Raw genomic sequence first — 144,179 nt, forward strand, 5'->3', positions numbered from 1 at the left:
CTTTCGTTCTTTTTATTAGTTTGAGATTCCTTGGGATGAGTGGAAGTGGAGGGAACACATACACTGATTGGAACACCCACGGAGTTACCAGTGCATTCATCGCCACTGCCTGTGGGTCTCTCGACCTGGAACAGTACCTCTGAAGCTTCTTGTTGAGGCGAGAGGCCATCATGTACACCCCATCGGCTTGTCACCTCTGCGAACAATATTAGGGAGTAATGAGAGAGTCTATTTGAATGTCCCAGAAAGGATTTCTTTGTACTTCCACAGATTCACTTTCCTCCAGCAAGTCTTCAAGGCAGAGAACTTCTTACAAATAAGTGTCCATGCAAAATGGGAAAGAAGAAAAAAAGGCGCATATGGTGTAGTATTTTAGTTTAAAATTTAACGATTTATTTTACAATTCAAAGAGTGTATAAAAAGTGAGTACGTGTAAAAACACTTTTTCATCCAAAATAAAAGTGAAATCATTCACTTTACATTAATAAAATTGGAACCGTACCGTGCCAAGCTCCCAGCATGGAGCAATGGAGAGAGTAATACATTTTGGAGTTTCCGGAATTCCTCCTTACTCCTTCCAGGCTAAACACCGGCAGCAGGACCAGGTCAGTTCCTTTCCAATTGTGGATGCAGGTAAATGGATCAGTAAGCCCCCAACGCGTTTCGAGTTATTCTTAACTCTTTCTCAGGGCAGAATGATCCATACCTGCATGCATCCCCTTTTATACTAAAAGTAACCCGGAAGTAGATCCTCAATTTCCTGTTTCCTGATAACTCTAAATATTCCAAATCAAAACAACCCATCATATTTATATGCATATATCCCATTAATTAACAAATTATATTTCATAAAATCCATTACATTCAAAGATATTTTAATTACATCCTGCAGGTCAATCATAACTCACAATAGTATTATCTTGAGTTATGGTGCAAAGGTTCTGTTTCTAATACATCATTTTCTAGTATAGTCCTTATATGGCAATTCACTACCTTAATAGATTATATAAATAGATCTAAATTGCTTTTGTTCTATATCGGAACGCTATGCATTCCACACCCGCCTGACCGGAAGTTTTGTGCGTTCCACCGGTCTTTCCGATGACGCACTTCCGTTTCTTTAATGTAGAGCGCTATGCGTTCCATGGCAACTCGGCCGGAAAGCGCAAGCGTTCCACCGGCCTAACTCTTGGTGCGTTACCGCTTCCTAACATAGCGGTGCATCTACTTACAGTTCTCACCTTTAAACAAATTTAAAAGGAACAAAATGGGTAATAAAAGCCGGATGTTATAAAAAAAAAATTCAACATAATCATTCCTTAAAACACTGAATACATAAAGCGGAAGTGACATGCGTTCCACCAGCGCATTTTCACTTCTAGTTAGACACATCATCCCCATAAGTCTGATCAATTTTTCTAATGGTGTATTTTAACTTCCTAATATCTTCAGTATATTGATATGTAAAAATAAAAATACTTAATACTTTGATAAAATCAAATACTGAATACTTGGCACCAAGAATGGTAAACGTGCGAATAATGAACGGATTACTCTCATTTAAGAAGTCATTCCTAATTATGAGATCTAAAAAGGCTCGAAACAGAATCTAAAAACAACAGACACGACTAAAAACCATACGTCGATGAAAAAGTTGGAAACCTTTTTTTTCTGTCATAAAAGTGTATAATAATATCACAAAAACCACTTCATTTCGAATTCCTTTTTAAGTGCATTAGGAACGATGGTTCTTAAATTGTGTATCCACTTCATCTCAGCCCTAGCTAACATACTTTCGGAGTCCCTTTCTTTCCAATTTATCTTTACATGTTGAATCTCCAAAAAACGTTTTATTGCGTTCACTTTACATTTATGTTTGATTTTAAAATGATTAGAGAGATTGTGAGTTTCCAATCCTTTACCAATATTCATGACATGTTCTCCCATACGTGTCTTAAGTGCTCTAGATGTCCGCCCTCTATAAATCAGTCCACATTCACATTCAACTAAGTAAATTACATTACTTGTGTGACATGTTATAAAGTTTCGGATCTTATGTTCCTTGTTTTTTATATGGAAACTTGAGATTTTCGAATTGTTCCCTGGGCTAGATTTACACACACTGCAATTTGCGCATCTATAGAAACCTTCAGATCTTATTGGATTAATTGATTGGATGGGTAATGAGCTCCTTACTAAATTGGATCTTAGATTATTGGATCTTCTATAGATGAATTTTGGTGTCTGGAATTAATTCGCTTAATATTGGATCCTTTTTGAGGATACACCAATGTTTTTTAATAATTGTTTCAACTTTTTTATAGGCCGCTCCAAAAGTGGTTATAAAGGCCAGATTAAATTTATCTTTTTCTTTAGGATTTGGTTTCTATTTCTGTAATAAATCTTTTCTATTCATTTCATTACTTTCACTTCTTCCTTTGCTTTGGTTAATTGTTTTTCTGTGTATCCTTGTGATCGGAAATTATCCAACATAACTTTACTTTGTTTGATGTATTCCTCTGAATTGTTGCAATTTCTTTTTACACGTATGAGTTGACTTTTCGGTATACCTTTGATCCAGTTTGGGTGATGTTGACTCTCTTTATTTAAATATTGTTGGGAATCTGTTGGTTTCACATATCCCTTAGTGTTTAATTTATTATTTTCTTTATAGATAGTTATATCAAGAAAGTTAATGCTTGTTTTATTAATATCAAAGGTTAAATTGATACCAGCATCTGTTCTGTTAAAATCATTACACAGATTTAGTAGATCTCCTTCTGAGCCTTCCCATAAAAATATAATATGGTCCATGAATCTTTGCCAGAGGACCAAGTTCGACGCCATAGCCGCATTTCCCCAAACATGGGTATTTTCCCAATATGCCATGAAGAGGTTAGTGTAGCTAGGCGCGAACTTGGTCCCCATGGCAGTGCCCACCAATTGTATATAATATTCTCCTTCAAAAAAGAAATAATTGTCTTCAGTATGAATCTAATCCCTTCAATAATAAAATCTCAAATTTTTTCAGGAATAGTGGATTGATTCAAGAACCAATTGACCGCCTCTATACCCTTCTCATGTTCTATGACGGTGTATAGGGATGTTACATCTGCAGTTCCCAAAAATGTACAATCCGAGACTGTTATGTTTTCTAATTTATTTATAATGTCCATTGTATCTTGAATGTATGACTTGTTCTTCGTTACTAATGGTTGCAGGAAGAAGTCAATCATTTCAGATAAATTGCTGGTGAGGCTACCAACACCTGCTATGATTGGTCTCCCCGGGTGTGCTGATGTATCTTTATGCACCTTCGGTAAAATGTAGATGCTTGGAGTCTTTGGGTGCTCAATCAAAAGAAAATCAAATTCTTGTTTTGTAATTGCCCCATTCTCTAGATGTTTGATTAAATATTGTGAAAATCTGTTTTAATGCGATTTGTGGGGTCAGTTTTAAGTTTCTTGTATGTTTTTTTCATCTTTTAATTTGCGTTGGATTTCTCCTATATAGTATTCTTTACTCATAATGGCGACCCCTCCCCCCTTATCACAGGGCTTGATAACCACCTCATTGTTTTTTGATAGATTTTTTAATGCACTTCCATTTTGAGTATCGTTCCCAAAAAACGCAATCTCCATGTCGGTTTCAAATGTGACTTTGGAAGGTATAGGATACACCCACGATCCTGAAGTAGTCGAGTTGAGAGAGCCATACTCTGCAACAACTTCTCCCTGGACGATGCCTTTATCAGCAGATCGTCCAGATATGGAATTATGTTCACTCCTTGCCTGCGAAGGAGTAGCATCATCTCTGCCATGACCTTGGTGAACACCCTCTGTGTTGTAGAGAGGCCAAAAGGCAGTGCCTGGAACTCATAGTGATAATCCAGTAACGCAAATCGGAGATAAGCCTGGTGAGGCGGCCAGATTGGAATGTGAAGGTATGCATCCTTGATATCCATGGATACCAGGAATTCCCCCTCTTCCAGACCTCAGATCTCAGAGACTCCATCTTGAATTTGAACTCCCTGAAGTAGGAGTTCAAGGACTGTAGGGTCAATATTGTCCTAACCAAACCGTCCGGTTTCGGCACCACAAATAAGTTTGATTAAAAACCCTTGTGTTTTAGTTGAGGTGGAACTGGAACAATAACATTTGTTTGGACCAACTTTTGAATGGCTTGCTGCAGGATAGCACTTTCTGTCAGCGAAACTGGTAAGCCTGACTTGAAGAATCTGTGAGGTGGGAGTTCCTGAAACTCCAGTCTGTAGCCCAGGGTAACAATATCTGTCACCCAGGGGTCCAGGCATGATGACGCCCAGATGTGACTGAAATTTTTTAGTCTCGCTCCCACCTGCCCAATCCCCAGGCTGAGAGGTCCACCATAATGCTGAAGATTTTGAGGAAGTGAAACCTGGTTCCTGTTCCTGAGAACCTGTTGGTGCAGGGTTTCTGGATTTTCCCCGACCACCCCTGAAGAAGGTGGACGTGGATTCGGAATTTTTAAAGTTTGCGGTCCGAAAGGACTGCAGTGTAGACATAGGATAAGATTTCCTAGTCTGCGGTGTTGCTGAGGGGAGAAAGGTTGACTTACCCGCAGTTGCCGTGGAGATCCACGCATCCAATGCATCCCCAAACAGAGCCTGACCTGTGAAGAGTAGGTTCTCCACACTTTTCTTGTATTCTGCATCCACAGTTCATTGGCGTAGCCAGAGTCTTCTGCACGCAGAGACCGCCATGGCCGTAGCCCTTGCATTCAGCATACCAAGCTCCTTCATGGCCTCCACCATGAACTCAGCAGAATCCTGTATGTGACGCAAAAACAATTCAATGTCACATCTATCCATAGTGTCTAAGTCCTCTAGTAATGTGCCGGTCCACTTTATTATGGCCTTAGAAATCCACGCACAAGCAATCGTGGGCCTTAACGCCACGCCTGTAGCAGTGTAAAGAGATTTGAGTGAATGGGAATGGGAAAGCAATGAGAATTCTTTTAGGGATCTGGAATTTTTTCTCTTGATTTTCCCAGTATTTTTCAAATAAAGAATTTAACTCCTTAGAAACAGGGAAGGTGAGCGCGGATTTCTTATTATCCGTAAAATAAGATTCCTCTACTTGTTCAGGAACCTTCTCAGAAATATGTAAAACATCCCTAATGGCTTCAATCATTAGCTGCACTCCCTTAGCAAGGGATTCATCACCCCCCTGCATATTCCCATCACTGTCCCCTGTATCAGAGTCGGTATCAGTATCAACTTGCATTATCTGGTCAAGTGTACTTTTCTGTGGGCTAGTAGAGGAAGTATTGGGAGCTAAAGTCTGCAACCCCTGGCCTCTACAGATTTTCTCAAAAACTGCATCTCTTTCTCATTATGGGACATCCTCGATGAAATCTGTGCTGTTATTCCCCTTAAAGAATCCACCCATGGGGGTTCAGATTTAGAAGGCTGCGAAAGCACATTGCAGTCCTGAGTACATGGGATAGGCTTCTCAGGAGAAGATACACACTCTGCAGCACAAGATACAGAGCCCTTAGACATTGTAATGTGGATATATACACTCACACAGAGTACCTGCAGAGAGTCACAGAGAGTTATTATTATAAAATGCACGGCGCTGGCTATTCAACCTTAATAGGTTGAATAGTACTAAATACACTCCCCCCCCCCCCCCCCTCCCCCTCCCCGTCTATAACACCCTGGTCCCGCAGTAACTGGAGTTAGGTGGGGTGCAGCGCTCCCTGTCAGCGTGTGTTCAGCATTCTTGCAGGGAGAAAATGGCGCTGGTAAGTGCTGGATTCGCTCTGAATAGAAGCCCCGCCCCCTGTAATGGCATGCGGCTTCCCTCACAATGATTATACTGGTCTGAGGTCTCTGTGTGCTAACAGCGGAATTAGCCTGTTAGCTGTTTTACCAGTTTTAGGGTGATTTTTGCTGGACCAGGACGCCCCTCAGCAGCATCTACATATACATGTTGCTGGGCCTGTATGGAGTGCAGCCTGCCAGAGCTGCGCTCCCACCCTTGTGCCACCATTCCCGCCGGCAACCAGCTAACCGGGCCACCGGCGCTGTACTCACCACTCTTCTTTCTTCTGGCTCTGTTAGAGGGTGGCGCCCGTGCTATGGCAGTGAGCGATCGCCTCGTGGGCTTGCGATCAGCACCCTCAGGAGCTCAGTGTCCGATCAGTGGAGATAGAGAACCATTAACTTCAAGAGTTGGTTCATAATCCCCCCCTAAGTCCCACAAAGCAGGGAGGCTGTTGCCAGCAGCCTCCCTGTACCGAACACTCTTAGAAAAAAATAAAACTAGAAAAACTCCTAAGAGCTCCCCTAGCTGTGACCGGCTCCTCGGGGCACATTTTCTAAACTGAGTCTGGTAGGAGGGGAATAGAGGGAGGAGCCAGCCCACACTATTAAACTCTTAAAGTGCCAGTGGCTTCCAAAGGACCCGTCTATATCCCATGGTACTAATATGGACCCCAGCATCCTCTAGGACGTAAGAGAAATACTACTCACACACAAGGCCATTAACCAAACTACACCAACATACATCACTTCGCTTATCTCAAAATATCTCCCAACCCCACCTCTTCGCTCTTCACAAGATCTGCGTCTCTCATCCACACTCATTACTCGCTCCCGCTCACGATTGCAGGACTTTCTTCGGGCTGCACCCACTCTGTGGAATGCCCTACCATGCACAATAAGTCTCTCCTCTAGTCTCCAAACCTTCAAGTGTTCCCTGAAAACTCACCTCTTCAGGCAAGCGTATCAAATTCCAGAACCGCCCACATGTCTTTTATAAACTTTCCTATCAAATTGCATCCACTCTGCACAGTCCACACATATCCTCACATGTCTTCTTATTCTTCACTTTCCCTTCCTCTTGGCCCCCGGTTCATCATTGCTGTGTGACCATATCATACAGCCCACCAAGAACCTTTGCAATCTGGTGGACAACTATGTAGTAGATAGCACCTATCCTTTTGTATCCATGCCTATTTCCTTATAGATTGTAAGCTGTGAGCAGGGCCTTCCTACCTCTATGACTGTTGTTACCCAGTTTTGTTATGTCATTGTTATTTCCAATTGTAAAGCGCAACAGAATTTGCTGTGCTATATAAACTATTAATAAATAATAAATTAATGTAGTGAACTATTCCTTTGTGTGGCCACTGGAGGGAGCCTGTGCTATAATGTTAACAAGAGAAAGTATTCGTTTCAGACATTCATTTACATGAAAAATAATGATACTATATGATTTCAACTACTGTATGTGACTAGTTTCTACCTTAGATGGACTCGCATGCAGCATTCACGATCATAGGGTCTGCGCACGTGCACCGGCAACAGTGCACGTGTGTGTGACCCATTTACCAGAAGAATGCAATCGCATGGTGATTGACAGGCGACGGGCATTCGGGGGCGTCGAGGCAGCGAGCCCGCAAGGGGCTTGTTGTGCTCACTCTCCCCCCCCCCCCCCCCCACCGGCAATCTCGATATCGGGATCCTGGCGTCAGTATGGTGATCACCAGTCACGCAAACCCAACCTGTACAGAGCACCTGTAGGGAGCCCACACAAACACAGGGAGAACATACAAACTCCAGAAAGAAGGGGCCCAGGTCAGAATTTAACCCCAAACCCTAGTGTGCTAAGACAGCAAAGTTGACCATTGTGCCACTTTGATTTTGCTATTAGTAACCACAATTACATTTACTTTCCTATTGTTCTTCATAGAGGGGTTTATCTTGCAGTAGTTTAATATAAAAATGTATCTATTGATGGTAACACTGATTAAACTGTTGACCTGACCAATTTCCCTGGTATTCTGGATTGTGGGGCGTAGTGTCCCATTTGCTATCCAGGTAGTTGTGAATGCCAGGAACACACAATTGGAAATGGTCACTGCTGAGAGACACTGGTGCCAAGTACAGTCTGTCACCTGCAAATTGAGAGGTTTTATATTTGTAATCTACCACTTGAAGGCCCAATATATGATTCAGGGCTAGCATTGGGTTGAAGCATATGGTGAACAGAGGAGATATAGGGCACAACTAACTTGGCCCAGAAACTGCCGGAAGCAAGATCCCTAGAAACAGCCATTGGCCCTTTGCAGATAGCAGCTTGAGTGACGTTCTAGCAGAGGCGGATTGGCCATAGGGTTCACAGGGAAGATTCCCGGTGGGCCGACGCACCCGTGGGGCCTGTTTTGTTTGAGGACGTGGTCCTTTTTATAGACATAATAAATAAGATGCAAAATAATTTGCATATATGAAAATTACTTTGCCACTTTGCCCGTGATTGCAGATTGCACCCCACACAGTGCATGTTTTGCAGGTAACCCAGCAGGTGCACAGGTGTATTAATTACTCACAGACACATTTTAAAAGGTCCACAGGTGGAGTTAATTATGTCACTTGTGATTCTGTGAGGAGACCTTTCCATACATGCACTGTGTGGGGTCCTGAGGACCGAGTTTGAGAACCTGTGATCTAGTGTATGCTCTGTCTACCTGCTTGGCTAACATATAAGATTGAGTGAATAGTGATTAGGATACGGTTGGTGTAATAAGCAAGAAAATATATCTTTCTAAAGAATTATATAGTTTCCTAAATTCTGAAGGTGTATCATATAATGTGCTCATAATGTTTAATTTTATTTCTTTTTAACTTCCCCCTTGATGCTGGACATGCCCACTATCTGGAAAGTCTTGGGGGGAGGGTGCTGCTGCCATTGCCCATGGCTAGACCTTACACCTCTGGGGCTGCCCATGTGGGGCCATTAGTACAAATTTTTCCAGGGCCGCTTTTTGTTCCCAATCCGCCCCTGCGTTCTAGTAATTTCTGTAAAATAGTTCCCCTATTAAACTGACACATTGCATTATTCTCTGAGCTAAAGAGGTTTACTTTGCGCCTTCGTACAACGGATCATGCAGTGTTTATGGCCGTGCAATAATTTGGTACATCTACCATGCTGTCGGCTAAAAAAAACAACACATTGTCCTGATGTGTACCCCACCCTAGACGTGTAGTGAGAACCATAAACTGAGCAAAACACTTTCTTCCATTGAACACATGCGATAGGTTGAAACGCAATATGTCGACAGTATGTTGACCAGAGAATGCTAACACAGTTGTAATGTTTTGTAATGGTTGCTATGAGTAACATCACCAGTTCTAAAAAAAAAAAAAAAAAACTCCCACCTTAGTAAATTTACCCCGATATTATGGGGAAAGTGCTATAGCGTATATTCTGCATTGCAATGTTCAAGGGAAAACTTGCAATGATGGCACTATCGTAACTGCAATACACACAGTCAGGCATCGGGGCGATGCCTAGCAGCACATGGTGTTGAATAGAACCCCCCTTCCATAGGCAAGGCTAATGACATTATCTTCAGCCAGCATAGATTTGCCACTCTTTCATGTATTGCATTACAAGAAATTCCATAATGCCTGTTCAACAGAGTTTAATCACACAATAGTTCCAGTCAGGATTTCATTAAGCATGTATTTCACCAACACAATAATACAGCAAGTGTAACTTGAAACTTTATTTATTAAGTCAAAACGTTTTGTAGGCTGTAATAATGAGTTAAACCTGGTCTTCCCTGTTTAAATTAGTGACAGACAAAAATGTATACTATTCTCCAGTGTTTCCCAACTCCAGACCTCAGGGAATACTTGCAGTGCAAGTTCCAGGTCTCCACACAGAATTACAAGTGAAATAATTAGAACCACCGTAGGATCTTTAAATTGTGTCTGTCAGTTATGAATACACCTTTGCTCCTGTAAAGAGATCTAGAAAACATGCACTGTTAGTGCCCTGAGCCCTTTAGTTGGGAAACATTGATATATACTCTGTGATTATGAGATCACTTTTATCTTCCTGTCCTATTTTTTTTTAACTCAAAAAATAACCTTTTTCAAAAAAGAATGGTTTTGTATCTTACTAGTGTGTTGTTACTATGTGATTTCAGTCATGTGTTGCATGAATGGAGTAACTCTAAAATGGCTGCCTTCCCATTGTATCCCAAAAGCCGCTCAATCCTCCTGACCAGGACCTCTGCATGGGAGCAAATGAATCACCAATGATACAAATTCACCACAATCCCCTATTTCATATCTCTCTGCTGTTGTATTGATAAACATGACTAAATAATTCCTCCTGTATACTTGGCCTGTTTGGACTACTAATTACTAACTCTACTTGGCAAAATGTATGATTTAGCTTCTACGAGTCAATGTTGTCTGGTGTTTTAACTAGCAGAAAGGTCGGGGTCCTCTGCAGGCCCCAAGGGAAGAGAAATTACGGAAATACACATTATAATCTTCCAACTCCTTGCGGAAACAGTTTGCAGCCTTTTCATCGCACTCACAGATCATCTTCTCACAGCGATCACGAGCTTTCACTGTGGGCAGAAATAATATTGTTACAGTATGACACCATTATCAGCTACCACAGAATAGGGGACATGTTTTATCTCATTCTACTGTGGGCAGAAATAAATATTGTTTTAGTATGACCATTATCAGCTACCACAGAATAGGGGACATGTTTCATCTCATTCCACTGACTAAATAAAGTCCTTTGATTTTAAGTTAAGGGTTGCGCGGTCTACTATTTTTCCTGAGCACTCATTATTTATACCAGTGGTGACTAACAGCTTTCATTTGGGTGCCCCAGCTACTTCCTGTTAGTTGCATACCTCCTAACATGGAAGTCTAAATGTGTGACCCCATATGAGCACCTAAGGCGTGGACCTGAAAAAGGGTATGGCAAGCGGCAGTGGCCCCATTTCCATCCCTCTAGGGGTGTGTCCAGCTATCCCAGAGATGCTGGGCTGCCCCAGTCTCTCCCCCGCACTGTCTAGATGCCTTGCGCTGCCCTACTTAGCAGCAGTGAGAGAGTGCCCAAAAAGCTGCATTTTCCGGCTCAATGCGAGATGTTATGGGGGGGGGGGGGGTGTTGTTAGTTAGAACTGTACTTGGCCACTCACAGAATGTCCGGGAGGCTCCCCAGAGCATTAGAGTTCTCTTCCACATCCTGAAATAGGCGGGTTGGAGGCGTGATAACATGATTTTCAGTGAATTATATCCGCATAGCCCACCTCCACTGAGTGATGATGCGATTTACAGGAAGGGGGCAGAGGGAAATCAGACAATTGGCCACAGCGAACACCTCAATATCTCTCTGGGACGCCTCATGGAGTTGGTATATTAAATGTATGGTTATATCTTGGTATATTTTGTGACACTTACATCAGCAGGCATTTTAATTAACAGATTGGTGTCTTTCATTAAAGTATTTATTTAACTTATTACTGAGATGAAGGTTAGAGTGCCGTCCATGAGGCCCCTGGAGTGTACAACTCAACGTTCCTATCTTCACTTTAATCACTACGTTATATTTATTTAAAATACATGGTACTATGTGAATAAATGTGCTGTAACAACTAATCTAATAATTGGTGGTGGTCTGGCCCATCTCCATCATGTACAGCGAGTGTAGGACACAGATGTGTGACCTCCCTCACTAACACGCAGCAACAGGACAGACTACTAGCAGTGACCATTGTGCCGCAACATGGGGAAGTATACAGCGCATACCCACATACTAGTAACCAATAACATGTTGATGATGTGCTGGAAAATGACAACTATAATCTGATTGGCTGCTATAGAGTACAAAACATACTGTATAAACACTGTACATTGCGCATGGTTAGAAATAAGCACCAATATCTGTATTTTGATGACTCAATTTGAGAACCTTAAAGTGACATAAATCCTCTACGGTAGTAAATAGACAGTTATCTCCTTTACAGGCTCTCTCTATGGGGTCTATTCTTGAAGCAGGGAAAACAGTGGAGAAGTGAGCCAGTGGAGAAGTTGCCCATGGCAACCAATCAGCTGCTATGTATAATTTTATAGAATGCACTTTAATAAATGTTACCTCAACACTGATTGGTTGCCTTGGGCAACTTCTCCACTGGCTCATTTCCCCACTATTTTTACTGCTTCATGAATATACCCCCAGTGCTATTTTTGCAGGGAATTAATTGGTACATAAACTTTTTTTTTTAAAACACATAATGCTCTGAGTACTACTATATATACACATAATGCCACCAGTAGTGCCAGTTACACAATGTCCCCAGCAGTGCCAGATACACAATGTTCCCAGCAGTGCCAGATACACAATGTCCCCAGCAGTGCCAGATACGCAATGTCCCCAGCAGTACCAGTTACACAATGTCCCCAGCAGTGCCAGATACGCAATGTCCCCAGCAGTACCAGTTACACAATGTTCCCAGCAGTGCCAGATACACAATGTCCCCAGCAGTACCAGTTACACAATGTTCCTAGCAGTGCCAGATACGCAATGTCCCCAGCAGTACCAGTTACACAATGTTCCCAGCAGTGCCAGATACGCAATGTCCCCAGCAGTACCAGTTACACAATGTCCCCAGCAGTGCCAGATACGCAATGTCCCCAGCAGTACCAGTTACACAATGTTCCTAGCAGTGCCAGATACGCAATGTCCCCAGCAGTACCAGTTACACAATGTTCCCAGCAGTGCCAGATACGCAATGTCCCTAGCAGTACCAGTTACACAATGTCCCCAGCAGTGCCAGATACGCAATGTCCCTAGCAGTACCAGTTACACAATGTCCCCAGCAGTGCCAGATACGCAATGTCCCCAGCAGTACCAGTTACACAATGTCCCCAGCAGTGCCAGATACACAATGTCCCTACTAGTGCCAGATACACAATGCCCCCAGTAGTGCCAGATGGGAGGCATTTGGTATGCCAGCTGTCGGGATCCTGGCGCTCAACATACCAGCGCCAGGATCCCAACAACTTTTCTCCCTCTTGGGGTGTCCACGACACCCCTGGATGGAGACTAAACAGCGCCACCATGCCCGCAGCATGGCGAGCATAGCGAGCCCGCAAGGGGCTGTTTTGTGCTCGCCCCGCTGCCTTGCATGCCAGCGGTCAGGAGCCTGGCGCCGGTATGCTGGGCGCCGGGATCCCAAGCACTGACAAAACGTAGTAGACCCACGCCAGATACACAATGCCCCCAGTAGTGCCAGATACTCAATGCCCTCAGCAGTGCCAGATACACAATGCCCTCCACAGTGCCACGTTAAAACAGAACTATTTTGAAAGGTTCAGGAACTACGAGTTCTGGGGTTGGAGATATTAAAAAAGTTATAGATATACAGATGATATATCGTTTTTAGAAAAGAAAGCACTCAAAATGGACTTTAAAATAAAACTTATCTTATGGAAAATAAATTTTGGCCCAGGACGGGTTGAGGAACCCAGTTCCTGATGATGCCATATTAATGAGAGGTTCAGGTACTCAGTTCCTGCTGGTTCCTGCTGCTGAAAAAATAGCACTGTAGACCCCTTTATGCAAAATAACTTTCGTCCACATGCTTTTTAGAGTAGATAAATAAAGTAACCTTGATATATGAGGTTACCAGAGCAAACATGTTCTTGTCCTGTGTTATGGAATGTTGCAATGACTTTCATTAGAAATAGTTCTGATGTTTTATTTATAAGCATGCGTAATATTGTTGTATGCTGCCCGCTATAGTAACATACATCATACACATCATATATCATGACCTGCAGTGTGCGTCTGAGATCAGAGATTAGTGCGGGGCTATTCTTTGTTTGCTTATGATAACCTATGGATCAAATCCTAACAAATATATATTTTCACGCCAGGGTTCCTAAACAGCAATGGCAGAGGTACAGGGCGTGAGGTGACCCGGGCAACACAGCAAAGTGTAACCCTGAGGAGAGTGGTGATATCTGCGAGCATGGGGTAGTAGATAAATGGTTTACTGACCGTGTTGCAGGCATAAAACTAACACATTTACATGAAGTGTAAAGAGGGTAATTCCCAACCAGCAAAAGCAACTTACTGCATTTCACCTTCTGCTCCTCCTCTGTATAAAAACGGTAAGTTTGAGTCAGGGGGTTACAGCCCCGAAGTTCAGCCTCGTTGTGACAGCAATCCTGCTCGTGGCAGCACCTGAATAACACAATGTATTTATAAACATTTACTTATCTAGCGTCAGTATATTCCTTTGTGGTTTACAATTAGGAACAAAACCGTAATAGAAAATAAGACTGGGTAATAACAAAACGGTAAGAGGGCCTGGCTTGTAAGCTTATGATGCATCATCGCTCGGAGAGTGATAAAATGGAGAGAGAAAAAGCACCAGCCAATCAGCTCCTGACGGCCATGTCACAGGCCCTGTTTGAAAAATGACAGGAGCTGGTTAGCTGTTAGTTTATCACTTGCCTTTTTATCAGTCTGAAAGTTATGATGCATCTAGCCCAACAATCTATAGTCTCCTTATACTGTGCTGTCCTGTGCTCTGACATCTAGATTAGACAGGATGGCTTTCACAATTACTATATGTTGAAGAATCACTTTCTGATAGCAAAAAGCTCATTCATAAAAGTTTCCTCACATAATATAGTTCATAGTGATTTTTTTTGTGTGGCCCCTCCCATCCAAGCTACTGTACAGACAAGGAGCGTTTTTTTGTTTTTTCTTATTTTTTTTTTTTAATTCCCTTTAATAGCATTACTTAAAACTGCAATATGTGTAATAAGAGATGATACACTCAGGACCTAACTGGTACAAATGATATACCCCTCAGAGAATTCTAAAGAGTAATTATGCATGGTCTAGCAAAGAATAAATTGTGCATGTGGGACAGGATCACAGATGATCCTGTTGTCCAGTGTATACAGCCCAGTGCATATGACATATGTGATAACACCCTCTTGGGGTACCCCTTCTGCTAGTTAAACCAGCTGCAGACACACTGTGAGGATTAAAACCCTTTTTACACTGGTTGCTAAGCAACCATGGCACCCAGGAGAGAAATATGTATAGCACTAGGACCCTGGGCTTTCCATCAGGATCCCTGCAGAGCGGGAAGCTGGGAGCGCTCTGATTGGCCGTGTGTGTGGGGAGAGAAGAAGGGAGGAGAGCTGCAGTGAGTAGAGAGCAGCATGGCAGTGAAGCAAGATGCAGTGTGTGTGGGTGTGAGGAGCTGTACGCGGAGGTCTGGAGGCACGCTGCGCTGGGAGAAACTTGGCACTGAGAGAAGGCTGTCATCCTGAAAAGCAGCAGTGAGAAGTGACCGGCAGGAGCTGGCAACAGCAGCAGATAATACAGGTACTCTACTTCACCCCAGACAGCTCCCACCTATGGGCACCCAGACCAACAGTGATCACCCTGACAGCTTTCAACATCACAGCCCCCCTTGGGACAGATCACAGCAGGACACTATGTACAAGGAGAGGGACACGTGATTTATTTGGGGCTGCCTGCCACTGTACCAGAGAGCCTTAAGGGATAGGGTTGTGTGAAACCCCCCCTGCTTCCCCTTACCACTTCAATTGCAAGGAAAACACGAAGTGACACTTATCCCTAGACTGTTTGAGCTGCAGCACCATGTGTGTGCCAGGATTGTGTCATTTGCTCTGTGTCCCACTGTATGCTGACATCAGTTCTTACTCCACAGCGCCCTCTATTTGAAGCTCATCGCTACACTGTGCTATGACTTACTCCACAGCGCTCTCTATTAGAAGCTCATTGCTACACTGTGCTATGACTTACTCCACAGCGCCCTCTATTAGAAGCTCATCGATACACTGTGCTATGACTTACTCCACAGTGCCCTCTATTTGAAGCTCATCGCTACACTGTGCTATGACTTACTCCACAGCGCCCTCTATTGGAAACTGGTGCTATACATTGCAAGTAGCTGCTCTACGGCACCACCCGTTGGATTACAAATACTGTGCACAGTGCAAACTCATTCTATAGCACCCCCTGTAGGACATTGATATAGCTGGAACATTTTGTCGGCATCATAAACTGAACATATCCAATCTAGCGCCATCTGGCGGCCACTTTAGTAAATAAGGAGTGGATAGAAATGCCAGCCCACGCTTATGTTGTACTTTTGTTTGGGTAAATGCCTAATTATATTGCAGCATTATTCCTGACTAATGCAGTTGATTGTAAAAGTTCTTCTTGTGTTCTAATTCCAACATTACACATTTATACCTGATGTTATAGGTTGCTTCAACAAACAGGTCGTGTTGATATGTAAATATACTTGGCTGGTAATACCCAAATATCATTTGTAGTGGCGACTAGTGAAACCGACTATAATAAATTGTTGTCCCTACGATTCTGTGCTCTATCTATATGTGTGTGTCTCTCTTGGGGTGTCCATCCTTCTGCCACAGGCTCCTGAAGAAGAAGCCGGGAGAGGTCTAAAAGCCGCAAGCGTCGATTGAAGAAAGCAGGTACAATTGCATTCACTCACCCAGGGGAGCTATTACACATACATATCGTATACACAGCAGCTTCATGCCAACAATGTGCAATTTTATGTCAACATAATGGTCTCATAACCACTACATAAAACCCGGTGTCCACTATGTACATGTCAATCCTATAACATATACATTCCCATTTCACTACAACAATTCACTGTCTGCTGTATGCTACCCCTGGAACAGTCCCTTCTTGCTCTACCACTCCATATTGTCTCTTACACTAAATTGGAAACACTTGCTCATTGGTTACAGCACATGGGGCGGATATAATGGAGTCCGAGTTCACCCGACGTGCTGGGATGCCGGCCAAATTCGGACATTTTTTAAGGGGCAGTCATTTACAAGGCATAACCAAGGCTTGTATATAACTGCCCTTTTAAAATAAAGTCTTAGTTCGGCAGAATCCTGTACGTCGGACAAACTTGGTCTCCATTACATCCCACCCTAAGTTTGTGTTTCCTCTAAAACATCTTTGATTGGCAGAAGTTTGCTCTTGAGTAGCTGTCTAAGTAAGGGTTGTTTAGTACTATAATTAGGTCCACCACATTAGTGCAGTATTCACATTCATAATTCAGTGACTGTATTTGGGCATGGCAAAACACAACAATCCCATAGCATCTTCCCCATTTTTCTTGGGAGTGCACTATCTCCCATTTTTGTTTTCTTGGACCATATTACAGAGCAGCCAGTGGCCAGATGGCTAGGGGAGGTAGGAAGAGGCATGCTGAGGGCCAACACATGAAGGGAGGACCATCTCTCTGCCACCCACAGGATGGTGCCACATAAGAGAAGGTTCCCATTTTGCCCCTCTAACAGCCTGGTGTGTGTGTGTGTGTGTGTGTGTGTGTGTGTGTGTGTGTGTGTGTGTGTGTGTGTGTGTGTGTGTGTGTGTGTATCTATATATCTATATATTTTATCTCTGGCCTTGGCTCATCTAATGTAAAACTGACCCTGTGCATTTACTCCTTGATTTCGTTAGACCAGTACAGTATACTAGATTTCTTACTGATAGCACATGGAGGATGAATTCGTCTTTAGATCCATCATACTATTTATATACATAAGTGAAAATGTGTTCATGTTGCTGCTTAGCTGCAGGTGTTACCCTTGCATGTGTGTTATGGACACACCTAAGTGTAACCATATGCTGAGCATGTTATAACAACTTGCAGTAATGCCTATGGGGCAAGTTGATGGTCTACTGCTTATTATTGACATTCTGCCACCTTAAGCCAGGGATTTATTTGTATACGGTATAAATTTGTTTAAAAAACCTAACAGAATTAAACAGAAGAGAGAGAGAGAGATTGTACCTTGGGAAGTTTCAATAAGTTCAAATTAAGTTAAATGTTAAACATAAGTACAGTTCTGACAGGGTCGTTTTCTAACATGACTGCCAATACTGACTTATCCTAAAACAGGGTAGAAGGCAGAGGTCGCTGAGGAAACAGCATGATGCTGACTGTGACTAACTGAGTGCACAGGGGCAGAATAGAGGGGGTAATTCAGAGTTGTTTGCAGCAGCAAATTTGTTAGCAATTGGGCAATACCATGTGCACTGCAGGTGAGGCAGATATTTGCAGAGAGAGTTAGATTTGCATGGGTTATATTGTTTCTGTGCAGGGTAAATACTGGCTGCTTTATTTTTACACTGCAATTTAGATTTCAGTTTGAACACACCCCACCCAAATCTAACTCTCTCTGCACATGTTATATCTGCCCCCCCCCCTGCAGTGCAGATGGTTTTGCCCAATTGCTAAGAAATTTGCTGCTGTGATCAACTCTGAATTAGCCCCTGAGGGCATGCATAGAGTCATTTATCCAACAACATATCACACCTGCCTCCCACCCCAAGTCATAGATACTCATTGTACAGTCTTTTACTTACCAGTCAATGGCATCCACAGGCCTTCCTAGGCTGTTGGCACCGCAGTGACAGCCGTAATCAGAGAAGTTAGCCAGGCCATAAATGATTGTTGTCACCTTAATCATTTCATCAAACTGTGCTGGAGCACTGGTAACCAGAGCGATGACTGCAAGAGGAGAGCACACGTCATGCAAATAAGCACAATTGTTGTGTGGAAATTATAGTAAGACCAAACAGACCCTTTTATAAAGCCAATTAACCTACCAGTATATTTTTGGATTGTGGGAGGAAATCGGAGTACCCAGGGGAAACCCACTCAAGTACGGGGAGAATATACAAACTCCACACAGGGCCATGTTGAGAATCTAACCCATGACCTCATTGCTGTGAGGCAGTAACCATTACACCGTCTGTGCTGCCCATGAAAATATAAGTTATATTGTGTATATATTGTGTATAGCAGAATGGGGAATCCGTTTGTGCATACTCACTGCCTGTCACTGCCAGTCCTATTACAATAGACTTTGCCATCTTGTGTCCTCTGTATAGATCGCTGGAACTGTGTCTTTCCATCTCTCCGTCCTTTAAATACCTTCACTCTGCAAATCCCACTTTTTAATCACTGTGATTATACACTGTGGCTGCAAAGAAAATTAATAGGGAAGGAACACAAAATCCTGTATTTGTCCATATTGTTCTTTCATGCATCAGGGTCATTAACAAAGAAACAGCGTAGTATCTCTGTAATAACAGAGGTCACATCTAAGGAAATGTAATCTTTTTCATTTTGTTGAGAACTCTATTTGTTCATAACTAGTAAGACTCAAAACTAATAAGTTATACAGTATATCTAATATTCACTATATGTAAGGTCTCACCTATTTATTTTACTATGTTTTGCTGAACCCGATACACCCTGTAAAAGATTACTGCAATCAAATGATATATTTAGATGCAGTTCTGTATGTATTATGTACCTATGTGGTGCAGTAAAGATAAAACATTGTGGTAGTTTATCAAGAAGATTCATTGTATCGGACAGGGGTGAGCTTCAGGCTGAATGAAGGACTGTAGGGACTGTATGTGATGGGCATAAAACGGACTTAGATTTGTATATATGGTATATAATGTAGGTACTGGTGGTAAACACTGCTGGCTGTGATGATGACAGTCACAGTAGTATATTTATTAGATATTTAAAACTGTAGTAAATAATGTAGTTGTGGTCCCCAGGTGGTCGTTGTCATCAAGAACAGATCTGCTCCTGAAAGCCGTTTGTGACTGGTTGTGGTGGGGTCAGAGTGTAGAATAACTGTTGGCAGTATATTATGGCTCTTTTATGCAGAGTGAAAGGTGAGATCAGTAAGAGCACAGCATTGGGCACCATCATTCTAGTCTATAAAAGGCCTGTGGAACTGAAAAGATTGACAATGGGGGTCATTCAGACCTGATCGCTCGCTAGCAGTTTTTGCAGCACTGCGATCAGGTCAGAAAAGCGTATGCACCGCAATGCGCAGGCGCACGGGTACAAAGCGGATCGTTGCTGTGCGATGGGCTTTACAAATAATCCATTCGCACAGCCGATCGCAAGAAGATTGACAGGAAGAAGGCGTTTGTGGTTGGCAACTGACCGTTTTCTGGGAGTGGTTGGAAAAACGCAGGCGTGTCCAAGCATTTGCAGGGCAGGTTTTTGATGTCTATTCCGGCCCCGGACAGGCTGAAGTGATCGCAGCGGCTGAGTAAGTTCTGGGCAACTCAGAAACTGCATAAAGCATTTTTGTACCGCTTGACTGCACATGCAATTGCACACTTGCACAGCTAAAATACACTCCCCGGTGGGCGGCGGCTATGCGAGCGTAGGACTGCAAAAACCAGCTAGCGAGCGATCAGGTCTGAATGACCCCCAATGTGTGAAATTCACAACAGAGCTGTTTATTCAGCCAAATTTGGGGCAACAGAGAAAATGCACCAACCCATGCATGATTACAGAAATGTTGGGGGCACTGGAGGACTGGGGCTGAGAACTACGGCTGTGGGACATATAAACCTGCAGATTGCACAACTCAGGTGCCTGCACTTCAACTAGCCTGCTGTACAGATGGACCCATTGGCTCCCGGGAAACCTTATCATTTTGTCTGGAATCTAGTATCCTGGTGTCTTGTGCCTTCAGTAGTATCAGATATACTTTCCTCAGGCATCCGATGCCTCATGCCTCCAGTATTATTAGTCATACATCCTCTGTCACTCCAGTACCTTCTGCCCGACTACAACTAGTTAGCCATCCTCTCATCTCCTGTCTCATGCTCTGGTACTATCAGTTGTACCATCCTCAGGTACTCCAGTGCTCAGTACCAACCTTCAAGTGTCTTCTGCCTTATCACTATTGCCTCCAGTACTCTAGCATTTGTGTCATGGTCAATCTCTTTCATACTGGTCACATCAAGTGCACACTCAGGGTGCTGTGGCCTGTGTGATATTAACAGGAGTCTCTGGTGAAAACATGCACCTCATGGAACGCTGTGACTCCAAGGTGAATAGTGTTAACCCAGCACTGACTGCAATGGATCTGTTACATTCCCATGAATCCCTTCTAGTAAATGATGTCCATAAATGGATTCTGCAGGAAATTGGGTACAGTCTAATCAAGAGCCGCCTCATTGGAAGATTGTAGAAGTAAGAGGCTACTCAGACCAAGATACTGTAATTTCCGCAGGGACTTTTCATTTGTATGGAGATGATGCTGACTAATCTGCTTCCTTTGACATTTTTCCAACTAACTGCAGCACCAGCGGTTGCATCTAGTTTGTGGATTTCCTCTATGATTGAGATCCCAAGACTTGTCGTGGGTTTCTTAATCATTGTGCAATACAATTTGAACTTCTCTCCCCAGAAACTATACTACCAATAAAGCCAAGGTTGTCTATATAATCTACTAGCTGAATACCCGTGCTTCACTGCGGAATGTAAAGATAATGCCAATCTTTGTCAAGCCACACCTCTGGGCTTCCCCGTATTGATGCTGTAGAAATGCCGGTGCTGAGGAGAATAATCCGCCTCATTCTGTGCCCCGTCCCGCCTCTGATGCTGCCCTGCTCAGTGCTGTAAATGCTGGGACGACAGGCCAAGCTCCGCCTGTGGAAATCTTAACGCAATAAGACTATTGTCATTGCGCCAATCTTCAAGTTTAAGTTCACTGCCCCTTCTCACCCCGCATGCTGATGGGGCAGAACTTGGATTGACACGGCATCTGGAGTGTCACTATTCATCTCAGCGGCCCAGAGAACTATGGATTTTTACATGTCACCCCCGTCCCACCCCCACCCCTAGGAGTGCTAGGGGTGTCTTACCCCCACCTCTCACCCCCATGCTGATGGGGGCTGAACTTGGACTGAAATGGCATAGGGAATGTCACTATTCATCTCGGCAACCCCAAAAAACTATGGATTTTTACATGTCACCCCTTCCCACTCCCACCCCTAGGGGTGCTATGGGTGTCTTACCCCCACAGTATTTTTGTCCAGATTGTAAGTCATATGTGTACCAAGTTTGGGGGACTATTTTCATTGCACCCATCACTATTCATCTCTGCGACCCCGAAAACGATGGGTTTTTACATGTCACCCCCACCCCTAGGGGTGCTATGGGTGTCTTACCCCCACAGTATTTGTTTCCAGATTGTAAATGATCTGTGTACCAAGTTTGGTGTAAATTGCTCCAGGCATTCCAGAGTTATGCTGGAACACACACACACACACACACACACACACACACACACACACACACACACTTTTATATATGTAGATATATTAATTCCATTTTTTACTGTGAGACCTATTTTGACAGAACGGCTGAATGTAAAAATATGGTCAAAGTATCAAAATAAGGTCTTACCATGTAGATGTGCCAGTCAAAGAGAAAAATTAGATTGGGGGAACGCTTTGGGCAATGCTAAGCGGCAAAGTTACATAGAAACCTAGAATTTGACGGCAGATAAGAACCACTTGGCCCATCTAGTCTGCCCCCTTTTTTTTTTATCCTTTAGGCAATCTCAACCCTTTTTGAACCTTAATTCTTTGTAAGGATATTCATATGCCTATCCCAAGCATGTTTAAATTGCTCTACAGTCTTAGCCTCTACCACCTCTGATGGGAGGCTATTCCACTTATCCACTACCCTTTCTGTGAAGTAATTTTTCCTTAAATTTCCCCTGAACCTCCCCCCCCTCCAGTCTCAGTGTATGTCCTCGAGTTCTAATACTTCTCTTCCTTTGAAGAATGTTTCCCTCCTGAACTTTGTTAAGACTCTTGATATATTTGAAAGTTTCTATCATGTCCCCCCTTTTCCTTCTCTCCTCCAAACTATACATGTTAAGATCTTTTAGCCTTTCCGGGTAAGTTTTGTGATGTAGGCCATGCACCATTTTAGTTGCCCTTCTTTGTACACTCTCTAATGTATTTATATCCTTCTGGAGATAGGGTCTCCAGAACTGGACACAGTATTCCAGATGGGGCCGTACCAATGACCTATACAGTGGCATTATCACTTCTTTTTTCCTGCTACTGATTCCTCTCGCTATGCAACCAAGCATCTGACTTGCCTTTCCCATTGCTTTGTTGCATTGCTTTCCTGCCTTTAAGTCACTTGAAATAGTTACTCCTAAATCCCTTTCCTCCTCAGTAAGTTTCCATTATAGTACCCTTGATACAATATTTAGCCTTTGGGTTTTTGAGACCCAAGTGCATGATTTTGCATTTTTTAGCATTAAACTGTAGTTGCCACGTTTTTGACCATTTCTCAAGCCTACCTGGGTCTTCAATCATTTGTTTTACCCCTCCCGGTGTGTCTACCCTGTTGCATATCTTTGTATCATCTGCAAAAAGGCATACCTTCCCTTCAATACCATCTGCAATGTCACCAACAAAGATATTAAAGAGAACTGGACCAAGTACAGATCCCTGGGGTACTCCACTGGTAACATTTCCCTCCATAGATTGCACTCCATTAACTACAACTGTCTGTTTCCTATCCTGCAACCAGGTTCTTATCCATTTAACTGTTTAATAATCCACCCCCACACTTTCAAGTTTATTTAGCAGTCTGCGATGTGGGACAGTGTCAAATGCCTTACTAAAGTCTAGATATGCTACATCTACAGCTCCCCCTTGATCTATTATTTTTGTCACAGAGTCAAAAAAGTCAATAAGATTTGTTTGGCATGATCTCCCACCAGTAAATCCATGCTGTTTTGGATCCTGTAAGTTGTTTGATTTAAGATATTCCACAACTCTTTCTTTTAATAGTTTTTCCATTACTTTCCCTACTACTGATGTAAGGCTTACTGGTCTGTAGTTACTTGCTTCTTCCTTGCTTCCACTTTTGTGCAGTGGAACTACATTTGCTCTTTTCTAGTCCTCTGGAATAGCACCTGTATTTAGTGACTGGTTAAATAATTCTGTTAAAGGTGTAACCAGCACATCTTTTAGCTCTTTGAGTATCCTTGGGTGTATCCCATGTGGTCCCATTGATTTATCCACTTTTAATTTTGAAAGTTCTGTTAGGACCTTCTCCTCTGTTAATGTACTTTCATCTACCTTATTTTTATGAATGTCCTTGCAACTTAACTGTGGCCCCATCCCTTCTTCTGTAGTAAATACTGAGCAAAAATAATTATTTAGATGATCTGCTGTTGCCTTGTCTCACTCCACCAAATGCTCACTCTCTGTCTTAAGTCTTATTATTCCTCCATTTGATTTTCTCCTTTCACTTATATACTTAAAAAAAAGTTTTGTCCCCTTTATCTACTGACTGGGCCATTTTCTCCTCAGCTTCTGCCTTTGCACGTCTAATCACTTTCTTAGCATCCTTCTGTCTGTCAAGATACACTCTTTGTCGTTATTATTTTGAGTCTGTTTGTATTTCCTAAAAGCCATATTTTTTGCTTTCACACTAGTTGATACTTCTTTTGTGAACAACACTGGCTTCCTTTTCCTGGTACTTTTCCTAACTTTTGCACTTAGTATTGCACTTTTCAGTTTTTCCCACCTCTCCTGCACTCCTTCCAAGTTCCTCCCATCCACCAATGAATCACTTAAACATCTCCCCATTTTTGCAGAGTCAGCATTTCTAAAATCCAACACCTTTGTTTTTGTGTGACAGGAGTTGGATCCTGTCTTTATACTAAACCATACCGCTTGATGATCACTGGACCCCAGGTGCTCACCCACATATATGTCGGATATCCTACCACCATTTGTAAGAATTAAATCTAATATTGAGTCTTTGCGAGTGGGCTCCCTCACCAATTGCTTGAGAGATGCTCCCTGTAAGGAATGTAGAAATTTGGCACTTGTAGCTGAACTTGCAAAGACCCCTCCCAATTTACATCTTACTTCCCATGTAAAGTCTATGGGAGAACTGTGCGCAAGAAAGTTTACATTTGTTGCTTGATACAAGTTTATTCTTTTTAATTTTTTTTGTGTTGTTTGAAATATAATAGATATAAAAGTATGACCGACAAAGTAACAAAGAAAAAATGGCCGTACAGTCATATGAAAAACAACAATACAGTCAACAATAGGCATCTAATTAAAATGGTGGAGACCCTCTTGCAAGAGTTTCCGTGTTATACCACGTTGTGAGTCCGACCACCTTGTGCATAAGATCTCTAGTAGACAATGGCAAAGTAACAATGTACGGTAGCCAGATAGTGACAAATTTTGAAGAGCAAGATTCGACATCCAGTCCATTTGATAGAGGTATGACAAGCAAGGGAGCATAAGATTTATGGCCAGAGGGTCTTTATGAACCTATTGGGATAATAGGGTTTTCTTAGAGGCCAGGGCAAAACGGGCCAACAACAATTTGGTACCTTTGGTAATGTAGGAGATCAGGAGTCGTAAAAATTCCAGAAGGCCAAAGCCAAAGTAGCAGTAAAAGGGATACCCAAACCTGGATTAATATTAGTACATACGTCTTCCCAAAAGGTTTTGACTACAGGGCAGGACCAGAGGCAATGGATAATGTCTGCATCAGGAAAGGCACATTTGAAACATAATGAATTATCAGAGGCACCAGTCAGAAATCTAAGGCGTGGAGTATAATATGCCCTGTGGAGGATCTTAAAGTGCATTTCAGCATAGGAAGAAGAAACCAAATGTTTATTAAGCAATACACACCAACGGATTACAGTCAGAAGATCCGTTCCAGGTAAATCTTGTTTCCACTTAGCCAATCCAGTTGCAAGTTTGGACAGATCTAACCTACGTCTGGTATGTGCACATATTAGAGATGTGGGATAGGAGGAAGATAGATTCAGTCTCATCAGGCTGTCTATGGGAAAGGAAAGAACAACTGGTCTCAAACGGGAAAGTAAATCCGTAGCAAAACTCCTCACTTGAAAATAGGTGAAAAGGGGGAAAGTAAGGGTTGGGAATTTCTGTTTAACTTGTGATAAGGGAAGAACCACAGAGCAGTCAGTAGTCAAAAATTTAAATACCATGCGGAGGCCCTGACGATACCAAAGTTTAATTATTGTTCCAGTTTGCCCATCTTGAAACGCCGGATTAAAAAGAAGAGGTTGTAACAAAGAGTTTGCCATTGTAACGCCCATACACTTCCTTAGCTGAGTCCATGCCCTATAAGGGTGGTACAGTAAGGGATTCAAACGAAAGGAAGACAATATGGAAGAATCTGAAAAGTGTAAAATAGACAATAAGTCATAATCAGGTAGCATAGACTGTTCGAGTGTGTTGTTGACATAGTTGTTCCCACCCCCCCACCCAATCAACAGTGTAACGATAATTTGCCGCCAAAGAATAATCCCCCGGGCAAGGTAGATTGATACTCCCTAATGAAGCCGGTTGTTTAAGTTTAAACAGTGCAATGCATGGGCGTTTATTCGACCAAATGAATTTTGTAAGGGCTCTATTAATGGCGTGTACGTCTTGTTTAGATAATAAAAACAGAAGTATTTGAATCAGGTAAAGTATGCGGGGGAATGAGACCATTTTCTATAAATGGCATCTACACAAATACGATATCGGCAGATGTTGCCATCTAGAAAACCGCCTATCATTTTATTGATAAAGTAAACAAAATGTAATGAATATAAGTTGGTGAGCTTAGCCAAAAAACGCAAACCCAAATACATGATATACTCGGTTGCCCGCTTAAATGGAAATCTAGTTACCCAGTCATTTTTGGCCAGCGGCTCCAACGCCAATGCCTCCGTTTTATCAAAATTGATTAAAAAGCCAGATATTAATTAAAGGTGCTCAACATGGTCAATAGAGAGGGAAATGCCACAATGAGGTCATTAAAATAAAGCAATAAATCATCTGCGAAAGCAGATATTTTTACAGAATGGTGGCCAATTTCCATTCCACGCCATGAAGTTTCCTGCATACAAATACGAATCAAAGGGTCAAGGGCTAAATTGAAGAGGAGAGGGGGCATCCATGATGTGTACCCCTGTGCAATGTGAATGGGGACATATTTTACCCATTAATTGTGAGGTACTGTGGGTTAGCATAGAATGATCGAAAAACTTGAATAAAGTTTACTCCAAAATGTTGTGTATGAAGCATCGTAAGCAAATAAGACCACGATACAAGGTCAAATGCCTTATCAGCGTCACAGCTGACTACAATAGCCTTGGCGGCATTCAAAGTAGTAGAATTGTGTATTGCCACCACCAGTGTACGAACATTATGCACTGAAGTTCTAGATTTTACAAGTCCTGTTTGGGCTGGGTGTAATATATGTTGTAAAACCAATTGTAGGCGGGAGGCTAGTAGCTTAGTAAATAACTTTAAATCCTGGTTCAGGAGAGAAATAGGCCGGTAAGATTGAACATATTTGGGGTCTTTTCCCGGCTTCGGGAAGACAACAATTCTAGCATCAGTAAACCCTAATGGCAGAGAGTTTCCTTGTAATAATGAGTTAAAAAGCCAACATTCGGTAATAACCCAACATTCGGTAATAACCCAAACCCATCCGGGCCAGGGGATTTCCCACTATGAAGTGTTTTTAACAAAGTGAGTAGTTCCGGTTCAGTAACCAGTTCCGTCAAAGACGTCCTTTCCTCCTCCGTTAATACAGGTAAACCCGCTTTATCAAGAAACGGCATACTCTCCACAGGATGATCCGGAGGTTCCTCATATAAGGACTCATAATAATTTAAAAATACCTGAGAGATAGCCTGAGTGTCCATTATCGTGGAATCGGGACCCGTGGACAAATCGGTGATATGGAAAGGAGCAGAGCATGACTGAACTAAATTAGCTAGCAATCTACCAGATTTATTGCTTCCACAGAAAAATTTGTTACGTTGTATATTATAAGAGAAACTTGCCCGTTCAGTACATAAAGAGTCATACAGCCAGTTCTCAGGGGAGTCATGTAGTAATAAGGCATGTAGTAATAAGGCGTAATAGGATTCCGTTAATGCCCAACTAAGGTCATGCAGTTGTATGTTCATTAATTTACGTTTTTTGTCGAGATATATTCTATGACCTGCCCGCGGACTACCGGCTTGGAAGCCGACCAAAATCAATTAATATGATCAATGTTTGTAAAATTATCATCAACATAATTAAGAAAAGCTTGAGTGAGATGGGTACGGAAATCAGAGGAATGTTCCAAATATACCGAAAACCACCAGTTATGAGACCGGAGTATAGGGGAATCTAGGGAAACAGTGATCCACGTCGGGCATTATCCGAAAGCAAAATAGTTTAAATCCATGACTTAGTAACATATTGCAACAAGGTATTAGAGACTACCCAAAAGTCTAATCTAGAGGAGGAATGATGGGGATGGGAATAGAACGTGTACTCACGAGACTCAGGATTATGGAGCCTCCACGGGTCACAGAGCTGCAGTGAAGAGGTCAGTAAGGATTGCGAAGAAGGAGCAAGGGCACAAACAGAACCAGACGAGGTAGATTTGTCCAAGAAGAATGTAGCTTGGATAATATTGATAACAAAGGGAACATAAGATTGTGAACAAGGGAAACATGTTCCATTTTAAAATTGCAACTACATTTACAGAGTCAAATTACATAATCAGGCTAGTAACGGTGATTGAATAAGGCTTTGCTGCATTTCATATACAGACTCATAAAATTGCAATTTACAATGAATAAAATGTAAGTACAGTATGTGTGCTACGGTCAAGTCTAAAATTGAGAAAAGTTAAGTACAGACCCAAGATGTCTGTCAGTACTTCTGCTGTCCAGTTGTGTGTTGATAATTGAATGACAGGTGAGAGAGTGCTGAGAGCCACTGCGATGGAAAGGAAAGAGGCAAGCAGATGCGTTTACTGTCCGTATTGGTGCTAGGTCCACCCTGATATCTATGACGTTGGAAGGTGATACTTCCTGGATAGGAGCTCGTGCTGTTGGAAAATATGCAAAGGTACCTGGTGATCTGAGGCCATAAGCAGTGTCCGTGTGCCAGCTGAGGTGTCTGTCTGATGCGCGTTTTGCCCAGAGGCTTGCTCACAAATCAGACAATAATGACTTATTCGTTTACCGTTAGTAGCCTGATGATATAATTTGACACTAAAATTGAAGGTGTCATTTTATAATGGAGCATATAAAGTTCAACATGTTAGCTTGGTAAAATTCATTAGCTGGTCTGGATAATTCACATGACGATGTGCTATTTGAACACGTTAGCCTGAGTATTTAATGAAACCTAATGATTAACTTGATTATTACTAATATGTTTCAGGGGGATCCGGTGAGGATCCTGGCGGTCGGGATCTCAGCAGTCCAAATGCTGATGCTGGAATCCCGACACGTGTGTGTGTGTGTGGGAGGGGTTAGGGCTAGGCTGCGGCAAGGGTGGGGTTAGGTTTAGGCTGCAGTGGGAGGGGGGTTAGGTTTACATGCCCCCTGGGAAGGTTAGGGTTAGGCTGCAGTGGGAGGGGGGTTATGTTTCATGCCCCCTGGGAAGGTTAGGGTTAGGCTGCAGTGGGAGGGGGGTTATGTTTCATGCCCCCTGGGAAGGTTAGGGTTAGGCTGCGGGGAAGGGAGTGTTAGGTTTAGGCTGCAAGAAGGAGGGGGTAGGTTTGGGCATTACAGGGGAGGATCTTAGGTTTAGGCTGCAGGTAATAAGGCTTAGGGTTAGGGAGCCATTGGGGGAAGGTATGTATACTTATTTTTCCCCTGTCGGGATTCCCACCATCAAGATGCCGCGTAAGTATACTTACCTTTCCCCAGTCGGCAGGGCTGGATTAACAATGGGGCTGAGGGAGCTGTAGCTCCAGGCCTCCCCATCAAAATAGGCCCACACCATCTCTATGTGCTGCTGTATACAAGAAAAATGTTTCTTCCTATTACAGCCTGCTGAAACCCTGGTGAACTACCTCCCCTGGCTGCCCACCAGCAGATAAAGCACCAAGCACACTGTTACACTGACTCACACATGGCCGTGGCACAGTGGGAGGCTTCAGCCGCTTCACAAGCTCTCCATGTGTAGCACAGTGTTTCAGACTGGCCCCTCCTCCACGGGGGCGGAGCTACCATAGAAAGAGATTTAGCCACCAGGCACAAACAGCAAGTGGGAGTGGGACCAATGCAGGCATCACTGTTTAGCACGGCACTGCTGACGGTGGGTGGCAGCTGCTAATGCTCCACGCAGAGGGACACTGCTGACATCAGGAGAAGAGACTGAGTGATGAGTGGCAGGGGAAGGACAGCCCTTTAAGTCCTTTAAACCAGGGGTATTACCGAAAATGAAAAACACAATAGGGCTAAATCAAAGGCGCCACTAAAACCAAAATTGATATATAGGTGATCAACTTGTAGCTTGATAGAATATAACTTTCAAAGACAGATATACATCACTTGTTCCTCTGGGAAATCTTTGAATCTCTATTACCTTTCTCAATGTTACAAGTCCACCAATTCACATGAAAAGAGAAAAATACAATGCAATGTGTGGTATTGTACAGGGGAGTACATAGGGAAGTGTGTGTGTGTGGGGGGGGGGGGGATGTTCTGGGAGATTCGGGGAGTGGTCAAATAGATTGAGCAGAGGCTCAACACACCATTTACATAATCACAAAATCTGATATCATTCCCTTGAAGAGCCAATATGTGTTTCCAGTGAGTCAAGAATACTACTCACCTAGACCAGAATGAGTAATAACCATATAGTGTACGTATATATAGTATATCCAAGGAATATCTTTTCAGAGGGGACCACTTTACAAACCTCAGAGAGTTATTGCAGTCGTTTCAAGCATTTTCCTGTGTAAATACCATTCTGTCGCTTTAAATTGTGCAAATATCTGAGTTTGTGTCTCAATGGATAATGTAGTGATATAAGGGTTCCATTTTTTATAGAAAGGTACAACTCCTTTTTCGATATCTGGTAACGTGGAATAACGATCAATATATAGAACCTTAAGCAGTGATCGGTGAACTGCTGCTAAAGTTGGAGAATGCTTAGATATCCATCTTCTGAGGATAACCTGCTTTGCAACTGTAACTAGTAGCGTCAAAAAGGGATATAAATGTGTATGTTCTACAGAGAGATGCCATACTGTAAAATCTGCCAGAAGTAGAGCTTGTGGGTGTAGCTGGGCTCTTATTTTAAAGGTGGAATTAATATATTGAATTATTTTATTCCAGAACCTTTTTAGGCCGCCACAGTCCCAGAAGTTATGATAAAATGTTGCAGAGGAATGGAAGCATTTCAAACACCGTCCAGACTCCTCTTGAACAAAGTGTTTTCTCTGGGCTTGGGAGATATATGCTCTATAGACAGTTTTAATATGAATTTCTTGTAAAGTTGATGCTCGTAGTAAGCATAATGTTCTGTCATACTGACAGAATATAACATCTGGGTTGTCTATTTGTGTAATAAACCTTTTCCATGACAACATAATCCGGCTCTGGGATTTTTTGACTGACACTGATATTAAGTCTTCATATAAGAATCTAGTTTTATAGGGGCGCGTTCTCATTGTATTCAATAGAGGTAAAAGTGGGTCAGATCTAGATAAATCCGCCATCGCCGGGGGCAGGGAGGCAATATAATGTCTGATTTGTAGATAGGCGTAAAAACAAGAAACTTGCAAGCCAAATTTCTCCTGTAGTGCTATAAAGGGGTGGTCTTCAGTATGCCGACTGACGGGATCCCGGCGCACAGTATACTGGCGCCGGAATCCCGACAGCCGGCATGCTGACACTTATTCTCCCTCGTGGGGGTCCACGACCCCCCTTGAGGGAGAATAAAATAGCGTGGCGCGTGTAGTGCACCACCGTGCCCGCAGCATGGCAAGCGCAGCGAGCCCGCAAGGGGCTCATTTGCGCTCGCCACACAGTCGGTAAGCCGGCGGTCGGGCTCCCGGCGCCGGTATGCTGGTCGCCAGGAGCCCGACCGCCGGCACACCATACTGAACCCCTACAAAGGTAAGTATTTTAAAACCCGGGTCATAGACATCTGCAATCTGTTTGATACCCTTCAGTTTTACGCAGTAAAAAAATGCATCATCTAGGCTGGGCATAAAGCATGGATTTCCCCAGAAGGATAACAAATGAGAGTACAATGGATTTCTAGACAGTCTTCTGTTAACAGCCCACCACGTATTATATATCTCTGAAGAGTAAATGTTTGCTTACCACTTCTGGCAATTTAGACTTGGGCATATGTAACAGAGCACCCGGAGAAAATGGGGCGAGAAGTGCACAGTCTAAATCAAATGACGTGTATATGGGGGCGTGGCTTGGACAGGCATGGAGTAGCACTTGCACAGTGCAGCTCTCCAGCCAATATATCCTGACACAGTATCCTGGACTCCCTCCCTGGGTCTGTAATTGAGGTCAACGCTGCATGAATGCTCCCTGCCCCCCTGGAGTGAATTTGGGCTGAGAATTCCTAACGCCTTTCATACATCTTTACTGAAGCCTTTGATTCTCAATAAGTTCCGTACTACCCAGTCCAAATCTCCTAAAGTTCACTCTTTGCAGACTGAGGAATTTGAAGTTAAAGAGATTGTGGACTCACGTTCCCGATATGGACGTTTACAGTTTCTGGTCGACTGGAAGGGTTACGGTCCGGAGGAGAGATCCTGGGTTTTCTCTGAAGATGTTCATGCTCCAAGACTGGCACAGAAATACTTCTCCAAAAATCCTGATAAGGTTCAAAGGTGTTCGGAGACCACCCGTAGAAGAGGGGGTACTGTCACGAACCGGTCTCTTACCTTTGCGGGTTCTGGGGTTCATCCGTTGCCAGTGCGGTTGCTCGCGGTGCTGTGCGCCCGTGTGGGGACGCGGCGTGATCGGTGGCACAGGTAATGCAGAATCTGGGAACTGTGAGTGCGGGGACCAAATGGCCTAATGCACTGCGGTGTGTCTGCTGTATAGGAGGTGGCCATGTTGGAGACCAAATAGGTAATACAGAGCACTTGTGAAAACACCTGTGGGCAGGTGTAAGCCAATCCCGTGCTTGTGCTGCCTTTAAGTAGGCTGGGATTATGTTACTCTGGGCCAGTGCTTTGTTGTATTAACGCTGTGCTCTAGCTCTGAGCTCTCTCCATGCATTCCTGTGTGATTCCCGTGGTCCAGATATCGCCTCCGTTCCCAGAGGTCCGTCTGCAGCCTTCACTGCTGAAAGATCCACTGGCTCTCCGCTGTGCTGTCAGTTAATTGCTCACCTACTGGAAACAGTTGAATTCCCAGAGTCTTGCATGAGGTTACCTTGTCGGCCTACCATTCAAAGTTTGGAGGATTCCATTTCCCTCAGCTGTTCGTTTGTTCAACTCTGCATTTAACCCATTCATCACCTTGTCATCTACTACAGTTTCACAGTGATCTCCGGAACCCGCAAGTAACCCTATTCAGTACTTTATATTTGCTATGTTGTCATAACAAGGATAATTCTTCACAGTCTCTCAGTTAACTCTCAAAACTCCATTGCAAATCCTTACAGTTATTTCTTCATGTCTGCATTATCCAGTTAATCACATTCTGCAGTTCAGCATCAAAGCTTGTTTATATTTGGACAATTCAACATTTATTCATCAGCTTGTTTTATATACAGTACCAAGAACATTTCTTTTATTTGTCTTTGAGATTTATCCTGCATATTATTTCTGCCATTCCTGCAATACTTCAGTATGATATGATGATTAACAACTTGTCATTTAACTCTTTACTGGAATTGTTAATTTCAATAAATATATGGAATGGAACTTTCTTCGTCCTCCCTGCTTTCTTCATACCCCAGCACCTACACCTGTGGTTGGTCCCGGGTTAACGGATTCACGAAAACACCCGGACCTGACAGTAAGCACTGGCCACATGGATCCGTCAAGTGACCAATTCGCAGGAGGCGGTGCTACGTCAGATATCCTTTCCCGTCTGGAAAACCAGGAGTCTATACAGACACAAATAATGCAGTTTATGCAAACTATGGCAGACCGTTTAGAGACTCTTCATACGGCTATTAAAATGTCTCAAGTCCAGATTCCAACTCCGGTTGTCCCAGTTACCACTACAGTTTCTCCTGTGATGTAGGCAACCTACATCCCGCTTGCAGTTACCCTCTCCGAGTAAGTTTGACGGAACTCCAAAACTTTGCAGAGGATTCCTGAATCAATGCGAGATCCAGTTCGAACTGTTGTCCGCCAGTTTCCCATCAGCTCGTGCTAAGGTTGCATATATTATTGCCCTCCTCTCAGGTCAGACTCTGGAGTGGGCATCACCATTATGGGAAAGAGGTGATCCTATCCTCTCTAATTACAAGGAGTTCGTATCATCCTTCCGGAGAATCTTTGACGAACCAGGCAGAACCACCTCAGCATCTTTGGAGATTCTCCGTCTACGTCAAGGTTTTCGTCCTGTCAGTCAATATATTATTCAGTTTCGCACGTTGTCTTCAGAGTTAAATTAGAATGAGGAGGCCCTGATCGCCGCGTTTTGGAATGGACTTTCAGAGAAAATCAAGGATGATTTAACCATCCGGGATGTGCCTACTAAACTGGATGAATTGATTTCTCTCTGTAACAAACTTGACCTACGCTACAGAGAGCGATGTTTAGAGAAATCCAGGACAGAGCGATCCAGTCCACGTTATCATCCTAGGCCTCGACAAGATTCTTCATCACAGTCGCCGGTAACAACAGAAGAACCTATGCAGATTGGGCGCTCTCGCCTCACAGAGGAAGAACGACTTCATCGTCGACAGGGTAACCTCTGCATGTACTGTGGGTCCTCCGAACGTTAGGTTAAATCCTGCAAACTCCGGCCTGGAAAACTCTCGCTCCTAGCTTATTCAAGGGAGGTTAAGCTAGGAGTTACTTTAGAATCACGTTCTGGGAAAGAGCCGACCTTGTCTATTCAATTAGAAGTTCCAAGTTCTACAGTGAAAGTTTCAGCTCTCCTAGATTCCGGGGCAGCCGAGAACTTCATCTCCTCAGCCTTTGTCATACGGTCTAAAGTTCAAACCATGCCTCTGGAAGCAGCAGTTGCCGTTACAGCAGTGGATGGAAGTCGAATTCCAGATGGTATAATTACTCATCGAACCGTATGTCTCAAGATGAAAGTTGGTGTGCTCCATTCCGAATACCTCTCCTTCTACGTGATTCCCAAAGCCTCTCAAGATGTGATACTTGGTTTACCTTGGCTGCAGAAACATAATCCTCAACTTAATTGGCAAACCATGGAAGTCCTTTCATGGGGTAAATCTTGTACCAAGGACTGTTTAGCCTCAATTGTACCTCTCCGGTCAATTAGCCTTCCCGACCTACCTCCGGTGTATCAATCCTTTGCGGATGTTTTCAGTAAACAAGCAGCAGACTCTCTACCTCCTCATCGCGAATGGGACTGCCCAATTGTCCTGGTTCCGGGTAAAACACCTCCTAGGGGACGAATTTATCCGCTATCCATCCCAGAGACGCAAGCTATGTCTGATTATATACAGGAAAATCTAACCAAAGGATTTATCAGACCATCTTCTTCACCTGCAGGAGCCGGATTCTTTTTCGTTAAGAAGAAGGACGGTGGGTTACGACCATGCATAGATTACCGTGGACTCAATGAGATCACTGTGAAAAACAAGTATCCATTACCCTTAATTCCAGAATTATTTGACCGGGTAAAAGGAGCTACTGTGTTTACAAAACTGGATCTCCGAGGGGCCTACAATTTAATCCGCATCTGGGCAGGGGACGAGTGGAAGACTGCTTTTAATACCCGGGATGGGCATTACGAATACCTTGTAATGCCTTTTGGTCTTTGTAATGCACCTGCAGTTTTTCAAAGCTATGTGAATGAACTTTTTCGTGATCTTCTCTACAAGTGTCTAGTAGTGTACCTGGATGATATCCTAATATTCTCTAGGGATATAGAGTCTCACCGTCACCAAGTTAAAGAGGTACTGACACGTCTGAGGAAAAATCAACTTTATTGTAAGTTAGAGAAGTGCACTTTTGAAGTATCTTCCATACCGTTCCTTGGTTATCTCATTTCTGGATCAGAGCTATGTATGGATCCCGGTAAGGTACAAGCTATCCGAGATTGGTCCACTCCTACAACTCTCAAGGGGATTCAGCGATTTCTCGGCTTTGCTAATTTCTATAGGAGATTCATTAAGAATTATTCTACGTTAGCTGCTCCCATCACAGCCCTAACTCGCAAGGGAGCAAATCCTACGAACTGGTCTTCAGAAGCAATTAAAGCCTTCTCTGATTTAAAGCAAGCCTTTGTGTCAGCCCCCATTCTTCGACAGCCTGATTTGAATCGTCCCTTTCTACTAGAGGTGGATGCATCTACAGAAGCAGTAGGAGCTGTGTTATCACAAGTCTTTGAAGATAAAAAGGTCCATCCCTGCTGATATTTCTCCCGTAAGTTCCTCCCGGCCGAACGTAATTATGCAATCGGTGAGCAAGAATTACTTGCCATCAAGTTGGCATTTGAGGAGTGGAGATACCTTCTAGAAGGAGCACAACATCGCATTACAGTTTATACTGATCATAAGAATCTTCTGTATCTGCAGTCAGCTCAATGTTTGAATCCACGACAAGCTCGATGGGCGCTTTTCTTCACACGATTTGATTTCAAGCTCACCTATCGTCCAGGGTCTCAGAACAAAAAGGCAGATGCCCTTTCCCGGTCCTTTGCTTCTTCTGAATTAAATGATGCTACCACGAATCAAGCCATTGTGAATCCTACGTCCTTTTTAATGACTCGAACCTCTCCAGTTCCTCCGCCTGGCAAGACCTTTGTCGCCACAAGTCTTCGAAAACGGCTGCTTACCTGGGCTCACTCCTCTGCCTTCATGGGTCATCCTGGGGTTCTAAAGACTCTCAAGTTTATTCAACAGTCTTATTGGTGGCCACGTCTCAAAGCCGATGTCCAAGAATTTATTGCAGCATGTCCTAAATGTGCCCAACATAAGAGTCCAAGAAGTTCTCCACCAGGTTTATTACATCCATTATCCATACCCAAACAACCATGGACTCATATCTCAATGGATTTCGTGACCGATCTACCTCCATCAAAAGGGCGAAATACCATTTGGGTGATAGTGGATCGATTTTCGAAAATGGCACATTTCATTCCATTAACTGGGTTACCATCAGCCCCTTTATTAGCCAGATTGTTCATCTCTGAAATCTTCAAGTTACATGGCCTTCCTCGAGAGATCATCTCTGATCAGGGAACACAGTTTGTGGCCAAGTTTTGGAGGTCGCTTTGTTCATCTTTAAATGTCAAGTTGAACTTTTCTTCTGCATATCATCCTCAGACAGATGGACAAACTGAGAGAGTAAACCAAGACCTTGAAACATTTCTCCGGCTATATATATCGTCCTCACAGGATGACTGGGTTGACTACCTTCCATTGGCAGAATTTGCTCATAATAATCTCTTCCATTCGTCTTCAGAATCTACGCCCTTTTATATTAACTTCGGCTTTCATCCTCGTGTGCCAGAATTCCATCCATTGCCAGCCCTAGAGGTTCCAGCAGCAGATCAAGAGCTTCAACGTCTATCCAGAATCTGGAGTTGTGTGCGTAAGTCGTTGGTCAAAACTTCCGCTCGTTATAAATCTTTTGCAGATAGAAAACGTAAAGCTGTACCGAATTACAAGGTGGGAGACCAAGTTTGGATTTCTACGCGCAATCTCAGGTTCAAAGTTCCTTCTAAGAAATTTGCTCCCAAGTTTATTGGTCCATTTCCCATTGTAAAAGTTCTCAACCCTGTGTCATAAAAAGTCAAGTTGCCACCGTCTTTGAGATTTCCTAACGCCTTTCATACATCTTTACTGAAGCCTTTGATTCTCAATAAGTTCCGTACTACCCAGTCCAAATCTCCTAAAGTTCACTCTTTGCAGACTGAGGAATTTGAAGTTAAAGAGATTGTGGACTCACGTTCCCGATATGGACGTTTACAGTTTCTGGTCGACTGGAAGGGTTACGGTCCGGAGGAGAGATCCTGGGTTTTCTCTGAAGATGTTCATGCTCCAAGACTGGTACAGAAATACTTCTCCAAAAATCCTGATAAGGTTCAAAGGTGTTCGGAGACCACCCGTAGAAGAGGGGGTACTGTCACGAACCGGTCTCTTACCTTTGCGGGTTCTGGGGTTCATCCGTTGCCAGTGCGGTTGCTCGCGGTGCTGTGCGCCCGTGTGGGGACGCGGCGTGATCGGTGGCACAGGTAATGCAGAATCTGGGAACTGTGAGTGCGGGGACCAAATGGCCTAATGCACTGCGGTGTGTCTGCTGTATAGGAGGTGGCCATGTTGGAGACCAAATAGGTAATACAGAGCACTTGTGAAAACACCTGTGGGCAGGTGTAAGCCAATCCCGTGCTTGTGCTGCCTTTAAGTAGGCTGGGATTATGTTACTCTGGGCCAGTGCTTTGTTGTATTAACGCTGTGCTCTAGCTCTGAGCTCTCTCCATGCATTCCTGTGTGATTCCCGTGGTCGAGATATCGCCTCCGTTCCCAGAGGTCCGTCTGCAGCCTTCACTGCTGAAAGATCCACTGGCTCTCCGCTGTGCTGTCAGTTAATTGCTCACCTACTGGAAACAGTTGAATTCCCAGAGTCTTGCATGAGGTTACCTTGTCGGCCTACCATTCAAAGTTTGGAGGATTCCATTTCCCTCAGCTGTTCGTTTGTTCAACTCTGCATTTAACCCATTCATCAGCTTGTCATCTACTACAGTTTCACAGTGATCTCCGGAACCCGCAAGTAACCCTATTCAGTACTTTATATTTGCTATGTTGTCATAACAAGGATAATTCTTCTCAGTCTCTCAGTTAACTCTCAAAACTCCATTGCAAATCCTTACAGTTATTTCTTCATGTCTGCATTATCCAGTTAATCACATTCTGCAGTTCAGCATCAAAGCTTGTTTATATTTGGACAATTCAACATTTATTCATCAGCTTGTTTTATATACAGTACCAAGAACATTTCTTTTATTTGTCTTTGAGATTTATCCTGCATATTATTTCTGCCATTCCTGCAATACTTCAGTATGATATGATGATTAACAACTTGTCATTTAACTCTTTACTGGAATTGTTAATTTCAATAAATATATGGAATGGAACTTTCTTCGTCCTCCCTGCTTTCTTCATACCCCAGCACCTACACCTGTGGTTGGTCCCGGGTTAACGGATTCACAAAAACACCCGGACCTGACACTGCAGCCCTATCTGTCCGGCGGGCCCTGCTCGGCGCTGGAGCTGCTGCCTCGCGCTCACCTCGGACCGGAAGTTCGGCTCCCGCTCTCCGCCGCCGCCCGTGTCTCTGTGGGGAGAGGTGGGGGACACTCGCCTGCCGCCCAGTGTGCCTGCTGAGGGACCCGAGGAGGATCTGTGGCGCCTGGAGCACTCTGCACCGCCGCGGACTCGTGCCGCCCGGGGGACCGGAAGTTCGGCTCCGGCTTTCTACCGCCGCCCGCACTTCTGTGGAAGGGAGTGGGGAGTGCTCGACTGCCGCTGCCGTGCCGCTCTGTGAGCCTGCTGGGGGACAAAGAATATAGCTGAGGCTACCTGGATCGTCATCCTGCACCGCCGCGGGCCCGGGGGACCGGAAGTGCGGCTCCCGCGATCTCTCCCTGCTCGCTGCAGCCATCCGGGACACTTTTACTCTGTGGGGGCCTATCTGAGCTGGCTGGAAATCCACTGGGTCGCGTGTGCCCTTCCCCCCTCTCCCTCCGCTGCACGTCTCTGGCTGACCGATCCGGATCTCACCCTGCCTGGAGGTCAGTACTGGGGGCTGTTCATCTTTACTGCATGGCTCTGATTAAGGGGGATATTGTCTGATTCCCTGCTCCATCAGGCGGACACTCTACATTATATTCGGAGGCCTTGGCCCTGCTGTTTAGCTATACATATTTATACCCTGCCCTGAGCCCGCTGGCCTCTCTGTAGGGTGTCGGCGTGGGCGCCCCCTCTTGCTTGCTTATATTTGCTTTGATATATCTGCTCGGCTGGACAGAGCGACACCGTGTTGTCTAAAATGGTGCGCGGCCGCCAAAGTAATGCGGCGGCGGGCGCAATGGATAAGTTTGTCCGGAATCCTGGCTATCAGCGGCGGGGGGGGTGAGAATGCTGGATCTGAATCAGCACCACCATCTCCTGCGTATAGTTCCGCTTCCTCAGACCATCCGGATGCTACTCTGCAGAGAGTATTAGATGCAGTGACCGCCAGTGAGACGCGTCTGGCGGACAAGATTGGGCAAGTGCAGTCTGATCTCTCCATTATCCATCAAGACCTTCAGCGAGTGAGGGAGCGAGTGGGTGAGGCTGAGACCCGTATATCCAATGTTGAAGATTCTGTCGGCCCGCTGGGTCACCGCACTGATGCTTTGGAATCTCAAATGACCGAGATGCGCAAAAAACTGACGGATATGGAGGGGCGCTTGCGGCGCAATAATGTCCGTTTTGTTGGCCTGCCGGAAAAGGAGGAGGGCTCAACTCCTGAAGAATTTCTTGTAAAGTGGCTCCGAGATGCTTTTGGAACTGAGGAATTCTCGGCTTATTTTACCGTAGAACGGGCCCATAGAGTTCCGATGCGCCCGCTGCCTCCGGGGGCTCCACCTCGCACCTTTATCGCTAGTTCCTCCATTTCCGGGACCGCGACACAGTTCTAAGGCTGGCCCGCACTAAGGGCCCTTTGAAGTGGAATGGATCGCCCATATCGGTTTTCCCAGACTTTGCCGTGGATGTACAAAAGGATAGGGCTCAGTTCCTGTCTGTTAAGAGGAGGCTCCGTGAACTTGACCTGCCGTATGCCATGCTCTTCCCATCTGAGCTGCGAGTATTGGCTGATGGGGAAACAAAGTTTTTCACAACTCCTCGTGAGGCCACGGCGTGGCCGGATAGACGATTTCCGGCGAGGCGTGCCCTTGCAAATCCCTGAGTCTCCGGCCTAACCCTGATGCTGACTTTATCCTGTTTGCTTTAGTCGTGTATTTTTTCTCTCCTTGTGTGCTTCTCTTGTTATTAATTATGTGGGCTGTACATGCGTGTTAATTAATGTGTGGCAATAGGCTGCGGGGGTGTTGGATTGGGGTCATTGTCCTCTGTATCCCAGTTACTTTATTCTGCTCTCGCAGGTAAGACAGGTCGAGTGACTACTCGTTTTCCTACTTTGATGCTTCGGGTAGGCCTTAGAATTTATATTATCCCCTGTTATTTCTGGGGGGTGGGGGGGGGGGGTTGCGCTCGTGGGTCGATATGTTTGGCTCTTTGCTATACGTGTATGCTTGTTTTGTTTTGGGTATGAACAGACCCAGGGGGTGGATGTCTATGATTTCCCCTCCTATATTTTGGGGGGTGGTGTGGTTGGTGGCTGGAGGCTATCTCTGTTTTCCCGAGAGTCATTATATTCTTGGCCCCGATCAAGGTGTACTTGCACCACTTAATGGTGCTACGAAGGTTGTATATTTGAATTTAGGTACTTGTGTTTAGTTTTGGGATCCAAGTATGCTGCAAGTTGGGGGTGGTATACAGGGAGGGGGGCGGAGGAAGGCTCTGGGTTATGGTTTCATTGTGTGTGGAGATGTATGTTGTGAGTGGACATGGTTTATTGTTGTATTATCTAAGCATCGGTATCTGGTAACTGAACATGTGCATGGTGGATTTGGCTGGCCGCGGGGTGTTGCATTTATTTTACTTTTGATGCATTATGGCTGGGATTAAAGTGTTATCGTGGAATGTGCGAGGTCTCAGTGACAAAGTTAAGAGGTCCCTGGTACTCCGACAGATTAAAACTTGTGCCGCTGATGTGGTCTGCCTTATGGAAACACACTTGGTGGGGAATAAGATTCTTTCGCTAAAAAGGCCATGGGTGGGATGGGCGTACCATTCCATGTATACTTCTGCCTCTCGTGGAGTTTCAGTCCTTATTAAGCGGACCGTCCCCTTCGTGCTGGAATCTGTGCAGACGGATCCGTGGGGGAGATATGTGTTTCTGAAATGTAGATTATTTTACGTTCCTGTCCTCCTTCTGGCGGTTTATGTGCCCCCTCCCTATTCCCCTGATGTTCTTAAGAGGGCTGCCGGGTTCATGGCCTCTTCCCCCGGGATATCGGTTATTTGCCTCGGGGATTTTAATAATGTGCTAGACGCGGCGATGGACAGGCTGTCTAGGTCTCCGTCGGCTGCATGCCCTGGGAATCTCTCTTTTGCAAATGTGGTGTCGGGGTTGGGCCTGGTCGATCCTTGGAGATTGAGACACCCGTCTCTTAGACAATACTCCTGTTTCTCTCACTCCCATTCTTCGTTCTCCAGGATTGACCTGGCCCTCCTCTCGAGCGACATGGTTCCCCGGGTGGGCGATATTAGATATGAAACTAGGGGTATATCAGATCACTCCCCTTTGACTCTTACTTTAGATTTTAATTGTTCTAGGGGCCAGGCTGTATGGAAATTTAATCCATTCTGGCTTGTCCACATGGGTGACGGATCTGACCTGGTGGCCGCATGGCGGGAATTCTTTGAGTTAAATAGTGCCGGAACTGCTATCTCTATTCTATGGGACACGTTTAAGGCCTTTCTGCGAGGGAGTTTGATTAAACGGGTATCTAACTTGAAGTCCTTTTATAAGCAACGGGAGATGGTGTTGGAGGCCCAGAGTGTCGCCGCAGAATTGCAATACTTGCAGGATTCCTTAAATAGTTCTAAATTAGCCTGGTTATCGGCTCAGAGAGAATGGAAGGATTATCTAATGGAGAAGACTCAGCATAGACTCCTTTTCTCCTCCCATACATTATACGCTACAGGTGATAGGCCGGGGCGTACTTGGCCTCCCTGGCCCGGGGTGACAGACCTACTAGTGTAGTAGTTGAGATTTTGAATTCTGACGGCATTTCCCTAACTCAGACCCCACAAATGGCGGCTGAATTTGTGTCCTATTATAGTCGCTTGTATGAATCTAAATTGGAGTGCACTCAGTTGCACCTCAACGATTATTTAGACGCTGTTTCCTTCCCCACCCTGTCCAGCGAGGCTTGTGATCTGCTGGAGGCGCCTATCTCATCTGATGAGATTATGGCTGCTATTAAGGCCTCCCCTAGTGGTAAAGCCCCCGGCATGGATGGCATACCTTCAGAGGTCTATGGGCATCACCTGGATTTTTTTGTCCCTCGCCTTCTGGAGCTGTACGGTCAAATTTTTGCACAGGAGTCTCTCCCTCCATCTATGGCGGAAGCAATGATTGTGGTTCTCCCTAAACCAGATAAGGATCTTAGAGAGTTGAGTCCTATCGCCCTATATCCCTCTTACCCACTGATATTAAAATATTGGCTAAGGTTTTGGCTGGCAGATTAAATACAGTTATATCTCACATTATACACCCGGATCAGACGGGATTTATGCCCAATAAGTCGACCTCCATTAACCTTAGACGTCTGTTTACTCATCTACAACTCCCCTGTAAGGACCCCGCCTCCTCCATAGTCGTTTCGTTGGACGCCGCTAAGGCTTTTGATTCCGTAGAATGGGCTTATTTGTGGGAAGTTATGCGTAGATTCGGTATAGGCCCAAACTTCATTAAATATGTTCAATTGATGTATTCCTCTCCCTCGGCGAGAGTGGCGGTTAATGGTTTCGTATCTCATTCCTTTCCTCTATCTAGAGGTACGCGACAGGGTTGCCCACTGTCCCCTACTCTATTTGCTATGGCCATTGAGCCCCTTGCGTGCCTCTTGAGGGCGGATGCGGGAATCACTGGCTTCAAGGTGGGTGCCCGCGAGGACAGGGTGGCATTGTATGCCGATGACGTTTTGCTATTCGTGGATCGCTATGCTGAGTCTATGCCTAGGATCTTGGGAATTATTGAGTTCGGGCGATACTCTGGGCTCCTGATTAATTGGGAGAAATCCTTTATTATCCCACTCCGGGGGGAGGTTCCTGCTTCCCCGCTGGTGGCTCTTCCGCTCCGGTGGGTGGACTCATTCAAATACTTGGGCATCTGGGTGTCTAATGATCCTCAAAAGTTCTCCTCCTTAAATATCACTCCACAAATAACGTATCTCCGTAGTCGGGTGAAGGCATGGGGGAAATTACCCTTAACAGTCACAGGGAGGGTAAATATGGTAAAAATGGTCTTCCAGCCCAAACTTCTGTATGTTCTCCAACAATCTCCCGTTTATATCCCGCTGAAGATTTTTAAACAAATAAATGGGTTACTTTCCTCCCTGGTGTGGGCTAGTAAGCGGGCACGTTTGCGACTGGATACTTTGACCAGGTCACGGGACATGGGGGGTTTGGCTCTCCCCAACTTCCGCTTTTATTATTATGCGGCGCAGCTGGCGCATGTCTGGAAGTGGGTTACCGACCTTGATGCCCTGGCTTTGCATTCACTGATGTTGCACCATGACTACCCTGGGGGCTCCCCATTGCAGCTGCTCCTGTGTGGTAGCGTCAAAATGTCCACATTGCCACTGATTAAACAATCCATCCTGATATGGAAATTGGTGCACTCTGTAATGCGAGGCCACGGTATTGATCCTGATACCCCACTGGATAACGCGTACGGGTTGCCGGAACTGTGTCAACTTCAGGTTAGGGAGGTGTGGGGTAACTGGGGAGTACACTCCTTAGGACATTTATATAGTGACGGGACCCTTACCTCATTTCAACAACTTCAACAGGCACATAATATCCCCTCGGGGTTCTTTTTTCGCTTCCTTCAGCTGAGACACGCTTTGGCTACCCAATTCCCAGGTGGCCCTCCGGTCCTCGTTGACTCCCCTGTCAAATTAATGTTGCAAACGCTAGACTCGGGTCACTTGGTCTCTAAGATATATGGTCGTATTCTGCAGCTACATCATGCGGAGCCTCTAACTGCTCTCCGGGGAAAGTGGGAGTCGGATGTGGGTACTTTGTCGGACGATGCATGGAATACCGCTATGGGAGCCCATCGGATCTCCACTTCCTCTGTCAGGTACCAGCAAATACAACTATATATTCTGCATAGAGTATATATGACTCCGGTGAGGTTAGCACATATTGGGGGGTCTCATAGCTCCCAGTGCCCTAAGTGTGGAACCACGGGTGCTGATTTCTGGCATCTACTTTGGGTGTGCCCTGGCGTGTCTCGATTCTGGATGGCTGTCATACGCGCTATATGTGATACGGGGGTTCCCTCCTCCATATGCACACCTGCTCTTTGAACCCTGTTGATTGTGGACGAGGAAGCTTTAGACCCACCTAGCAGACGATACGTTATCAACTTATGCGCTTTAGCCAGAGTCTGTATAGCCCGGCTGTGGCTGGCGGGTGAGGCCCTGACAGTTAAGGCTTGGATAGCCTTGGTCAACGAAACTGTCGCACACGAAAAATTTGTGTTCCTGGCGAGGAAGGTGGAGAGGAAATGGTGTACAATTTGGGGCAGGTGGATAGAATCTAAATATTTCAAGGATACATAAAATCTAGCCTTGTGTCTCTCTCCTTACTTTGTCCTGGTATATTTTGGGGGTAGATGCCCCGCGGCCAGCCTTGCAGAGATATAGTGAGTTATACTGTGCTTGTTATAGTATGCTTATGTCTGTTTTGGAAGTGTTATGTTTGGGATGTGACATTCTCAAGATCAGACCATTTGAGAATGTGTGTTATAGGCGATATTATATACACTTGATGTGCCCTGTATATGTACAGCTGTTTCTGTGCATATTGGGTGTGTATGTAATGTTATGTTTGTTTTTGTGTGAATTGTTAATGAAAACCTGAAAATTCAAATAAAAATTATTGAATTAAAAAAAAAATGACGTGTATATACTTAGTTCATGGAGCCAATTCAGTATATATCGAAAAAGTGCAGAATGTGTAAATTGTAATATGTCAGGTAGCCCAATACCTCCTTTATTGCGTGGCAGCTTCAAGTGTCTACTAGAAATCCTGACCTTGCCACCCGTCCATAAAAATGTACAAAATAATTTGTCTACAATAGAAATATCCGATCTGGATAAGCGGAAAGGCAACATTTGGATCAAATAAGACAATTGAGGGAAAGAACAGATTTAATTAAAGCATTCCGTACTAACATAGATAATGGTAAATGCATCCAAGTATCAGTGCATGAGTTGTTAACAGGGGTGTAAGTCTGGAATTTCACCCCTGTATGTCATATCCATCCACCCTTAAACATTTCCAGCATACAATACATTGGAATAGAATTTGTTGATAACCACCAGACTGTCATTTTTTTATGTTTTGAATTTTTGTGAAGAAATAAATGCTTTTAGGGCCTAACTCTGAGTTGATCGCAGCAGCAAATTTGTTAGCAGTTGGGCAAAATCATGTGCACTGCAGGGGGGACAGATATAACATGTGCAGAGAGAGATAGATTTGGGTGGGGTGTATTCAAACTGAAATCTAAATGTGCAGTGTAAAAATAAAGCAGCCAGTATTTACCCTGCAAAGAAACGAAATAACCCACCCAAATCTAACTCTCTCTGCAAATGTTATATCTGCCACCCCTGCAGTGCACATGGTTTTGCCCAATTGCTAACAAACTTGCTGCTGCGATCAACTCAGAATTACCCCCTTAGTACCTAGACGCGTGGACTAAGCGTGTGAAAAGAAACCTTTATATGTGGAGTTTGCTACGATATTATGTGAGTTGGGTAAGCACCTTTTTGAACAGAATACCTTCAGTCTGTATGATGTCTTTATGAAGTTAAAGATACCATTATTTGTATGTCTCTATCACTCTTGAAGTGAGTTTCTGTATGCCTTCTGAGATTGTGAAGTGGTGGCGAGTTCCTATCTCTATTATCTATCAAGGAGAATATCACGTTAGGACTCTATTTCTGGACATTCACTGGAAAATTCCATCAATATAAAACAATACCACACATTACATGTTATTTTTCTCTTTTCATGTGAATTAGTGGACTTGTGACATTGAGCAAGATAATAGAGATTGAAAGATTGCCCAGAGGAACAAGTGATGTATATCTGTCTTTGAAAGTTAGATACTATTAAGCTACAAGTTAATCGCGTATATATCAATTTTGGTTTTAGTGGTGCCTTTGATCTAGCCCTATTGTGTCTTTCATTTTCTGTTTATTATATCTGTTTTGGGCAGATTATTGAGGGATTTACAGAATCCACACATTGTTCAATTATCACAGGGATATTACCGGTTGAAGCTCCTCCCTACATCTTCCATGTATTATGTGAGTGACAACTGCTCAACTTCCCGCAGCTGGCGGTGTGCTATCCTCGTAGCACGATGCAGAGGTAGATTAATTGGGCACTGGGGAGTGCATAAGGGATGCCTCTGATGTAGCTGCCTGGATTTCACCATTAATGAGGTAGGAAAAAAGTAATCAGTGGCGATATTTTACATTAATGATAGAAAACATAGAGAAGCAGAGGTGACCTATTCATAAACACATGTTCTTTATATATCTTATATATCTACCAAATGGTGTACAGGTTTGTTATGTGATTTATAATAATATAACTAGTTATTGTGCAGGTTTTTTTCTCTTTCTAGACCTACCCTCCCATCTCTTTCTATCCTTATTCTTACTCCCGCCTATTCTACCCCTATTCCTCCAGTCTCCTATTCTTCCCCGTATTCCTCTCATCTCCCCCTATAACTCCAATCGCCACCTGTTCTTCCCCTATTCCTCCCGTCTCCTCCTATTCGTTCCAGTATTCCTCCCTTCTCCCCATCTCCGCCCATTCTTCCCATCACCACCTATTCTTCCCCTATTTCTCCCGTCTCCTCTTACTCTTCCACATATTCCTCTTATTCTTCCCATCTCCCCTATTCCTCCCGTCATCTCTAATTCTTCCCTGTATTCCTCCTATCTCTCCCTTATTTCTCCAGTCTCCTCCTATTCTTCCCCTATTCCTCCCGTCTCCCCCTATTCCTCCCATCACTACCTGTTATTCCCCTATTCCTCCCGTCTTCTCTTATTCTTCCTTGTATTTCTCCCATCTCCTCTTATTCTTCCTTGTATTTCTCCCATCTCCTCTTATTTTTCCTTGTATTTCTCCCATCTCCTCTTACTCTTCCCCTGTTCTTCCTGTCTCCTCTTATTCTTCCCCATATTCCTCCCTCTCCCCTATTCCTCCTGTCTCCTCTTATTCCACCCCGTATTTATCCTATCTCCTTTATTCCTCCCATCTCCTCTTATTCTAGCCGTATTTCTCCCATCTCCCCTACTCCTCCCATATACTCTTATTCTTCCTCTATTCTTCCTTTTTCCTCTTATTCGACCCCGTATTCCTCCTATCTCCCCTATTCTCCCCGTTTCATTGTATTCCTCCCATCTCCCTTATTCCTCCCATTTACTCATATTCCTCCCATCTCTCGTCTCCTCTTATTCTTCCACGTATTCCTCCCATTTTCCCTATTCCTCCCATTTCCTTGTATTCCTCCCATCTCTCCTATTCCTCCCATCTCCTCTTATTCTTACTGGTATTCCTCCCATTTGCCCTATTCCTCCCGTCTCCTCTTATTCTTCCTCATATTCCTCCCATCTCCTCTTATTTAACGATGTATTTCTCCTATCTACCCTATTCCTCCTGTCTCCTTTATTCTTCCTTGTATTCCTCCCATCTCCCCTGTTCCTCCCGTCTCCTTATATTATTCCTCTATTCTTCCTGTCTCCTCTTAGTCTTCCTCGTATTCCTACCATCTCCCCTATTCCTCCCGTCTCCTCTTATTCTTCCTCGTATTCCTCCCATCTCCTCTTATTCTACCCCGTATTTCTCCCATCTACCCTATTCCTCCCATCTCCTCTTATTCTTCCCCGTATTCCTTCCATCTCCTGCTATTCCTCCCATCACCACCTGTTTTTCCTCTATTCCTCCTGTCTCCTCTTATTCTTCCCCGTATTCCTCCCATCTCCCATATTCCTCCCATCTCCCTCTAGTCTCTACCCTATTCCTGCCATCTATTAACTCCAGAAAGCATGACTTTCCTGGGCTTGTATTTGCTAGGCAACACCATCATTTGATGACATTGCCTATAGAAGTCTATAGGCGTCTTATTGCAAAAAATTCCAGAGAAACATCAGATTGCTGAGCCTTTGCACTTCTGGGTAATAAACCCAGAAGTAACTGGATCACCAGAACAGCTCTATATTAAAAGAGCTGTCCCAGTGGATAATTATTCGTGTATACGGGGATCAAAAACGCTAGCATGCATGCAAATAGGAGGTGATGTATTGGAGTGTTACTAGCAATGGTTGACACATCTCTCCCTATATCAGTTATAGGGGTATATTTATTACAGGTTTATGTGTGTGTGTGTGTGTGTGTGTTTTTGGGAAGGGGGGGTAACGTATGCAAAGACTGATAAGGCTGCCATTTCATTTCAGTGTACAAAAAGTGTGATTATACATAGTAACATAGTATTTGAGGTTGTATAGAGGCAAATTGCCCATCGTGTTCAACCTGTTTTAAGTTGTGATGATTCTACATACTTGCTAAATAATGTTTTATGACTAGTTAGCTGCTATAACTCATGTTACCCCCGGATTAACCACGTTGATATTTTAAGTATTATAACCTTGGATAGTTTTTAATTCAGAAATGTATCCATTCCTTTTTTAAATCCAATTACAGAGGCCACCTTAAGCACCTTCCCTGGCAGGGAATTCCACATCTTGATTGCCCTAACAGTGAAGAACCCTTTCCTCCGTTGCGTTCGGAACTTTCTCTCCTCCAGTCGCAGCGAGTGCCCAAGTGTCCTAAACTGTGTTTTTTTTAATAAATAATTCCTCTGATAACTCTTTGTGATGTCCCTTTACATATTTGAAGATATTAATAATATCTCCTCTTAGGCGCCTCTTTTTTAGTGTATACATATTCAGCCTAGTAAGTCTTTCCTTATAGTCCAGTCCTTCTAGGCCTTTAAATGTAGTAGCTCGCCTTTGAACACTTTCGAGTTCACTGATGTCTTTTTTATACAATGGTGCCCAAAACTGAACACAATATTCCAGGTGCGGACATACCAATGCCTTATACAGCGGCATGATTACATCCGAGTCCCTTGTCTCAAGTCCCCTTATTATGCATGCTAGCACCTTACTTGCCTTCTTTACTGCGTTTTGACATTGTGTATGGTTATTAAGCCTATTATCAATGAGTACCCCCAAATCTTTTTCCAACTCTGTTTCACCTAGGCGTTCCCCATTTAATATGTAGGATGCAAGTTTGTTTTTAGTCCCAAAATGCATAACCTTGCATTTGTCTGTATTGAACCTCATTTTCCATTTAGACGCCCAGAGTTCAAGTTTAGATAGATCATTCTGCAAGGACTCCACATCCAATTCTGAATTAATTACCTTACACAGTTTAGTATCATCTGCAAAGATTGACACTGTGCTTTCCAGGCCTATATCTAGGTCATTGATAAATATGTTGAACAGTAGTGGTCCAAGTACGGACCCTTGTGGTATTCCGCTGACTACTGGGGACCGGGTTGAGGACTTCCCGTTGACCACTACTCGCTGTACCCTGCTATCCAACCAGCTGCTTATCCACGTGCAAATAGTTTTCCTAGGCCAATCTCCTTTAATTTGATCATCAGTCTCCTGTGAGGAACTGTATCAAAGACGTTTGCAAAATCTAGGAAGACCACATCAACTGCTTTTCCTTGATCAAGATTATTGCTCACTTCCTCGTAGAAGCTAATTAAATTAGTCTGACATGACCTATCCCTCACAAAACCATGCTGGTTCTTGCTAATAATCCTAGTGGACTTTAGATACTCCTGTATGACGTCCCTTAGAATTCCTTCCAATATTTTCCCCACTTTAGATGTTAAACTAACTGGTCTGTAGTTTCCCGGAAGATTTTTGGATCCCTTTTTAAATAATGGCACTACCTCAGCTATACGCCAATCCTTCGGTACCATGCCTGATCTAATTGAACTATTGAAAATCAAGTATAGGGGTCATGCTAGTTGTGAACTAAGCTCCATAAGAACCCTCGGGTGAAGTCCATCAGGACCAGGTGATTTATTAATCTTAATTTTGCTTAGTCTCTCCCGGACTACTTCTTCACTTAAAAAAGTATCTGACCATGAATCATTACTGTCACAATTGTTATGCTCTACTCCCACCATCGGTTCTTCACTGGTGAATACTGATGAAAATAATTTGTTCAGTATTTCCGCTTTTATTTCATAGTCATTTATCAATTCTCCTAATTCATCTTTTATTGGACCTATATTCTCCTTTTAAAACCTTTTACCGTTTATGTATTTAAAAAACTTTTTAGAATTTGTTTTACTCTATAGCGATTTGCTTTTCAGTTTCCATTTTAGCTGCTCTTATTGCTTTTTTGCATTTCTTATTACACTCCTTGTAATACTTGAAAGACTCCTCCTTTCCATTAGATTTAAATGCTTTGAAAGCCCGCTTTTTTTATCCATTTCCTTAACCTTCTTGTTAAGCCACATCGGTTTGAGTTTAATACTCCTGCGTTTACTGCCCATGGGAATAAAGTTATGAATATTGCTATCCAGCAACCCTTTTAAAACATCCCACATTTCCGAAGTGTTCTTGTTATTAAACAGAACCTCCCACTCTATGTCGTTAAGTGCACATCTAAGCATACTGAAATTAGCCTTGCTAAAGTTAAAAGTTTTTGTGGAACCCCTGTAGCTATGTTTCCTGAAACTAATGTCGAATGTGATCATATAGTGATCACTGTTACCCAAAGTCTCCCCAACTTTAGTGTTTGATATAATGTCCACATTATTAGTAATTACTAGATCCAGGGTAGTTTTACCCCTAGTTGGGTCCTCGACTAATTGAGACAAGTAGTGATCCCTAAACATATTTAAGAACCTGCTGCCCCTCGCTTTAGCACATGAATCGTTACGCCAGTTTATATCCGGGTAATTAAAATCCCCAATCACAAGGATGTCCCCCAATCCCGCAGCCGTTTTGATTTGCTGCAATAGTTGTTCTTCCTCATGTATGCTAATATCCGGCTGTTTGTAGCACGTGCCTATGACTAGTTTTTTTGCATCAATTCTCCCACTTGAGATTTCTACCCATAGTGACTCCACATTATCGCCAGTCTCCTCATAGATAACCTCCTTTAAGTATGGTTTAAGTGATGGTTTAACATAAAGACATACACCTCCTCCTCTCTTGTTAGCCCTGTCCCTCCTAAAAAGAGAATACCCCTCCAAGTTAGCAATCCAGTCGTGAGAGTCGTCCCACCATGTTTCCGTAATACCTATAATGTCATACTCAGCCTTTGATGCGAACAATTCCAATTCCCCCATCTTACCTGCTAGACTTCTTGCATTTGCAAGCATACATTTTAGTTTATTGGTTCCTTTATTTGTTTGTTTTCCTAAAGATTTCCCATCCTGGTTAACTAGTGCTTCCGTAGAGTTACTGATACATACTGTCCTTCTCGCTCCCTCTCCAACCCCACCGTACTTAGTATTGCCCACCTTACTTTTCTCTTTGGTCAACCCAATGTTCCTGTCTAAAATCACCGCCCTGACATAAGTATTTTCCCTTAAGTCCCGTACAACATTTTCTATAGTCTGTAATGATGACGCATAATTGTTATTATTTAATGCTTTAGCAATACCTTTTTTTTAACACCCTTAAATGTAAATACCCTTACCGGCTGCACTTTCCCTCCCCCCTTCTCCACCCCCATTTATCTCACTACCACCATCCATACTATACTCGCTGCATGACCCATAGTTTCTAGCTAAACCCTCCCCCCAGGCTCCTAGTTTAAAAGCTCCTCCAATCTACTAACCATCCTACCCCCCAGCACCGCAGCCCCTTCCTCATTCAGGTGCAATCCATCACGAGAAAAAAGATGGCGCCTGACTGAGAAGTCCGCCCAGTGTTCCAAGAACACAAACCCCTCTTTCCTACACTAGTCTCTGAGCCCCAAATTTACCTCCCTAACCTCCCTCTGTCTCCCTGGGCTAGCACGTGGCATGGGTAATATTTCAGAGAAAATTACCTTAGATGTCCTTTTTTTTAGTTTCTGGCATAAGTCCATATAATATTTCTTAATGACATCCCACCTACCACTAACTTTGTCGTTGGTGCCAACGTGCACCAAGACCACCGGGTCTTTCCCAGCCCCTCCCAACAATCTATCTACCCGGTCCGCGATGTGCCATACCCGAGCACCCGGGAGACAACAGACCGTACGGCGATCACAGTCCCGGTAGCAGATTGCCCTATCTGCCTTCCTAATGATAGAGTCCCCTACCACCACCATCTGCCTGGGCGCCTCTCTATCTTTCATCCCATCTGAGCCAGAGGGACCACTCCTCCGGTTGCTAGAGTGAGCAGTCTCCTCCGGCTCCGTCATTTCGTTGCTATCATCCACCGAATCTTCGTCCAATCGGGCAAATTTGTTCGGGTTTGATAGATCCGAGATGTCGTGCCTCCCCCTCTTTTTCTTCCTTCTAACAGTGACCCAACTGCCTACCTGATTTTCCTCATCAACCAGTGACCCCTGCTGCAACTCCTCCACGGTTCTAAACTTCGCTCGAGATTGTGAATATCCCTCAGTCGCGTAACGGTCTGCTCTAGATCGACACCAGAGTTGCCATTCTCTTTGAATGTAACAGCAAAAAAATAGAAGGTACCGCTGGCGCTATATTCTTACAGATGACCCTTTTTGTATAGGCGTTGATATATGATGTAGGGAGCTTTTATCCCAGTGGGATGAATATCTACAAATGATAATAAATAAAAAATGTTTTATTAAAAAGACACAATAAAATTAGAGATGAGCGGGTTCGGTTCCTCGGAATCCGAACCCCCCCGAACTTCACCCATTTTACACGGGTCCGAGCAGACTCGCGCGGTTAACCCAAGCACGCCCGAACGTCGTCATCCCGCTGGCGGATTCTCGCGAGATTCGTATTCTATATAAGGAGTCGCGCGTGGCCGCCATTTTCACTCGTGCATTGGAGATGATAGGGAGAGGACGTGTGCAGCGTTCTCTCAGTTGTGTTCAGTGTGCTGCAAATATCTGTGCTCAGTGTGCTGCAAATATCTGTGCTCAGTGTGCTTTATTGTGGGGACTGGGGACCACCAGTATTATATAGTAGGAGGACAGTGCACAGTTTTGCTGACCAGTGACCACCAGTATTATACGTTCTCTGCCTGAAAAACGCTCCATATCTGTGCTCAGTGTGCTGCATATATCTGTGCTCACACTGCTTTATTGTAGGGACTGGGGATCAGCAGTATTATATAGGGGGAGTACAGTGCAGAGTTTTGCTGACCAGTGACCACCAGTATTATACGTTCTCTGCCTGAAAAATGCTCCATATCTGTGCTGCATTGTAGTATATAGTAGGAGGACAGTGCAGAATTTTGCTGACCAGTGACCACCATTATTATATCAGTACGGTACAGTAGTCCACTGCTCTACCTACCTCTGTGTCGTCAAGTATACTATTCATCCATACCTGTGGTGCATTTTAGTTGTGCGCAGTAGTAGGAGGACAGTGCATAATTTTGCTGACCACCAGTATATAATATATAGCAGTACGGTACAGTAGTCCACTACTCTACCTACCTCTGTGTCGTCAAGTATACTATCCATCCATACCTGTGGTGCATTTTAGTTGTTGTGCGCAGTAGTAGGAGGACAGTGCATAATTTTGCTGACCACCAGTATATAATATATAGCAGTACGGTACAGTAGTCCACTGCTCTACCTACCTCTGTGTTGTCAAGTATACTATCCATCCATACCTGTGGTGCATTTTAGTTGTTGTGCGCAGTAGTAGGAGGACAGTGCATAATTTTGCTGACCACCAGTATATAATATATAGCAGTACGGTACAGTAGTCCACTGCTCTACCTACCTCTGTGTCGTCAAGTATACTATCCATCCATACCTGTGGTGCATTTTAGTTGTTGTGCGCAGTAGTAGGAGGACAGTGCATAATTTTGCTGACCACCAGTATATAATATATAGCAGTACGATACAGTAGGCCATTGCTATTGATATATATTACTGGCATATAATTCCACACATTAAAAAATGGAGAAAAAAAAAGTGGAGGGTAAAATAGGGTAAGTTCAAGATCCACTTCCACCTCGTGCTGAAGCTGCTGCCACTAGTCATGGCCGAGACGATGAAATGCCATCAACGTCATCTGCCAAGGCCGATGCCCAATGTCATAGTAAAGAGCATGTAAAATCCAAAAAACAAAAGTTCAGTAAAATGACCCAAAAATCTAAATCAAAAGCGTCTGAGGAGAAGCGTAAACTTGCCAATATGCCATTTACGACACGGAGTGGCAAGGAATGGCTGAGGCCCTCTCCTATGTTCCTCATGACTAGTGGGTCAGCTTCACATGAGGATGGAAGCACTCATCCTCCCACTAGAAAAATGAAAAGACTTAAGCTGGCAAAAGCACAGCAAAGAACTGTGCGTTCTTCTAAATCACAAATCCCCAAGGAGAGTCCAATTGTGTCGGTTGCGATGCCTGACCTTCCCAACACTGGATGGGAAGAGGTGGCGCCTTCCACCATTTGCACGCCCCCTGCAAGTGCTGGAAGGAGCACCCGCAGTCCAGTTCCTGATAGTCAAATTGAAGATGTCACTGTTGAAGTACACCAGGATGAGGATATGGGTGTTGCTAGCGCTGAGGAGGAAATTGACAAGGAGGATTCTGATGGTGAGGTGGTTTGTTTAAGTCAGGCACCCGGGGAGACACCTGTTGTCCGTGGGACGAATATGGCAATTGACATTCCTGGTCAAATTACAAAAAAAATCACCTCGTCGGTGTGGAATTATTTTAACAGAAATGCAGACAACATTTGTCAAGCCGTGTGTTGCCTTTGTCAAGCTGTAATAAGTAGGGGTAAGGACGTTAACCAACTAGGAACATCCTCCCTTATACGTCACCTGGAGCGCATTCATCAGAAGTCATTGACAAGTTCAAAAACTTTGGGTGACAGCGGAAGCAGTCCACTGACAACTAAATCCCTTCTACTTGTAACCAAGCTCCTGCAAACCACACCACCAACTCCCTCAGTGTCAATTTCCTCCTTAGACAGGAACGCCAATAGTCCTGCAGGCCATGTCACTGTCAAGTCTGACGAGTCCTCTCCTGCCTGGGATTCCTCCAATGCATCCTTGAGTGTAATGCCTACTGCTGCTGGTGCTGCTGTTGTTGCTACTGGGAGTCGATCGTCATCCCAGAGGGGAAGTCGGAAGACCACTTGTACTACTTCCAGTAAGCAATTGACTGTCCAACAGTCCTTTGCGAGGAAGATGAAATATCGCAGCAGTCATCCTGCTGCAAAGCGGATAACTCAGGCCTTGGCAGCCTGGGCGGTGTTAAACGTGTTTCCGGTATCCACCGTTAATTCACAAGAAACTAGAGATTTGCTTGAGGTACTGTGTCCCCGGTACCAAATACCATCTAGGTTCCATTTCTCTAGGCAGGCGATACCGAGAATGTACACAGACCTCAGAAAAAGAGTCACCAGTGTCCTAAAAAAGGCAGTTGTACCCAATGTCCACTTAACCACAGACATGTGGACAAGTGGAGCAGGGCAGACTAAGGACTATATGACTGTGACAGCCCACTGGGTAGATGTATTGCCTCCCGCAGCAAGAACAGCAGCGGCGGCACCAGTAGCAGCATCTCGCAAACGCCAACTCATTCCTAGGCAGGCTACGCTTTGTATCACCGCTTTCCACACAGCTGACAACCTCTTACGGAAACTGAGGAACATCATCGCAGAATGGCTTACCCCAATTGGACTCTCCTGGGGATTTGTGACATCGGACAACGCCACCAATATTGTGCGTGCATTACATGTGGGCAAATTCCAGCACGTCCCATGTTTTGCACATACATTGAATTTGGTGGTACAGAATTATTTAAAAAACGTCAGGGGCGTGCAAGAGATGCTGTCGGTGGCCCGAAGAATTGCGGGCCACTTTCGGCATTCAGCCACCGCGTGCCGAAGACTGGAGCACCAGCAAACACTCCTGAACCTGCCCCGCCATCATCTGAAGCAAGAGGTGGTAACGAGGTGGAATTCAACCCTCTATATGCTTCAGAGGATGGAGGAGCAGCAAAAGGCCATTCAAGCCTATACAGCTACCAACTATATAGGCAAAGGAGGGGGAATGCACCTGACTCAAGCGCAATGGAGAATGATTTCACCGTTGTGCAAGGTTCTGCAACCCTTTGAACTTGCCACACGTGAAGTCAGTTCAGACACTGCCAGCCTGAGTCAGGTCATTCCCCTCATCAGGCTTTTGAAGAAGAAGCTGGACAGATTGAAGGAGGAGCTAAATCAGAGCGATTCCGCTAGGCATGTGGGACTTGTGGATGGAGCCCTTAATTCGCTTAACCAGGATTCACGGGTGGTCAATCTGTTGAAATCAGAGCACTACATTTTGGCCACCGTGCTCGATCCTATATTTAAAACCTACGTTGGATCTCTCTTTCCGGCAGACACAAATCTGCAGAGGTTCAAAGACCTGCTGGTGAGAAAATTGTCAAGTCAAGCTGAACGTGACCCGTCAACAGATCCTCCTTCACATTCTCACGCAACTGGGGCTGCGAGGAAAAGGCTAAGAATTCCGAGCCCACCCGCTGGCGGTGATGCAGGGCAGTCTGGAGCGAGTGCTGACATCTGGTCCGGACTGAAGGACCTGCCAACGATTACTGACATGTCGTCTACTGTCACTGCATATGATTCTGTCACCATTGAAAGAATGGTGGAGGATTATATGAGTGACCGCATCCAAGTAGGCACGTCAGACAGTCCGCACGTATACTGGCAGGAAAAAGAGGCAATTTGGAGGCCCTTGCACAAACTGGCTTTATTTTACCTAAGCTGCCCCCCTCCAGTGTGTACTCCGAAAGAGTATTTAGTGCAGCCGCTCACCTTGTCGGCAATCAGCGTACGAGGTTACTTCCAGAAAATGTGGAGAAGATGATGTTCATCAAAATGAATTATAATCAATTCCTCCGTGGAGACATTCACCAGCAATTACCTCCAGAAAGTACACAGGGACCTGAGATGGTGGATTCCAGTGGGGGGACGAATTAATAATCTGTGAGGAGGGGGATGTACACAGTGAAAGGGGTGAGGAATCGGACGATGAGGAGGAGGTGGACATCTTGCCTCTGTAGAGCCAGTATGTGCAAGGAGAGATTGATTGCTTCTTTTTTGGTGGGGGCCCAAACCAACCAGTCATTTCAGTCACAGTCGTGTGGCAGACCCTGTCGCTGAAATGATGGGTTTGTTAAAGTGTGCATGTCCTGTTTATACAACATAAGGGTGGGTGGGAGGGCCCAAGGACAATTCCATCTTACAACTCTTTTTTTTCTTTAATTTATCTTTGCATCATGTGCTGTTTGGGGACTATTTTTTAAATCTGCCATCCTGTCTGACACTGCAGTGCCACTCCTAGATGGGCCAGGTGTTTGTGTCGGCCACTTGGGTCGCTTAGCTTAGCCACACAGCTACCTCATTGCACCTCTTCTTTTCTTTGCATCATGTGCTGTTTGGGGACAATTTTTTAAATCTGCCCTCCTGTCTGACACTGCAGTGCCACTCCTAGATGGGACAGTTGTTTGTGTCGGCCACTTGGGTCGCTTAGCTTAGCCACACAGCTACCTCATTGCACCTCTTTTTTTCTTTGCATCATGTGCTATTTGGGGACTATTTTTTGAAGTGCCATCCTGTCTGACACTGCAGTGCCACTCCTAGATGGGCCAGGTGTTTGTGTCGGCCACTTGGGTCGCTTAGCTTAGTCATTCAGCGACCTCGGTGCAAATTTTAGGACTAAAAATAATATTGTGAGGTGTTCAGAATAGACTGGAAATGAGTGGAAATTATGGTTATTGAGGTTAATAATACTATGGGATCAAAATTACCCCAAATTCTATGATTTAAGCTGTTTTTGAGGGTTTTTTGTAAAAAAACACCTGAATCCAAAACACACCCGAATCCGACAAAAAATTTTCAGGGAGGTTTTGCCAAAACACGTCTGAATCCAAGACACGGCTGCGGAACCGAATCCAAAACCAAAACACAAAGGGGGTCATTCCGAGTTGTTCGCTCGTTATTTTTTTCTCGCAACGGAGCGATTAGTCGCTAATGCGCATGCGCAATGTCCGCAGTGCGACTGCGCCAAGTAAATTTGCTATGCAGTTAGGTATTTTACTCACGGCATTACAAGGTTTTTTCTTCGTTCTGGTGATCGTAATGTGATTGACAGGAAGTGGGTGTTTCTGGGCGGAAACTGGCCGTTTTATGGGTGTGTGCGAAAAAACGCTACCGTTTCTGGGAAAAACGCGGGAGTGGCTGGAGAAACGGAGGAGGGTCTGGGCGAACGCTGGGTGTGTTTGTGACGTCAAACCAGGAACGACAAGCACTGAACTGATCGCAGATGCCGAGTAAGTGTGGAGCTACTCAGAAACTGCTAAGAAGTGTCTAGTCGCAATTTTGCTAATCTTTCGTTCGCAATTTTGATAAGCTAAGATTCACTCCCAGTAGGCGGCGGCTTAGCGTGTGCAAAGCTGCTAAAAGCAGCTTGCGAGCGAACAACTCGGAATGAGGGCCAAAATCAGAAAAATGTCCGGTGCACATCACTAAATAAAATACACTGACATACAAGTTCACATCCGTATTTGTATTCAATAGATCCTGTGCACAAAGTGATCTAAAGTTTCCAAATAAAGTGACTGGTGCATTAAAAGGAAAGGGGATATATCACCATATCCTAACAGTGCGGTGGGCTAGCTTATAAATTAGCTAATGCGGTCCAAGGCTGATTAGCCTGGCACCACTGCACCAGATTTTATCAGCATTACAGTCACCAAAATGCTTGTGTGAACAGCTCCTCCGTCCAAACGAACAGCTCCCCCGTCCAAACTATTTGAACGGAGGACCTGTTCGTTTGTGTCTTTTTAATAAAACATTTTTTATTTATTATCATTTGTGGGTATTCATCTCAATGGGATAAAAGCTCCCTACATCATATATTAACCCCTATACAAAAAGGGTCATCTGCAAGAATATAACGCCAGTGGTACCTTCTATTTTTTTGCTGTTACATTTAATTTCAGTGTGTTACACCTTGTTAAGATGACACCATATCATGTGCTTGCTTGGCCAGGGTGCCATGTCTCCAGGCTACATCCCTGCCTCCTCCATGCTGCATGATGTCACAGCGGTGCTGCCACACCACCGCACTCAAACGAAGCCGAGCCTGAGCTCAGCTTTATGAAGGTGGTCCTGCCAGGTGTCTGATCTTTAAGTGTCTGTCTTGCTGACTGCTGCCGTTCATGTGTTGTGCTGCGGGGTGCTGCTGCCCTATCTATCTATGCAGCAAGGATTCAGCACATTGGGCCTAATTCAGATCTGATCCCAGCAGCAAATTTGTTAGCTAATGGGCAAAACCATGGAAGTAATTCCAAGTTGATTGCAGCAGGATTTTTGATAGCAATTGGGCAAAACCATGTGCACTGCAGGGGAGGCAGATATAACATGTGCAGAAAGAGTTAGATTTGGGTGGGTAATTTTATTTCTATGCAGGGTAAATACTGGCTGCTTTATTTTTACACTGCAAATTAGATTGCAGATTGAACACACCACACCCAAATCTAACTCTCTCTGCACATGTTATATCTGCCTCCCCTGCAGTACACATGGGTTTGCCCAATTGCTAACAAAAATCCTGCTGCGATCAACTTGGAATTACCCCCCATGTGTACTGCAGGAGGGGCAGATATAACATGTGCAGAGAGAGTTAGATTTGGGTGTGGTGTATTCAAGCGGAAATCTAAATTGCAGTGTAAAAATAAAGCACCCAGTATTTACCCTGCACAGAAACAAAATAACCCACCCAAATCTAACTCTCTCTGCAAATGTTATATCTGCCTCCCCTGCAGTGCACATGCGGTGTAATTCTGAGTTGATCGCAGCAGCAAGTTTGTTAGCAATTGGGCAAAACCATGAGCACGGCAGGTGTGGCAGATATAACATTTGCAGAGGGAGTTAGATTTGGGTGGGTTATTTTGTTTCTGTGCATGGTAAATATTGGCTGCTTTATTTTTACAGTGCAATTTAGATTTCAGTTTGAACACACCCCACCCAAATCTTACTCTCTCTGCACATGTTATATCTGCCTCCCCTGCAGTGCATATGGTTTTGCCCAATTGCTAACAAACTTGCTGCTGCGATCAACTCAGAATTACACCCCATGTGCACTGCAGGGGGGGCAGATATAACATTTGCAGAGAGAGTAATAGGACCTACACACTGGCCGATTTTTGGAAAGATATGAACGATCTCGTTCATAAATGAACGAGAACTCGTTCATATCTTTCAGTGTGGAGGCTCCAGCGATGAACGATGCGCGTCCCCGCGCTCGTTCATCGCTGGTCTCCCGTCGGCTGTGCATGCAGGCCAATATGGACGATCTCGTCCATATTTGCCTGCACTTCAATGCAGCCGCGTGACGGGGGGAGTGAAGAAACTTCACTCCCCCCGTCACTGCCCCCCCGCCGCCGGGTCGCTCGTCGGCCGTATCCGCCGTCGGGCAGCTCGGCGGCGGATCGGCTAGTGCAGGCCTGGCCAACCTGCGGCTCTCCAGATGTTGTGAAACTACAAATCCCAGCATGCCCTGCCACAGTTTCAGCATTCCCTAGTAGCAAAACTGTGGCAAGGCATGATGGGACTTGTAGTTTTACAACAGCTGGAGAGCCACAGGTTGGCCAGGCCTGGGCTAGTGTATAGGGCCCCTTAGATTTGGGTGGGTTATTTTGTTTCTGTGCAGGGTAAATACTGGCTGCTTTATTGTGTTGTGTATTAAAGACAAAAGGCATTGAGTAATACAAAAATTCAATGCTTAACAATGATCACAAGGATGACAGCAAAGATACGGTATACAGTAATGATAGATCATCAGATACTTATCAGCCACAGATGTCAGGGTGTTCAACAAGTTAGGCATGAAAGCTTGTTATCCTAAATATACAGATACTCTTTCACAGGTAGCATACATTTTTTGATTCCCTTTCTGGGGTGTGGCTCCATGTTTATATGCTTTTATCTTTAGTTATAATTTATGTCATTTAATCTTTACCTTTCTTACTTGGCAGCTTGGCACGTCATTGTTTTTATATTTTTCAAATATGAGAGGCAGTTGTGGGCATTTGGGGTTGCTATAGCAATTACAGCGCAGCACTGCAAATTATGGCCACGTTAACAATAGTTGTTGCCCTTTGTTCAAAGACTCTCACATTACACTATTAATATACCTTCTGTGCAGACCACACCCCCACAACACTGGTCACACCTCCAACATCACTAGTCACATCTGCATGATGCTAGTCACACCCCCTGAAGGTGGCACATAATAGGACGGCCCTTCATAAATTTCAGCTCCAGGCCCATGTGGACCTTTATCTGGCACTGGCTGTCGGGATTCCCACCACCAGGATGCCACGGTGGATCTTCACCCTTGCCAGCATCCCAAACGTTAGTATTTCATACGCAATACGTTTCATTAGGTCACATTATATGAGATAATTTACACCAATATGAACAAAGTGCTTTCATAAACTTTTCCGCATATAGTGGATTTTTTGAATGGACACTAGATAATACCACTATCAAGTATACTAACTAGGAAAGCAAATCCCGGGATCCATATCTGTGCTATCCCAGATTTAGCCATAAAAATGTCATTATTTTAATCCTGGGATTGGAGGCAGTAATCCTGGGGTCTCCGGATAAATAAAATGTAAAATAATGTGTCAGACGGAACTTCCAGGACCCTGCACCCACCTGCCATCGCCAGGCCCTTCTCAAGTCTAACTTTATATATATCCCATGTGATATATATGAGTTGCTTGTGCCAGAGTTGTGTCATTATAGTTATGATCACAGCTAAACAGTACCTCTGAGACATCACAATGCATTCAGCTGCAGGTATCTAGAGAGTATTTCTGTGACATTACAATGCATTCAGCTGCAGGCAACTAGACAGTACCTCTGTGACATCACAATGCATTCAGCTGCAGGCATGATCTAGAGAGTATTTCTGTGACATTACAATGCATTCAGCTGTAGGCAGCTAGACAGTACCTCTGTGAATTCACAATTCATTCAGCTGCAGGCAACTAGACAGTACCTCTGTTACATCACAATGCATTCAGCTGCAGGCAACTAGACAGTACCTCTGTGACATCACAATGCATTCAGCTGCAGTCAACTAGACAGTACCTCTGTGATATCACAATGCATTCAGCTGCAGGCAACTAGACAGTACCTCTGTGACATCACAATGCATTCAGCTGCAGGCAACTAGACAGTACCTCTGTGACATCACAAGATAAGGAGAGTGCCTGACTGGGCACGATATCTGTATAAGAGTCTGGCAATTTTGTGATTGGTTAAAGAAGGTCAAATTGTTGCTAGGCAGATCAGAGTTTTGGTTGAGTGATAATTGGGTAGGGCCAGCCTATCGGTGAGTGTAGGGGAGGTGTTTAGTTCATGTAGGGTAGAAACTTCCAGAGTGCTTCCTCTTGTCGTCTGGAAGCCCACCCACCCACCCACCCTATTGGCTCACTAATTTGCCCCTTTTCAATTTGGCTTACGATTATCTTTCTTTCAGACTTAGTGGGCGGGAAGGCGCTACTGGCCAGCGGTCACTTGTAGCATAAGTGGTGTTGTGGGGCACTTACCCCTTTTGAAGGACGGCGAGTGTGTCCTGCCCTTGTGGGGGGGCGAAGGGCGCCTCCTTGGGGAGCGTCCTCACTCTGCTATAGGAAGGGGTGGTGAGACCTTCGCAACACAGGTTATGCTGATATATATAGATGGGGCGTTTCAGTCGCACCCATGACAGTTGGGGCGTTTAGTCGCCGCCATTTTGTAAGATCGTGACTAGAGCTGGTTAGTGGTAGCGTTTTCCTGGCCACCCACTACGAGTGAGGCCATTCCAATTAATAAATTCAATGACCATTTAATCCAACGCAGTTGTGTCCGTGTCGTTATTTTTAGTTGATAAGCTAGCTTAAAGGGTATAGTTAATGTTAAGCACAATAATTGAATAGACGCCTTATGCATTCAGCTGCAGGCAACTAGACAGTACCTCTGTGACATCACAATGCATTTAGCTGCAGGGAACTAGACAGTACCTCTGTGACATCACAATGCATTCAGTTGCGGGCATCTAGAGAGTATTTATGTGACATTACAATGCATTCAGCTGTAGGCAGCTAGACAGTACCTCTGTGACTTCACAATTCATTCAGCTGCAAGCAGCTAAACAGTACCTCTGACATCACAATGCATACAGCTGTAGCAGCTAAATAGTACCTCTGACATCACAATGCATACAGCTGCAGACACCTAAGACAGTACCTCTGTGACATCACAGTGCATTCATATACAGACAGCTAGACCGCACCTCTGTGACATCACAATACAGTCAGCTGTGGGCAGCTAAACAGTATCTGTGACCCCACAATGCATTCAGCTGCAGGCAGCTAGACATCACAATGCATTAAGAGACAGTTACAGCACTTCTGTGACATAATGCATTAAGAGAAAGTCAGCTAGACAGTAAAAATGGTAGTTAGCAACTTAGCTTCAGATACTTTCAGGCTGATGACTCTTAGAAGCAGGGCATGTGAAAGAGAGATAAGAACAACATAGTGTGTACTGTTTTTGAAACCAATAATTTTTTACAGTAGCTCAAAGATTTAGGAATTTTGCATATTCCAATAATTATTCAAAGAGCAGATTAAAAAACAGTAACAAATGTAATAAACAGAATCCTGCCACAAATGCAGGTAACAGACATACAAAAATCTAATAAAAAACAAATAAAAAACAATTCATCTGTCCATAAATGCAGGTAGCGCACATACAGAATTAAATAATAAAAACATGTACTCTCAGCAGCAGCTGACAGCGCTTTCACTTCTGTGAACTTTCCCTGGAGTATAACCCTGAGCTGCTGCGGCTACACAACCCGGAAGCGGAGTTACACCGAGTATCCCCTTGATGAAGTCCACACATTAGGACGAAACGCGTTGGAACAGGGACCTGCTACCTACCCCTCGGACTCCACCCATGCGGACAGATAAGCTGTTTTTATTATTCAATCCTGTACGTATGCTACCTGCATTTTTTGAACAGATGAATTGCCTATATATATAGATCACTGTACGTCTGATACTTACATATGCGAGACAGAGATTTGCTGCCTACTCTCTGGACTCCCCTCATGCGGACAGATAAGCTGTTTTTATTATTTAATTCTGTACGTGCGCTACCTGCATTTATGGACAGATGAATTGTTTTTTATTTGTTTTTTATTAGATTCTTGTATGTCTGTTACCTGCATTTGTGGCAGAATTCTGTTTATTAAATTTGTTACTGTTTTTTAATCTGCTCTTTGAATAATTATTGGAATATGCAAAATTCCTAACTCTTTGAGCTACTGTAAAAAATTATTGGTTTCAAAAACAGTACACACTATGTTGTTCTTATCTCTCTTTCACATGCCCTGCTTCTAAGAGTCATCAGCCTGAAAGTATCTGAAGCTAAGTTGCTAACTACCATTTTTATTAATTTCACCTGACTGCACAGGTCTCTGTACGACACTAGTAGGCGCTTTTATTTACTCTATTTTGTCATTTCTATCCATATACTGTATAAAAGCTGCCATTCATTTTCACATATGAGGAGTGTTGTGTAAAAGGGTTTTGGGAATAAGATCATTCCGATCCCTGTGTTCTAATAGATTCACATAGGCGCTGTTCTCCACTATTCCTCTATATATATATATATATATATATATATATATATATATACACACATCTAGATGGTTCATCTGTGACATCACAATGCATTCATATACAGACATCTAGACAGTACCTCTGTGACATCACAATGCATTCATCTGCAGGCAGATAGACAGTAGCTGTGACCTCACAATGCATTCTGCTAGGCTGTAACTTTGTGATAATGCATTCATATGCAGACATCTAAACAATATATCTGTGACATCACAATGCATTCATATACAGACAGCTAGACTGTACATTTGTGACATCACAAAGTATTCAGTTGCAGGCAGCTAGACAGTACCTCTGTGACATCACAATGCATTCAACTGCAAGCAGCTTGACGGTACTTCTGTGACATAACAAAGCATTCAGCAGTAGGCAGCTAGACAGTACCTCTGTGACATCACAATGCATTCAACTGCAAGCAGCTTGACGGTACTTCTGTGACATCACAATGCATTCAGCAGCAGGCAGCTAGACAGTACCTCTGACATCACAATGCATTCAGCAGCAGGCAGCTAGACACTACTTTTTTTTTTACATCACAATGCATACAATTTATTTATTTCTACTAACCAAGGTCTAGATATTTTTGCTGCATGACCAAATTAAATGGGACATGATGGCACAAAATATGTCATAATGTTGGATTGGGTGGAGCAAGATAATGGGAATTGATCCCTCTTCAGGGAAATTGCCAGGCTTTCTTTGGGAGTCTTGAAATCACCAACTATCACAGTAGTCTCCCAGAAATTCTAGGGCATTCAGCAAGTATGGCTTATGTACACACTTATACAATCATACTTGAGATGTATTTTTTTTTTTACAGTAAACTTATAATTGGAAGTCCAGATGAGCATGAACATGTGTACACACTATTACAGTCTACCATTCGATCTGTGATCTTCATCTCCTGAAACCATCAGCTGAAATGGTAGGAGCAGCAGTAGAAGTATTGGATCCCTCCCCCATTGCCTGGTCTGTCTGACATTGTGCTATTGCATCTGATTAATTTTAGAATGCCCATAAGACCAGCTCATCAGATGTGATTAGTTTTTGTCCAATTAAATAAAGTGGGTCCCTCTCCCATGGGCAGCCAGCCCAGAGTTGAGAAATGGGACCTCATTTCTTTAGTTTGAAGGGTGGGGTCCAACTTTACGCAGGATTTCAGCCCAGGGCTGACCAGTTTGGGGCTGGTTAACATTATGGGACGGCAGTGCCATAACTAGTCATTTTAGCGCTGTGTGCAAGAAACAGCACCGGTGCCCCCATATACAAAACAGGGCCAGTGCGTGGTGTGCACAAAATATATAGGGGCGTGGCTTCATGGGAAAGGGGCGTGTCCACAGAGCTCCCTTTTACACATTACGGCAGGCAGAGCTCGCTTTTACACATTACGGCAGGTAGAGCTCCCTTTTACACATTACGGCAGGTAGAGCTCCCTTTTACACATTATGGCAGGCAGAGCTCCCTTTAACACAGTATTGCAGGTACTGTAGAGCTCCCTTTTACACATTACGGCAGGCAGAGCTCCCTTTTTTTATACATTACGGCAGCAAAGTCCCCTTTTTACACATTATGGCAGCAGAGTCCCCCTTTTTACACATTACAGCAGCAGAGTCCCCCTTTTTTACACATTAGGCAGGCAGAGTCCCCCTTTTACACATAACGGCATCAGAGTTTCCCTTTTTACACATTACAGCAGGCAGAGTCCACCTTTTTTTACAAATTAGGCAGGCAGAGTCCCCGTTAATGACACATTACAGAAGCAGAGTCCGCTTTGTACACATTTGGCAGCAGAGTCCCCCTTTTTACACATTAGGCAGGCAGAGTCCCTCTTTTTTTACTTTTTTTAAACACTACAGCAGCAGAGTGGCACACTGGGGGAGAACTAGGGTTAGAGCAGGTGAGGGGCACGCAGGGGGGAGAGCTAGGGAAAGAGCAAATTAGAAGCACACTGGGGGAGAGCTAGGGAGAAAAGCAGGTGAGAGGAACACTGGGGGAGAACTAGGGAAAGAGCAGGTAAGAGGAACGTGGGGTGAGGGCTTGGGAGAGAGCAGGTGAGAGGAACGCAAAGGGAGGGCTAGGGAGAGAGGAGGTAAGAGGAACACGGGGGGGCTAGGGAGAGAGCAGGTGAGAAGAACGCGGAGGGAGGGCTAGAGAAAGAGCAAGTGAGAGGAACTCAGGGAGAGGGCTAGGGAGAGAGCAGGTGAGGTGCACACAGGGGGAGGGCTAGGGAGAGAGCAGGTGAGAGGATCGCGGGGGGAGGGCTAGGAAGAGAGCAGGTGAGAGGAACGCAGGAGGAGGGCTAGGGAGAGAGCAGTTGAGAGGAACGCGGGAGAGGGCTAGCGAGGGAGCCAGGTGAAGGGGCACATGGGGGGGGGAGGCTAGGGAGAGAGCAGGTGAGGGACACACGGGGAGGGCTAGGGAGAGAGCAGGTGAGATTAATGCGGGGGGAGGGCTAGGGAGAGAGCAGGTGAGATTAACATTGGGGAGAGCTAGGGAGAGAGCAGGTGAGGGGCACGCGGGAGGAGGGCTAGGGAGAGAGCAGGTGAGAGTAACATGGGGGGAGGGCTAGGGAGACAGCAGGTGAGAGTAAGATGGAGGGGGGGCTAGGGAGAGAGCAGGTGAGAGAAACGCGGGGGCAGTGCTAGGGAGAGAGCAGGTGAGAGGAATGTGAGGGGAGGGCTAGGGAGAGAGCAGGTGAGCGGCACACGTGGGGAGGGCTAGCGAGAGGGCAGGTGAGAGGAACGCGGGGGGAGGGCTAGGGAGAGAGCAGGTGAGAGAGCTACGGAGAGAGCAGGTGAGCGACACGCAGGGAGGGCTAGGGAGAGAGCCGGTGATAGCAACATGGGGGGAGGGCTATGGAGACAGTAGGTGAGAGTAAGATGGAGGGAGGGCTTGGGAGAGAGCAGGTGAGAGGAACGTGGGGGCAGGGCTAGGGAGAGAGCAGCTGAGAGGAACGCCGAGTGAGGGCTAGGGAGAGAGCAGGTGAGAAGCACATGGGGGAGGGCTAATGAGAGAGCAGGTGAGAGGAATGCGGGGGGAGGGCTCGGGAGAGAGCAGGTGAGGGGCACGTGGGGGGGGAGCTCGGGAGCAGGTGTGGGGCATGTGGAGGGAGGGCTAGGGAGAGAGCAGGTGATAGGAACGTGAGGGGGCTGGGGAGAGAGCAGGTGAGAAGAACACGGGGGAGGGCTAGAGAAAGAGCAAGTGAGAGGAACGCGGGGGGAGGGCTAGGGAGAGAGCAAGTGAGAGGAACGTCGGGGATGAGAGCAGGTGAGAGGAAAGTGGGGGGAGGGCTAGGGAGAGAGCAGGTGAGGGGCATGCGGGGGAGGGCTAGGGAGAGAGCAGGTGAGAGTAACATAGGGGGAGGGCTAGGGAGACAGCAGGTGAGAGTAAGATGGAGGGAGGGCTTGGGAGAGAGCAGGTGAGAGGAACGCGGGGGGAGGGCTAGGGAGAGAGCAGGTGAGAGGAACGCAGAGGGAGGGCTAGGGATAGAGCAGGTGAGAAGCACACGGGGAGGGCTAATGAGACAGCAGGTGAGAGAAATGCGGGGGGAGGGCTAGGGAGAGAGCAGGTGAGGGGCACACGGAGGGAGAGCTAGGGAGAGAGCAGATGAGATGAACATGAGGGAGGGCTAGAGAAAGAGCAAGTGAGAGGAACGTGGGGGGAGGGCTAGAGAAAGAGCAAGTGAGAGGAACGCGGTGGAAGGGCTAGGGAGAGAGCACGTGAGGAAAGCGGGGGGAGGGCTAGGGAGAGAGCAGGTGAGGGGCACGCGGGGGAGGGCTAGGGAGAGAGCAGGAGAGAGTAACATAGGGGAACTGCTAGGGTGACAGCAGGTGAGAGTAAGATGGAGGGAGGGCTTGGGAGAGAGCAGGTGAGAGGAACGCGGGGGAGGGCTAGGAAGAGAGCTGGTGAGAGGAACGCGGGGAGAGAGCAGGTGAGGGGCAGACGGGTAGGGCTAGGGAAAGAGCAGGTGAGAGGAAAGTGGGGGGAGGGCTAGGGAGAGCAGGTGAGGGGCACGTGGGGGGAGTGTTAGGGAGAGAGCAGGTGAGGGGAACGCGGAGGGAGGGCTAGGGAGAGAACAGGTGAGAGGAATGTGAGGGGAGGGCTAGGGAGAGAGCAGGTGAGAGGAACGCGAGGGGAGGGCTAGGGAGAGAGCAGGTGAGAGGAATGCGAGGGGAGGGCTAGAGAGAGTGCAGGTGAGAGGAACGCGGGGGAGAGCTAGAGAAATAGCAAGTGAGAGGAACCCGAGGGGAGGGATAGGGAGAGAGCAAGTGAGAGGAACGTCGGGGATGAGAGCAGGTGAGAGGAACGCAGGGGGAGAGCTAGGGAGAGAGCAGGTGAGAGACTGCAGGTGAGAGGAACGCAGGGGGAGAGCTAGGGAGAGAGCAGGTGAGATTAACATGGGGGAAAGCTAGGGAGAGAGCAGGTGAGAGGAACGCGGGGGAGGGCTAGGGAGAGAGCAGGTGAGGGGCACACGGGGGAGGGCTAGGGAGAGAGCAGGTGAGAGGAACGGTAGGGGAGGGCTAGGGAGAGAGCAGGTGAGAGGTACGCGGGGGGAGGGCTAGGGAGAGAGCAGGTGAGAGGAACACGGGGAGGGCTAGGGAGAAAGCAGGTGAGAGGAACGCAGGGGGAGGGCTAGGGAGAGAGCAGGTGAGGGGCACATGGGGGGAGGGCTAGGAAGAGAGCAGGTGAGAGGAACACAGGGGGAGGGCTAGGGAGAGAGCAGGTGAGAGTAATGCAGGGGGAGGGCTAAGGAGAGAGCAGGTGAGTGTAAGATGGAGGGAGGGCTAGGGAAAGAGCAGGTAACAGAGTGGAGGGCTAAGGAGAGATCAGGTGAGAATAACATGGAGGAGGCTTGGGATAGAGGTGAGCATATAGAGGGGAGAGCTATGGAGAGAACAAGTGAGGCCCACCAGGGAGAGGGGGATGGGGGGTTGTAATAAGTCTCTACCCTGTGGTGGTGAGTGCTCCTGTGAATCCGAAGTGAGGTGTGCAGCGCTGACAGGCGCTGGTATGGGTCTCTGCTCCATCCTCGCCTACCCCGGCTCTTCCGCGGATGCAGCTCCCCCTGTCAGGCGCGACGCAGCTGAGGGGAGAAGGTATTGTTGAAGAGCATGCACAGCCTCATCCCCCAAGATCAGCTGCTGCCGGGTGACACAGTCCTCGTCCTCCTCCACTTGAGTAGTCCACTGCTTAGTAACGCTGGTGAGCATAGCGGAGCGGTGCAGCCCAGTCTGGGGTGCAGGAGGAGAAGGGGGATGTAAAGCACGGCACCTGGTAGCAGGGCTGTTTCTAGCTAATTTGGCTCCCAGCGCGAGATTTGAAAATGCGCCTCCCCCATTGACATAAAAAAAAATATGCGCCCCCCCCCACCCCATAGCTATAAAAAGAAAAAACATGCTCCCGGCAAGGGGGCGTGACCTCATTAAAACGGGCGTGGCCTCATTAAATGGGCGTGTCCTCATCTGATATCATCACGGCCACCACAGGGGAAAAATAAAAAAATACAAAGTCCCCATTTTACACAGTACGGCAGGCAAGAGTCCCCATTTTACACATTACGGCAAGCACGTGTCCCCATTTTACACAGTGTGGCAGGCAAGAGTCCCTATTTTACATATTACAGCAGGCACGTGTCCCCATTTTACACAGTGTGCCAGGCAAAAGTCCCTATTTTACACATTACGCAGGCAAGACTCCCCATTTTACACAGTATGGCAGGCAAGAGTGCCCATTTTACATAGTACGGCAGGCACGTGTCCCCATTTTACACATTACGCAGGCAAGACTCCCCATTTTACACAGTACGCAGGCAAGACTCCCCATTTTACACAGTACGCAGGCAAGAGTCCCCATTTTACACATTACGCAGATAAGTATTCCCATTTTACACAGTACGGCAGGCAGGTGTCCCCATTTTACACAGTACGGCGGGCAGGTGTCCCCATTTTACACAGTACGGCAGGCAAGTGTCCCCATTTTACACAGTACGGCAGGCAAGTGTCCCCATTTTACACAGTACGGCAGGCAAGTGTCACTATTTTACACAATACGGCAGGCAAGTGTCACCATTTTACACAATACGGCAGGCAAGTGTCACCATTTTACACAGTACGGCAGGCAAGTGTCCCCATTTTACACAGTACGGCAGGCAAGTGTCACTATTTTACACAATACGGCAGGCAAGTGTCACCATTTTACACAATACGGCAGGCAAGTGTCACCATTTTACACAGTACGGCAGGCAAGTGTCCCCATTTTACACAGTACGGCAGGCAAGTGTCACTATTTTACACAATACGGCAGGCAAGTGTCACCATTTTACACAATACGGCAGGCAAGTGTCACCATTTTACACAGTACGGCAGGCAAGTGTCCCCATTTTACACAGTACGGCAGGCAAGTGTCACTATTTTACACAATACGGCAGGCAAGTGTCACCATTTTACACAATACGGCAGGCAAGTGTCACTATTTTACACAATACGGCAGGCAAGTGTCACCATTTTACACAATACAGCAGGCAAGTGTCACAATTTTACACAGTACGGCAGGCAAGTGTCCCCATTTTACACAGTACGGCAGGCAAGTGTCACTATTTTACACAATACGGCAGGCAAGTGTCACCATTTTACACAATACGGCAGGCAAGTGTCACCATTTTACACAATACGGCAGGCAAGTGTCACCATTTTACACAATACGGCAGGCAAGTGTCACCATTTTACACAGTACGGCAGGCAAGTGTCCCCATTTTACACAGTACGGCAGGCAAGTGTCACTATTTTACACAATACGGCAGGCAAGTGTCACCATTTTACACAATACGGCAGGCAAGTGTCACTATTTTACACAATACGGCAGGCAAGTGTCACCATTTTACACAATACGGCAGGCAAGTGTCCGCATTTTACACATTACGGCAGGCAATTGTCCCCATTTTACACAGTGTGGCAGGCAAATGTCAAGTGGGGGGGGGGGGGAGGAAGGGAGGGGGGTGGGAGAGAGATGCTACTTACACATGAAGAGGATCTTCCCGTTCTTCGGGGCGGGCCGCCTCTCCTTCCTCGCGCCGGCCGCCTCCTCCTTCCAGCTTGTCTGCTCCACCTCCCTCTTCCCGAGTACTCCTGCTCGGGGGGCGGGGTTTCGCGGAATGACGCGATTGCGTTGTGACGTCACGACGCAACCGCGTCATTCCTCGAAACTCCGCCTCCCGAGCAGGAGTGCTCGGGAAGAGGGAGAAGGGAAGGGGGAAGATAAGGACCCGCAAAGTGCACGGCGGGCTCCCGCTGCTAGAAACGGCACTGCCTGGTAGACCACATCATGTTCCTCAGCAGCGCTGCAGCTAACTAGCGGCGATGGCGGGCAGGCGGTAGTGTGGCATGGCCCGGCGGGTGCCTGTGGAGATTTTTCCGCCCCATAGCGCATTGCGTTGTATACAATGCACCTCTCGCCCATACTTAGTTACGGCCCTGTGGGAGGGGGTCCCCACGCTGTGTATATATAGTGTTATAGTGGTTCAGCCTGGTGCTGGGTATTGGAATATAGGGGGAACCCCACACTGACTTTCCCTCTAATTTCTAGTACCAGGCTCAGAGGTCTCGGGCTTGTTATTGATTTGCGGGGGACTCCACACATTTTCTTTTTATTTATGTAACTATTTATTCACTTTTAAATATAATGAAGCCTGTAGATATCATACTAATCTATGCAGAGCCTTTATCCCGCTGCATAGGGGATGCTGCTTGACAGATGAATTGGGAGAAGAATTAGACCAACCAAGCGCAGGACTGTTCACACTTTAATATTGGTCTGGTAATTGTCAATCTGCTCTTCTGATTTTTCTGCAGATTTAAAAATCTTTGCTGAAACCAGAGCATACACACTCTACCAATGTTTGACCAACTGGTAGGTTGGAGGTACGGATGAGAATTGGAAAAGTGTGTGCCCAGCTTAAGAAGAATCGGATCTGAAGTATAATTGTACAAGTGAGCACTTAGCTTTACTAATATATGGAGATGAGCGGGTTCGGTTCGCCGAGAACCGAACCCTACCGAACTCAACGTGTCAAACACGGTTCCGAGCCTGGCTCGGTTATTCCCACCTGACTCGGAAAACCCGAACGAGGCAAAACGTCATCATCCCACTGTCGGATTCTCGTGGGATTCGGATTCCATATAAAGAGCCGCGCGTCGCCGCCATTTTCACTCGGGCATTGTAGAGAGTACAGAGAGGATGTGGCTACGTTCTCTCAGTGTCAGTTCTCAGTACCAGTGCTCATTGTCTTGTGCTGCTCAGTAATACTAGTATAGTGTCTTGTGCAGCATCTTGCTGCTGTAGGGTGCTGTGGTAGGGTCCTGTGACTGTGCATCGGTCATCATCATTCCAGTCACAGTGGTATCCCTGGGGGGGTGACAATTCCAGAGTGCTTTTGTGCTGCTCACTAATACTAATACTAGTACAGTGTCTTGTGCTGCATCGTGCTGCTCAGTGTCAGTTCTCAGTAGTATCATCAGTGCTCAGTATCACTGCTCAGTAGTATCATCAGTGCTCAGTATCACTGCTCAGTGCTCAGTGTCTTGTGCTGCTCAGTGTCAGTTCTCAGTATCACTGCTCAGTAGTATCATCAGTGCTCAGTATCACTGGTCAGTGTCTTGTGCTGCTCAGTGTCAGTTCTCAGTATCACTGCTCAGTAGTATCATCAGTGCTCAGTATCACTGGTCAGTGCTCAGTGTCTTGTGCTGCTAAGTGTCAGTTCTCAGTATCACTGCTCAGTAGTATCATCAGTGCTCAGTATCACTGCTCAGTAGTATCATCAGTGCTCAGAATCACTGGTCAGGGCACCTCTTTTTCTCTTTTCTTTGCATCATGTGCTGTTTGGGGACTATTTTTTTTAAAAGTGGCATCCTGTCTGACACTTCCGTATATGTCCAGTGGTACTGCCATTTGATATAATTCCCGACATTACTGCCATTTAATTCCAGTGATTTTGACCAATAATACCATTTATTAGAACAAATAATTCCTGTGATACCGGCTTTTAATTCTAGTGATTTTGTAATTTTCTTCCAGTGATTTTGACCAATAATTCCATTGATTATAACAAATAATTCCAGTGATATTGCCTTATAATTCACATGATACTGGAGTCTAATTGTAGATGGGCCAGGTGTTTGTGTCGCTTAGCTTAGCCATCCAGCGACCTTGGTGTACCTCTTTTTTTCTTTGCATCATGTGCTGTTTGGGGACTATTTTTTTAAGTGCCATCCTGTCTGACACTGCAGTGCCACTCCTAGATGGGCCAGGTGTTTGTGCCGGCCACTTGGGTCGCTTAGCTTAGTCATCCAGCGACCTCGGTGCAAATTTTAGGACTAAAATAATATTGTGAGGTGTGAGGTATTCAGAATAGACTGGAAATAAGTGGAAATTATTGTTGTTGAGGTTAATAATACTATAGGCTCAAAATTACCCCCAAATTCTATGATTTTAGCTGTTTTTGTGTTTTTTTCAAAAATCACCCGAATCCAAAACACATCCGAATCCAAAACCCGAAAGGGTGGTTTTGCCAAAATGCGTCCGAATCCAAAACACGACCGCGGACCCGAATCCAAAACACAAAACACGAAAAATGCCCGCTGCACATCTCTACTAATATATCCAGTATGCACATGAACTCATGAACTAACAATGAAGCCATGCAACCTCTAATTTTACAAATGCATATTTATGTCATCCGTATACTGCATTTAAGGTATAAACCTTTTGCAACAGGCTGGAGCATAATCCTTATTCCATATTTACAATATTTTGATTTCTATGTAGCTTTCTTACTGTATAACTGCTAAGACAGAAACCCTAGGAAATTATTTTATTATCTTTTTCCATTATTGTACGGATATAAATGTATACATCTACAGTCAAAGCTTTTCATAGTATAACAAGACAATATTTCTTTGTTTTCTAACTATGGCTTTAAAGCTGCTAATTGTTACTTTTAAAGATCTTTCCTGTAATATATATTTTAGTCTGGCCTGTTGGGTTTCACAGAACTTTCTGCACCCTGCTTGGACAATAGAATGCCTGTACTATGCTGGCCAGTTCGCTTCCAGCACTCTCCCCTCCTTTGTCATAGAGACTGCTAATTACAAGCTTGCAGGACGGATCCTAATGAAAAAAAACATGAAATAACATTGGCTCCTATGTTATCAGGAAAACTCTGATTATTTGTCTAATTTCCATAAATAATATATCTACAGATAACCTATCACTTTTATTGGTCGACAGCAGAAAAGAACCGTTGGTGAATCTTATCTTCTCATTTCATTCATTGTTTAGTTATCGCATTCTTTTTTTTAAACATATTTTGATTTATTTTTAATAACAAAAAGGCGAATGAGGGATACACTACTTATAAAGTTATATGGGTGGCACCATTTGTTTTGGCATAGTTACTGACTAGATTATGAAGATATGTCCAGGAAATGTTCCTATTTTGCTGTATTGGCCAATTACAGTATATGGTAGAACTTATTTAATTAATTATCAGTTATCTATTTTTACTTTGTATCCTTATTCATTATAAGAATGGACAAAGGGGCCCATTTATCATAGATCGCATATTGAATGTGATCAAGGTGGGATCTTATTGCCCAGGAGTACATTGCAATATGCGATTCTATAGGCTGGAAGTATCATCCAGCTTCAGCAGGGACAGGGACTCCGAAAAGGAGGCCGTCCCTGTGATGTGCTGTGACTGCTGCCGGGGGGGGGTCTGCGCATGCGTGGTCAGCTTAGACCGCGATGCACAGCGGCCACTTCTGGGGAGGGTTCCGGGAGAACTCTCTGCTGGCTACAAGTGTGATGTGTAGCCCATAGGCTACAATAGGCTACCGCCATCTTCAGATGACGGTAGCTGTGGGGACCATAAGCAGGAAACCTATGGAGGATGCGGCTGAGGGCGGCAAAGGAGCGATTGCAGCAGGTCCCTCCTTATTACATTCAGCTGTTACTTAATATTTGCGGCTTACGCCCGAATATAGGGGATACAGCCGCAAATATACTATGATACATGGGCCCCAAAGAGAGGACAGATAATTTGCCTCTGATTCACAGCCCTTTGAGAGGCCATTCATAGCTGGCTCATCAGCACCTACTGTATGTCAGTCCATGTCCCTTACTGGTGTATCCATGTACTCCCCGGGACTGGTCCTGCCAGTGACACTGAATGTCATGTGATGGAATCACATGTCTGTGTTACAGTGGGCAGGGGCGGATTTAGCGGTGAGGGCACCACTAGGCACAACAGACATGGCGGCCCCCCTTTACCTAATTTTACTCTTTTCATTGATTGGTTATAAGCTCTCATTTGATGATAGCCAATTTGATAGAATAATAAAAAAGGGTATCCGGACTCCAGATCGACAGCAAAAAGGTCGACAACCCTTAGGTCGACGCCAATTGGTCAACAAACCTTAGGTCGACATGGACAAAAGGTCGACATGGACAAAATGTCGACAGGAACAAGGTCGACATGGAAAGAGGTCGACATGGGTTTTTCACGATTTTTTTCTTTTTTGGAACCTTTTCATACTTAACTATCCACGTGGACTACGATTGAAACGGTAATCTGTGCCGAGCGAAGCGGTAGCGGAGCGAAGGCACCATGCCCGAAGCATGGCGAGCGAACACAGTGCACTAATTGGGGTTCCTGGTCACTCTACGAAGAAAACGACACAAAAAAACCCAAAAACCTAATGTCGACCTTTTTCCATGTCGACCTTGTTCATGTCGACCTTTTGTCCATGTCGACCCTTTGTCCATGTCAACCTAAGGTGTGTCGACCAACTGGCGTCAACCTAAGGGTTGTCGACCTTTTTGCTGTCGATCCTAAGTCCCAGACCCATAAAAAAGCCAGTAGGACATGTTTTTATTAATTACTGTATGTATACATATTTACTGAGTAGGACTTGTGCATATCCTGCCCATTTACACTCCATTCAAGATGGCATATGGTACAGTACAGTGGAAATATTTTACAGATAGTAGTACATTTCGGGCTGACAGTACCTACACCAGCATCCAAGTGCCGCCCCCTCACGTGCCTAATGGGACATTCAAAACTGACCGTGGGCATAAGGATAGAGATTTCTACACCTGACATATGTTTGCACAAATGCTACTGTTTTACAGCTGGAAGTACCTTAAGATGCATCTGAATATATCCACTTAAAAGTATTTTTCTTGCATGTATATTTTCCGGCATACATTTGGGGTGCAAATGCATCTAGTTCTACCTGAACCCCATTGTGAGTAGGGATCTACATTTCCCAGTTTTCCATGGAGAAGCCCCTTTAGTGCCTGCATAAAATATTTAGCTCGCAGTTCCTATTTGTTATAACTTGATGCACCAAAAATAAAATGATAAGATACAATAGGTTCCTGTGACTGTTTTTGTATAGTTGGTATAGGAAAGGAAGGGATGTTGTCATGTTACCGGCGGTCGGGATCCCGGTTGTCAGCATACCGATGCCGGGATTCCGACTGCCAGAATGCCGGCAGGGGACCCAATGCTATTCCCACTCGTGGGTGTCCACGACCAGGGACGGCAACAGAAATTTGGGGGCGCACCCTCTAGGATATCAGGAATTCAATAATTGTTCGAAGTCCACCAAAATTCTTCATAAATAACTTCAATTCATCAAACAACTCTGGGTGTAGTACTCCTTCTCCCGTGTTCCCTCTGGTTGAGTTTTATTTAGTGATGTGCACCGGAAATTTTTCGGGTTTTGTGTTTGGTTTTGGATTCGGTTCCGCAGCCGTGTTTTGGATTTGGACGCGTTTTGGCAAAACCTCCCTGAAATTTTTTTGTCGGATTCGGGTGTGTTTTGGATTCGGGTGTTTTTTTTACAAAAAACCCTCAAAAACAGCTTAAATCATAGAATTTGGGGGTCATTTTGATCCCATAGTATTATTAACCTCAATAACCATAATTTCCACTAATTTCCAGTCTATTCTGAACACCTCACACCTCACAATATTATTTTTAGTCCTAAAATTTGCACCAAGGTCGCTGAATGACTAAGCTAAGCGACCCAAGTGGCCGACACAAACACCTGGCCCATCTAGGAGTGGCACTGCAGTGTCAGACAGGATGGCACTTCAAAAAATAGTCCCCAAACAGCACATGATGCAAAGAAAAAAAGAGGCGCAATGAGGTAGCTGTGTGACTAAGCTAAGCGACCCAAGTGGCCGACACAAAGGCCTGGCCCATCTAGGAGTGGCACTGCAGTGTCAGACAGGATGGCACTTCCAAAAAATAGTCCCCAAACAGCACATGATGCAAAGAAAAGAAGAGGCGCAATGAGGTCGCTGGATGACTAAGCTAAGCGACCCAAGTGGCCGACACAAACACCTGGCCCATCTAGGAGTGGCACTGCAGTGTCAGACAGGATGGCAGATTTAAAAAATAGTCCCCAAACAGCACATGATGCAAAGAAAAAAAGAGGTGCACCAAGGTCGCTGGATGGCTAAGCTAAGCGACCCAAGTGGCCGACACAAACACCTGGCCCATCTAGGAGTGGCACTGCAGTGTCACACAGGATGGCAGATTTAAAAAATAGTCCCCAAACAGCACATGATGCAAAGAAAAAAAGAGGTGCACCAAGGTCGCTGGATGGCTAAGCTAAGCGACACAAGTGGCCGACACAAACACCTGGCCCATCTAGGAGTGGCACTGCAGTGTCAGACAGGATGGCAGATTTAAAAAATAGTCCCCAAACAGCACATGATGCAAAGAAAAAAAGAGGTGCACCAAGGTCGCTGGATGGCTAAGCTAAGCGACACAAGTGGCCGACACAAACACCTGGCCCATCTAGGAGTGGCACTGCAGTGTCAGACAGGATGGCAGATTTAAAAAATAGTCCCCAAACAGCACATGATGCAAAGAAAAAAAGAGGTGCACCAAGGTCGCTGGATGGCTAAGCTAAGCGACACAAGTGGCCGACACAAACACCTGGCCCATCTAGGAGTGGCACTGCAGTGTCAGGCAGGATGGCACTTCAAAAAAATAGTCCCAAAACAGCACATGATGCAAAGAAAAATGAAAGAAAAAAGAGGTGCAAGATGCAATTGTCCTTGGGCCCTCCCACCCACCCTTATGTTGTATAAACAGGACATGCACACTTTAACGAACCCATCATTTCAGCGACAGGGTCTGCCACACGACTGTGACTGAAATGACTGGTTGGTTTGGGCCCCCACAAAAAAAGAAGCAATCAATCTCTCCTTGCACAAACTGGCTCTACAGAGGCAAGATGTCCACCTCCTCCTCATCGTCCGATTCCTCACCCCTTTCAATGTGTACATCCCCCTCCTCACAGATTATTAATTCGTCCCCACTGGAATCCACCATCTCAGGTCCCTGTGTACTTTCTGGAGGCAATTGCTGGTGAATGTCTACACGGAGGAATTGATTATAATTCATTTTGATGAACATCATCTTCTCCACATTTTCTGGAAGTAACCTCGTAGGCCGATTGCTGACAAGGTGAGCGGCTGCACTAAACACTCTTTCGGAGTATACACTAGAGGGGGGCAACTTAGGTAAAATAAAGCCAGTTTGTGCAAGGGCCTCCAAATTGCCTCTTTTTCCTGCCAGTATACGTACGGACTGTCTGACGTGCCTACTTGGATGCGGTCACTCATATAATCCTCCACCATTCTTTCAATGGTGACCGAATCATATGCAGTGACAGTAGACGACATGTCAGTAATCGTTGGCAGGTCCTTCAGTCCGGACCAGATGTCAGCACTCGCTCCAGACTGCCCTGCATCACCGCCAGCGGGTGGGCTCGGAATTCTTAGCCTTTTCCTCGCAGCCCCAGTTGCGGGAGAATGTGAAGGAGGAGCTGTTGACGGGTCACGTTCCGCTTGACTTGACAATTTTCTCACCAGCAGGTCTTTGAACCTCTGCAGACTTGTGTCTGCCGGAAAGAGAGATCCAACGTAGGTTTTAAATCTAGGATCGAGCACGGTGGCCAAAATGTAGTGCTCTGATTTCAACAGATTGACCACCCGTGAATCCTGGTTAAGCGAATTAAGGGCTCCATCCACAAGTCCCACATGCCTAGCGGAATCGCTCTGTTTTAGCTCCTCCTTCAATGTCTACAGCTTCTTCTGCAAAAGCCTGATGAGGGGAATGACCTGACTCAGGCTGGCAGTGTCTGAACTGACTTCACATGTGGCAAGTTCAAAGGGTTGCAGAAATCATTCTCCACTGCGCTTGAGTCAGGTGCATTCCCCCTCCTTTGCCTATATCGTAGGCAGATGTATAGGCTTGAATGGCCTTTTGCTGCTCCTCCATCCTCTGAAGCATATAGAGGGTTGAATTCCACCTCGTTACCACCTCTTGCTTCAGATGATGGCAGGGCAGGTTCAGGACTGTTTGCTGGTGCTCCAGTCTTCGGCACGCGGTGGCTGAATGCCGAAAGTGGCCCGCAATTCTTCGGGCCACCGACAGCATCTCTTGCACACCCCTGTCGTTTTTTAAATAATTCTGCACCACCAAATTCAATGTATGTACAAAACATGGGACGTGCTGGAATTTGCCCAGGTGTAATGCACGCACAATATTGGTGGCGTTGTCCGATGTCACAAATCCCCAGGAGAGTCCAATTGGGGTAAGCCATTCTGTGATGATGTTCCTCAGTTTCCGTAAGAGGTTGTCAGCTGTGTGACTCTTATGGAAAGCGGTGATACAAAGCGTAGCCTGCCTAGGAACGAGTTGGCGTTTGCAAGATGCTGCTACTGGTGCCGCCGCTGCTGTTTTTGCTGCGGGAGAAATACATCTACCCAGTGAGCTGTCACAGTCATATAGTCCTGAGTCTGCCCTGCTCCACTTGTCCACATGTCCGTGGTTAAGTGGACATTGGGTACAACTGCATTTTTTAGGACACTGGTGACTCTTTTTCTGACGTCTGTGTACATTTTCGGTATCGCCTGCCTAGAGAAATGGAACCTAGATGGTATTTGGTACCGGGAACACAGTACCTCAATCAAGTCTCTAGTTGCCTGTGAATTAACGGTGGATACAGGAAACACGTTTCTCACCACCCAGGCTGCCAAGGCCTGAGTTATCCGCTTTGCAGCAGGATGACTGCTGTGATATTTCATCTTCCTCGCAAAGGACTGTTGGACAGTCAATTTCTTACTGGAAGTAGTACAAGTGGTCTTCTGACTTCCCCTCTGGGAAGACGATCGACTCCCAGCAGCAACAACAGCAGCGCCAGCAGCAGTAGGCGTTACACTCAAGGATGCATCGGAGGAATCCCAGGCAGGAGAGGACTCGTCAGACTTGACAGTGACATGGCCTGCAGGACTATTGGCTTTCCTGTCTAAGGAGGAAATTGACACCGAGGGAGTTGGTGGTGTGGTTTGCAGGAGCTTGGTTACAAGAGGAAGAGATTTAGTGGTCAGTGGACTGCTTCCGCAGTCATCCAAAATTTTTGAACTTGTCACTGACTTCTGATGAATGCGGTCCAGGTGACGTATAAGGGAGGATGTTCCTAGGTGGTTAACGTCCTTACCCCTACTTATAACAGCTTGACAAAGGCAACACACGGCTTGACACCAGTTGTCCGCATTTCTGTTGAAATAATTCCACACCGAAGAGGTGATTTTTGGGGGGATTTTGACCAGGTATGTCAATGGCCATATTCGTCCCACGGACAACAGGTGTCTCCCCGGTTGTCTGACTTAAACAAACTACCTCACCATCAGAATCCTCCTTGTCAATTTCCTCCCCAGTGCCAGCAACAGCCATATCCTCATCCTGGTGTACTTCAACAGTGACATCTTCAATTTGACTATCAGGAACTGGACTGCGGGTGCTCCTTCCAGCACTTGCAGGGGGCGTGCAAATGGTGGAAGGCGCAACCTCTTCCCGTCCAGTGTTGGGAAGGTCAGGCATCGCAACTGACACAATTGGACTCTCCTTGGGGATTTGTGATTTAGAAGAACGCACAGTTCTTTGCTGTGCTTTTGCCATCTTAACTCTTTTAAGTTTTCTAGCAGGAGGATGAGTGCTTCCATCCTCAGGTGAAGCTGAACCACTAGCCTTGAACATTGGCCAGGGCCTCAGCCGTTCCTTGCCACTCCGTGTCATAAATGGCACATTTGCAAGTTTACGCTTCTCCTCAGATGATTTTGATTTAGATTTTTGGGTCATTTTACTGAGCTTTATTTTTTTGGATTTTACATGCTCTCTACTATGACATTGGGCATCGGCAGATGACGTTGATGGCATTTCATCGTCTCGGCCATGACTAGTGGCAGCAGCTTCAGCCCGAGGTGTAAGTGGATCTTGATCTTTCCCTATTTTACCCTCCACATTTTTGTTCTCCATTTTTTAATGTGTGGAATTATATGCCAGTAATATATCAATAGCAATGGCCTACTACTATATATACTGCGCACAACTGAAATGCACCACAGGTATGGATGGATAGTATACTTGACGACACAGAGGTAGGTAGAGCAGTGGCCTACTGTACCGTACTGCTATATAGTATATACTGGTGGTCAGCAAACTGTGCAAAACTGAAATGCACCACATGTATGGATGGATAGTATACTTGACGACACAGAGGTAGGTAGAGCAGTGGCCTACTGTACTGTACTGCTATATATTATATACTGGTGGACAGCAAACTGTGCAAAACTGAAATGCACCACAGGTATGGATGGATAGTATACTTGACGACACAGAGGTAGGTAGAGCAGTGGCCTACTGTACTGCTATATAGTATATACTGGAGGTCAGCAAACTGTGCAAAACTGAAATGCACCACAGGTATGGATGGATAGTATACTTGACGACACAGAGGTAGGTAGAGCAGTGGCCTACTGTACCGTACTGCTATATATTATATACTGGTGGACAGCAAACTGTGCAAAACAGAAATGCACCACAGGTATGGATGGATACTAGTATACTTGACGACACAGAGGTAGGTAGAGCAGTGGCCTACTGTACCGTACTGCTATATAGTATATACTGGTGGTCAGCAAACTGTGCAAAACTGAAATGCACCACAGGTATGGATGGATAGTATACTTGACGACACAGAGGTAGGTAGAGCAGTGGCCTTCTGTACCGTACTGTTATATAGTATATACTGGTGGTCAGCAAACTGTGCAAAACTGAAATGCACCACAGGTATGGATGGATAGTATACTTGACGACACAGAGGTAGGTAGAGCAGTGGACCTCTGTACCGTACTGCTATATATATAGTTATACTGGTGGTCAGCAAATTTCTGCACTGTCCTCCTACTATATACTACAATGCAGCACAGATATGGAGCGTTTTTCAGGCAGAGAACGTATAATACTGGTGGTCACTGGTCAGCAAAACACTTGCACTGTCCTCCTACTATATAATACTGCTGGTCCCCAGTCCCCACAATAAAGCAATTAGCACACTGAGCACAGATATTTGCAGCACACTGAGCACAGTCAGATATGGAGCGTTTTTCAGGTTGAGAACGTAGATATTTGCACTTGCAGCACACTGAGCACAGATATTTGCAGCACACTGAGCACAGATATTTGCAGCACAATTTGCAGCCCACTGAACATAGAAACTGAGAGGACGCCAGCCACGTCCTCTCACGATCATCTCCAATGCACGAGTGAAAAATGGCGGCGACGCGCGGCTCCTTATATAGAATACAAATCTCGCGAGAATCCGACCGCAGGATGATGACGTTCGGGCGCGCTCGGGTTAACCGAGCAAGGCGGGAGGATCCGAGTCTGCCTCGGACCCGTGTAAAATGGGTGAAGTTCGGGGGTGTTCGGATCCCGAGGATCCGAACCCGCTCATCCCTAGTTTTATTGTCATTAAATATTCAGCATGTGAACAATCAATGAAATTTTGATGTAAACAGAGACAAATACCACAAAAATATAAATACCACAAAAGAACAGTACCATAAAATATTGTAAAAGCCATAAGAACACAGTAAACACATAGACAAGTACAACAGTCCTATCTGCGTTTAAAACCATTAAGTATAGTAATTGCCTTAAGGAAGAAGCTATCTTTCAGCCGGCTGGTCTTACCCAGTAGCGATCTACTGTATAACGTGAGTTTTAAGGAAGCAAAATAAACACCCCATAATAAGGATGGGTCACATCACCCAGTCTACTCCTAGCCTTCGTAAAGGAGTCTCTTTACATAAATAGACTGAATGCTGGACAGTTGTTAACCGATTATCCTATCAGCAGTTTTTACAATTCTTTCAAGCGACTTGCGCTCTGCTGTATTACAATTTACAAACCAAACTAAGATACCATAGGTAAGAACACTCTCAATGAGATAACTAAAATTGCCTCATTTATTCCTGCTGATCGCATTTTCCTAAGAAAATATAAATGCTGTTGAGCTTTCTTTATGACAATGTCGGTGTGAGAATTCCATGACAAATCATTGGATATAGTCATGCCCAAGAATCTGAAAGATGCTAATATCTCCACTTCTTGCTTATCCAAGACTAGGGGACTATAAATATACCTATTTGTTGTCCTAAAATCCATAATGATCTCCTTAGTCTTTTTAACATTAAGAATCAGGTGATTTTCTTGAGTCCACTCCTCTAACCTACGCACCTCAGATATAAATTATGAGTCGTCATTACCACTAATAAGACCTACGATTGCAATATCATCTGCAAATCTGATTATATGCACCGAATCTAATTTTTAAAGACAGTCGTAAGTGACTTCCGGTTCCGGCACTGCATGGAGTGACACGCTGCTTAGAAGCTCCGGTGCCTGCAGCCACTAACCTTTAACATATCGCCCGCTTTGGGCGTCCATTGAGCGGTCACTCACACCGGCCCGCTCCCCGTACATCCGGCCCCCCTCTATGGACCGATTTTTCGCTCCCACGATGCAGGGAAAGCCTCCACGTGCCAAATCTGAAAGCCGCGGCTCGGCTTCCAAGATGGCCGCCGCGGCTTCTCTGGAAGCCGGAGCTCGAACGGCGGTTACCTCAGCTCCTCCCTTGGCCCCTGTGCCCATCGTCTCTCCATCCCTTGCTGGACCCGCTGCTCTAGGCTCGTTACTGCCCTCCTCTACCCCGGGGCATTCCTTGTCCTATGAGGACATTGTTAGAGCGGTGAAAGAGACCGTCCAGCCATTATTTCAAGAACAAGCTCAGCTGCATGCTGCTGCACTACAGCAAGCTGTCCTGGATATTAAAAGCCAGTATAAACAACTATCCAAGCGTGTTTTACAAGTGGAACATACTGCTGGTGAAAATTTTCAGCAAATCGCTGAACTCTCCGACATCTCCGCTAAACTGCAGAAATCAGAAAACATGGTATGGTCTAAGATCGACGATCTAGAAAATAGATCGCTCAGAAACAATCTCCGGCTCATTGGGCTCCCAGAGACTATTAAGGGCCAAGCTCTTTACCACTTCCTTCGACACACACTTCCAGATCTCCTTGGAATTCAAGATATTTGCTCGGATCTCGTGGTGGAACGTGCACATAGAACAGGCCCCGGTCGCTCCGCTGCATCCAACCGACCACGTGCTGTGCTATTTCGATGTCTTAACTACCTCCATAAAGAGGCCCTGTGGTCTGCTTCCCGCCGTATAAGAGACCTTGTTCGGGAAGATGCCAAATTATTAATCTTCCAGGACTTCTCCCCGGAGCTTACCAGGCTACGAAAGGCGTTCTCTCCCACATGCTCAAAATTGGCCCACGAGGGCCGTAAGTTTGCTCTACTCTACCCTGCACGCCTGAGGATTTTCGATGGCACGTCTTTTAAGGACTTCCACACCCCGGAGGATGCTGCTGCTTATCTTTCGGAGACCGAAGCCTCTGACCAAGTGCCGAAATAGCCGTCTTCTACAGACACTGACCTGTAACTATCCTGCACCATTGTTGCCTTGGCTTGGTCACCCTCGACATACATTTATTTCTCATCCCCACCCCGTGGACAATGAGTTCCCCTGTTAGTCTTATTTGGACCTTCTCGCTATTCCCTCAGTGGTCTTCTGGGTGATGTATATATAATCTTAAAGTGACATAAGTTTCCTCTAAGCAATGTATACCTATATGCCTGTTTCCAGTTTTATATAGTTTTATATGCTTGGATGCCTGTTTTGCCCATCCATTTGGGGGTAGGCTGATGTCATTCTGACCGCTCACTCATATCCCTTACCCCTCTCCCCCCCCCCTCCCTATCTCCCCCCTCCCTTACACCCCCCTCCCCCTACCCTCCTCCCTCTCCCCCCCCCATCCCCTATGCTGCTCATTATAGTGGTTGCTGGCTAGGAGCAATGTCCACCTTGCTGCCCTTGGTTATCACTTTAATTATAATACCGTGAAGTTGTTGCACGAATATTGCTGTGGGAACCCCCGGTGGGTCTAATATTTTCTTCTCATCTCTATGTCTCTACTATCCTTGTGTCTTCCCCCTTCCCCCCTCCTTCCTCTTGTGTCTTTTCCCACCCTACACTGCTTATGGGTTTGTAAGATGTCCTCCTGTATGATTACTTATTACTTAATGCCCCATGTCTACTATTAAGGTGGGCACATGGAATGTTGGGGGTATCCATTCCCCTATCAAGAGGAAGAAGATCCTGCTCTATTTAAATAGATTACATATGGATTTAGTGTTTATACAGGAGACGCACCTCCTCACCCCGGAGGCCCAAAAATTGGGTGTTTTGGGCTGGCAGGTACTCTCAGACGCTCCCTATTCTTTTAAGGCTAGGGGTGTGTTGATCCTCGCTAAACGTAGCTTATATATTGAAGTCCTTACTTCCCTGTGCGATCCTGCTGGTAGATTCCTAGTACTTGAAATTTGACTTCATAATACCAAATATGTTTTATGTTCTGTGTATGCTCCAAACTCATATTCAAAAGATTTTTTCAAGAGTCTCATAACAACACTGTGCCCGTTTATGTCCTGTCCAATGATTGTGGGCGGAGACTTCAATGTTGTGGTCTCCGCTTATATGGATTCGAACTCCTCCGCTCATGCACGCTCCCCTCCTACCTTAGGTGTCACCTTTTTTGCACAACAACTGCATCTGACTGATGCTTGGAGATTTCTTCATCCCACTGACAAGGAGTACTCGTGTCTCTCGGCTGCCCACGGCACTCTGTCCAGAATAGATTTTTTATTGCTCTCAGATTCCCTGATTCCCCAAAATACTGAAGCACAGATGGAAACAATTTCTCTTTCTGATCACGCCCTAGTTTGGGTTTCCCTTACCACCTCATTAGACTATGGCTCCTTTAAATGCTGGCGTTTCCCCACTTCCTTTACCTCTTCCCTACAATTTCGGAACAGGTTGGAGGCATTTTGGGAGGAGTTCAGACTGGATAATGCAAGTATTGCTGAAACTGATCCCTTATTGTTATGGCAGACCTCGAAGGCGGTTATACGCGGTAGGCTTGTGGAATATACTTCCACAAGAAAGAAACAATTTCTTTCTGAGTTTAAAACCTCCCAACGCTGCCTAACTGATGCCTACCAACACTTCAAACAGTGCCCGTCTCCTGCCTCAAAGAAGGTATATTTAGATTGCAAGTCTCAGTTTGGTGCTGTATTGGCATTAATGGGCGACCGCCATACATTTAACAGAAATCACCGCTTTTATAGGTACGGCAATAAAACAGGCCGTCTCCTTTCAAATCTTCTGCGGGGTTCAGTGCCGTCCTCAGTGATCCAGACATTGAAACGAGACGATGGCTCGTTGGCTACCAGATCTGTGGACATGGCGCAGATCCTCTCAGAATTTTATACTGACATTTACTCCCCCCCTCCCCTCGATCTAGCAGCTAAAACTTCTTTCTGGGACTCTGTTTCCTTGCCTCAAATATCAGCATCGGTGAAGGGGGATCTTTGCTTGCCGATTACTACCCAGGAGGTGGAAGCGGCAATTAAACATCTTAAGCCCATGAAAGCCCCTGGACCCGATGATTTCTCTGGGGAATTCTACAAAATGCTCATACCTAAATTGCTGGATCCCCTGACCCTGGTATTTAATAACATTTTATCTTCCCATTCCCTCCCTCTGTACTTTAACGAAGCCCTGATACGTCTCCTTCCCAAACCTGGAAGGGATCCCCATCTCCCCGGTTCATACCGCCCCATCTCCTTGCTCAACGTTGACTATAAACTGTTTACGAAAATCATTGCAGATAGGTTAAAGGGATTGCTCCCCTCCATTATCCACCCTGACCAAACTGGTTTCATCTCAGGCCGACACTCCACTAACAATATCCGTAAAGTTCTTGCCGCGGCCACCTGGTTGCACTCCAGCGGAGACCCTGACCCCCAATACATCCTCTCCCTAGACGCGGAGAAAGCGTTTGATCTTGTCAGTTGGGATCACTTATACACGACGCTGGATAAGTTTGGGTTTCCGCTGGACCTGATCAACATGATACGTAATCTGTATTCCCCCTCCTCATCTCGCATCATGTGTAATGGCTACTTGTCTGCTCCTATTCCTCTTCACCGAGGCACAAGGCAGGGCTGCCCCCTTTCCCCACTTTTATTTGCTATCGCCATAGAGCCCCTGGCTATTAAACTGCGTCATCTCCCAGATTACTTCGGAGTATTGGTTCATGACCATGAGCTCCGTGTGAGTTTATTTGCAGATGACATGCTCCTCTTTATTTCACGACCTGAGACCTCTGTTCTGCCGATCATGCAGGCTATTTCTGAGTTTGGCGCTTTTGCGGGATATCGTGTTAATGCCTCTAAGTCTGAGCTCTTCCCACTCAACTCGATTGCCTGTCAGCGCCCCCCAGTGCCAGTTCTCACTCAATTTAAGAGAAACACCTTAGGCCTTAAATATTTGGGTATATATATCCCTGTGAATATTTTAGACCTATACTCAGTCAACTATACCGCTGTTTTTAACAAAGTTTCCCAATTGCTATCCACTTGGTCATCTCTTCCTGTGTCCCTACTAGGAAGAGTAGCTATTTTGAAGAGTATTGTATTCCCCAAGATCTCTTATCTACTCCAGATGATTCCTATCCAGCCCCCTACTAAAGACTTAAAAGAATGTGATAGAATGTTCTCCAAATTCCTGTGGAATCGCAAGAGGTCTCGGATTTCTTTACCTAAACTTAAACTCCCCCGTGCCCAGGGTGGCTTGGCTGTCCCAGACCTCTTGGCTTTCTTCCAGGCTGCGAACTTTAGGTATATCTCGGATTGGTTAATGGGCACCTCCTCATATGTTAATTATGACATGGAGCAGGGCCTTGTACACCCTTACGACCTAAGGGCTTTGCTGCATACCCCAAAAGCTTTGCTCCCACCCATGGTACGCCCTAATATTCTCTTCTGGGACGCCTATCGCTCCTGGTGGGCCATCAACAAGGCCCTGCATCGCAACCCAGAATACTCTCCTTTTATCCCATTATGCGGAAACCCCTGCTTCACTCCTCCCCTTGATAATACCAAATTCCTCACATGGAAATCTAGGGGCATAGCCCTCATTCGTGACGTGTTTGACCCGGGTGGCCATGTACTGTCATTCGCGGATTTAGCCGAGAGACACGGTGTGCCCTCATCTGATTTTTTCATGTTCCTACAAGTACGCCATTTTGTACAAACTCTCCCCATCCCTCCTGTGCACGAGCGGAGAAAGGATCCTCTGTCCGCCCTGTTGGTCACGTTACCTACCTTTTCATACAAGATATGCTGGTTATACCGGGACTTGTTGCCTGGCAAGCCGGAGGTTTTCTGGCCCCCCATGTTGTCAAAATGGTCGAGTGAGTGGTCCTGGGACCCATCGGTGGAGTGCTTCCTCTCCCCCCTTCCTGCTATACTGAAAGCCCTGCATTCTGCCCAGCTTCAGGAAATCCACTTTAAATTTTTACATCGGGCATATATTGCCCCGGGACAACGCAAATACATGGTCTCTACAGACTCTGGTCGTTGCCCCAAATGTAAAGCACCAAATGCTCTCTTTATGCATAACTTTTGGCACTGTCCGAAAGTTAAACGATTCTGGAATAAAGTAGTGTGGTATATAAAATCCACTTTCCGGATCTCTCTCCCTATGGATCCAGCGGCACTCCTCGGCCTTAATACTACAACCTGGCGTTTACCTCCATCCCGGGCTTACTGCATTCCGTTTCTATATGTACTATTGACCTTGGGGAAAAAGTTACATTTGAATCATTGGATATATCGAACCTCTCCCTCCCTAGGTAACCTCAAGTCTTTACTTACTAATACACTATACTTTGAACGCCAATCCACTCTCCCAGACCTTGACCGTAACGCTTTGCGCTTTTATAAGAAATGGGGACTATACATTGACTCTCTTCCACCCCCACAACGAACTCATATACTGAAATTGTTTGATTCCCTTAGTTGGGATTCTTACCGCAGACTATGTATCCCTATTGGTGATGATCCACCTTCGGCACCGGGGTGATGCTCGCTCCCATACCTTGATACTGAGCGATTTGATCCCCACATTCCCTAGGAATGTGCCTTATCATGTATGATGAATATTCTTTAGGCATCTGCAACCCCCCTCCCCCCTCACACTTCTTATCCATGTATTTGTTGTTTTTCTTTCTTCTTTCTTTTTCTCTATAATTGTCTAGTTGATTTTGGTTTTGTTACATATGTGATAGTGTGCAGTTTTTCTTTCATAATATATTATAGGCCTAAATTGCTGTTTATATTCATCACTGCTGATGCTTTGGTATGGTCCTTTGCACTGCTCGCTCCTACACACAGCGCCAGTGGTAGTGGTGATGTTTGATACTATGCCATACCTTTTGTTGCCTATTATGTAATCCATAAGTATAAGCATTTTACATGCACTTAGTACTGCATTGTTTCTCTGCCTTTTTTTCTCTTTATGTCTCTATGTGGAAAAACTAATAAACATATTTAAAAAAAAAGACAGTCGTAAGTAAACAGGGAATAGAGTAAAGGACTCAGTACGCATCCCTGTGGAATGCCTGTGCTAATCGTTACATCATTTGTAATTTTGTTATTATTCCTAACTGCCTGAGGTCTATTGGTTAACAAATTAAAAAAAAAAACCCATCTGCAGACGAAGCTGTCCAAACCTAACTGGTGGTGGTAAGTATCAATACTCCTCCATATACACCCACCAAAACAAAAGGAGAATACTGTATATATAGTATAACACTGCTAATTTAACAATTTTTTCAATTCTTAAAAGCTTCTCATATAATCCACCATAAAATCAGGCAATTGTGTGTACCAGAAACAGTGGGGTGTCAATACGTGCCCACCCTATCCAGCATGTGATGTCAAACAGGTACCTCCCGAGTTACTCGCACCGTCTCATCACTGGATAGGCAACACCAATTAATCCTGAAAACTGGTCTGCTACAGTCCGTCTGATCAGTTCACCAACGTGTTTTTGCTCTGAGCCTTTCTCAAGGTGTAAGGTAGACTAAAATGACCAGGGTATTTAAACCCATGGAAGTGATCTGATTGGTCCAGACTGTGCAGCTCTCAGGTGAGCCTTATTTTACTTAATTGCATTATCTAATATATAAAAATGTCCTTCTGTCTTTCTATACAAATCCACAGTTTACAAGCGAAGATTGTGAAATTTTACAGACAAGCGTATTAAAACATGGCGGAGGCAACTAAAACAATTAGAAATCCCTACCACCCCTAGGGGGGCAGACAGCAGCACAGAGTATATCAGGAGACACCATAACTCCGGAATTGCTGGAGCAATGTACTCAAAAATTGGTACACATATGCCTTACAATCTGGCAACAAACACTGTGGGAGGAAGACACCCCTAGGGGTGGGACAGCAGCACAGAGTATGTCAGCAGACAGCAAAACTGTGGAAGGCCTGGAGCAATTTACACCAAACTTGGTACACATCTGACTTACACTCTGTGAACAAACACTGTGGGGGTAACACACTACTAGCACCCCTAGGGGTGGCACAGCAGCACAGACTATATCAGGACATGCATGATATGTCAGTAATGACAGGGCTGCATGTGACAGGGGCAGTGACATGATGTGAGGAGGGGAATGGAGGTAGCATGTACCCACACACTGAGAGTTTATATAGCGGAAGTAGCACGGTCCCCCAGCAGCACAGAGTAAATCAGGGGATACATAATGTGCTGTGCTATATAAAAAACTGTAAATAAATCGATAATTTCACAGGGGCGCTGACATGATGTGAGGAGGGGAATGAAGGCAGCAGGAAGCCACAGACTGAGAGTTGTATAGTGGGAAGAGCAGGGTCCATTGGGTGACCAAAAAGGGGTCCGGCCACTACACAAAGTGCGCCAGGGAAGCAAGATATGCCTATATACTAGATCTCCAACCAATGTAAATTAACAAACAACTATCATTCTAATTTACCATCCTCATCCAGTAGCGAAGCATGGGTATTCAGTTATCTACAATGTTATTTATACTGTGTGTTTAATATTTACCTTTATTTTTGCAAACAGATATTCTTAAAATCCCGGGCAATGCCGGGTACTCCAGCTAGTATTAAATATATATATAATGAAATCCATGTCCATTTTTTATCTGTATGATGATAGAAATATAAATAACATTCCCAGGGCGGGATGTACTAAAGTGAAAATGCAGTAAAACCTACTGCCTGGCCGCCAGGTTTTCAGTGTGGAGGGCAGGGGTTAAAGTGGGGGGGAACGAAGAGGAACTGATTTCCACCACATGTAATGGTAGGGGGAACTAGTTCCACCACCTCCATTTCCCTGCACAGTAATTCCAACTGAAAAATCTGCCCCATCACCTACAGCAATAGATGATGCAGGTGGCGCTAGTGTTACTGATGAGATGCAGCCACCTCACCCTTCCTCAGGTCCTGGTGGTTCCAAGGTCCTCCTCCATTAACAGTCCACCCCTCCTGGTACTCACACACGCTGTGTCTGTTGGACAGCATTCATCCCCTCCTCAGGTCCCAGTGGATTATTTTCTGGCACGGTGTATGTGATATCATGCTGTCACTGCTGCTGAAGTGAAGATGAGCCATGAAGAGGAGCAGGCTCTGTGCATCTTGAAGACAGGATGAGAGGGGGCTGAAGAGACAAGAGAGGTGGTGAGAACACTATCACTGGCCCTGTCTCTGCTTAACATGGTGGTGGTGGTGGTGGTGGGGGGATAAATGAGTTCCACCACCTCTCCAGGACCACTTTAAGCCCTGGTGGAGGGTAACGCCAGCTGGCGTTACCCTACAGAAGCCTATGGGCTACTTTCCGCTGTCATCCTGAAGGATACAATCGGATCCCCCGCTCCCTTCCTGTGTACCTCTGTGTGCCGGGCGGAGGAGGCCTCCATCTGTAGCTCCGTCCAGCACCCAGCTTCGGGCACCACCTTCGGGATGTCCTGCTCCACCCGCCCTCCTCCTCCGGCCCCGCCTGACAGCCAATGATCATGCCGTACAGGCACCTCCTTTCCCGTCCCAGGCAGCGCTGATTAGTGCCGTCTGTGGTGACAGCAGTGGGGGAGGAGCATGTCCATCCTTTCCTCTAGCAACACCAGCAGTGAGAGCTGTCCTTTGCTATACTAATCGCATATGTTAATACATATGCGATTAGTATGTAGGCGAAGTGTGGCGGAATACTCTGCCACACAATAGTACATCCCACCCCCATTGCACTGTTTTTAGTGTTAAATCGCATGCGTTCCATCTCCCTGGAATGCACGCCGCTTCCTGTTTCCGCCGCTGGTCCTGATTCCCGTCCCGATGAGGAAGTGACGCACACTTCCGGTGATGCATCCCTGGAAGGCACGGCATTTCCACGTTCCACGGCTAACCCGCCAGCCAGATGACGCATCACTGGAACGCATAGTACTTCCGCGTTCCATTGCCTGTCATGAACCATAATGTTACAATACAATTTAACTGAAGGTTATATTAATACAAAAACTGCAAGGATTTGTCTCAAAGGAGGAACAGTACCTATTACATATAACACAGGAACCATTGAAAGATTATAATTAAAACATCAATACAAATTCAAATAAATAAATAAATAAATATATATATATATATATATATATATATCGATATAGTAGTGTAATTAGCGCTGCTACCTGTTATCCAAGTCTAACGTGTTGTAAAAATGTGCAATAAATCAATACATTAACAAATCACTTCTTAAATTAAGATGGCTGCTGAAAAAACTCCTCTAAAGATGGACCCTATTTCAAAGTCCAAGTGCAAAATATGAAAAAAGTGGTAGGACCTAGCGCCTTCAGTGATATTGATTCTCCTAGTGTGGATAGTAAATCAATATGCGTACCGGAAACCAATCAGGATTTCGATTAGTAAATAATGTCTTTCTGCGTTACAGTCATCCTGGTTGGCCAATCTTCCAGAATCTCCAATAATCCAGTACACCAGCCAAAATATGGAAAACGGATATATGGACAATAATAGTGTAGTATTTCAACTACATAAAGCAATAGATCGCATGGTAATCACGCAATAGATCGCATGGTAATCACGTGATCGGCGCGTCACCGCTGAGTGGGAGTGGCATCAGGCCGCTCCCAGCGGGTGCACATCGCAGTACGATATATCGCATGTGGTTTAAAAACCACATGCGATCGCACTGCGATGCGAGAAATAATATGTGCAGCACATACTATCTTGAGATGCGACATTCGAGCGGCGTGCCCGCACATCTCGTCTCAAGGTATCTAAAATGTGCATACAATCCTCCGATTTCTCTCACAGATACGGTCGAAATCGAAGGATAGCACCTAATATCTCACAAGTGTATGGGCACCATAACTCTCACTGCAAATGTTATATCTACCCCACCTGCAGTGCACATCGTTTTGCCCTACTGCTAACAAATTTGCTGCTGCGATCAACTCTGAATTACCCCCATAGTCCACATCTATGAAATCCTACTGTTTTAATGCGTCTGTATGTAACACCCAGGGAAGTATGATGTTAGTGTAGAGTATTGAATATATGCCTTACTAGTAATAATTGGTCTGTTGGCATGGGTTTTCTGCTTCTTCAGTAAGTGGTAACAAGGTTTCTGAATCTTGCATTAAACAAGTGGACTCAATTAAAACAGTTTTCAGTTTTGAAATAAAATAATACAATTTTCAATATCGCTTACAAAAGGCAAAATTAATCAGTTTATTATGCTGGAACTCAATTTGCTGATCTGAAGTCTCACACAGCACAGACAAATACAACCTGACAATGGATGGTTATCAATAAGGTAGTCAAACAATTTCTCTTAGTTAGAATTAAATTATACAAAGACATATCAGACCCTTATTGTTCTAAGCCAATTTAAATGCAAAACACAAATACAATCTAAATAATGTTTTACACAAAACAATGCATTAAAATATAACAAATCTCAGCGCTGGGGCCCCATATACTACTTATGGCCAGTTACACAGTTCTCGTTGGAGTACTCAGAAGTTCCTTATTACATTTCCCAGTTTAGCAAGTTCTGAGCCTTAATGTACTGTACTTTACATATAGAAGGATGGCAGGGAGGGGCTTCCAAAAGTTTCTGGGTCTCCTCCATAGGCAATAACAGCTGAATACTGTATCAATATGTTCCCTGAAATGCGGACGCTTTATTAACTCACTTTGTGCTGCACTAGTAGACTACAAAGCAACCCTGCCAGGTAGGGGAGGGTAAAAGGGTCTCCTGCTGTTAGTCAACATATAAGTCACAGATATTAGAAGTAGTGTCAAAGTCTCTCTCACTTAGTGTGATGCCTATTTACTTCTGCCTTACTTTCAGCAGCCTTTAGGCAGTGTCCCCTGCTAATGTATCCCCCTGTCACAGTTACTGCCCTAGGAGAGTGTGATCTGTCCTCTTTGCTCACCAGCTGCAGCTCTAAAGGAGGAGGTGCTTCCTGACCCTCCTACACTGGGAGGTGAGTAGCTTCATCACTGTCCTTGGATGCCAGAAGATGTCCCTAAACACAGCCTCAATTGTCTCTGCAGCTGCCATCATCCACCGATTCTCACAGGGATATGCGTAGCTGATCACAGAGTCCCCTAGCTGCTGCCATCATCCACCGATTCTCACAGGGATATGCGTAGCTGATCACAGAGTCCCCTAGCTGCTGCCGTCAATCTCCTTTCCTTCCAGTCACCGGGAACATCCCTACACAATGCAGCTATTAGCGCTGCTCCACTCTTTGCTCTCTGTCCTTCTAAGATGGCCGCCGCCCAACTGCCAACTGTCCCAGCCCTCAGCTGTTAACTGTCCCAGCGCATGCCAGCTACAGCACAGAGCATATCTTTAACCATTTCCCTGCAGCAAGTCACAAAGCGTTCAGCCAGGCTGCATTTTGTAGAGGGGGAAAAGGGCACAGAAGTCACATAAATATCCATGGCAGCCCAGATGGGGTGCCACATATTGGCCCACTAGAATTATGCGTGTCCCCACGCATTGCATAACCTCAGCAAAGAGCATTGCATTTCTGAAACTGAAATACAGTTTATACATAACAACATATTTAAACAAAATTACACTATAAGAAGTTCTGCTATAACTTTCAAGACTACACTTTAAGTTTCACAAATGTACCATAAATATTAGTGACACAATCAATTTGCCATATAGCAACAATAACATTTAAACACTTTAACCAGTTACACTTTCTTACAAAACTATTGTATAAAATGGATACTTTTGTTACATAATCACTTTTGCATTTTCTATTGCCAGGATCTAATGGGAAGAAATCCCTTTGGACCTCTTTCCCGGTCTTCTCACTGTCTGTTGTAAAATTGAGATAAATTCTTCTCCACTTATTGTGGTGTATTCGCAGTCTTTGCGATGCCACTCGGGGAAAAGCCAAGTCACAGACTTCTTAGCTTCATTAGATGATTTTGCAGGAACTTGGAGTTCAGAGGTTACCATAGCTGTATCTGATGCACTGGGTTTAGGGGAAACCTCCAAGTCTTTCTCTATAGCCATGTGGATCTCTTCCTCTGTTACCTCTTCCTGGTTTGCTACACCTGAATTTGCCTGATCAAGGTAGGCCGCACTAGAACCGATGTCCTCCATTCTGGCCTCACCCGCACATGCTGAGTCTGGAGGCAGCTGAGGTCCAATTATGTCCTGCAGGCTCCGCTGCCCTGGGTCAACTCGTTCCTCCACAATTAGCTGGTCTATGCGACCCAATGGTTCACTTTGCTGTGAAACATCAGTATATAGTTGTGTGTGTCCATATATTCTCTCTGAATAGCATGGTGGGTAGCAACTGATCCGATCAGACTGTGGTTGATTTGCATTTTCTTCTACTTTACGCTCATCTCCACATTCACTGCATTGGTATCTTTGCTGATAATCACGTGGAGGACCTCTGTAACATGTATAGTGCCAATAACACTTTGGATCTGCTACATATCTGCTGCCTTGCACCGTAACACCACCAGGACCAGTTACATTAGCTGCCTGCGGACCTTGTTTGCCATTTACAACATCAAACTCAACCATTTCTCCGCTATCCAGGCTTCGGAAATACTTCCTAGGGTTGTTCTTCTTTATGGCCGTATAATGCACAAACACATCTTTCTTGGTATCATGCCGATTGATAAAGCCATAGCCATATCGCACGTTAAACCAAACGACTCTCCCTATAACTTTTCTTGGACTAACGTCAGACTCTGGGTCTGCAGCTGGTGTTTCAATAACTTTAATTTGATTCTGGACTACAGGACGAAGGTCCACATTTCTGGGCTGTCCTTCATTGATGCCCCAGTCTATCTCTTCTCCGCACTTTGCTTGTTGCTGCATGAGATACCGCAATTGCTGTGACATTTCAGTTATCCTTTGGGTCAATTCAGCGATTTGTATGCCTATAGCACTTAATATATCAGTCTTTGGTGCCTGATCACCATGTACAACAATTTCTTCTGGTATGTGTGTATCCATGATTTCCTGCTTCACAATTGCTGGAGAATATTTATTTTCTTGGGACCTCAGAATCTCAGGACAGGACAGTTCTTGCCTCTGTATTGTCTCTACCAGTTTAATGGCAGCATTTTTGAAGCACAAGAATGAGCTATTTGGTAACTGTAACTGAAGTAAACGTAAATGCACTTTCACAATCTCACCATGGGATCCGTCTATAAATTGATTAATCAAAATTTCGTCTGTTGGTCGAATTTCTGTTGAATCGGAGGCCTGAAGTTCTCGTAGCGCCTCATGTAGACTGAGTGCAAAATCACGCAACGTTTCTCCTGGCTGCTGCTTTCTTGAGTAAAAGGCCACCTTAAGATCAGACAATGTTCTTGTATCAAACATGGCAACTAGTCGGCTCAGGATCAGGTCTGCTGTTTTTCTTTGATCCACTGGCCATGAAGTCACCTCTCTCCATGCCGTGCCTTTCAGCTGCCCTATTAGAATCTCCACTTGCTGTATCTCTGACAGTGGGTACAGGCGGAACATAGACTCCATTTTGTTCTTAAATTCAGTCAGAGCGTTCCCATCAGAACCTTGAGCATCTCCACTATATGTCGGAATCCATAGGGCTCCAAAGTAATATGGCAAGGTTATTGGATTTGAGCTAGCCATAGTTGCACGAGTACTTGAGGAATCCCCAGCAGCTTGCTTTCCAGATAACATTGTGTGTTCGGATCCTGTTCTTAGTGACGCCAAATGTAACACCCAGGGAAGTATGATGTTAGTGTAGAGTATTGAATATATGCCTTACTAGTAATAATTGGTCTGTTGGCATGGGTTTTCTGCTTCTTCAGTAAGTGGTAACAAGGTTTCTGAATCTTGCATTAAACAAGTGGACTCAATTAAAACAGTTTTCAGTTTTGAAATAAAATAATACAATTTTCAATATCGCTTACAAAAGGCAAAATTAATCAGTTTATTATGCTGGAACTCAATTTGCTGATCTGAAGTCTCACACAGCACAGACAAATACAACCTGCCAATGGATGGTTATCAATAAGGTAGTCAAACAATTTCTCTTAGTTAGAATTAAATTATACAAAGACATATCAGACCCTTATTGTTCTAAGCCAATTTAAATGCAAAACACAAATACAATCTAAATAATGTTTTACACAAAACAATGCATTAAAATATAACAAATCTCAGCGCTGGGGCCCCATATACTACTTATGGCCAGTTACACAGTTCTCGTTGGAGTACTCAGAAGTTCCTTATTACATTTCCCAGTTTAGCAAGTTCTGAGCCTTAATGTACTGTACTTTACATATAGAAGGATGGCAGGGAGGGGCTTCCAAAAGTTTCTGGGTCTCCTCCATAGGCAATAACAGCTGAATACTGTATCAATATGTTCCCTGAAATGCGGACGCTTTATTAACTCACTTTGTGCTGCACTAGTAGACTACAAAGCAACCCTGCCAGGTAGGGGAGGGTAAAAGGGTCTCCTGCTGTTAGTCAACATATAAGTCACAGATATTAGAAGTAGTGTCAAAGTCTCTCTCACTTAGTGTGATGCCTATTTACTTCTGCCTTACTTTCAGCAGCCTTTAGGCAGTGTCCCCTGCTAATGTATCCCCCTGTCACAGTTACTGCCCTAGGAGAGTGTGATCTGTCCTCTTTGCTCACCAGCTGCAGCTCTAAAGGAGGAGGTGCTTCCTAACCCTCCTACACTGGGAGGTGAGTAGCTTCATCACTGTCCTTGGATGCCAGAAGATGTCCCTAAACACAGCCTCAATTGTCTCTGCTGCTGCTGCCATCATCCACCGATTCTCACAGGGATATGCGTAGCTGATCACAGAGTCCCCTAGCTGCTGCCATCATCCACCGATTCTCACAGGGATATGCGTAGCTGATCACAGAGTCCCCTAGCTGCTGCCGTCAATCTCCTTTCCTTCCAGTCACCGGGAACATCCCTACACAATGCAGCTATTAGCGCTGCTCCACTCTTTGCTCTCTGTCCTTCTAAGATGGCCGCCGCCCAACTGCCAACTGTCCCAGCCCTCAGCTGTTAACTGTCCCAGCGCATGCCAGCTACAGCACAGAGCATATCTTTAACCCTTTCCCTGCAGCAAGTCACAAAGCGTTCAGCCAGGCTGCATTTTGTAGAGGGGGAAAAGGGCACAGAAGTCACATAAATATCCATGGCAGCCCAGATGGGGTGCCACATGTATTTTTGGGGGGCAATTGCGCTTTTTACTAGCTTTTGTTCAGAGGCGTATCTACCTATTGGCCAGGATGGCACTCGCCAGGGGCGCCAGCCGAGGAGAGGCGCCACCCGACGGTGCAACTTTGTAGAAGTAGCATATTTGTCCCCCTTCCCCTGGCAGGCAGCAGCGGCAGCCACAGTAATTGGCGCCGGGCTCCGGCGCCGCACACCACATTACCACAGGTCCCAGCTGCAGAGCCACGGGCAGCCCGGCTCCCGCACAGCTGCACGCCCTCCCTCAGCAGGGACCGTTGCCGCGATGCCCCTGGCTGGTGAACGGTTAATAAAGAGTCCGCTGTAACCCCTCCATTCCCAGAGTGCAGGACTGCTGTCCCCCCCAGCCGGGGAGCGGAGCAGACAGGCAGGACCCTCCTCCCTCCCCAGTCCCAGCAGCGGCACAGAGCGGGTTAATGCAGGAGGCTCGCTCCCGGCGCTGATTGGCTGCTAAAGGGACACTATTTGCATAGCCACGCCCGCCCGGCACACTGAGCGCACCTGAAGTGTGTGCGGCACCTGGCTGGGAGAGGAGCCGCGGGAGACGGCTACAGGATGGCGAGCAGCGGTTAGCGTCTCCGGATGGGGAGCGGGTCAGCTCCGGCGCCGCACACCACATTACAATAAAGAAAACTCTGCATAAACTACAGCTCCCAGCAGCCCTTCCTGCCGGAGCTCACATCCAAGGGCTGCTGGGAGCTGTAGTTTATTCAGAGTTTTCTTTATTGTAATGCGGTGACGAACACAGTGGCTTCCTCCTCTCTCCTCTTCCAGCGTGTGACAATGTCAGGACAGCAACCTGGTAGTTGAAACCAGCAATTCCCCTCAGCTGCCTCCGTTCTGCCCGGCTTACCGATGCGACTCTGCTGTAGGACCAGGCTTCTGCTGGGGTTGGTAAGATCTGCCTCCGGATTTCTCTCTCTCTAACACCTCTCTCTCTCTCTCTCTCTCTCTCTCTCTGACACCCTCTATCTTTCACTACTCTCATACTTCCTGATACCCTCTCTCTCCTCCCCCCCCATCTCTCTCTCTCTCTTTCTCTCTCTGACACCCTCTATCTTTCACTACTCTCATACTTCCTGATACCCTCTCTCTCCTCCCCCCCCCCATCTCTCTCTCTCTCTCTCTCTGACACCCTCTATCTTCCACTACTCTCATACTTCCTGATACCCTCTCTCTCCTCCCCCCCCCCCCCCCCGCCATCTCTCTCTCCTTTCTCCCTCCCCCATTTCTCTCTATCTCCCCCTACTGCCAAATATCTGTCACAGCCCAGCAACGCTTCTTCCTCTACTGGCACCACCACTGGTATTGATAGGGAAGAAGGGCATGTCTCCCCACAGTTCAGCAGACACACGCCATTTACATGCATGTGCATTGGAGGCACTGTGTGGCATATAATGTGCAGTGGGGGCACCGTGTGGCATATAATGTGCAGTGGGGACAGTGTGTGGCATATAACTTGCAGTGGGGACACTGTGTGGCATATAACTTGCAGTGGGGACACTGTGTGGCATATAACGTGCAGTGGGGACACCGTCTGGCATATAACGTGCAGTGGGGACACCGTCTGGCATATAACGTGCAGTGGGGGGCACGGTGCTGCATATAACTCGAATTGGGGGCATTGTGTGGCATACAATGTAAATTTTTTCAGGGGCCTAACATTTGAGTTTCAGCTGGTGACAGTAGTAATAAAAAAAAAAAGCATCTTTAACGCTTATTTACACTATGAGAGCCCCAACAACTCTAACTCTCCCTCAGCGTCCCTGCCCTCACCCTCCCTCTAACTCCCCCTCAGCGTCACTGCCCTCACCCTCTCCTGTAACTCCCCCTCAGTGTCACTGCCGTCACCCTGCCTCTAACTCCCCCTCAGTGTCACTGCCCTCACCCTCCCTCTAACTCCCCCTAAGCGTCACTGCCCTCAGCGTCCCTGCCCTCACCCTCTCCTGTAACTCCCCCTCTGTGTCCCGGGGAGTGTGTGTGTGTGTGTGGGGGGGGGGGGGCGCCAGTCCCTTATTTTGCCATGGGCGCTCAGGCTCCTAGATACACCCCTGCTTTTGTTTTAAGTGTGGAGCCTTTCTATATATAAACTTTGGTCGGGAAGGTATAATAGATTTTAAAACTGGATCTCTAATTAAAAAGTGCCACTGTCTTTTTATTATTCTTTCTACATCCTTATTTTGTCCGTTGTAAGATGTAATAAGAGGCAGAGTAATATTGTTTTCTTTTTTGGTACCAGATTTTAAAAGATCGGTTCTCTCTATATTCTTAAAATCCTCAATATGTTGCTCTATCACAGAGCCATCATAACCTTATGCCGCAAACTTGTTTTCTCTGACGTCCTAGTGGATGCTGGGGACTCCGTAAGGACCATGGGGAATAGCGGGCTCCGCAGGAGACTGGGCACTCTAAAGAAAGATTTAGTACTATCTGGTGTGCACTGGCTCCTCCCTCTATGCCCCTCCTCCAGACCGCAGTTAGAATCTGTGCCCGGACAGAGCTGGGTGCTTTTAGTGAGCTCTCCTGAGCTTGCTAATAAGAAAGTATTTTAGTTAGGTTTTTTATTTTCAGAGAGCTTCTGCTGGCAACAGACTCTCTGCTACGAGGGACTGAGGGGAGAGAAGCAAACCTACTAACTGTGGCTAGGTTGCGCTTCTTAGGCTACTGGACACCATTAGCTCCAGAGGGATCGAACACAGGACCTGACCTTGTCGTCCGTTCCCGGAGCCGCGCCGCCGTCCCCCTCGCAGAGCCAGAAGACAGAAGCCGGCAGAAGCGGAGAAGACATCGAAATCGGCGGCAGAAGACTCCTGTCTTCACATGAGGTAGCGCACAGCACTGCAGCTGTGCGCCATTGCGCCCACACTAACCCACACACTCCGGTCACTGTAGGGTGCAGGGCGCAGGGGGGGGCGCCCTGGGCAGCAATTAGATACTTCCTGGCGAATGCTGCATATAAACAGTGGCACACTGTTATATGTATGAGCCCCCGCCATTTATTTTACTAAAAATCGCGGGACAGAAGCCCACCGCTGAGGGGGCGGGGCTTCTTCCTCAGCACTCACCAGCGCCATTTTCCTTCCACAGCTCCGCTGAGAGGAAGCTCCCCAGGCTCTCCCCTGCAGAATCACGGTAGAAGGGTAAAAAAGAGAGGGGGGGGGGGCACATAAATTTAGGCGCATAAATCATAATACAGCAGCTACTGGGTAAACACTAAGTTACTGTGTAATCCCTGGGTTATATAGCGCTGGGGTGTGTGCTGGCAGACTCTCTCTCTGTCTCTCCAAAAGGCCTTGTGGGGGTCCTGTCCTCATTTAGAGCTTCCCCTGTGTGTGTGGTGTGTCGGTACGCGTGTGTCGACATGTTTGACGAAGAGGGCTATGTGGAGGCAGAGCAAGTGCAGTTGACTGACGTGTCACCGCCGACGGTGCCGACACCTGATTGGATGGATATGTGGAAGGTGTTAAATGATAATGTAAACTCCTTACATAAAAGGTTGGATAAAGCTGATACCTCGGGCCAGTCAGGGTCTCAACCCATGCCTGATCCTACAGCGCAGAGGCCCTCAGGGTCTCAAAAGCGCCCACTATCCAAAATGGTTGACACAGATGTCGACACGGATTCTGACTCCAGTGTCGACGACGATGATGCAAAATTGCAACCAAAAATGACAAAAGCTATACGTTACATGATTATAGCGATGAAGGATATTTTACACATATCAGAGGTAAACCCTGTCCATGACAAGAGGGTTTATATGTATGGGGAGAAAAAGCAAGAGGTGACTTTTCCCCCTTCACATGAGTTAAATGAGTTATGTGAAAGAGCGTGGGATTCCCCAGATAAGAAAATCCTGATTTCCAAAAGGTTACTTATGGCGTACCCTTTCCCGCCAGAGGACAGGGTGCGCTGGGAATCCTCCCCTAGGGTAGATAAAGCTCTGACACGCTTATCTAAGAAGGTGGCCCTGCCGTCACAGGATACGGCCGCCCTAAAGGATCCTGCAGATAGAAAGCAGGAAAGTATCCTGAAGTCTGTTTATACACATTCGGGTACTCTACTGAGGCCGGCAATTGCGTCGGCGTGGATGTGTAGTGCTGTAGCAGCGTGGACAGATAATCTGTCTGAGGAAATGGATACCTTAGACAGGGATACCATTATGCTGACCCTGGGGCATATAAAAGACACTGTCCTATATATGAGGGATGCCCAGAGGGACATTTGGCTACTGGGCTCTAGAATTAATGCAATGTCAATTTCTGCCAGGAGGGTCCTGTGGACTCGGCAGTGGACAGGTGATGCCGACTCCAAAAAACACATGGAGGTGTTACCTTACAAGGGTGAGGAATTGTTTGGGGACGGTCTCTCGGACCTGGTTTCCACAGCTACTGCTGGGAAGTCAAACTTTTTGCCATATATTCCCTCACAACCGAAGAAAGCACCGTATTACCAAATGCAGTCCTTTCGCGCACAAAGAAGCAAGAAGGTCAGAGGTGCTTCCTTTCTTGCTAGAGGTAGGGGCAGAGGAAAAAAGCTGCACCTTACAGCTAGTTCCCAGGAACAGAAGTCCTCCCCGGCTTCCACTAAATCCACCGCATGACGCTGGGGCTCCACGGGTGGAGCCAGGAGCGGTGGGGGCGCGTCTCCGAAATTTCAGCCACCAGTGGGTTCGCTCACAGGTGGATCCCTGGGCTATACAGATTGTGTCTCAGGGATACAAGCTGGAATTCGAGGTGATGCCCCCTCAACGTTACCTAAAATTGGCCCTGCCAGCTTCCCCCATAGAAAGGGAAGTAGTGGTAGCGGCAATTCACAAGCTATTTCTCCAGCAAGTGGTGGTAAAGGTTACCCTTCTTCAACAGGGGAAGGGATACTATTCCACAATGTTTGTGGTACCGAAACCGGACGGTTCGGTCAGACCTATATTAAATTTAAAATCCCTGAACATTTCTCTGAAAAGATTCAAGTTCAAAATGGAATCGCTCAGAGCGGTCATTGCAAGCCTGGAAGAGGGGGATTTTATGGTGTCTCTGGACATCAAGGATGCTTACTTGCATGTCCCCATTTATCCGCCTCATCAGGAGTACCTCAGATTTGTGGTACAGGACTGTCATTACCAATTCCAGACGTTGCCGTTTGGCCTGTCCACGGCACCGAGAATATTTACCAAGGTAATGGCAGAAATGATGGTGATCCTGAGAAAGCAAGGGGTCACAGTTATCCCATACTTGGACGATCTCCTCATAAAGGCGAGGTCGAGGGAGCAGTTGCAGATCAGCGTGGCGCACTCACAGGAAGTGTTGCAACAGCATGGCTGGATTCTGAATATCCCAAAGTCGCAGCTGATTCCTAAGACGCGTCTGCCCTTTCTGGGCATGATTCTGGACACAGACCAGAAGAAGGTGTTTCTCCCGACGGAGAAGGTTTAAGAGCTTGTGACTCTAGTCAGAGACCTCTTAAAACCGAAACAGGTGTCGGTGCATCACTGCACGCGAGTCCTGGGAAAGATGGTGGCATCGTACAAAGCCATTCCCTTCGGCAGGTTCCATGCGAGGATCTTTCAATGGGATCTGTTGGACAAATGGTCCGGATCGCATCTTCAGATGCATCGGCTGATCACCCTGTCCCCCAGGGCCAGGGTGTCTCTTCTGTGGTGGCTACAGAGTGCTCACCTTCTCGGGGGCCGCAGATTTGGCATACAGGACTGGGTCCTGGTGACCACGGATGCGAGCCTCCGAGGGTGGTGTTAGGAATATTTGTGTTTGTTTTGCCTTGCATTACCTCATTCCTGCCTCTAGGGGTCTCACTTGTTGCCTCAGGTCTGAATGGCAGTTGCACACTGCCTCTGCAGGGTAATTACCTGATTGTGTGCACCTGGAGCCCAACACCCTGCTGCTATTTAACTCCAGCTCACAGGCACCTAGTTGCAGATCATTGCGGTTCCGTATGGAGTGAGACTGGGCTCTCTCCAGTAACCCTGTCCAGATTCTGCCTTATTTGCTTCTTGGAGACTTCCCTGCAGTTTGCTAAAACGCATGTGCCTTGCTTCTGGACTTCTTACCCTGCCGGTTCAACATCTACATTTCTGGACTATTATTTGCAGTTTGTTTCCATTCCTGCCTGATCACTTCATTTTTGGGTATGTTATTTTTCCCCTGCTTGATTTAAACCCGGATTTCTTCATGTTTATTTTGCATCTATGTTTAACCTGAAATATTCCATTTATCGTGTTTTGTTCCTTGTAATCAAGCATCCAGTTTATATTTATTTTTACCACCACTTTTTCCACAATAAACTTTACTTAATTTTCACCTGGCTTCAGCTGACATCTTTCCAAGCACGCACACACAGAGAACTCTAGAAATCGTTACAGAATGATCTGCCAAAATTAACGTGTGCAGGAGTTTTGTTGTACAGCTGAATCTCATAAAATGGCTTCTCTTCAGAAAGGTTCCCTGCCTCTCAAGTTTTTGCCGTTTTTGAGTTCTGCATTGCTGGTGGATTTCAGAGAGAAACTGGAGGGTATTCAAATCCTGTCTTCAGAGATACTGTCTGCTCTGCCTGAAGGTTCAGTAAGATTACCTGCTCCCTTTAAGGAGACGCAGGAAAAAAGGGGAAAAGATCAGTCTGGTGATCTCAATTCTGGCTGCTGTTTTCCTAGCATAAGCAAAGGCAAGTTTTGGAGCTTTCCACGACCCAGCCTCTCTGAGGAAGAAAGGAGACATAGAAGGGATAAGAAGCTCTGTTTTTATTGCGGCAGGTCGGGACATTTTATTCAGTTATGTCCTGCTCGCAAACATAAAAAGAGCTTTCCTCATTCTGCCATAGTGCCAAATTCTGCTCAGTTATGCCACTGTGGTGCTCAAATTTCAAAAGGAGGGGTGTCCGGCCCAGCGACCCCAGGAGGGGTGTCCGGCCCAGCGACCCCAGGAGGGGTGTCCGGCCCAGCGACCCCAGGAGGGGTGTCCGGCCCTGCGACCCCAGGAGGGGTGTCCGGCCCTGCGACCCCAGGAGGGGTGTCCGGCCCTGCGACCCCAGGAGGGGTGTCCGGCCCTGCGACCCCAGGAGGGGTGTCCGGCCCTGCGACCCCAGGAGGGGTGTCCGGCCCTGCGACCCCAGGAGGGGTGTCCGGCCCTGCGACCCCAGGAGGGGTGTCCGGCCCTGCGACCCCAGGAGGGGTGTCGGTCCTTGCTGCCCTTGCCTTCGGGCATGAGGTCCCTGCTGCCCTTGCCTTCGGGCATGAGGTCCCTGCTGCCCTTGCCTTCGGGCATGAGGTCCCTGCTGCCCTTGCCTTCGGGCATGAGGTCCCTGCTGCCCTTGCCTTCGGGCATGAGGTCCCTGCTGCCCTTGCCTTTGGGCATGAGGTCCCTGCTGCCCTTGCCTTCGGGCATGAGGTCCCTGCTGCCCTTGCCTCACGGCATGAGGTCCCCGTTGCCCTTGCCTCACGGCATGAGGTCCCCGTTGCCCTTGCCTCACGGCATGAGGTCCCCGTTGCCCTTGCCTCACGGCATGAGGTCCCCGTTGCCCTTGCCTCACGGCATGAGGTCCGAGAGGTGCCCGCTTCGCCAGAGGTCCGAGAGGTGCCCGCTTCGCCAGAGGTCCGAGAGGTGCCCGCTTCGCCAGAGGTCCGAGAGGTGCCCGCTTCGCCAGAGGTCCGAGAGGTGCCCGCTTCGCCAGAGGTCCGAGAGGTGCCAGAGGTCCGAGAGGTGCCCGCCTTGCCAGAGGTCCACGCCTTGCCAGAGGTCCACGCCTTGCCAGAGGTCCGAGAGGTGCCCGCCTTGCCAGAGGTGCCCGCCTTGCCAGAGGTCCGAGAGGTGCCCGCCTTGCCAGAGGTCCGAGAGGTGCCCGCCTTGCCAGAGGTCCGAGAGGTGCCCGCCTTGCCAGAGGTCCGAGAGGTGCCCGCCTTGCCAGAGGTCCGAGAGGTGCCCGCCTTGCCAGAGGTCCGAGAGGTGTCCACCTTGCCAGAGGTTCGGCCAAAGCCTGTCCAGCCCCAGGAGGGGGTTCTGCCTGTCCAGCCCCAGGAGGGGGTTCTGCCTGTCCAGCCCCAGGAGGGGGTTCTGCCTGTCCAGCCCCAGGAGGGGGTTCTGCCTGTCCAGCCCCAGGAGGGGGTTCTGCCTGCCCAGCCCCAGGAGGGGGTTCCGCCTGCCCAGCCCCAGGAGGGGGTTCCGCCTGCCCAGCCCCAGGAGGGGGTTCCGCCTGTCCAGCTCCAGGAGGGGGTTCCGCCTGTCCAGCACCAGATAGAGGTGCCTGCCATGCCCGAAATCCAAGATTTGCCCGAGGTATCTGCCCAGCCGAGGCCATCTGAGACTTCTCTGTCTAAGGTGCAAGAAGAGTCCGTCTTGTCTGAGAGGCCACAGTTGTCTATCCTCCCTGATGTTAAATCTAATTTGGAAACCCAAGTCGTTGAGGAACTGCCTTACTTTTACGGAAATATCTCTCACTGTTTAGCTCTCTTCAGATATTATCTGAGTTTTGATGACTTGTCCCCTATTGATATCATTGCTAACGTATGTATGAGATTCAGAGGGAGGGCCTTGAAGTGGGTAAATGGTCTTATAGATAAGGGAGATCCAGTGTTACAAGATTTGCCCGGTTTCCTCAAGGCTGTGACCGAAAGATTCTGTCCATCAACTGTCCTCACTCTCCTAGATGAGTCTATAAAGGTGTGCCCGTCTGAGAACCTGCCTTTGCAGTCTGGGGAGCACCCTCAGTTTTTCAGATGTGGGCAGGTATCTCTAGGTGTTCACGCAGATTGCTCGGCAAGTTTAGCATCTTCAAATTTACCTTCCGTTCTTGATTCCATCCAGGAAAATAAGAAGTCAGTTCTACCGCTGGGTTGTGGCTCCGACTCTGAGAGTGAGCTTCTGTATGATCCTAGACTTGTTATTGATGGACCTGTATTGCCAAGTAGTGTCTTTGTGACACCTTCTAGTAAGTCTAGGCAACCCAAAAAGAAAGGAGGAAAAAAGAAGAGAAGATGAACTTTGAGGCGTCTGGAATCCGCCTGTTTAAAGGGGGGGATAATGTTAGGAATATTTGTGTTTGTTTTGCCTTGCATTACCTCATTCCTGCCTCTAGGGGTCTCACTTGTTGCCTCAGGTCTGAATGGCAGTTGCACACTGCCTCTGCAGGGTAATTACCTGATTGTGTGCACCTGGAGCCCAACACCCTGCTGCTATTTAACTCCAGCTCACAGGCACCTAGTTGCAGATCATTGCGGTTCCGTATGGAGTGAGACTGGGCTCTCTCCAGTAACCCTGTCCAGATTCTGCCTTATTTGCTTCTTGGAGACTTCCCTGCAGTTTGCTAAAACGCATGTGCCTTGCTTCTGGACTTCTTACCCTGCCGGTTCAACATCTACATTTCTGGACTATTATTTGCAGTTTGTTTCCATTCCTGCCTGATCACTTCATTTTTGGGTATGTTATTTTTCCCCTGCTTGATTTAAACCCGGATTTCTTCATGTTTATTTTGCATCTATGTTTAACCTGAAATATTCCATTTATCGTGTTTTGTTCCTTGTAATCAAGCATCCAGTTTATATTTATTTTTACCACCACTTTTTCCACAATAAACTTTACTTAATTTTCACCTGGCTTCAGCTGACATCTTTCCAAGCACGCACACACAGAGAACTCTAGAAATCGTTACAGGTGGGGGGCAGTCGCTCAGGGAAGAAACTTCCAAGGGTTGTGGTCAAGTCAGGAAACTTGTCTGCACATAAATATCCTGGAACTAAGGGCCATATTCAACGCCCTGAGTCAAGCGGAGCCCCTGCTTCGCAACCAACCGGTGCTGATTCAGTCAGACAACATCACCGCGGTGGCTCATGTAAACCGCCAGGGCGGCACAAGAAGCAGAGTCGCGATGGCGGAAGCCACCAGGATTCTTCGGTGGGCGGAGAATCACGTACAAGCACTGTCAGCAGTGTTCATTCCGGGAGTGGACAACTGGGAAGCAGACTTCCTCAGCAGACACGACCTCCACCCGGGAGAGTGGGGACTTCATCAAGAAGTCTTCATTCAGATTACGAATCGATGGGAACTGCCACAGGTAGACATGATGGCGTCTCGTCTCAACAAAAAGCTGCAACGGTATTGCGCCAGGTCAAGAGACCCTCAGGCGATAGCTGTGGACGCCCTGGTAACACCGTGGGTGTTCCAGTCGGTCTATGTGTTCCCTCCTCTTCCTCTCATACCCAAGGTACTGAGAGTCGTAAGAAGAAGAGGAGTGAGAACAATACTCATTGTTCCGGATTGGCCAAGAAGACCTTGGTACCCGGAATTGCAAGAAATGCTCACAGAGGACCCATGGCCTCTGCCTCTCAGACAGGACCTGTTGCAAAAGGGGCCCTGCCTGTTCCAAGACTTACCGTGGCTGCGTTTGACGGCATGGCGGTTGAACGCCGGATCCTAGCGGAAAAAGGCATTCTGGAGGAAGTTATTCCTACGCTGATAAAGGCTAGGAAGGACGAGACAGCAAAGCATTATCACCGCATATGGCGAAAATATGTTGCTTGGTGCGAGGCCAGGAAGGCCCCTACAGAGGAATTCCAACTGGGCAGATTTCTGCACTTTCTACAGTCTGGAGTGTCTATGGGCTTGAAGTTGGGATCCATAAAGGTCCAGATTTCGTCCCTATCCATTTTCTTTCAAAAGGAACTGGCGTCTCTTCCTGAAGTTCAGACGTTTGTTAAGGGAGTGCTGCATATTCAGCCCCCTTTTGTGCCACCAGTGGCACCTTGGGATCTCAACGTGGTGTTGGGTTTCCTAAAATCCCACTGGTTTGAGCCACTTAAGACCGTGGAGCTAAAGTATCTCACGTGGAAGGTGGTCATGCTATTGGCATTAGCTTCGGCTAGGCGTGTGTCAAAATTGGCGGCTTTTTCATGTAAAAGCCCCTATCTGGTTTTTCATATGGACAGGGCAGAATTGCGGACTCGTCCCCAATTTCTGCCAAAGGTGGTGTCATCTTTTCATTTGAACCAGCCTATTGTGGTGCCTGCGGCTACTGGTGACTTGGAGGATTCCAGGTTACTAGATGTAGTCAGGGCTTTGAAGATTTATGTAGCCCGAACGGCTGGAGTCCGGAAAACTGACTCGCTGTTTATCCTATATGCCCCCAACAAGTTGGGTGCTCCTGCTTCAAAGCAAACCGTTGCCCGCTGGATCTGTAACACGATTCAGCAGGCTCATTCTGCGGCTGGGTTGCCGCATCCAAAATCAGTGAAAGCCCATTCCACTAGGAAGGTGGGCTCTTCTTGGGCGGCTGCCCGAGGGGTCTCGGCATTACAGCTTTGCCGAGCTGCTACTTGGTCGGGTTCAAACACATTTGCAAAATTCTACAAGTTTGATACCCTGGCTGAGGAGGACCTTGAGTTTGCCCATTCGGTGCTGCAGAGTCATCCGCACTCTCCCGCCCGTTTGGGAGCTTTGGTATAATCCCCATGGTCTTTACGGAGTCCCCAGCATCCACTAGGACGTCAGAGAAAATAAGATTTTACTTACCGGTAAATCTATTTCTCGTAGTCCGTAGTGGATGCTGGGCGCCCGTCCCAAGTGCGGACTTTCTGCAATACGTGTACATAGTTATTGCTTAATAATGGGTTATGTTATGTTGGCATCCATTGTTGATGCCCCGTTGTTCATACTGTTGACTGGATAAGTGTATCACAAGTTGTATGGTGTGATTGGTGTGGCTGGTATGAGTCTTACCCGAGATTCCAAAATCCTTTCCTTATAATGTCTGCTTTTCCGGGCACAGTTTCCTTAACTGAGGTCTGGAGGAGGGGCATAGAGGGAGAAGCCAGTGCACACCAGATAGTACTAAATCTTTGTTTAGAGTGCTTAGTCTCCTGCGGAGCCCGCTATTCCCCATGGTCCTTACGGAGTCCCCAGCATCCACTACGGACTACGAGAAATAGATTTACCGGTAAGTAAAATCTTATTTTTTATATCATTCGATTGTTCTATAAATACTTTTAGGTCTGTACAGTTACGTCTCATCCTTCGTATTTGTCCTTTCAGAACATTCTTAATCCAATTTGGGTGGTGATTGGTCTTTGTAGAGATATAGGAGTTGCTATCTGTTGGTTTAAAAAAAGGATTTAGTCTTCAAAACCTCATCCTCTATATCAGGGGTGGCCAACCAGTCAGAGACAAAGAGCCAAGAAATCTTGTTAGGTACATCAAAGAGCCGACTTCGAGCCGAAGGCGCACTTGCAAAAATAGGGTGTGACCTTGTGCCTGCTAGGCCACGCCCCCTGGTATAAAATACATTGAAAAAGCCAGATCCAACATAAAATACAATGAAAAAGCCACTTCTACATCAAAAAATTGAAAAAGCCAGATCCGCATAAAATATATTGAAAAGCCAGATTCACATAATACACTTCAGTTCCCCCATGTGTCACTCCAGCCAGCACCCGCCTGTGTCACTCCAGCCAGCACCCGCCTGTGTCACTCCAGCCAGCACCCACCTGTGTCACTCCAGCCAGCACCCGCCTGTGTATTTGGCTCCCTCAGTTCTCAGTCTACGTAATGCTGCTGCATGTCTGGCTGGAATGCAGTGGTTTACAGATCTCTTGTGGTCACGTGACTTTGAGTGTTGGGAGCTACATTTGAATAAAGAAAGAGCCGCATGTGGCTCAAGAGCCACGCGTTGGCCACCACTGCTCTATATAAATAGTTAAATCCAAAAAATTTATCTCTGTTCGATTATTAGTATAAGTTAAAACTATATTAAAATCATTAACATTCAATAAATTACAGAAGGTTTCCGATGACGTTTGATCCCCTTCCCAATAAAACGGTACCACAATTTAATATTCTTTAAAAACATATTCCCTTCTGTCCATATATACTCAACCTCCCATAAACTCATAAAAAGGTTGGCATAGGCTGGGTGTATATGGAGGAGTATTGATACTTATTACCACCAGAGGGAACACGGGAGAAGGAGTACTACAGCCAGAGTCATTTGATGAATTGAAGTTATTTATGAAGAATTTTGGTGGACTTAGAGAGGATAAATATTGAATTCCTGGTATCCTAGAGGGTGCGCACTTAGGGGATCATTCCGAGTTGATCGCTAGCTGCCGTTGTTCGCAGCGCAGCGATCAGGCTAAAAATCAGCACTTCTGCGCATGCATATGGTGCGCACTGTGCACGCGCGACGTACTTTCACAAAAGCCGATGTAGTTTTACACAAGGTCTAGTGACGCTTTTCAGTCGCACTGCTGATCGTTGAGTGATTGACAGGAAGTGGGTGTTTCTGGGTGGTAACTGACCGTTTTCGGGGTGTGTGTGAAAAAACGCAGGCGTGCCAGATAAAAATGCAGGAGTGGCTGGAGAAACGGGGGAGTGGCTGGCCGAACGCAGGGCGTGTTTGTGACGTCAAAACAGGAACTAAACAGTCTGAGGTGATCGCAAGCTAGGAGTCTGCACTACTCTGAAACTGCACAATTTTTTTTGTAGCAGCGCTGCGATCCTTTCGTTCGCACTTCTGCTAAGCTAAGATACACTCCCAGAGGGAGGCGGCTTAGCGTTTGCACTGCTGCTAAAAGCAGCTAGTGAGTGATCAACTCGGAATGACCCCCTTAGGCAATTGTGAACTGAAATTGTAGATTTTTGGAGGTGGGGATGACCATCTCAAGCCTTGGATGCTGCACTATTGATTTGGAGCGCTGTCTTTTAATCTTTCTTTACTAGAAATCTTTCTGCCCCATACAATGATATCTCTGAGGCCCCCTCAGATAAGATATGTATATATATATATATATATATGCTAGAAACAAGACAAGGAGAGCGCACCGGTAAACGTAAAATCATTTACTTTGTATAAAAAAGAGTAATATCCACATACATAGCGGTAAGAGTATCCAAACTCAGCGAGGTCCACACGATCTCTGGAACAGCGCTCACCGAGCTGAAACTGTCTCGTCGGCTCCGGACCCGGCGGGTGACGTCACAACGTCCTCAGCAGTTAGCCACGCCCAACGCGTTTCGACCTATCACAGTCTTCGTCAGGGGATGTGGTTAAAGTGTGAGGGTACGATCTTATATACCCATTCCAACTGATACCAGCTAATCACAATTAATTAACCCGCTTTAATAAGGGCGGAGGAGAGATTAAGAAAATCCTAAATAAACATTGGGGTATATTAAGCCTCGACCCGCTACTTAAAGATGTGATCACACAGCATCCTAGAATTATATATAAGAAATCATGTTCCCTAAAGGATCGTCTAGCCCCCAGCAAACTGAAAAGGGTTGATAAATATGAAGAATATAACAGATTGGAAGGATTCTTCCCATGTAATAAATGTAAAATGTGTCAGTTTGCCAACAAAGATAACAAACAATTTCTGAATTCTAGCAATGATAAATCATGGAAAATTAAAGGTAAACTGAGTTGTGTAAGCACCCATGTAATCTATATGCTGGAGTGCAAATGTGGGAGCCGACGAGACAGTTTCAGCTCGGTGAGCGCTGTTCCAGAGATCGTGTGGACCTCGCTGAGTTTGGATACTCTTACCGCTATGTATGTGGATATTACTCTTTTTTATACAAAGTAAATGATTTTACGTTTACCGGTGCGCTCTCCTTGTCTTGTTTCTAGCACCAATACCCTTTGCTCCCTGGCTGGGAGTAGGATTGAGCAGCACAGAATTAACGTTTAATAAAGACTCTGGATACATGGACTTGCAGCGCAGGAATTGAATCCTGTTTTCATATATATATATATATATATATATATATATATATATATATATATATAAAAATGTGTGTTTTTATTTATTAAAGCACAATAGAATTTGCGCTATATAAGAAACTGTTAAAATATTTATATATATTTATACAAATATATAAATATGTATATCTCTAATTCCTGCCCCCTACACACCACAGTCTGTGTCTCCCTTGCTCCTTCCTCCCACACACCCCACAGTCTGTCTCTCCCCAATAACTCCATGCTGCATTCCAGCTCCCCCATCCCAATTCCAAAGCCCTGTATTCCCTTACCAAGCTACTCCTAACCCGGGGAGAGACTCACCTGTGCTGCACTTCCCAGACCAGAACACTGCACAGCAGACCCTACCAGAAGAGGCCAATGCAAGGCGCGCTGAGCTGGTGCCATGTCCCGTGACTGCCTGCAACAGAGCAGAACCTGGTAGAGTGGATGCACACTCGCTCCGCACAGTCACTTTGTGTGAGAGGCTCCTGTAACTCTAAGGCTGTGGCCTATTTGGACAAGACGGCTCACATCCTTGGCAGGTACTTATCAGCATATACTGTACTTGGGGCCCCTCTGATCCTTGGGGCCCGGTACAGATGTCCCCTTTGTGCCCTCCTGTCGCCGGCCCTGTCCACGACACCCATAGAGTGGGAACAGAACCTGTGGTGAGCGCAGCGAGACACTGAGCAAGCAAGGGGAATCGTTGCACTCCCCCCATGCTGGCATTCTGGCGCCCGTTATGCATATACAGCCGCGGTCGCACACAGAATATAGGCATGCTGCATACGCGCAGTAGCACAGCTGGTACGGCAAAGCAGGGAGTAATGTGATCCCAGCGACTCAGCAATGGTACATCTGGGCACATAAAGGTTCCTTATCGCCCAGTTTGTGGCAATAAGGAATCTTTCTCTGGCTGGGTCCACAGGATTATCCACAGGATAACATTGGGATATGGTTGAGCGACAGTGGAAATGGCACCAACACGGTCACGAGCTTACTGGCCTCCCAGGATGCATCAGGGCTTCCCCATATAATCCCGCCCACTGACTCAGTCAGATCAGTTTTTTGCTTGGTGCGGCAGGAAGCCGCATGGTCACAGGGCTTCTGTAGATAAAGCAGCCTAAAGCTTTTATTGTTTTATTTTTATAGACTTACTATGTTTTTTTGAGCAACTTTTATTAACAGCGTCTTAAACGCATACTGGAAAGAGCCGCTCCAACAACTCCCCACCGGGTCGCAACAACGCTTACCTTCGCGGTACAGTGCTGTCTCGACGGGCGTCTGTGTCGGATGTTCTAGCAGGTCCAGCAGACGTTACCAGGCTGTGGCCGGAGCATGGGGGGAAGGTAAGTCTATGGATTTCCTCTTACTAGAGGGATCCGGACACAGCTACACTGATTTGGTGGAGACTACAAACAGTGTGTTGATGCGCCGAACATCTCGAGTGTGACAGCGCTACGCTCTAGGGATCATAGGCGCCAGGACTAGGTAGAGGCCGCGATCCTTAGGGTTTAAGTCAACAAGGGGATTCAGACGCTCTCCTGGCCGCCCCTCCTCCGAGTCCATGACCAGTTTCCGCGCGTCTCCCGTCCATGAACTGAATGACCTCACTTCCGTCTCAGACGCTACCACGAGGGTACTCGGCCACAGCTTAGACGCTGCGGTTGTGTACACTAGAGATCCCGCCTAGACCGAGACTGTGTCCGTTATCAGTTATTCAAGAGCGGTAGTGTACATCAGTAGTGTCTGAATCCACTCAGCGTCTTACGAGCGTTTTTGCTTGGACATGGAAGTGTGGTGAGTCTCCCTGTATCCCGCTCTACAGAGGAAGGGTATACAGTACTAAAAATTCTCTCTACTTGTTAGTATCAATTGTTAATTTTTAGTACATATTGCATATGGGATCTGTGTATTACTGTGTTTTCTGCATGTTATGTTGAAAAAGAACCAGTTAAAAACAGAAGCACAACTTTCTTACTTACTTGTAAGTTGTTATGGGGGTTATATTCTCATATGACAATGGGGGTAATTCCAAGTTGATCGCAGCAGGAAATTTTTTAGCAGTTGGGCAAAACCATGTGCACTGCAGGGGTGGGCAGATATAACATTTGCAGAGAGAGTTAGATTTGGGTGGGTTATTTCGTTTCTGTGCAGGGTAAATACTGTCTGCTTTATTTTTACACTGCAATTTAGATTGCAGATTGAACACACCACACCCAAATCTAACTCTCTCTGCACATGTTATATCTGCCCTTCCTGCAGTGCACATGGTTTTGCCCAACTGCTAACAAAATTCCTGCTGCGATCAACTCAGAATTACCCCCCCTGTCTAATGCCTTAACATGTGACTGACTGCTAGTATGTGTGCTGACTTTTCTATGTAACATCAGTCCTGTTCTGACTCTCAATTCAGGTGCACGGCTGTGGTCAGATTGATCTCACTTCTATATACTCATATATAGGTGATTTTTAGTCACAAATTGTGTAGTCATTTACAGATTATTAACATGTCTGTGAGCGACAAAAGTGACGAGGAGAATTTATCAAGCACTCCTACATCCCTAACATGCTTATCTTGTAAGACAGGGTTAATTGGTATGGACCAATTAGTTACTTATGAGGGGTTGTGTGCGAACTGTTTTGCTTTTCAGCAAAGTAAAAAACAGGAGTTGGTTCAACCACCAACAGAGCCACCATGGAATATGTTCACAAAGACTTTATCCTCAATAGCGGACAGGTTAACTCCAGTAGCACCAACTCAAGGGTTAGGTTACACTATTAACCCATACATGCAGCTCCCTTCCTACGATTTGGTTCCAGTAGCCTCTACAAGCAACCAGGGGACAGGTAAGACTAAGACAGATATGTTTATGTGGCAGACTACACAAGATGATACAACAGGTGATGATACAGTATATTCAAATACTCCGTATGATGATCAGTCGCAGAATTTTAGTTCAGAGGATGTTGCTGAACTTATTGATGCTGTGAAGGCTGTTCTCTCTTTGGAAGAGCCAGCCAAGACAGTGTTAAAATCTAAAGCACCTGTGTTTAAACGAACAAAATCAGTGAGAACTGAGTTCCCAGCGTTAGAGGAGCTGACGGAAATGATGGATGAGTCTTGGGCGACGCCCAGTAAAAAGTATAAGATTCCGAAAAGGTGGAATTCTTATTATCCATTTCCAGCTGCGGATTGTTCGAAAAGAGAAGTTCCTCCAAAAGTAGATGCATATGTACTGCGACATGTGCATAAATCTGCTTTACCACTGTCATCTACCTCGCTAAATGATGTCACAGACAGAAGGGTAGATAGTTTCTTGAAAAATTTATTTTCGCTAGTAGGAGCAGTGGTATGACCTGCTATGGCTTCGGCCTGGGTAGCAAAGGTATTGGGCGAATGGATAGAGGAACTTGAGAATGACATCTCTTCTCCTAATAGGGAGCAAGAGTATCATTGCATTGCATTTCGTTGGTAATATATTGTTTGGGAAACTATTATCTGATATCCTAGAATCAGAGGCTGAATCAAAGAAGGTCAGATTTCCGGCTACTTATAACCCTAAGTCTGAGGGTTCAAAGTTTCGCTCTTTTCGTTGGCAAAGCAAAGCGAAAGCTAAAGAGGAGTCTAAGGAACCCCAGTTCAAATCCAGGGGTAGGAAGCAGTGGGCTAGCAAAAAGCCAGCTTCCAAGCCTGAACAGAAACCATCAGCCTGTAGAGACGGGCCTCCGCCTGGAGGATTCCAGGGTTGGGGGCCGACTCCTTAATTTTGCACACATATGGCAGCAGTCAACAACAGATGCTTGGGTGCAGAAGGTGAAATCTCAGGGGTATGGGTTCCCATTCAGGAGGCAGCCTCCTCAAAGATTTTTTTGCACCAGCCCGTCTCGTATAGAGTCGAAGGCCAATGCCCTGCAAGAAGCAGTCCAAAAATTACTGCCGTCAGGTGTGATTGTCCCAGTACCTCCATCACAAAGGGGACAGGGGTTTTACTCCAATCTGTTTCTGATCCAGAAACCAAATGAGTCATATCGACCAATTCTCAATCTGAAAATGTTGAATAAATACATTTGGATTCCAAGGTTCCACATTGAGACGTTACGCTCCATAATGTTGGATATGGAACCTGGAGATTACATGGTATCTCTGGATGTACGGGATGCTTACCTACATGTGCCTATAGCACTGTCTCATCAGTGCTATCTTTCACAGCAATATCTGCGATCATACAACTGACATGCTGGGGGCCATCCAGCACAGGACAAGGCTGCCCAGCATGTGTGGCGCCACCCTGTTGTTCAATTACGATTGCATCGAACAGAGGTTACCTATGTAGCCACCATGTTTCCTATTGCAGAAAATGCAGGTGATGTCATTGGCCAGACCCCAAAAATGGCCATAACATGCCTGCATTACCTGCCTTCCTTCCTCCCAATGCCACGTCACTGCCCCCGGATGCCCATCACCTGTCAATCATGATCGCATCTATCTGGGATACGATTGCATCATGACAGGCTGCGCATGCGCACTGCGGCAGCAGCCCGTGTGCAGACATTAAAACCCTCGGCCTTCAGAGTGAACACATTGGCTGCATTCAGCTCTTAATATGGCCCATTGTTCAAAGCCCTATAACTCCACGCAGTTTGTACGGAGCTGCGAATTCAAAATAGAAAAAGAAAAAATATACATAGATCTATTGTTTGTACTGTTTCATGTGCTTTACCCTAATGTACTTTGTTCAAAGCCCTGTGAATGCATGCAGTTTGAACCAAGCTGTGAGTTCAAAAATAAATAAAAAAATAAAAAAATATAGCTATATTGTTTGTACTGTTTGTGTGCTTTACTCTAGTGTGCTTTGTTCAAAGCCCTGTGTTTCCATGCAGTATGATCCGAGCTGAGAGTTAAAAAAATTTGATCTATTGTTTGTACTGTTTGGTGCGCTTTGCCCTAATGCACTTTGTACAGGTGCATATATAAGTCCTTTGATTACACAAAGTGATCTGCCAATTAAAAAATGGATAATGATTGGTTTAGAGAAAAGTAACCAAATACTAGTGCTGCAGCTGCTGCCAAAAGTCATGATGACGATGCTAGTCCTTCAAAGTCATCAAAGGTATAGAAGGTCTAAGTCAGGGCATCTAAAATAAAATATACAGTGGTAAAGAAATAAAACACCTCTAATAAAGGTAAAATTTGGTGCAGAAAAACATAAAATTGGCAATATGCCATTAACCACATGCAGTGGCAAGGAAAGACTCAGGCCATGGACTTTATTTATTAGTGGTTCTGCAACTGTCATTGAGGCATTTTTTTCTGCCTCTAATGAAGATGTAACATCTTTTCATTCGGAGTTTAGAAGAGGTGTAAAAAAAATGAAAGCCACTTAGGTAGTAGAACAAACTGTGCAAACAGAAACTGAAATGTTACAAATCCCTGAGGAGAGTCTAAGTGTGTCCTCGAGTGTTATGTCAGAGCCTGACATTTTCTGATACTATACTCTTAGAGAAGCCGCCTTCCACCATTTCTGCTTCCTCTGCACATGTGGGAAGCTGCAGAAATATAGCAGATGACAGAAATTGAGGATGCCATTGTGAAAGTGCAAGAGGATGAGAGGGATATTTGTGTAGCTGACTCCGGTGCTAATGAGGATTTTGGATGTTGTTTGTGTATGTCAGGCACCAGTGGAAGCAGCTCTTGGCCATGATAAGAAGAGACCATTGTCATACCTAAGCATAGGACCAACATATCCACATCTTATGTGTGGAATAATTTTTACCCAAATCCTGACAACAATTGTCAAGCCATCTGTAGCATTTGTAAAACCACAGAAAGTAAAGGTAGGGACGTTAACCATCTAGGAACCTCCTCCTTTTTACGTTATTTGCATCAAGCTCATGGAAAGTTTTGTGGAAAATCAGAAACTTGCCCTAAACAAATAACAACAAGGAGTCCAGCATCAGGTAGCTCCCTTCTATCAGCTAGATCCCAGTAATGACTGGAGGTAGTCCTGCATCCAATTTGTTAAGGCTAGTTGACTCCTGCGTTATCCAGGATTTCTCAGAAAAATCCTTAAGTGCTAGGCCTGCTGCTGCTGGGGATTGATCTTCATCTCAGAAGGGGACCAAGAAGACTACTAGCAGTATTGTAAAAAAACAATTGACTTCAAAACTTTGCAAGTGGAAGCAAGTATGACAGCTCTCACCCAGTCACACAGTGGATCACTGATACCATCACAGCTATGCTAGTATTAAGCTGAGTACACACTACACGATACAGTATGTTGTCCAATCTGGTGGATCAGACTGACCCATCAGGCACATCGTCTAGTGTTCACCCGCTATGTCACTGGTGATGCGCGCTCCTATGCATCTTCAGGGACATCGTTAGTTGGCCCTACATGCAGGACCGACGGAATACATTGAATGCAGCATGGCCACCACCGTTGCTTCATTGCTGCCATCATCAGCAAGTGTGTATGCTCTTGCCGATGCCGGCTCCCCCACCGAGGCCCATTGCTGCCGATGTCACTGGGTATACACATAATCTCGTATGTACCCAGCTTACAACCTGCATTCAATATCCGCCATTAATGCAGTTAATTGAGGTCCTGTGTCCCTGGTACCAAATTCCATCTTGGTTCCATTTTACCCGAAAAGCCATTCCTCGGCTGTACCAGGATGTTAAAAAAAAACTAATATTGGCCTACAAAATGTCATTGTACACACTGTCCACTTAACCACAGACATATGGAGAAGCAGTAGCGGGCAAACTAAAGATTACATGACTGTGACAGACCACTGGGTGGGTGAATCACTTTCAGCATCAGCAGTATCTAACAAACACCAGTTCATTCCGAGGCAGGCTACTCTGTGTATCACCAGCTTCATCAAGAGAGATACCACTGACAACCTCTTTGAAAACTAAGGGATATCATAGCAACATGGCTTACCCCACTTTTACTCTCCTCAGAATTTGTCATTTCTGATTTCTGACGAAGGACAATGCTGTCTGAAACGCGTTAAGCGTATTGCTCTCCCACTTGATACCATCCCATCTCAGGGCTGCTACTTTGGATATCCTGCTGTTATCTTGTTCCGGAGCTCAGGACAACCAACCCAAAAACATTCTGGAATTAGAGAGGATTTTCCAGACCTGCTGCTGCTATTGCCTGAGAGGGATTTTTTCCATGCGCTTTTATCTTCTATGTTTGTGTGTTTTTGTCATTAAACCTGTGTGCTTTTAAAAACGATAATTTGCACTATTACTCTTCTTATTGTGTTCCCCTTTATGAGCCTTAAAAAAGCATCTCGTCTCAAGGTATCTAAAATGTGCATACAATCCTCCGATTTCTCTCACAGATACGGTCGAAATCGAAGGATAGCACCTAATATCTCACAAGTGTATGGGCACCATAACTCTCACTGCAAATGTTATATCTACCCCACCTGCAGTGCACATCGTTTTGCCCTACTGCTAACAAATTTGCTGCTGCGATCAACTCTGAATTACCCCCATAGTCCACATCTATGAAATCCTACTGTTTTAATGCGTCTGTATTTTTGGGGGGCAATTGCGCTTTTTACTAGCTTCTGTTTTAAGTGTGGAGCCTTTCTATATATAAACTTTGGTCGGGGAGGTATAATAGATTTTAAAACTGGATCTCTAATTAAAAAGTGCCACTGTCTCTTTTTATTATTCTTTCTACATCCTTATTTTGTCCGTTGTAAGATGTAATAAGAGGCAGAGTAATATTGTTTTCTTTTTTGGTACCAGATTTTAAAAGATCGGTTCTCTCTATATTCTTAAAATCCTCAATATGTTGCTCTATCACAGAGCCATCATAACCTTATGCCGCAAACTTGTTTTCTCTGACGTCCTAGTGGATGCTGGGGACTCCGTAAGGACCATGGGGAATAGCGGGCTCCGCAGGAGACTGGGCACTCTAAAGAAAGATTTAGTACTATCTGGTGTGCACTGGCTCCTCCCTCTATGCCCCTCCTCCAGACCTCAGTTAGAATCTGTGCCCGGACAGAGCTGGGTGCTTTTAGTGAGCTCTCCTGAGCTTGCTAATAAGAAAGTATTTTAGTTAGGTTTTTTATTTTCAGAGAGCTTCTGCTGGCAACAGACTCTCTGCTACGAGGGACTGAGGGGAGAGAAGCAAACCTACTAACTGCGGCTAGGTTGCGCTTCTTAGGCTACTGGACACCATTAGCTCCAGAGGGATCGAACACAGGACCTGACCTTGTCGTCCGTTCCCGGAGCCGCGCCGCCGTCCCCCTCGCAGAGCCAGAAGACAGAAGCCGGCAGAAGCGGAGAAGACATCGAAATCGGCGGCAGAAGACTCCTATCTTCACATGAGGTAGCGCACAGCACTGCAGCTGTGCGCCATTGCGCCCACACTAACCCACACACTCCGGTCACTGTAGGGTGCAGGGCGCAGGGGGGGGCGCCCTGGGCAGCAATTAGATACTTCCTGGCGAATGCTGCATATAAACAGTGGCACACTGTTATATGTATGAGCCCCCGCCATTTATTTTACTAAAAATCGCGAGACAGAAGCCCGCCGCTGAGGGGGCGGGGCTTCTTCCTCAGCACTCACCAGCGCCATTTTCCTTCCACAGCTCCGCTGAGAGGAAGCTCCCCAGGCTCTCCCCTGCAGAATCACGGTAGAAGGGTAAAAAAGAGAGGGGGGGCACATAAATTTAGGCGCATAAATCATAATACAGCAGCTACTGGGTAAACACTAAGTTACTGTGTAATCCCTGGGTTATATAGCGCTGGGGTGTGTGCTGGCAGACTCTCTCTCTGTCTCTCCAAAAGGCCTTGTGGGGGTCCTGTCCTCATTTAGAGCTTCCCCTGTGTGTGTGGTGTGTCGGTACGCGTGTGTCGACATGTTTGACGAAGAGGGCTATGTGGAGGCAGAGCAAGTGCAGTTGACTGACGTGTCACCGCCGACGGTGCCGACACCTGATTGGATGGATATGTGGAAGGTGTTAAATGATAATGTAAACTCCTTACATAAAAGGTTGGATAAAGCTGATACCTCGGGCCAGTCAGGGTCTCAACCCATGCCTGATCCTACAGCGCAGAGGCCCTCAGGGTCTCAAAAGCGCCCACTATCCAAAATGGTTGACACAGATGTCGACACGGATTCTGACTCCAGTGTCGACGACGATGATGCAAAATTGCAACCAAAAATGACAAAAGCTATACGTTACATGATTATAGCGATGAAGGATATTTTACACATATCAGAGGTAAACCCTGTCCATGACAAGAGGGTTTATATGTATGGGGAGAAAAAGCAAGAGGTGACTTTTCCCCCTTCACATGAGTTAAATGAGTTATGTGAAAGAGCGTGGGATTCCCCAGATAAGAAAATCCTGATTTCCAAAAGGTTACTTATGGCGTACCCTTTCCCGCCAGAGGACAGGGTGCGCTGGGAATCCTCCCCTAGGGTAGATAAAGCTCTGACACGCTTATCTAAGAAGGTGGCCCTGCCGTCACAGGATACGGCCGCCCTAAAGGATCCTGCAGATAGAAAGCAGGAAAGTATCCTGAAGTCTGTTTATACACATTCAGGTACTCTACTGAGGCCGGCAATTGCGTCGGCGTGGATGTGTAGTGCTGTAGCAGCGTGGACAGATAATCTGTCTGAGGAAATGGATACCTTAGACAGGGATACCATTATGCTGACCCTGGGGCATATAAAAGACACTGTCCTATATATGAGGGATGCCCAGAGGGACATTTGGCTACTGGGCTCTAGAATTAATGCAATGTCAATTTCTGCCAGGAGGGTCCTGTGGACTCGGCAGTGGACAGGTGATGCCGACTCCAAAAAACACATGGAGGTGTTACCTTACAAGGGTGAGGAATTGTTTGGGGACGGTCTCTCGGACCTGGTTTCCACAGCTACTGCTGGGAAGTCAAACTTTTTGCCATATATTCCCTCACAACCGAAGAAAGCACCGTATTACCAAATGCAGTCCTTTCGCGCACAAAGAAGCAAGAAGGTCAGAGGTGCTTCCTTTCTTGCTAGAGGTAGGGGCAGAGGAAAAAAGCTGCACCTTACAGCTAGTTCCCAGGAACAGAAGTCCTCCCCGGCTTCCACTAAATCCACCGCATGACGCTGGGGCTCCACGGGTGGAGCCAGGAGCGGTGGGGGCGCGTCTCCGAAATTTCAGCCACCAGTGGGTTCGCTCACAGGTGGATCCCTGGGCTATACAGATTGTGTCTCAGGGATACAAGCTGGAATTCGAGGTGATGCCCCCTCAACGTTACCTAAAATTGGCCCTGCCAGCTTCCCCCATAGAAAGGGAAGTAGTGGTAGCGGCAATTCACAAGCTATTTCTCCAGCAAGTGGTGGTAAAGGTTACCCTTCTTCAACAGGGGAAGGGATACTATTCCACAATGTTTGTGGTACCGAAACCGGACGGTTCGGTCAGACCTATATTAAATTTAAAATCCCTGAACATTTCTCTGAAAAGATTCAAGTTCAAAATGGAATCGCTCAGAGCGGTCATTGCAAGCCTGGAAGAGGGGGATTTTATGGTGTCTCTGGACATCAAGGATGCTTACTTGCATGTCCCCATTTATCCGCCTCATCAGGAGTACCTCAGATTTGTGGTACAGGACTGTCATTACCAATTCCAGACGTTGCCGTTTGGCCTGTCCACGGCACCGAGAATATTTACCAAGGTAATGGCAGAAATGATGGTGATCCTGAGAAAGCAAGGGGTCACAGTTATCCCATACTTGGACGATCTCCTCATAAAGGCGAGGTCGAGGGAGCAGTTGCAGATCAGCGTGGCGCACTCACAGGAAGTGTTGCAACAGCATGGCTGGATTCTGAATATCCCAAAGTCGCAGCTGATTCCTAAGACGCGTCTGCCCTTTCTGGGCATGATTCTGGACACAGACCAGAAGAAGGTGTTTCTCCCGACGGAGAAGGTTTAAGAGCTTGTGACTCTAGTCAGAGACCTCTTAAAACCGAAACAGGTGTCGGTGCATCACTGCACGCGAGTCCTGGGAAAGATGGTGGCATCGTACGAAGCCATTCCCTTCGGCAGGTTCCATGCGAGGATCTTTCAATGGGATCTGTTGGACAAATGGTCCGGATCGCATCTTCAGATGCATCGGCTGATCACCCTGTCCCCCAGGGCCAGGGTGTCTCTTCTGTGGTGGCTACAGAGTGCTCACCTTCTCGAGGGCCGCAGATTCGGCATACAGGACTGGGTCCTGGTGACCACGGATGCGAGCCTCCGAGGGTGGGGGGCAGTCGCTCAGGGAAGAAACTTCCAAGGGTTGTGGTCAAGTCAGGAAACTTGTCTGCACATAAATATCCTGGAACTAAGGGCCATATTCAACGCCCTGAGTCAAGCGGAGCCCCTGCTTCGCAACCAACCGGTGCTGATTCAGTCAGACAACATCACCGCGGTGGCTCATGTAAACCGCCAGGGCGGCACAAGAAGCAGAGTCGCGATGGCGGAAGCCACCAGGATTCTTCGGTGGGCGGAGAATCACGTACAAGCACTGTCAGCAGTGTTCATTCCGGGAGTGGACAACTGGGAAGCAGACTTCCTCAGCAGACACGACCTCCACCCGGGAGAGTGGGGACTTCATCAAGAAGTCTTCATTCAGATTACGAATCGATGGGAACTGCCACAGGTAGACATGATGGCGTCTCGTCTCAACAAAAAGCTGCAACGGTATTGCGCCAGGTCAAGAGACCCTCAGGCGATAGCTGTGGACGCCCTGGTAACACCGTGGGTGTTCCAGTCGGTCTATGTGTTCCCTCCTCTTCCTCTCATACCCAAGGTACTGAGAATCGTAAGAAGAAGAGGAGTGAGAACAATACTCATTGTTCCGGATTGGCCAAGAAGACCTTGGTACCCGGAATTGCAAGAAATGCTCACAGAGGACCCATGGCCTCTGCCTCTCAGACAGGACCTGTTGCAAAAGGGGCCCTGCCTGTTCCAAGACTTACCGCGGCTGCGTTTGACGGCATGGCGGTTGAACGCCGGATCCTAGCGGAAAAAGGCATTCTGGAGGAAGTTATTCCTACGCTGATAAAGGCTAGGAAGGACGAGACAGCAAAGCATTATCACCGCATATGGCGAAAATATGTTGCTTGGTGTGAGGCCAGGAAGGCCCCTACAGAGGAATTCCAACTGGGCAGATTTCTGCACTTTCTACAGTCTGGAGTGTCTATGGGCTTGAAGTTGGGATCCATAAAGGTCCAGATTTCGTCCCTATCCATTTTCTTTCAAAAGGAACTGGCGTCTCTTCCTGAAGTTCAGACGTTTGTTAAGGGAGTGCTGCATATTCAGCCCCCTTTTGTGCCACCAGTGGCACCTTGGGATCTCAACGTGGTGTTGGGTTTCCTAAAATCCCACTGGTTTGAGCCACTTAAGACCGTGGAGCTAAAGTATCTCACGTGGAAGGTGGTCATGCTATTGGCATTAGCTTCGGCTAGGCGTGTGTCAAAATTGGCGGCTTTTTCATGTAAAAGCCCCTATCTGGTTTTTCATATGGACAGGGCAGAATTGCGGACTCGTCCCCAATTTCTGCCAAAGGTGGTGTCATCTTTTCATTTGAACCAGCCTATTGTGGTGCCTGCGGCTACTGGTGACTTGGAGGATTCCAGGTTACTAGATGTAGTCAGGGCTTTGAAGATTTATGTAGCCCGAACGGCTGGAGTCCGGAAAACTGACTCGCTGTTTATCCTATATGCCCCCAACAAGTTGGGTGCTCCTGCTTCAAAGCAAACCGTTGCCCGCTGGATCTGTAACACGATTCAGCAGGCTCATTCTGCGGCTGGGTTGCCGCATCCAAAATCAGTGAAAGCCCATTCCACTAGGAAGGTGGGCTCTTCTTGGGCGGCTGCCCGAGGGGTCTCGGCATTACAGCTTTGCCGAGCTGCTACTTGGTCGGGTTCAAACACATTTGCAAAATTCTACAAGTTTGATACCCTGGCTGAGGAGGACCTTGAGTTTGCCCATTCGGTGCTGCAGAGTCATCCGCACTCTCCCGCCCGTTTGGGAGCTTTGGTATAATCCCCATGGTCCTTACGGAGTCCCCAGCATCCACTAGGACGTCAGAGAAAATAAGATTTTACTTACCGGTAAATCTATTTCTCGTAGTCCGTAGTGGATGCTGGGCGCCCGTCCCAAGTGCGGACTTTCTGCAATACGTGTACATAGTTATTGCTTAATAATGGGTTATGTTATGTTGGCATCCATTGTTGATGCCCTGTTGTTGTTCATACTGTTGACTGGATAAGTGTATCACAAGTTGTATGGTGTGATTGGTGTGGCTGGTATGAGTCTTACCCGAGATTCCAAAATCCTTTCCTTATAATGTCTGCTTTTCCGGGCACAGTTTCCTTAACTGAGGTCTGGAGGAGGGGCATAGAGGGAGGAGCCAGTGCACACCAGATAGTACTAAATCTTTGTTTAGAGTGCTTAGTCTCCTGCGGAGCCCGCTATTCCCCATGGTCCTTACGGAGTCCCCAGCATCCACTACGGACTACGAGAAATAGATTTACCGGTAAGTAAAATCTTATTTTTTATATCATTCGATTGTTCTATAAATACTTTTAGGTCTGTACAGTTACGTCTCATCCTTCGTATTTGTCCTTTCAGAACATTCTTAATCCAATTTGGGTGGTGATTGGTCTTTGTAGAGATATAGGAGTTGCTATCTGTTGGTTTAAAAAAAGGATTTAGTCTTCAAAACCTCATCCTCTATATCAGGGGTGGCCAACCAGTCAGAGACAAAGAGCCAAGAAATCTTGTTAGGTACATCAAAGAGCCGACTTCGAGCCGAAGGCGCACTTGCAAAAATAGGGTGTGACCTTGTGCCTGCTAGGCCACGCCCCCTGGTATAAAATACATTGAAAAAGCCAGATCCAACATAAAATACAATGAAAAAGCCACTTCTACATCAAAAAATTGAAAAAGCCAGATCCGCATAAAATATATTGAAAAGCCAGATTCACATAATACACTTCAGTTCCCCCATGTGTCACTCCAGCCAGCACCCACCTGTGTCACTCCAGCCAGCACCCGCCTGTGTCACTCCAGCCAGCACCCACCTGTGTCACTCCAGCCAGCACCCGCCTGTGTATTTGGCTCCCTCAGTTCTCAGTCTACGTAATGCTGCTGCATGTCTGGCTGGAATGCAGTGGTTTACAGATCTCTTGTGGTCACGTGACTTTGAGTGTTGGGAGCTACATTTGAATAAAGAAAGAGCCGCATGTGGCTCAAGAGCCACGCGTTGGCCACCACTGCTCTATATAAATAGTTAAATCCAAAAAATGTATCTCTGTTCGATTATTAGTATAAGTTAAAACTATATTAAAATCATTAACATTCAATAAATTACAGAAGGTTTCCGATGACGTTTGATCCCCTTCCCAATAAAACGGTACCACAATTTAATATTCTTTAAAAACATATTCCCTTCTGTCCATATATACTCAACCTCCCATAAACTCATAAAAAGGTTGGCATAGGCTGGGTGTATATGGAGGAGTATTGATACTTATTACCACCAGAGGGAACACGGGAGAAGGAGTACTACAGCCAGAGTCATTTGATGAATTGAAGTTATTTATGAAGAATTTTGGTGGACTTAGAGAGGATAAATATTGAATTCCTGGTATCCTAGAGGGTGCGCACTTAGGGGATCATTCCGAGTTGATCGCTAGCTGCCGTTGTTCGCAGCGCAGCGATCAGGCTAAAAATCAGCACTTCTGCGCATGCATATGGTGCGCACTGTGCACGCGCGACGTACTTTCACAAAAGCCGATGTAGTTTTACACAAGGTCTAGTGACGCTTTTCAGTCGCACTGCTGATCGTTGAGTGATTGACAGGAAGTGGGTGTTTCTGGGTGGTAACTGACCGTTTTCGGGGTGTGTGTGAAAAAACGCAGGCGTGCCAGATAAAAATGCAGGAGTGGCTGGAGAAACGGGGGAGTGGCTGGCCGAACGCAGGGCGTGTTTGTGACGTCAAAACAGGAACTAAACAGTCTGAGGTGATCGCAAGCTAGGAGTCTGCACTACTCTGAAACTGCACAATTTTTTTTGTAGCAGCGCTGCGATCCTTTCGTTCGCACTTCTGCTAAGCTAAGATACACTCCCAGAGGGAGGCGGCTTAGCGTTTGCACTGCTGCTAAAAGCAACTAGTGAGTGATCAACTCGGAATGACCCCCTTAGGCAATTGTGAACTGAAATTGTAGATTTTTGGAGGTGGGGATGACCATCTCAAGCCTTGGATGCTGCACTATTGATTTGGAGCGCTGTCTTTTAATCTTTCTTTACTAGAAATCTTTCTGCCCCATACAATGATATCTCTGAGGCCCCCTCAGATAAGATATGTATATATATATATATATATATATATATATATATATATATATATATAATGTGTGTTTTTATTTATTAAAGCACAATAGAATTTGCGCTATATAAGAAACTGTTAAAATATTTATATATATTTATACAAATATATAAATATGTATATCTCTAATTCCTGCCCCCTACACACCACAGTCTGTGTCTCCCTTGCTCCTTCCTCCCACACACCCCACAGTCTGTCTCTCCCCAATAACTCCATGCTGCATTCCAGCTCCCCCATCCCAATTCCAAAGCCCTGTATTCCCTTACCAAGCTACTCCTAACCCGGGGAGAGACTCACCTGTGCTGCACTTCCCAGACCAGAACACTGCACAGCAGACCCTACCAGAAGAGGCCAATGCAAGGCGCGCTGAGCTGGTGCCATGTCCCGTGACTGCCTGCAACAGAGCAGAACCTGGTAGAGTGGATGCACACTCGCTCCGCACAGTCACTTTGTGTGAGAGGCTCCTGTAACTCTAAGGCTGTGGCCTATTTGGACAAGACGGCTCACATCCTTGGCAGGTACTTATCAGCATATACTGTACTTGGGGCCCCTCTGATCCTTGGGGCCCGGTACAGATGTCCCCTTTGTGCCCTCCTGTCGCCGGCCCTGTCCACGACACCCATAGAGTGGGAACAGAACCTGTGGTGAGCGCAGCGAGACACTGAGCAAGCAAGGGGAATCGTTGCACTCCCCCCATGCTGGCATTCTGGCGCCCGTTATGCATATACAGCCGCGGTCGCACACAGAATATAGGCATGCTGCATACGCGCAGTAGCACAGCTGGTACGGCAAAGCAGGGAGTAATGTGATCCCAGCGACTCAGCAATGGTACATCTGGGCACATAAAGGTTCCTTATCGCCCAGTTTGTGGCAATAAGGAATCTTTCTCTGGCTGGGTCCACAGGATTATCCACAGGATAACATTGGGATATGGTTGAGCGACAGTGGAAATGGCACCAACACGGTCACGAGCTTACTGGCCTCCCAGGATGCATCAGGGCTTCCCCATATAATCCCGCCCACTGACTCAGTCAGATCAGTTTTTTGCTTGGTGCGGCAGGAAGCCGTCACAGGGCTGCTGTAGATAAAGCAGCCTAAAGCTTTTATTGTTTTATTTTTATAGACTTACTATGTTTTTTTGAGCAACTTTTATTAACAGTGTCTTAAACGCATACTGGAAAGAGCCGCTCCAACAACTCCCCACCGGGTCGCAACAACGCTTACCTTCGCGGTACAGTGCTGTCTCGACGGGCGTCTGTGTCGGATGTTCTAGCAGGTCCAGCAGACGTTACCAGGCTGTGGCCGGAGCATGGGGGGAAGGTGAGTCTATGGATTTCCTCTTACTAGAGGGATCCGGACACAGCTACACTGATTTGGTGGAGACTACAAACAGTGTGTTGATGCGCCGAACATCTCGAGTGCGACAGCGCTACGCTCTAGGGATCATAGGCGCCAGGACTAGGTAGAGGCCGCGATCCTTAGGGTTTAAGTCAACAAGGGGATTCAGACGCTCTCCTGGCCGCCCCTCCTCCGAGTCCATGACCAGTTTCCGCGCGTCTCCCGTCCATGAACTGAATGACCTCACTTCCGTCTCAGACGCTACCACGAGGGTACTCGGCCACAGCTTAGACGCTGCGGTTGTGTACACTAGAGATCCCGCCTAGACCGAGACTGTGTCCGTTATCAGTTATTCAAGAGCGGTAGTGTACATCAGTAGTGTCTGAATCCACTCAGCGTCTTACGAGCGTTTTTGCTTGGACATGGAAGTGTGGTGAGTCTCCCTGTATCCCGCTCTACAGAGGAAGGGTATACAGTACTAAAAATTCTCTCTACTTGTTAGTATCAATTGTTAATTTTTAGTACATATTGCATATGGGATCTGTGTATTACTGTGTTTTCTGCATGTTATGTTGAAAAAGAACCAGTTAAAAACAGAAGCACAACTTTCTTACTTACTTGTAAGTTGTTATGGGGGTTATATTCTCATATGACAATGGGGGTAATTCCAAGTTGATCGCAGCAGGAAATTTTTTAGCAGTTGGGCAAAACCATGTGCACTGCAGGGGTGGGCAGATATAACATTTGCAGAGAGAGTTAGATTTGGGTGGGTTATTTCGTTTCTGTGCAGGGTAAATACTGTCTGCTTTATTTTTACACTGCAATTTAGATTGCAGATTGAACACACCACACCCAAATCTAACTCTCTCTGCACATGTTATATCTGCCCTTCCTGCAGTGCACATGGTTTTGCCCAACTGCTAACAAAATTCCTGCTGCGATCAACTCAGAATTACCCCCCCTGTCTAATGCCTTAACATGTGACTGACTGCTAGTATGTGTGCTGACTTTTCTGTGTAACATCAGTCCTGTTCTGACCCTCAATTCAGGTGCACGGCTGTGGTCAGATTGATCTCACTTCTATATACTCATATATAGGTGATTTTCAGTCACAAATTGTGTAGTCATTTACAGATTATTAACATGTCTGTGAGCGACAAAAGTGAAGAGGAGAATTTATCAAGCACTCCTACATCCCTAACATGCTTATCTTGTAAGACAGGGTTAATTGGTATGGACCAATTAGTTACTTATGAGGGGTTGTGTGCGAACTGTTTTGCTTTTCAGCAAAGTAAAAAACAGGAGTTGGTTCAACCACCAACAGAGCCACCATGGAATATGTTCACAAAGACTTTATCCTCAATAGCGGACAGGTTAACTCCAGTAGCACCAACTCAAGGGTTAGGTTACACTATTAACCCATACATGCAGCTCCCTTCCTACGATTTGGTTCCAGTAGCCTCTACAAGCAACCAGGGGACAGGTAAGACTAAGACAGATATGTTTATGTGGCAGACTACACAAGATGATACAACAGGTGATGATACAGTATATTCAAATACTCCGTATGATGATCAGTCGCAGAATTTTAGTTCAGAGGATGTTGCTGAACTTATTGATGCTGTGAAGGCTGTTCTCTCTTTGGAAGAGCCAGCCAAGACAGTGTTAAAATCTAAAGCACCTGTGTTTAAACGAACAAAATCAGTGAGAACTGAGTTCCCAGCGTTAGAGGAGCTGACGGAAATGATGGATGAGTCTTGGGCGACGCCCAGTAAAAAGTATAAGATTCCGAAAAGGTGGAATTCTTATTATCCATTTCCAGCTGCGGATTGTTCGAAAAGAGAAGTTCCTCCAAAAGTAGATGCATATGTACTGCGACATGTGCATAAATCTGCTTTACCACTGTCATCTACCTCGCTAAATGATGTCACAGACAGAAGGGTAGATAGTTTCTTGAAAAATGTATTTTCGCTAGTAGGAGCAGTGGTATGACCTGCTATGGCTTCGGCCTGGGTAGCAAAGGTATTGGGCGAATGGATAGAGGAACTTGAGAATGACATCTCTTCTCCTAATAGGGAGCAAGAGTATCATTGCATTGCATTTCGTTGGTAATATATTGTTTGGGAAACTATTATCTGATATCCTAGAATCAGAGGCTGAATCAAAGAAGGTCAGATTTCCGGCTACTTATAACCCTAAGTCTGAGGGTTCAAAGTTTCGCTCTTTTCGTTGGCAAAGCAAAGCGAAAGCTAAAGAGGAGTCTAAGGAACCCCAGTTCAAATCCAGGGGTAGGAAGCAGTGGGCTAGCAAAAAGCCAGCTTCCAAGCCTGAACAGAAACCATCAGCCTGTAGAGACGGGCCTCCGCCTGGAGGATTCCAGGGTTGGGGGCCGACTCCTTAATTTTGCACACATATGGCAGCAGTCAACAACAGATGCTTGGGTGCAGAAGGTGAAATCTCAGGGGTATGGGTTCCCATTCAGGAGGCAGCCTCCTCAAAGATTTTTTTGCACCAGCCCGTCTCGTATAGAGTCGAAGGCCAATGCCCTGCAAGAAGCAGTCCAAAAATTACTGCCGTCAGGTGTGATTGTCCCAGTACCTCCATCACAAAGGGGACAGGGGTTTTACTCCAATCTGTTTCTGATCCAGAAACCAAATGAGTCATATCGACCAATTCTCAATCTGAAAATGTTGAATAAATACATTTGGATTCCAAGGTTCCACATTGAGACGTTACGCTCCATAATGTTGGATATGGAACCTGGAGATTACATGGTATCTCTGGATGTACGGGATGCTTACCTACATGTGCCTATAGCACTGTCTCATCAGTGCTATCTTTCACAGCAATATCTGCGATCATACAACTGACATGCTGGGGGCCATCCAGCACAGGACAAGGCTGCCCAGCATGTGTGGCGCCACCCTGTTGTTCAATTACGATTGCATCGAACAGAGGTTACCTATGTAGCCACCATGTTTCCTATTGCAGAAAATGCAGGTGATGTCATTGGCCAGACCCCAAAAATGGCCATAACATGCCTGCATTACCTGCCTTCCTTCCTCCCAATGCCACGTCACTGCCCCCGGATGCCCATCACCTGTCAATCATGATCGCATCTATCTGGGATACGATTGCATCATGACAGGCTGCGCATGCGCACTGCGGCAGCAGCCCGTGTGCAGACATTAAAACCCTCGGCCTTCAGAGTGAACACATTGGCTGCATTCAGCTCTTCATATGGCCCATTGTTCAAAGCCCTATAACTCCACGCAGTTTGTACGGAGCTGCGAATTCAAAATAGAAAAAGAAAAAATATACATAGATCTATTGTTTGTACTGTTTCATGTGCTTTACCCTAATGTACTTTGTTCAAAGCCCTGTGAATGCATGCAGTTTGAACCAAGCTGTGAGTTCAAAAATAAATAAAAAAATAAAAAAATATAGCTATATTGTTTGTACTGTTTGTGTGCTTTACTCTAGTGTGCTTTGTTCAAAGCCCTGTGTTTCCATGCAGTATGATCCGAGCTGAGAGTTAAAAAAATTTGATCTATTGTTTGTACTGTTTGGTGCGCTTTGCCCTAATGCACTTTGTACAGGTGCATATATAAGTCCTTTGATTACACAAAGTGATCTGCCAATTAAAAAATGGATAATGATTGGTTTAGAGAAAAGTAACCAAATACTAGTGCTGCAGCTGCTGCCAAAAGTCATGATGACGATGCTAGTCCTTCAAAGTCATCAAAGGTATAGAAGGTCTAAGTCAGGGCATCTAAAATAAAATATACAGTGGTAAAGAAATAAAACACCTCTAATAAAGGTAAAATTTGGTGCAGAAAAACATAAAATTGGCAATATGCCATTAACCACATGCAGTGGCAAGGAAAGACTCAGGCCATGGACTTTATTTATTAGTGGTTCTGCAACTGTCATTGAGGCATTTTTTTCTGCCTCTAATGAAGATGTAACATCTTTTCATTCGGAGTTTAGAAGAGGTGTAAAAAAAATGAAAGCCACTTAGGTAGTAGAACAAACTGTGCAAACAGAAACTGAAATGTTACAAATCCCTGAGGAGAGTCTAAGTGTGTCCTCGAGTGTTATGTCAGAGCCTGACATTTTCTGATACTATACTCTTAGAGAAGCCGCCTTCCACCATTTCTGCTTCCTCTGCACATGTGGGAAGCTGCAGAAATATAGCAGATGACAGAAATTGAGGATGCCATTGTGAAAGTGCAAGAGGATGAGAGGGATATTTGTGTAGCTGACTCCGGTGCTAATGAGGATTTTGGATGTTGTTTGTGTATGTCAGGCACCAGTGGAAGCATCTCTTGGCCATGATAAGAAGAGACCATTGTCATACCTAAGCATAGGACCAACAAATCCACATCTTATGTGTGGAATAATTTTTACCCAAATCCTGACAACAATTGTCAAGCCATCTGTAGCATTTGTAAAACCACAGAAAGTAAAGGTAGGGACGTTAACCATCTAGGAACCTCCTCCTTTTTACGTTATTTGCATCAAGCTCATGGAAAGTTTTGTGGAAAATCAGAAACTTGCCCTAAACAAATAACAACAAGGAGTCCAGCATCAGGTAGCTCCCTTCTATCAGCTAGATCCCAGTAATGACTGGAGGTAGTCCTGAATCCAATTTGTTAAGGCTAGTTGACTCCTGCGTTATCCAGGATTTCTCAGAAAAATCCTTAAGTGCTAGGCCTGCTGCTGCTGGGGATTGATCTTCATCTCAGAAGGGGACCAAGAAGACTACTAGCAGTATTGTAAAAAAACAATTGACTTCAAAACTTTGCAAGTGGAAGCAAGTATGACAGCTCTCACCCAGTCACACAGTGGATCACTGATACCATCACAGCTATGCTAGTATTAAGCTGAGTACACACTACACGATACAGTATGTTGTCCAATCTGGTGGATCAGACTGACCCATCAGGCACATCGTCTAGTGTTCACCCGCTATGTCACTGGTGATGCGCGCTCCTATGCATCTTCAGGGACATCGTTAGTTGGCCCTACATGCAGGACCGACGGAATACATTGAATGCAGCATGGCCACCACCGTTGCTTCATTGCTGCCATCATCAGCAAGTGTGTATGCTCTTGCCGATGCCGGCTCCCCCACCGAGGCCCATTGCTGCCGATGTCACTGGGTATACACATAATCTCGTATGTACCCAGCTTACAACCTGCATTCAATATCCGCCATTAATGCAGTTAATTGAGGTCCTGTGTCCCTGGTACCAAATTCCATCTTGGTTCCATTTTACCCGAAAAGCCATTCCTCGGCTGTACCAGGATGTTAAAAAAAAACTAATATTGGCCTACAAAATGTCATTGTACACACTGTCCACTTAACCACAGACATATGGAGAAGCAGTAGCGGGCAAACTAAAGATTACATGACTGTGACAGACCACTGGGTGGGTGAATCACCTTCAGCATCAGCAGTATCTAACAAACACCAGTTCATTCCGAGGCAGGCTACTCTGTGTATCACCAGCTTCATCAAGAGAGATACCACTGACAACCTCTTTGAAAACTAAGGGATATCATAGCAACATGGCTTACCCCACTTTTACTCTCCTCAGAATTTGTCATTTCTGATTTCTGACGAAGGACAATGCTGTCTGAAACGCGTTAAGCGTATTGCTCTCCCACTTGATACCATCCCAACTCAGGGCTGCTACTTTGGATATCCTGCTGTTATCTTGTTCCGGAGCTCAGGACAGCCAACCCAAAAACATTCTGGAATTAGAGAGGATTTTCCAGACCTGCTGCTGCTATTGCCTGAGAGGGATTTTTTCCATGCGCTTTTATCTTCTATGTTTGTGTGTTTTTGTCATTAAACCTGTGTGCTTTTAAAAACGATAATTTGCACTATTACTCTTCTTATTGTGTTCCCCTTTATGAGCCTTAAAAAAGCTCTTTTATTGTATGAAGGGGACACATTTTGTTGCAGATTGCATATTTCAGATGTATTTGGAAAACACCACCAGCTAAATTGTGAAGTTGATACATCTTAAAAAGACGGTATTATCCCTCTTTTACTTTTTCTAATCCCATGGTGAATAAAGGGTGAATTGGTTTTATCTTTGGAGCGCTTGTGCTCTATTTTCTGAATATTCTTTTAAAACTATATGTATTTTTAGTGCAGTGGGGAAGCACTATTAGATATAGACTACAGCTGCACCATTGATTGTTTTGCGCAGATTATCTCTGAATATTTTCTCTCCATTTCTGATAACGCCAAAAATATCGTGAAAGCATTACAGCTCTGTGAATTCCAACACATCCCATGTTTTGCTCACACAACTTTGTAATACAGGGTTTTTAAAAAAAAATGACAGGTGTGTGCAGAAGATGCTTTCTGTGGCCCGAGAAATGTCAGGACATTTTCGGCATTCAGCCACAGCATGCAGGAGATTGCAGCACCTGCAACAGTTAAATTTACCTGCAACCAACTGAACAACGTGGAATTCTACCCTTTATATGCTTCAGCGGATGAAGGAACAGCAAAAAGCCATCCACAGGTATAAAACAAGCCATTACACTGGGAGAAGAGGGGGGATGGGGAGCGTAACTTAGCCCAGTGCAGTGGAGAGTGCTTTATGTCTTGTGCAAGGTGCCCAAACTCTTTGAAGTTGCCACTTGTGAAATGAGTGCTCACACTGTATGACACAAGTATGTCGGACTTGAGGATCAAGTCCATTATTCACTTCACCAGGATCCAAGGGTCACCAATACTTTGAAATTGGAACACTAAATTTTGGCAGCTGTGTTTGATCCTTGGTTTAAGTCATACTTAAGTCTTTAAGACTCTCTTTCCAATGGACCCAGATCTTTGGTGATGCAAAGATCTCCTGATAAGCAAGTTGACAGCTCAAGTGGTACACAGCATGACAACATCTCCACCTTAAGTTTAAACGGCACTTACCAGGAAAAAAAAATCACCTTTCTCAAAAGACCCAATGGTGATGCAGCAGAGTCAACACACTTTTATATATGGTCGGGTCTAAAATAATTGCCTAAAATTTGTGATTTCTCTGCCGTAACTCCATCTGATATGGTCACCATCCAAAGAATGGTGGAGGATTATTTTCATGACATTGTAAAAATAGGCATGTCACAGAGTCCCTTTGACTACTGGAAAGAAAAAAAAGCAATTTGGAGGCCCTTGTACAGAATGTCTTTGCATTACTTAAGCTGCCCGATCTCCAGAGATTTCAGCACAGCTGGGAACCTTTTCAACAATTGGCAAAAGCAGGCTAGTTCCTCAAAATATGGAAAAGATGATGTTCATCAAAATGAACTACAAATTCCTTTACTGGCAACTGCATGAAAGTACACAGACTTCTGTAATAGTGGATTCCAGTGGAGATGAATTGATATTGCGTGAGGATGATGTACACTCTGATGAAAGTGAGAATGAGGATGGTAGTGATAATGACATCTTGCCACTGCAGAGCTGTTAGCATAGCAGCGTTAAGATCATTGGTAGCTTGTTTCATGGGTGCCCAAACAAACCAAGCACTTCAGCCACAAAAATGGCAGTCCCTGTCGCTGAAGTGCTTGGTTTGTTAAACTGTGCATGTCCTTTTTAATATCCAACAAAGGGTGGATAGGAGCACCCAAGGACAATTCTATCTTGCACCACTTTATTTCTGCCACTGCTGTGTGATACTGTTTCTTAAATATGATATAAACTGCTGTGTATTTGTGCTGCTGTTCTGTTGCTTAGTAACCAGCCAGCTCGCTGCAGCCTTTGGCCTAAAGCGGATGAAAACAATGGGAGCTGTGAGAGGGACAAAATTGACTGTAAATTTGTGGAAATTAATGTTATTGAGTTTAATAGTTACTACTCTAGGAACAAAACAAAAAAACCACCCAAATTATGAGATTTTAGCTTTTTTTGTCAGTTTAAAAAAAATAATCCCAAATCAAAACCAGTCATGGGGCGAAATCCAAAACTGAATCCAAAACCAAAACATGACGATAAATTAGAACCAAAACCAGCAAAAATGGTCTGTCACACATCTCTAATACATACTTTGATGTGCCCCACTCTGCTGCTGTTATCACAAATGCCTGGACCCTTCAGCTCAAGGGGGCTACCAATGGGGCTTGTGAACAAGGACAGCAGTCAACAGTGACTGCAACAAATCACTTATGAAATGTGTGGAGAGAGAGCAGTCCTTGCTCAACAGCCACTTTGGTCCTTCCTCCCTCATTGGTACCCTCCTGACAGCTGGTGGCCAGAGTTAAATGCTTCCTCTGCCTCTGGAATTTATGCCACTACTCTCAGTTGCCCTAGGTATATGACCGTGAGTGTGAAATCATTGCCAGTGGGAATATTAGTAGCAAATTACTACTGGTGAGCTATCATGGCTCTATAGGCTTTTGTGACTGTATAAGATAAAACTCATTCTGCTAAACTTTAGAGTTTATTTTCTTCTGCTTTTTATTAAATACTTGTTTTTTGAACCTTTATATGTAGGGTCACATCCGTCTCCACCCCTACTCAGACCTGCTCCCTCACTGCTGTTACTTGCCCCCCCACCCCCCAGCTCCATCTTGGCTCTATTCTTTATGCCCACCCACCTCACCACATCACTCAACTGTTACATAGTTGGTGAGGTTGGAAAAAGACAAAATGTCCATCGAATTCAACCTGTATTATAAAATTATATATCATTTAGATGCTGTAACCTTGGATATTTCTTTCAGTTAGGAATTTATCTAATCCATTTTTAAAATTATTTAGTGAGTCCACCATTACTAGCTCCTCTGGTAGAGAATTCCAAATCCTTACTACTCTTACTGTGAAGAACCCTTTCCTCCGTTGTGTATGAATTTTTTTTCCTTCTAACCTAAGGGGGTGTCCTTGTGTCCTGTGTAGTGTTTTTTTGATAAACAGGTCATCTGGTAAGTCCTTGAATTGTCTCTTGTATTTATAAATATTAATAATGTCCCCTCTCAGCCGCCTCTTTTCCAGTGTAAACATATCTAACCTTGTAAGTCTGTCCTCATAATTCAGTGCCTCTAACCCCTTAACCAGTTTGGTAGCTCGCCTCTGAACCCTTTCGAGTTCCAAGATATCTTTTTTATAGTGCGGTGCCCAGAACTGTACATAATATTCCAGGTGCCGCCATACCAATGATTGATACAGTGGCAGCATTACACTCTCATCCCTTGTCTCCATTCCCCGTTTTATGCATGCTAACACCTTATTTGCTTTTGTTGCTGCATTTTGACAATGCGTACTGCAAATAAGTCTATTATCGATGAGCACACCCAAATCCTTTTCAACTACCGTTATCCCTACATTTTCCCCATTTAATTTATAGGCTGCCCGATTGTTCTTAGTCCCAAAGTGCATAACTTTAAATTTTTCTATATTGAACCTCATTCTCCATTTGTCTGCCCAGACCTCCAGTCTGAATAAATCATTCCGTAGAGACTCAACATCCTTGTCTGAATTAATTACTTGACACAGTTTAGTATTGTCTGCGAAAATTGACACTGTGCTTTCTAGGCCCACTCCTAGGTCATTAATGAATATGTTAAAAAGCAATGGCCCGTAAGCATTCAGGCCCATTCAGAGAACATCCCATTAATCACCACTCGCTGTTCCCTGTTGTACAGCCATTGACTTACCCATGTACAAATAGGGTTTACTACCCCAAGCTCTCTCAATTTGCAAATTAGTCTCTTATGTGGGACTTTGTCAAAGGCCTTAGCAAAGTCAAAAAAGACCACATCCACTGCTTTACCCTGATCAATATTATCGCTCACTTTCTCATAGAAGCTTATTAAGATAGTTTGACATGTCCTTCACAAAACCATGTTGATTCCTATTAATAACCTTTGAGGTACCCAAGTACTCTAATATACTATCCCTTAATATACCTTCCAGTATTTTTCCTACTATAGATGTCAAACTTACCAGTCTATGGTTACTGGGATGAGTTTTAATTCCCTTTTTAAATATTGGGAGTACCTATGCTATACACCAGTCCTTCGATATCATTCCTGGGGTAATTTACTCACTGAAAATCAAATGTAGGGGCCTTGATAGCTCTAAGTTCAGTTCCATAAGAACCCTGGGGTAAAGTCCATCCGGCCCAGGAGATTCATTTATCTTAATTTTACTTAGTCTCTCCCGGACTACTTCCTTGTTTAACCAAGTACTTAGCAATGGGTCATTATTATTGCTTATGTTGTGCACTTCTCCCGTCAACAGGTCCTCTCTCGTGAATACTGATGAAACAAATTTGTTCAATAAATCTGCTTTTTCCCTATCATCATTAATTAAGACATCCAACTCTTACTTTAGTGGTCCATCATTCTCCTTTTTTAACCTTTCACTGTTTATATATTTAAAGAACTTTTGGGGTTTGTTTTACTCTCCTTTGCAATTTGTTTTTCGTTTTCTATTTTGTTTGCTCTGATTTCTTTTTTGCATATTTTGTTACATTCCTTGTAGAACTGGAATGATTCCACCTTCCCGTCAGACTTAAATGCTTTGAAAGCACGCCTCTTTTTATCCAATTGTTCCTTAACCTTTTATTAAGCCACATCTACTACTCCTGTTTTTGTTAACATTGGGAATGAACAAATGAGTGTACTTATTGAGCACAGTTGTAAAAACATCCCCCATTTCAGCCGTATTCTTACCATGAAACACAATTTCCCAATTGATGTCCTTTATTGCATGTTTTAGCAAGTTGAAATTAGCTTTTCTAAAGTTAAAAGTCTTTGGGGGTAATTCAGAGTTGGTACATATAGGCAGAAATAGTGCACATACAAAAAAAGCGCTCATCAATTACCATGATACCCCATGTGTGACATGACGGACATAATGATATGAAATAATTACATTCACCCTTAATAGGATGGTAATCCTCAATGGTAAAACAGATGGAATTGTAATTTTCTGGAAAAACCTTTCCTTCACATGCAGGGCACAGGTAGGACTGATTGATCCTTAATTGACCTGAAACAAAAAGTACCTCTTTTCCCAATATGAATGAGAATGGTAAGAGGTACTAAAAATGGCAGACTAAAAATAGAGGTACTAAATAGTTTTAGTATGGATTAAAAACACGCACAGGTTTAATGCCACAGATTAAACTTACAAAATGGTTAAATTAAAACAGCATATCAATTAAGACTCCATGAAATGGCACAACATATATATCACCAAGAGGGACCCGGAACCACAGATGTAAATGGTGTGGAATGCAGACAGGCTCTCCGGATGCCTAACAGCATGCAGGATCAGTCTCCAGGCAGATGGTTAAGTCCGTTAGTGTCAGAGTCAGATACAAGATAAAACAGGAGCCATGCTTAACGCGTATCGGACGTTAAGTCCTTCCTCAGAAGCGTGGTTCATTGGCTCCAAAAGTCAATTTATAAAGACCATCAATTAGGGATCCCAGCTGGCGTCCTTCCCGTTAAACAACGTGCTCCCAAAAGAGCGCATGCGCCGCCGCCGTCAATAGCCGGAACCGGAAGTAGATCTTGCGTTCCACATGCGTCTCAGGAAATGGTATCTCCAGCTCTCCATAGACGCGAGACTCGGCTATTCTTGCGTTCCATTAATCAGGAATATCTATAGTCCACTCTCCGCGGCCACAAACGGAGTATCTATTTTAATAGAACTCCATATATATATATAGGGTCCCAAAGATAAAGTCCCGGACTGGTATATATTACATAAAAAACATAAAGACAAAATAAAAATTAACAGTCTTATACCAAAGAATATGTAATGAAAGGTGCATAATAGTGCAGGTTAGATCTTATATGGACACTTCGCTAAGTAAGAAAGCATTTTAATTCGAAGTCACCGTTGAGATCCCTAGGAACAAGGGTGCCCAAATGGTGTATGCATTTCATCTCAGCCTGAGCAAGTCTCTTTTCTAAATCCTTAGTTCTC

At 45.6% G+C, this 144,179-nt stretch overlaps 2 protein-coding genes across 2 annotated transcripts; both read right to left on the reverse strand.

The window, feature by feature from the left end:
* Nucleotides 1–9,540: 9,540 nt before the first annotated feature.
* On the reverse strand, nucleotides 9,541–96,836 carry LOC134966362 (phospholipase A2 homolog otoconin-22). The gene is made up of 6 exons (XM_063943037.1): nucleotides 96,457–96,836; nucleotides 93,505–93,665; nucleotides 18,746–18,895; nucleotides 18,276–18,420; nucleotides 13,942–14,051; nucleotides 9,541–10,413 (listed from the first exon to the last, which is right to left on the reverse strand). The coding sequence occupies exons 3-6, from the start codon at nucleotides 18,825–18,827 to the stop codon at nucleotides 10,265–10,267; spliced, it is 486 nt and encodes a 161-aa protein (XP_063799107.1). The 5' UTR covers nucleotides 18,828–18,895; nucleotides 93,505–93,665; nucleotides 96,457–96,836; the 3' UTR covers nucleotides 9,541–10,264.
* LOC134966361 (uncharacterized) lies at nucleotides 95,723–101,148 on the reverse strand. Its single transcript, XM_063943036.1, has one exon. The coding sequence runs from the start codon at nucleotides 99,210–99,212 to the stop codon at nucleotides 97,311–97,313; it is 1,902 nt and encodes a 633-aa protein (XP_063799106.1). The 5' UTR covers nucleotides 99,213–101,148; the 3' UTR covers nucleotides 95,723–97,310.
* Nucleotides 101,149–144,179: the final 43,031 nt, after the last annotated feature.

Source organism: Pseudophryne corroboree, chromosome 10 (genome assembly GCF_028390025.1).
Source record: "Pseudophryne corroboree isolate aPseCor3 chromosome 10, aPseCor3.hap2, whole genome shotgun sequence".
Taxonomy (NCBI): domain Eukaryota; kingdom Metazoa; phylum Chordata; class Amphibia; order Anura; family Myobatrachidae; genus Pseudophryne; species Pseudophryne corroboree.

What these genes read in the sequence shown, in the direction of transcription:
- LOC134966362 (XM_063943037.1), bottom strand. Translation starts at nt 18,827, where the DNA reads ATGGAAAGACACAGTTCCAGCGATCTATACAGAGGACACAAGATGGCA. An exon ending in AGGACTGGCAGTGACAGGCA is followed by an intron (nt 18,421 to 18,745) that starts GTGAGTATGCAC and finishes CTCCTCTTGCAG; the next exon opens with TCATCGCTCTGGTTACCAGT. An exon ending in GGAGCAGAAGGTGAAATGCA is followed by an intron (nt 10,414 to 13,941) that starts GTAAGTTGCTTT and finishes TTCTGCCCACAG; the next exon opens with TGAAAGCTCGTGATCGCTGT.
- LOC134966361 (XM_063943036.1), bottom strand. Translation starts at nt 99,212, where the DNA reads ATGTTATCTGGAAAGCAAGCTGCTGGGGATTCCTCAAGTACTCGTGCA.